The sequence below is a fragment of the Oncorhynchus nerka genome, linkage group LG9a (genome assembly GCF_034236695.1).
Source record: "Oncorhynchus nerka isolate Pitt River linkage group LG9a, Oner_Uvic_2.0, whole genome shotgun sequence".
NCBI classification, from domain to species: domain Eukaryota; kingdom Metazoa; phylum Chordata; class Actinopteri; order Salmoniformes; family Salmonidae; genus Oncorhynchus; species Oncorhynchus nerka.
The window spans coordinates 37,379,147-37,515,170 of NC_088404.1; the positions used below are offsets into that span (position 1 = coordinate 37,379,147).

Consider the following 136,024-nt stretch of genomic DNA (forward strand, 5'->3'; position numbering starts at 1 on the left):
GTATGAGTGACTGCTTGCCTTGGCTGTATAGTATGTGTTTGAACAGTTTCAGCTGTCAGACCATGAACCATGATGGAAAGAGCCCAGGAACCATTTGCACAAAGAGAATCCACAGTGGCTTAGGTCCTGGCACTACAGGGTGTTGAACCCAGGAGAGGCTGGGAGGTTGTGAGATGTCTTCTCCTAAAGAGCCTTGTGGGACAGAGCAGTCAACCGCTCCTCTTCTCTCCTTATACCTCTCTACTCAGCTGTCAGCCCTGTGTTTGCTTCCTCTGCCACCATGGGAACCAGGAAACACACAAAAACAAAAACATGGCGGCATGCACATGGCAAACCTATTGAGACTTTTACTGCCAACGTCATGGCGGAAATAGAGGAGAGAAAGGCATACCAGTATCTGGTTTTTGGTTCAACTTAGTTCAGCGGTTTGATCAAGAATACTTTATTTTGACAGTGTTGTGAAATTCAGCATTAAAATTCCATGGAAATATCTTGATACTCTTGTTGTATGACCACTCCTATTCTGTCAACTACAATATTTGAAATGTACAGTATGTGCAAGTGGCATTAATAAAGCCTCTCTGAAAAAGCCAAAACTTGACCCAGAAAATATAAAAAACGATCAGCCTATATCGAATCTCCCATTCCTCTCAAAAAATTTTGAAAAAGCTGTTGCGCTGCAACTCACTGCCTTCCTGAAGACAAACAATGTATATGAAATGCTACAGTCTGGTTTTAGACCCCATCATAGCACTGAGACTGCACTTGTGAAGGTGATAAATGACCTTTTAATGGCGTCAGACCGTGGCTCTGCATCTGTTCTCATGCTCCTAGACCTTAGTGCTGCTTTTGATACCATCGATCACCACATTCTTTTGGAGAGATTGGAATCCCAAATTGGTCTACACGGACAAGTTCTGGCATGGTTTAGATCTTATCTGTCAGAAAAATATCAGTTTGTCTCTGTGGATGGTTTGTCCTCAGACAAATCAACGGTAAATTTCAGTGTTCCTCAAGGTTCCGTTTTAGGACCACTTGTTTTCACTATGTTTTACCTCTTGGTGATGTCATTCGGAAACATAATGTTAACTTTCACTGCTATGCGGATGACACACAGCTGTACATTTCGATGAAACATGGTGAGGTCCCAAAATTGCCCTCCCTGGAAGCCTGTGTTTTAGACATAAGGAAATAGATGGCTGCAAATGTTCTACTTTTAAACTCTGACAAAACAGAGATGCTTGTTCTAGGTCCCAAGAAACAAAGAGATCTTCTGTTGAATCTGACAATTAATCTAGATGGTTGTACAGCCGTCTCAAATAAAACTGTGAAGGACCTCGGCGTTACTCTGGACCCTGATCTCTCTTTTGACGAACATATCAAGACTGTTTCAAGGGTAGATTTTTCCATCTATGTAACATTGCAAAAATCAGAAACTTTCTGTCCAAAAATTATGCAGAAAGATGATAGGTTAGACTACTGCAATGCTCTACTTTCCGGCTACCCAGATAAAGCACTAAATAAACTTCAGTTAGTGCTAAACACGGCTGCTAGAATCTTGACTAGAACCCCTAAATTTGATTATATTACTCCAGTGCTAGCCTCCCTACACTGGCTTCCTGTTAATGCAAGGGCTGATTTCAAGGTTTTACTGCCAACCGACAAAGCATTACATGGGCTTGCTCTGACCTATCTTTCCGATTTGGTCCTGCCGTACATACCTACACGTACGCTACGGTCACAAGACGCAGGCCTCCTAACTGTCACTAGAATTTCTAAGCAAACAGTTGGAGGCGGGGCTTTCTCCTATAGAGCTACATTTTTATGGAATGGTCTTCCTACCCATGTGAGAGACGCAGACTCGGTCTCAACCTTTAAGTCTTTATTGAAGACTCGTCTCTTCAGTAGGTCCTATGATTGAGTGTAGTCTGGCCCATGAGTGTGAAGGTGAACGGAAAGGCACTGGAGCAACGGACCGCCCTTGCTGTCACTGCCTGGCTGGTTCCACTCTCTCCACTGGGATTCTCTGCCTCTAACCCTACTACAGGGGCTCAGTCACTGGCTTACTGGTGCTCTTCCATGCCGTCCCTAGGAGGAGAGCGTCACTTGAGTGGGTTGAGTCACTGACGTGATCTTCCTGTCTGGGTTGGTGCCCCCCCTTGGGTTGTGCCGTGGCGCAGATCTTTGTGGACTATACTCGGCCTTGTCTCAGGATGGTAAGTTGGTGGTTGAAGATATCCCTCTAGTGGTGTGGGGGCTGTGCTTTGGCAAAGTGGGTGGGGTTATATCCTGCCTGTTTGGCCCTGTCCGGGGGTATCATCGGATGGGGCCACAGTGTCTTCTGACCCCTCCTGTCTCAGCCTCCAGTATTTATGCTGCAGAAGTTTGTGTCGGGGGGCTAGGGTCAGTCTGTTATATCTGGAGTACTTATCCTGTCTTATCCGGTGTCCTGTGTGAATTTAAGTATGCTCTCTCTCCTTCTCTCTTTCTTTCTTTCTTTCTTTCTCTCTCTCTGATGACCTGAGCCCTAGGACCATGCCTCAGGACTACCTGGCATGATGACTCCTTGCATTCCCCAGTCCACCTGGCCGTGCTGCTGCTCCAGTTTCAACTGTTCTGCCTGCGGCTATAGAACCCTGACCTGTTCACTGGACGTGCTAGCTGTCCCCGACCTGCTGTTTTCAACTCTCTAGAGACAGCAGGAGCGGTAGAGATACTCTTAATTATCGGCTATGAAAGCAAACTGACATTTACTCCTGAAGATCTGACCTGTTGCACCCTCGACAACCACTGCGATTATTATTATTTGACTCTGCTGGTCATCAATGAACATTTGAACATCTTGGCCATGTTCTGTTTTAATCTCTACCCGGCACAGCCAGAAGAGGACTAGCCACCCCTCATAGCCTGGTTCCTCTCTAGGTTTCTTGCTAGGTTTTGGCCTTTCTAGGGAGTTTTTCCTAGCCACTGTGCTTCTACACCTGCATTGCTTGCTGTTTGTGGTTTTAGGCTGGGTGTCTGTACAGAATTTTGAGATATCTGCTGATGTAAGAATGGCTTTATAAATAAATTTGATTTACAGTCATTTGCGTCTAACTTTTGCAGCATTAAGCCCGGATGGTCAATTAGGGGAATTTTATAGTACAACCTGTAATTTACAAGCTGTATTCTGTTCTGTATGGATTTTTGCCTCTGAGATATTTAACAACCAAGTGAATGCTCCATAATCCTCATCTCATCTGTCACAGGATCCCAGTATCCACCCGAAAATCTTCAGCTTGTTCTAATGCCACAGCAGTTGCCATGGAGACAGCTCTAGGAGGGAATGGGCAGTGGCATAGTATGTCGGGACTTTAGGCTTCTCTTGTGGACACTGCTTCATTGAAAGTGTTATGCATATTTCCAGAGACTTTACACTTTACTCTGTGAATGACAATCAAATAAATAATGCCAATAGATTCTAGGTGATATTACTAGATGAGAGCACTATGAATTTGAATGCCTATACAATGAGTATACAAAATATTCAGAACCCCTGATTTTTCCATGACATAGACTGACCAGGTGAATCCAGGTGAAAGCAATGATCCCCTATTGATGTCACTTGTTAAATCCACTTCAATCAGTGTAAATGAATGGGGGGCGGTAGGTTAAAGAAGGATTCTTAAGGGGGGGTGACTCAATATTAGGAAGGTGTCCTAATGTTTGGTATACTCAGTGTACATCATGAGTCATGTCAGTCAAGAATAATGATACTGTATGTGAGTAGCTCCATTGTTGTGTATGACACACCATCTCCATTGGAAATAGAAGGTAAAAGCCAGGATGTGTGAGGACAGGATAGGATTACTTGTACCCCAGGCACTGAAAGCTTTTTGTCATCTCTTTGACAAAATCTTTGTCACATCCTCTTCCAACTCACATAAAAAATGCATGTGATGGCGCATCATCAAAAGTTTGCTGAGGTTATTTTGAGGACATCTCCTCTTTACTCTGACCTTTCCATTCCTACACAGAAGTGTGAACATACTAACGCGATATACTAAGATACAGTATTCATGCATGAATAGGCTAGACCCCACATTGAATTCTCTCAGAAATATAGATTACTGACTGTTACAGTACATCTCATAGCCTCTCAATCCTGACTTTATCTATAGTTCATATTGTGCAATTGAATATGAATTATGAATGAAAATGTACCTGCCTGTGTAATGTTGATTTGATAAATAGTCTAAGGAAATGTTATGCCTCATCCTACAGGTATGGCCGTGGTTTAAGCGTGCACATAGACCACAACAACTGAAGCCATGAGCAGTGAATGCTTTTCTTGGCACTACTTTTACAGTCCCTAGGATGGTGTGTCAATAAGACACCCCTTGAGAAGCAGATTGTGTTTTGCAGATGCATTAACTTCTATCATTATGTCGTGTCTTTGGCTATGCCAGATTAAGTGATATGACATGCTATTCTATAAAATAATTTCTCCGTAATTAATATTACCTGATTGAGCTAATCATGTAAATGTAATTAACTAGAGAGTCGGGCACCACAAAATAATATTTATAGAGCTGTTATCTTCCGAATAAACCTAGTAAACACCTAGTAATATTTTACATCAATAGCAGTCAATATTAATCGCCATCTTAATTCAGTCTCATCTGAAAGTTGTAAATTCTTGGTTATCTGCACGAACCCTGGCTAACTATTTGAATCAGTAATACATAATTGGGTTTAATCATTTATTTACTAAATACTTAACTAATCACACAGAATTACAAATGCACATATTTAAATCATAACTTGATTACAAATTACGTCATAAAGGAAAACGTCCCTAGTGGGCGGAACAGATATGACAGCTTGTTACACAAAATAAAAGGGGCTGGGTTTGAGTGAAGGAGCGGGAAGACTGCGGAACAAAGGCCGAAGCTGTGCTATCGTAAATGCAGTATCTCATGCATTCTAAATTACCACCCATTTGGAAAAGGAAAATGCAATAAATATTTACTCTGAGCTGCGCTTCGGTAGGTTGGTGGTAGATGGAAGGCCGTGTTGCCCAACCGAGTCCTTTGTCCCTTGAAGAATGTCTCTGCTGGTAAATTGAATAGGATGTAGTAACGTAGTTGTGTGGTAGACGGGATACTCTGTCTGTTCCTTCCTAACCCTCGCTTGCAGCGGCTGTTACTAACTCAACGGCTAGGAGGTATCACTTCTGTAGTGAATAAGAGTTCAAAGTTCATACCATTCGCAACCAAAGCTCACGCTGATGTTGGCTTCGTTCTGTAGTTATTATCTGAACCATTCTGATATAGGACCACCGTCCTCACGTCCTCGGAACAGGAGCTTACATTGTCATCAAGGGCTTATATAGGAAGGGAGAGGAGGGCGTGTTTGAAAAGTTTTATAGCCCATGTCCCTTCACAGGGGCGGGCCACTGATTGAGCAGAGCCCTATCTTATGAAAACCCAAATCTCACATTTTAGAAGCTAAAATCACATTTCATCCCATCACAAATAATTTCATATTCAAACATTTAAATTGAACAACAATTCCATGTGAATCAGATAACTCTGATGTGTAGACGTTCCACTGTAGAGTTTATGTCATCTTATCATTGATGAGAATGTCTCAGATGACAACCGAACTGACATCATATTCATTAAGTACCACCGCATATGTTCAATTGGTCAGATTACCAGAATATAGTTCATTTCCCCCACCTTCTGATGTTCCCAGAATCTCTATGTTAACCAAGGGTTTTGCAAATGTAACATCAGTAGGGTAGAGAGAGGAAAAAGGGGGAAAGAGGTATTTATGACTGCCATAAACCTACCCCCCAGGCGTAGGCCAAAAAAAATCCCTTTCAATGTTTACACAAACTGCCATCAAAAAGACATAGCATTGGTTTTTATGATGTTAAATGTGAACTGCACTCTCCTATTCCGCATGTGTTTCTTCCGGTGCTCATTAAGAAATGCAGTGGCCATTACTGAAGCCCAAACGAGAGTTGTCTTTGGGGTGTGTTTTAATGTGGATGTTTCTTTTGTGTGTATTTGCCATTCAATCACATTAATCAAACAAGGGCAGTAGTGAGTAACTTAGTGACAGTAAGGTAACCTAAGCTAGATTTGCTATGGAGAGAAATGTTGAAATTGAGGACTTCTCCCTTCCTGGCAGACTCGCCATCTCAAGATGATCTGCTAATTCAGTCCGATGTGTAGGCTAAAGCCTGCACTGACCTTGTGTTTGGGAATGGGAAGATGGCGCTGCAGTGGATAGCTGCTGTTTGACCAATTCTGCAACAAAAAAACAACACTTTTTTTGTACATAACATTTCCGCTACAATTTCCTACTTGTATGACCAAAAACAGCTTCTGGACATCAGAAGAGTGATCACTAACCGTGATTTGGATGAAGATTTCTACTTCAATGAGTCAGCAGCTGTGGATATACTGCTCATTCCAGACCAGGCCCTAATCCACAGGACTTGAAAGAGGAAGAGACAGGGCAAGAGAGGCAAATGAGTGGGCTCCCTGATGAGACTACGTTGGCAAGTAAATAAACCGCCTCTACCTTCCGTTCTATTGGTGAATGAACAATCACTAGAGAAATCATTCGAGACTATCCTAGCAGCGGGACCCGAAGAACGGTAATATCCTATGAGTCGTGGCTGAACAAGGACATGGATAATATACATCTAACTGGTTTTCTATGCATCAAGACTGAAAGGCAGCTTCGAGTAAGGTTAAGGGGGAGGTGTGTGGGCCTGTGTTTACAACAGCTGGTGCACGATCTCTAATGTTAAGGAAGTCTCAAGGTTTTTCACACCTGAGGTAAAATGCCTCATGATTAGCTGCAGACCATACTACACTGAACAGAAATATAAACGCAACATTTCAAATATTTTGCTGAGTTACAGTTCATTTATGGCAATCAGTCAATAGAAATGAATTCATTAGGCCCTAATCTATGTATTTCAAATGACTGGGAGTACAGATATGCATCTGTTTGTCACAGATACCTTTAAAAAAGTAGGTGAGTGGATCAGAAAACCAGTCAGTATCTGCTGTGACCATCATTTTCCTCATGCAACACGACACATCTCCAGGGGTCCATGCATTATCATACTGAAACATGAGGTGATGGCGGAGGATGAATGGAACGACAATGGGCCTCAGGATCTCGTCATGGTATCTCTGTGCATTCAAATTACCATTGATAAAATGCAATTGTGTTTGTTGTCCGTAGCTTATGCCTGCCCATACCATAACCCCACCTCTACTATGGGCCACTCTGTTGGCAACGTTGATATCAGCAAGCCGCTCGCCCACACGATGCCATACACGCTGTCTGCCATCTGTGTGGTAGAGTCGAAACTGGGATTTGTCCGTGAAGAGCACACTTCTCCAGCATGCCAGGGGCCATCAAACGTGAGCATTTGCCTACTGAAGTCAGTTACAACACTGAACTGCAGTCAGGTCAAGACCCTGGTGAGGATGACGAGCATGCAGATGCTCTTCCCTGAGACGGTTTCTGACAGTTTGTGCAGAGATTCTTTGGTTGTGCAAACCCACAGTTTCATCAGCTCTCCGGGTGGCTTGTCTCAGAAAATCCCACAGGTGAAGAAGACGGGTGTGGAGGTCCTGAGCTGGTGTGGTTAGACATGGTCTGCAGCTTTGAGGCCAGTTGAAAAAAAAAGAAGAAAACTCTAGATCACCTTTATTTCAAACACAGAAACACATACAAAGCTCTCCCTCACCCTCTATTTGGCAAATCTGATCACAACTTTATCTTCCTGATTCCTGCTTACAAGCAAAAACTCAAACAGGAAGTACCAGTGACACGCTCAATATGGAAGTGGTGCGATGAAGCAGACTTTTATGCTACCACAGACTGGAATATGTTTCGGGATTCATCCGATAACATTGAAGAGTTTACGACATCAGTCACCGGCTTCCTTAATAAATGCATTGACAACAACGTCCCCACAGTGACCATACGTACATATCCCAACCAGAGGCCATGGATTACAAGCAACATCTGCCCTGAGCCAAATGCTGGAGCTGCCTCTTTCAAGGAGCGGGACACTTATACGAAATCCCGCTACGACCTCTGACAAGCCATCAAACAGTCAAAAAATCAATACAAGACTAAGATCAAATCCTACTACGTCGGCTCTGACACTCATCAGATGTGGCAGGGCTTGCAAACTATCAAGGATTACAAAGGGAAACCTAGCCACAAACTGCCCGGTGAAGTGAGCCTACCAGACGAGCTAAATACCTTCTATGCTTGCTTTGAGGCAAGCAACACTGAACCATGCATGAAGACCCCATTTGTTACTGACGGCTGTGTGATCTCATTCTCCGTAGCCGATGTGAGTAAGACCTTTAAACAGGTTAACATTCACAAGGCCGCGGGGCTAGACGAATTACCAGGAAGCATACTAAGAGCATGCGCTGACAAGCTGGCAAGTGTCTTCACTGAAATGTTCAACCTCTCCCTGACCCAGTCTGTAATACCTACATGTTTCAGGCAGACCACCATAGTCCCTGTGTCGAAGAATACCAAGTTCTCCTGTCTAAATGACTATCGCACCGTAGCACTCACATCTGTAGCCATGAAATGCTTTGAAAGGCTGGTCATGGCTCACATCAACACCATCATACCAGACACCCTGGAACCACTCAAATTCGCATACCGCTCCAACAGATCCACAGATGATGGAATTCTATTGCACTCCAAATTGACCTCTCCCACCTGGACAAGAGGAACACCTAGCTGAGAATGTTGTTCATTACCTAAAGCTCAGCGCTCAACACCATGGTGTCCTCCAAGCTCATCACTGAGATCAGGACCCTGGGACTGAACATCTCCCTCTGCAATTGGATCCTGGACTTCCTGATAGGCCGCCCCTAAGGGGAGAGTGTAAACAACAACACATTCATCACACTGACCCTCAACATATGGGCCCCTCAGGGTGCATGCTTAGTCTCCTCCTGTACTTCCTGTTCACGCACGACTGTGTGGCCGTGCACGACTCCAACACCATCCTTAAGTTTGCTGATGACACGACGGTGCTTGGTTTGATCACCAACGACGATGAGACAGTCTATAGGGAGGAGGTCAAAGGAGACAAAAAAGACAATGGAGACAAAGGATATGATCATGGACTACAGGAAATGGAGTGCTGGACACTCCCCCATTCATATCAACAGGGCTGTAGTGGAGGGAGTCGAGATCTTCAAGTTCCTCGGTGTCCACATCACTAAGTAATTATCATGGTCCACACACACCAACACAGTTGTGAAGAAGGCACGACAACACCTCTTCCCCATCAGGAGGCGGAAAAGATTTGGCATGGGCATTCAGATCCTCAAAATGTCTTGACTGGCTGCATCACCGCTTGCAATGGCAACTTCTTGACAACCTACCACAAGGTGCTACAGAGGGTAATGCCTACAGCCCAGTACATCACTGGGGCTGAGCTCTCTGACATCCAGGAACTCTATACCAGGCGGTGTCAAAGGAAAGCCCTACAAATTGTCAAAGATTACGGCTACCGAAGTTATAGACTGTTCTGTCTGCTACCGCATAACAAGCAGTACCGATGCAGCAAGTCTGGAACCAACAGGGCCCTGAACAGCTTCTACTGTTTATTATCTATCCTGTTGTCTAGCCACCTTTATGGTTACCTATATGTACATATCTTCTTCAATTACCTCGTAAAACCTGCACATCGACTCAGTACTCGTTACTCATTGTGTATTTATTCCTTGTGTTACTATTTTTCTTTTATTTCTCTTTTATCTCTCCGCATTTTTGGTTAAGTAAGCATTTCACTGTTAGTCAACACCTGTTGTTTACAATGCATGTGACAAATGCAATTTAATTCAATTTGCTTAGCCAACCTGACAGCAGCTAGCTAGCATTTCTTGGGGTTGGCTACAGCTGGCTAGCCTATCTATCTAGCTGATATTTCTCTGTCAAATCGCAGTTATGCCAAGATAACAAGAAGTACCCGTGTCTGTTTCATGAAACACTTGTTTTACAACACCTTGCTATGAAAGTAGCTTGCAATTTAACGTTTTATCACATCACGTAAAGACATGTTACCGTGGAAATGATAACAACAACTGCGCGTTGAATGCCTGGTCTTCAGTCAGCTCAGCTGTCAACACAATATTATAAGTATAACTGGCTAGTTTTGTCTCATCTCCTCTCTCCTTGTCTGCTGTTAGATCTTACCCGGCTGAACTAATATCCCTGCAGGTTTAGGCTACATGTGGACATTGCACAAACATGGCCAGCTGTAGAGTAGATCAACAGTGTGCTTTATATTACACTTGTCTTTCATATTTTGTTATCATTCACAGCCGAGACAGATACTGTACCTATCTGCATTTTGTATGATGGTACATGTTAGTCTTCATCCCTTCGTATGGTGTCCCATATAAGACAGTGACATGTTTGAAGAATACACATTTCAAGAATACACAGCCACCATTCAATTCAATAATAACAAAAACAATGAAAGTAATAGATGTGTCTTGTATCATTTTAATGCCGGGCGCCAGGTCTCACCCAGTTATGACATCCGTATCAACCTGTCTTTTAGTCAGAGGGCTCCATGACAAACCATCTCTTCTGTTCCCCATCTATAGAAAAACAAGGTAGAGTTGATACACACAACACTGATACATTATCAATGGTTGTTAGGTGAATTCCAGGACAGACAAGTGATAGTATTTTTTACCTATGACCAGATCAAATGTGACCAACCTGAAGTGGGACTGATGCCTGGCTATGTATTGCCTCAGCCTTCTGGTAGGGGTGTTCCCACGACACTGTTGAACAACAAATCCACTAGGTTTTCTAAGTAGCCTGGGAATATAATAAAATATAATTGTGAGAAAACAGCAAGAAATATAACTTTTTTCTAGATTGGAAGTAATTGTACTAATAGAGTGACTGTGTAGGTACAGAATATATTCAGGCCAGTGATGCTGATGGCATTACTATGCAACCAGATGTGTAACATTATGTTTCTGAATGCTTGCTGACACATATTTGTAGCATGTAAGTTAAATAGACTGGTACTCAGGCTAGAAAAGTAACGGCCTGCATTTGTTTTTGCCCTATAAAATACACAATAGACTTTTATAAGAACAGTCATGTTGTTTTAACAGTAGTAGCAGACAAAACCTGTGAATGATAGCTAGCTAGTTCTAACCTTGCCCTTGATCATGACTCTCAGTTCCAATACAGCAGAGGCAGAATGCCCCCAGGGACTGCGATATCGAGAGCAAATGCTAACCCAAACAACATGAATGTTTTTATAAAAGTAGCTAGCTACCTAACTTGCAAATCTGGATAATGTTATCAATATCTTTGTCTGAGTTTAAATGAATTGGCTAGCCAGCTAACGTTAGCTGGTAAGGATCTTCTTAGCTAGCCAGTTTCAAGTTGAAACATTATTCTTTAGCAAGCTGGCTAATGTTACATCCTATCAAACATTATTGTCAGTTGCAACGCTAGCTATGCAAATCTTCCTCTCTATGATATTAGATATATCATGTTACACATTAGGGAGAGGCTTTGTATTTAGCTGGGAGGGGTGCATCACTTGAGTGGGTTGAGTCACTGACGTGATCTTCCTGTTGGCGCCCCCCCTTGGGTTGTGCTGTGGCGGAGATCTTTGTGGGCTATACTCGGCCTTGTCTCAGGATGGTAAGTTGGTGGTTGAAGATATCCCTCTAGTGGTGTGGGGGCTGTGCTTTGGCAAAGTGGGTGGGGTTATATCCTGCCTGTTTGGCCCTGTCCGGGGGTATCATCGGATGGGGCCACAGTGTCTTCTGACCCCTCCTGTCTCAGCCTCCAGTATTTATGCTGCAGAAGTTTGTGTCGGGGGGCTAGGGTCAGTCTGTTATATCTGGAGTACTTCTCCTGTCTTATCCGGTGTCCTGTGTGAATTTAAGTATGCTCTCTCTCCTTCTCTCTTTCTTTCTTTCTCTCTCTCTGATGACCTGAGCCCTAGGACCATGCCTCAGGACTACCTGGCATGATGACTCCTTGCTGTCCCCAGTCCACCTAGCCATGCTGCTGCTCCAGTTTCAACTGCGGCTATGGAACCCTGACCTGTTCACCGGACGTGCTACCTGTCCCAGACCTGCTGTTTTCAACTCTCTAGAGAAAGCAGGAGCGGTGGAGATACTCTTAATGATCGGCTATGAAAAGTCAACTGACATTTACTCCTGAGGTGCTGACTTGTTGCACCCTTGACAACTATTGTGATTATTATTAATTGACCATGCTGGTCATTTATGAACATTTGAACATCTTGGCCATGTTCTGTTATAATCTCCACCCGGCACGGCCAGAAGAGGACTGGTCACCCCTCATAGCCTGGTTGCTCTCTAGGTTTCTTCCTAGGTTTTGGTCATTCTAGGGAGTTTTTCCTAGCCACGTGCTTCTACAACTGCATTACTTGCTGTTTGGGGTTTTAGGCTGGGTTTCTGTACAGCACTTTGAGATATCAGCTGATGTAAGAAGGGCTATATAAATACATTTGATTTGATTTATCACAGTATCATAGCTAGCTAACTACTCACCACACACCAGTCACCGCCATCATGTCATACGTTTGTTTTATGTAATCCATTCCTTGCCATCTTGTGCAATATTGTTGAATGCATAAAAAATGTGCAACTTTATGGAAGCCCATTTTCACTTAATATATGTAGCCTTAGAAATAAGGTTCATGAAATCAATAACTTGCTAAAATCAGATAACATTCACACAAGAATTTTGCGACACCCGCAATAACATCTGCTAAATATGTGTGTGACCAATAAAATTTGATTTGATATATCATCCATTTCTGAGATTCACTTAGATAATTCATTTGATGATACAGCAGTAGCAATACAAGGATATAACATCTATAGAAGAGATAGGAATGCTTATGGGGGAGGTGTTGCTATATTTTTTCAGAGCCATATCCCTGTAATGCTTAGAGAAGATCTCATGTCAAGTGCTGTGGTTCCAGGTTCACCTGCCTCATCTAAAGTCTATTATTTTGGGGTGTTGCTATAGGCCACCAAGTGCTAGCAGTATCTAAATAATGTGTGTGAAAAACTTGACAGTGTTTGTGATGTAAACAGACATGTGTACTTTCTTGGAGACCACATTTTTATTAATACTGTAGACATTTTTCGAAAGTGTAACGCCTGTTGGTGGAAGAAGGTGAGGACCAAGGTGCAGTGTGGTACGTGTTCATCCTTTTTTATTTGAACACTGAATAACAAAACAACAATGAGAATAAACCAAACCGAAACAGTTCTGTCTGGTGCAGACACAAAAACAGAAAGCTACCCACAAAAAAAACCTACCAAAGTATGGTTCTCAATCAGAGACAACGATAGACAGCTGTCTCTGATTGAGAACCGCACCCTGCCAAACAACAAAGAAAAAAACATAGAAAATGAACATAGAATGCCCACCCTAGTCACACCCTGGCCTAACCAAAATAGAGAATAAAAGCCTCTCTATGGCCAGGGCGTGACAGTACTTCTTTACGGCGGCGACTCTGGTGCGGGACGTGGACCCCGCTCCACCTTAGGCTTCCGACCCCGGACTGGGGACCCTCGCAGCGGGCCCCGGACAGGCGGGAGACTCTGGCAGCTCCGGACAGGTGGGAGACTCTGGCAGCTCCGGACAGGAGGGAGACTCTGGCAGCTCCGGGCAGGAGGGAGACTCTGGCAGCTCCGGACAGGAGGGAGACTCTGGCAGCTCCGGACAGGAGGAAGACTCTGGCAGCTCCGGGCAGGAGGGAGACTCTGGCAGCTCCGGACAGGAGGGAGACTGGCAGCTCCGGACAGGAGGAAGACTCTGGCAGCTCCGGGCAGGAGAGAGACTCTGGCAGCTCCGGACAGGAGGGAGACTCTGGCAGCTCCGGACAGGAGGGAGACTCTGGCAGCTCCGGACAGGAGGGAGACTCTGGCAGCTCCGGACAGGAGGGAGACTCTGGCAGCTCCGGACAGAAGGGAGACTCTGGCAGCTCAGGACAGGTGGCAGGCACAGGACTCACCAGGCTGGGGAGACACACAGGAGACCTGGATCTGGGAGCAGGCACAGGACTCACCAGGCTGGGGAGACATCCATGAGGCCTCTTCCTTGGCCGAGGCACCGGATAAACTGGGCCATGGAGGCGCACTGGCAGTCTCAAGTGCGAAGCTGGCCCCACCCGTTCTGGCTGGATGCCAGCTTCCAACGGCAAATGCGGGACACTGGCACCGAGCACACCGGCCTATGAATGCTCGGCCGAGACACAGTGCGCATCACCCCATAGCACGGGGCCTGACCAATCCCATGCTCGCCGCACTTCTTCCAATTATTGATAAACATGCACCTGTTAATAAACTGACTGTTAGAACGGTTAATACTCATCGAATTGATGAGGAATTTAAAAACTGTATGGTTGAAAGAGATGGGGTAGTGTCTAATAAGTCTGGCTGCACATCTGACTGGCTGACTTACTGCAAATTAAGAAAGTATGTGACGAAATCAACAATTATATATGTATTATGAAGCCAATATTAATGAAATAAAGAATGATGGGGGGAAAACTTGAGTATATTAAAGTAAAATTCATTTTCAGGGCTCTCTCCCTATTCAATTTCCAACTGAAATACAGAGCCCATGGGACACAATTTCGACACACCCATAGCCATAACAAATGAGCAGTGATGTCATTCACATAATAATTGTTTTTATTATTGATAATGCTGCCACACAACTCTGCACAAGTTTATAACAACTGTGTTTAAGAATTTTGGTTCTGTTAAAACAGAGGGAGACGTACAACTAGATGAGTTCCTAGCTACACAAGCTAAACCTTAGATACAGCTTCATTCACTCAGCCAAACTCATCTTGACCTTCCAGGACACAACACACCCGTTTTCCACTGCCAAGGAAGCTCAAGACTTCTTCGAGAAGAACATCAAATCCAACACACAAGGGGACAAGCAAACACTTGAAACCCCATGACTGGCTCATTATTCAGGTATACTATCCATGCACAATCATGCAGCCTAGCCAATGGCTTTAATGCTGCACCCAGCATAAGACAATGACGAGGATACCCCTCATCTGTGGGTACAAGGAACAAGGAAAGGGAAGGAGGAAGGATTTATAGACAGGGACATCTGGATGGGGAGCGGGTAGGTTTCCCAGTGGGTTCTGCTTTTTATTTGACATCTACAGGCTTATCAACACTAGATAACAATTACATTTTAGAAAAGCAATGGCAACACTAGCTATTCTCTCAGGGAATTTGAAAGGCCTTAATATCCATATGCCCGAGATGGCATAGCAGTTCAGACGTCTTTTGTCCTCGTCTTGTCGTGTCGTGTATATATATATATTTACAACTTTTTTTCACATACATTTTATTTTTATTTTCCATCAACTCATCTTCAATACACTCTCCTGCAACCTGCCTCACCAATTGATATGTATAAATACGTATTATTTACCTCAAATCTGCAATCAAATCTGCAATCCTCCAAGAAGCTAGCCAGAAGCTAGCCAGAAACTCCAAGAAGCTAGCCAGAAGCTAGCCAGGAGCTAGCCAGAAGCTAATCAGAAGCTAGTTAGCTTCTTTACTGGCAACTCGTTCGTATTCAGCTAACCACGGTTTGTGGTCATCAGCTATCCTTTAACTCGAAAATCTATCGCCAGTTTTGTACGGGAACGCAGCGATTTTTTCTCCATGCTCGGAACGGAACATACCGGACCGATTTTTCTCTCCACGACATCCGATCCTCGCTTGCTAAGTCAAACGACACCGCTGGTTCTGCTCACACTGCCCTACCCTGTGCTCTGACCTCTTTCTCCCCTCTCTCCAGATGACATCTCGCGTCTTGTGACGGCCGGCCGCCCAACAACCTGCCCGCTTGACCCTATCCCCTCCTCTCTTCTCCAGACCATCTCCGGTGACCTTCTCCTTACCTCACCTCGCTCATTTGTCAACTCATCCCTGACCGCTGGCTACGTCCCTCCCGTCTTCAAGAGAGCGAGAGTTGCACCCCTTCTGAAAAACCTACACTCGATCCCTCCGATGTCAACAACTACAGACCAGTATCCCTTCTTTCTTTTCTCTCCAAAACTCTTGAACGTGCCGTCCTTGGCCAGCTCTCCCGCTATCTCTCTCAGAATGACCTTCTTGATCCAAATCAGTCAGGTTTCAAGACTAGTCATTCAACTGAGACTGCTCTTCTCTGTATCACGGAGGCGCTCCCGCACTGCTAAAGCTAACTCTCTCTCCTCTGCTCTCATCCTTCTAGACCTATCGGCTGCCTTCGATACTGTGAACCATCAGATCCTCCTCTCCACCCTCTCCGAGTTGGGCATCTCCGGCGCGGCCCACGCTTGATTGCGTCCTACCTGACAGGTCGCTCCTACCAGGTGGCGTGGCGAGAATCCGTCTCCTCACCACGTGCTCTCACCACTGGTGTCCCCCAGGGCTCTCTGTTCTAGGCCCTCTCCTATTCTCGCTATACACCAAGTCACTTGGCTCTGTCATAACCTCACATGGTCTCTCCTATCATTGCTATGCAGACGACACACAATTAATCTTCTCCTTTCCCCCTTCTGACGACCAGGTGGCGAATCGCATCTCTGCATGTCTGGCAGACATATCAGTGTGGATGACGGATCATCACCTCAAGCTGAACCTCGGCAAGACGGAGCTGCTCTTCCTCCCGGGAAGGACTGCCCGTTCCATGATCTCGCCATCACGGTTGACAACTCCATTGTGTCCTCGTCCCAGAGCGCTAAGAACCTTGGCGTGATCCTGGACAACACCCTGTCGTTCTCAAATAACATCAAGGCGGTGGCCCGTTCCTGTAGGTTCATGCTCTACAACATCCGCAGAGTACGACCCTGCCTCACACAGGAAGCGGCGCAGGTCCTAATCCAGGCACTTGTCATCTCCCGTCTGGATTACTGCAACTCGCTGTTGGCTGGGCTCTCCCTGCCTGTGCCATTAAACCCCTACAACTCATCCAGAACGCCGCAGCCCGTCTGGTGTTCAACCTTCCCAAGTTCTCTCACGTCACCCCGCTCCTCCGCTCTCTCCACTGGCTTCCAGTTGAAGCTTGCATCCGCTACAAGACCATGGTGCTTGCCTACGGAGCTGTGAGGGGAACGGCACCTCAGTACCTCCAGGCTCTGATCAGGCCCTACACCCAAACAAGGGCACTGCGTTCATCCACCTCTGGCCTGCTCGCCTCCCTACCACTGAGGAAGTACAGTTCCCGCTCAGCCCAGTCAAAACTGTTCGCTGCTCTGGCCCCCCAATGGTGGAACAAACTCCCTCACGACGCCAGGACAGCGGAGTCAATCACCACCTTCCGGAGACACCTGAAACCCCACCTCTTTAAGGAATACCTAGGATAGGATAAAGTAATCCTTCTCACCCCCTTAAAAGACCTAGATGCACTATTGTAAAGTGGCTGTTCCACTGGATGTCATAAGGTGAAAGCACCAATTTGTAAGTCGCTCTGGATAAGAGCGTCTGCTAAATGACTTAAATGTAAAATGTAAATGTTTATTGGCTTATTTCACTGTAGAGCCTCTAGTCCTGCTCACTATACCTTATCCAACTTATTAGTTCCACCACCCACACATGCAATGACATCTCCTGGTTTCAATGATGTTTCTAGAGACAATATCTCTCTCTTCATCACTCAATACCTAGGTTTACCTCCACTGTATTCACATCCTACCATACCTTTGTCTGTACATTATACCTTGATGCTATTTTATCGCCCCCAGAAACCTCCTTTTACTCTCTGTTCCAGACGTTCTAGACGACCAATTCTTATTGCTTTTAGCCGTACCCTTATACTTCTCCTCCTATGTTCCTCTGGCGATGTAGAGGTGAATCCAGGCCCTGCAGTGCCTAGCTCCACTCCTATTCCCCAGGCGCTCTCTTTTGATGACTTCTGTAACCGTAATAGCCTTGGTTTCATGCATGTTAACATTAGAAGCCTCCTCCCTAAGTTTGTTCTTTTCACTGCTTTAGCACACTCTGCCAACCCGGATGTTCTAGCTGTGTCTGAATCCTGGCTTAGGAAGACAACCAAAAATTCAGAAATTTTAATTCCAAACTACAACATTTTCAGACAAGATAGAACTGCCAAAGGGGGCGGTGTTGCAATCTACTGCAAAGATAGCCTGCAGAGTTCTGTCCTACTATCCAGGTCTGTACCCAAACAATTTGAACTTCTACTTTTAAAAATCCACCTCTCTAAAAACAAGTCTCTCACCGTTGCCGCCTGCTATAGACCACCCTCTGCCCCCAGCTGTGCTCTGGACACCATATGTGAACTGATTGCCCCCATCTATCTTCAGAGCTCGTGCTGCTAGGCGACCTAAACTGGAACATGCTTAACACCCCAGCCATCCTACAATCTAAACTTGATGCCCCTCAATCTCACACAAATTATCAATGAACCTACCAGGTACCCCCCAAAGCCTTAAACACGGGCACCCTCATAGATATCATCCTAACCAACTTCCCCTCTAAATACACCTCTGCTGTCTTCAACCAAGATCTCAGCGATCACTGCCTCATTGCCTGCATCCGTAATGGGTCAGCGGTCAAACGACCTCCACTCATCACTGTAAAACGCTCCCTGAAACACTTCAGCGAGCAGGCCTTTCTAATCGACCTGGCCGGGGTGTCCTGGAAGGATATTGATCTCATCCCGTCAGTAGAGGATGCCTGGATATTTTTAAAAATGCCTTCCTAACAATCTTAAATAAACATGCCCCATTCAAGAAAATTAGAACCAGGAACAGATATAGCCCTTGGTTCTCCCCAGACCTGACTGCCCTTAACCAACACAAAAACATCCTATGGCGTTCTGCATTAGCATCGAACAGCCCCGTGATATGCAGCTGTTCAGGGAAGCTAGAAACCGTTATACACAGGCAGTTAGAAAAGCCAAGGCTAGCTTTTTCAAGCAGAAATTTGCTTCCTGCAACACTAACTCTAAAAAGTTCTGGGACACTGTAAATTCCATGGAGAATAAGAACACCTCCTCCCAGCTGCCCACTGCACTGAAGATAGGAAACACTGTCACCACTGATAAATCCACCATAATTGAGAATTTCAATAAGCATTTTTCTACGGCTGGCCATGCTTTCCACCTGGCAACTCCTACCCCGGTCAACAGCACTGCACCCCCAACAGCAACTCGCCCAAGCCTTCCCCATTTCTCCTTCTCCCAAATCCATTCAGCTGAAGTTCTGAAAGAGCTGAAAAATCTGGACCCCTACAAATCAGCCGGGCTAGACAATCTGGACCCTTTCTTTCTAAAATTATCTGCCGAAATTGTTGCCACCCCTATTACTAGCCTGTTCAACCTCTCTTTCGTGTCATCTGAGATTCCCAAAGATTGAAAGCAGCTGCTGTCATCCCCTCTTCAAAGGGGGGACACTCTTGACCCAAACTGCTACAGACCTATATCTATCCTACCATGCCTTTCTAAGGTCTTCGAAAGCCAAGTCAACAAACAGATTACCGACCATTTCGAATCTCACCATACCTTCTCTGCTATGCAATCTGGTTTCAGAGCTGGTCATGGGTGCACCTCAGCCACGCTCAAGGTCCTAAACGATATCTTAACCGCCATCGATAAGAAACATTACTGTGCAGCCGTATTCATTGATCTGGCCAAGGCTTTCGACTCTGTCAACCACCACATCCTCATCGGCAGACTCGACAGCCTTGGTTTCTCAAATGATTGCCTCGCCTGGTTCACCAACTACTTCTCTGATAGAGTTCAGTGTGTCAAATTGGAGGGTCTGCTGTCCGGACCTCTGGCAGTCTCTATGGGGGTGCCACAGGGTTCAATTCTTGGACCGACTCTCTTCTCTGTATACATCAATGAGGTCGCTCTTGCTGCTGGTGAGTCTCTGATCCACCTCTACGCAGACGACACCATTCTGTATACTTCCGGCCCTTCTTTGGACACTGTGTTAACAACCCTCCAGGCAAGCTTCAATGCCATACAACTCTCCTTCCGTGGCCTCCAATTGCTCTTAAATACAAGTAAAACTAAATGCATGCTCTTCAACCGATCGCTACCTGCACCTACCCGCCTGTCCAACATCACTACTCTGGACGGCTCTGACTTAGAATACGTGGACAACTACAAATACTTAGGTGTCTGGTTAGACTGTAAACTCTCCTTCCAGACCCATATCAAACATCTCCAATCCAAAGTTAAATCTAGAATTGGCTTCCTATTTCGCAACAAAGCATCCTTCACTCATGCTGCCAAACATACCCTTGTAAAATTGACCATCCTACCAATCCTCGACTTTGGCGATGTCATTTACAAAATAGCCTCCAATACCCTACTCAACAAATTGGATGCAGTCTATCACAGTGCTATCCGTTTTGTCACCAAAGCCCCATATACTACCCACCATTGCGACCTGTACGCTCTCGTTGGCTGGCCCTCGCTTCATACTCGTCGCCAAACCCACTGGCTCCATGTCATCTACAAGACCCTGCTAGGTAAAGTCCCCCTTATCTCAGCTCGCTGGTCACCATAGCATCTCCCACCTGTAGCACACGCTCCAGCAGGTATATCTCTCTAGTCACCCCCAAAACCAATTCTTTCTTTGGCCGCCTCTCCTTCCAGTTCTCTGCTGCCAATGACTGGAACGAACTACAAAAATCTCTTAAATTGGAAACACTTATCTCCCTCACTAGCTTTAAGCACCAACTGTCAGAGCATCTTACAGATTACTGCACCTGTACATAGCCCACCTATAATTTAGCCCAAACAACTACCTATTTCCCAACTGTATTTAATTTATTTATTTATTTTGCTCCTTTGCACCCCATTATTTTTATTTCTACTTTGCACATTCTTCCATTGCAATACTACCATTCCAGTGTTTTACTTGCTATATTGTATTTACTTTGCCACCATGGCCTTTTTTGCCTTTACCTCCCTTCTCACCTAATTTGCTCACATTGTATATAGACTTGTTTTTTTTTTTGTGTGTTTTTTTTACTGTATTATTGACTGTATGTTTGTTTTACTCCATGTGTAACTCTGTGTCGTTGTATGTGTCGAACTGCTTTGCTTTATCTTGGCCAGGTCGCAATTGTAAATGAGAACTTGTTCTCAACTTGCTTACCTGGTTAAATAAAGGTGAAATAAAAAAATAAAATAAAAAATAAAAAAAATCCCTATCAAGCGTTCCAGCTGTCTTGATATTGTAGCAAGAAACCATGTTGATATAGCAATGCTCCAGGAAACACACCTGCTCCAAAAGGACAATTTGTACAAACTGGCTGCTTTTTCATCAGCCCCAAACAAACTAAAGTGGTAATCATAATGATACATAAGAAACTCAAAATCACCATCCTTGGTAAAGGGGAAGAACAAGAAGGTAGAATCACTTTCCTTAAATGTATCCATATTGGAAAGAAAATGTCCTTTGTTAATGTGTATGCTCCAAATTCATATGATCTTGGGTTTTTTGATTCTCTGAACAGCATATTGTTAGAAAGAACTGAATTTCAACTGGTTATTAGGACAGACATGAATGCCATTCTGGACATGCGCAACAAATCTAATAAGACCAACTACAATCCACAGGCAACCAAGATTCTCCAACATACAGTATACTGTATATCTGATTACAACCTCATTGATAGCAAAACATTTGAAGAGAACACTTTCTATTCAAACAGGCACAAAACATTCTCATACTATTATCTACTGCTCTATTTTCTTTAATCAAGAAATAGAAATTTGAAATATGAGCCTATCTGATTATTATACTTATTACTGCCAGATACAAATGCCAGAATCTCCTAAAAGAGCTACATGATGGCAGTTTAATATTTCCTTACTACAAAATCCTACTTACTGTGAACATTTTGAAACTGAATTTAATTAATTTATAATGATTAACAAGAATTCAGTAGATGATCGTCAGATCTTATGGGATAAATCACAATTAAAGAAGGTATCAGAAGTAGAAAAGTTGTTAACGATGTTAAAGCATTCTCAACAAACACTTTTTTCAGACTAGGTAGTGAATACTCTTGAAAGTCCAGACAGAACATAATCTATTGATAACACAAGGAGCAGAATTTTCCATCCATCGATGTAACGGTTCTCTTGTGGTGAAGGAGAGTCGGACCAAAATGCAGCGTGTAGATTACAATCCATGTTTATTCAACAAACGTAACACAAATCTATATTAAACACTACAAAACAATAAACGTAACGAAAACCGAAACTGCCTAATACTGGTGCACATACGCACAGAACAAGGACATCAAGACACTAAGGACAATCACCCACAAAACCCAACACAAAACAGGCTACCTAAATATGGTTCCCAATCAGAGACAATGACTAACACCTGCCTCTGATTGAGAACCATATCAGGCCAAACATAGAAATAGACTAACCAGACACACAACATAGAATGCCCACCCAGCTCACGTCCTGACCAACACTAAAACAAGGAAAACACATACGAACGATGGTCAGACCGTGACAATCGAGTTAGACTCAGCCATTAATTCCATTGTAATTTAGCAAGTCGTCTGTCTACTGGCTAACAAGCTTCGCAGTTATGATCAGTTATTGCAACATCTGAATCTGAATTAGGTGAGTTACTATCAGAACCTAAATTAATCAACCAAAGATTATCCTGTTTATATAAAGAACTGTACACCACTGATTGTAAATCCACACTAAGCCAGATCGAGTCATTTTTAAACTATATAACAAGTCCTCTTCTCTCAACTGAGGAAGCTGGCTTGCTGGTGATCCCATCTCACCTCCCCTATTTTTATTTTCTATGTGGCCCCTGGCCCAGGCAATTTGACAATTGAAAGAAATTACACCAATATCTCTCAATTCTACGGATCACGTCATATCATTCATTATATGTAGATTATATCTTACTTTATCTAGACAATGTATCTCAATCCCTCCCAAAAGCTTTGAAGATCATAGACAAATTCAGCTCCATCAAGTTATAAAATAAATCTAACCAAACCTGTCCTACTGCCTCTCAAGACCCCAATAGAGGACTCCATCTCTACTTATGGAATCCCAATCCTTTCCCATTTGAAATATCTGGGAATAGATATATTTACTTCCTTAGATAAAACCAGGAAGTTTTATCGAGATTATAATCAATCAACAGGATTCTAAAATCAATTCAATCTGACCTCAGTAGATGGACTAATATCCCAGTACCTTTAACCTCTAAGTTGACCCTCTACTTTTTCGAACATTCTGTTAAAAATCGCGCAACATTTCAGCGCCCTGCTACTCATGCCAGGAATATAGTATATGCATATGATTAGTATAGAAAACACTCAGACGTTTATAAAACTGGTTAATCATGGCTGTGACTATAACAGAACGTGCGTTTCATCGAAAAGTGCAGGAAAATCTGATCACTGAAAATGGAAAAATATATCCATGCGCCACTTCAACCCATTGATAAAGGTGAACCACATTAAATGGGGCCCAGGTTGCAATACCTACAGCTTCCACATGATGTCAACAGTCTTGTCATTTGCCTAGGATTTGTTTCTTGGTCAAACGGACGCAAGGCAGCGCCTTTCTTCCGGTCTCTGACCGGATATTTTGGTTGAGATTTACCCGGACATTATTTCCAGACGTACAGCTATAGAATATACATCGCCTCGTGATCAATTTGATCGCTTATTAACGTTTACTAATACCTAAAGTTGCATTACAAAAGTATTTCGAAGTGTTTTGTGAAAGTTTATCGTTGACTTTTTTAATTTTAAAAAATGACGTTACGTTATAAAACGCTATTTTTTTCCTTGATCACACAGTCTTCATAGATCGATATCTAGGCTATATATGGACCGATTTAATCGAACAAAAGACCCAATAGTGATGTTTATGGGACATCTAGGAGTGCCAACAAAGAAGATGGTCAAAGGTAATGAATGTTTTATATTTTATTTGTGCGTTTTGTGTAGCGCCGACCATGCTAAATATTTTGTTTACGTCCCCTGCGGGTCTTTTGGGGTGTTACATGCTATCAGATAATAGCTTCTCATGCTTTCGCCGAAAAGCATTTTAAAAATCTGACTTGTTGCCTGGATTCACAACGAGTGTAGCTTTAATTCAGTACCCTGCATGTGTATTTTAATGAACGTTTGAGTTTTAACGGGTACTATTAGCATTTATATTATATTATATTATACTAATATATTCCACAACTTAATTTCTGTTGTTCAATGCTTCGGTTGTCTCCCCCTTCTGGCTATTGGGATAAAGTCCATAGTGCGTTTTCTAAATGGATATGGAAATGTAATCGTGCCCGTATAAAATAAACAAACTTGCAAATCGGGAAAGATGTAGGACTATCCGTTCCAAATGTTTAATTGTATTTCCAGGCACTAGTATTTCGTCCCACCCTGAATTGGTTTTGACATGATTCTTCCACCCCCTTAATGAGTATAGAGAGAAATGTGGTATCTCCTATTGCCCTGGAAGAGTTGGTCTTCACTGATACGTAAACTACACTTTCGTCCTATTATTGCTCACATAATTTTTATTTTGTGCAAAATTGAAAAACAATGTAACAGGGAATCAGAATGGCACGCCCGTACTCCAATATTTCCCAATAACACCTTGCGATCTGGAGGGCAGCTTTTTGCATCTCCCAATGGTCCAAATTTGGAATCGATACCCATTCCAAGATTTCAAAGACATACACTTTACCAGGCAAATCAGTTTCTCTATATTTACAACTTAGGTCAGCTATTGCTGACTACAAACAATCTATAACTGGGCTAATAACTCACTAATAAGCAAAGGATATTTATTTTAAAAGTGCACAAGTGGCTACATGCAGCTCTCACTTTGATCTCAAAAGAAGTTAATCTACTCACGACCGCTCATCCTGTAAACCAGTGGTTCCCAAACTTTTTATAGTCCCGTACCCCTTCAAACATTCAACCTCCAGCTGCGTACCCCCTCTAGCACCAGGGTCAGCGTACTCTCAAATGTTGTTTTTGTCATCATTATAAGCCTGCCACACACACAATATACGATACATTTATTAAACATAAGAATGAGTGTGAGTTTTTGTCACAACCAGGCTCATGGGAAGTGACAAAGAGCTCTTATAGGACCAGGGCACAAATAATAATATAATAGTAATCAATCATTTTCCTCTTTATTTAGCCATCTTACATATAAAACCTTATTTGTTCATCAAAAATTGTAAATACCTCACCAAAGGGTAATGAGAAGGGTATGCTTGAAAGGCTGCACATAACTCTGCAATGTTGGGTTGTATTGGAGAGCGTCTCAGTCTTAAATCATTTTACACACACAGTCTGTGCCTGTATTTAGTTTTTCATGCTAGTGAGGGCCGAGAAACCACTCTCACATAGGCACGTGGTTGCATAGGCATCAGTGTCTTTTTATTTTATTTTTATTTTTATTTTTTTTGCATTTTCCAATAAAGAACATTCAAAACAAAAGTGAAAAGATATTAGACAACGATAGGACAAAGTGACAGTAACAGACGGACGTAACAAAAATAAATTATAATTATAGTTATATAAACAAACATACAATAATATATATATTTTTTAAACGAGACATTGGGTCACCTGCCGTAGGCTACATATTATACATTACGTGTGAAACTATGTGAGGATTATATATAGATTAAATCAATGAGATGTGGGGGGAGATTATCCATATAGTCAATAAAAGGTTGCCAAATTCTGTAAAATGTCTTTAACTTATTCCTCAAGCAGTAAGTGATTTTCTCCAAAGGGATACAACTATTAACTTCCGAAAGCCACGTTGCAACTGGCAGGGAGGAATCCAATTTCCATTTCAAGGCAATACATTTCTTGGCAATCGCTAGCAATATTTCTGTTAGCTTTATAGTATGGCTTTGCCTAAGATTGGTGTTAGTAAAGTTACCCAGTAGACAGAAGGCATCAGTGTCTTAACAGCGCGATTTGCCAAGGCAAGAAACTCTGAGCACAGCCATATCCAGAAATCTGGCAGTGGCTTGTGATTAAATTCAATTTTCACAGAACCGCTTGTTGCAATTTCGATGAGGCTCTCTTGTTCAGATTTTTGTATTTTTTAATTCAGATATCGGTAAGTGGACTGGACGCAGGGCATGAAAGGGATAACAAATCCAGTTGTTTGTGTCGTCCGTTTCAGGAAAGTACCTGCGTAATTGCGCACCCAGCTCACTCAGGTGCTTCGGTATATAACATTTGACATTGTCCGTAAGCTTGACTTCATTTGCGCACAAAAAAATGTACAATGATGGAAAGACCTGTGTGTTGTCCTTGTTAATGCAGACAGAAAAGAGCTCCAACTTCTTAATCATAACCTCAATTTTGTCCCGCACATTGAATATAGTTGTGGAGAGTCCCTGTAAATCCTAAATTCAGATCATTCAGGTGAGAAAAAACATCACCCAGATAGGCCAGTCGTGTGAGAAACTCATCATCATGCAAGCGGTCAGACAAGTGAAAATTAGGGTCAGTAAAGGAAACTTTGAGCTCGTCTCTCAATTTAAAAAAATGTGTCAATACTTTGCCCCTTGATAACCAGCGCACTTCTGTATGTTGCAAAATCGTTACATGGTTGTTGCCCATATCATTGCATAATGCAGAAAATACACGAGAGTTCAGTGGCCTTGCTTTAACAAAGTTAACCATTTTCACTGTAATGTCCAAAACGTCTTTCAAGCTGTCAGGCATTCCCTTGGCAGCAAGAGCCTCTTGGTGGATGCTGCAGTGTCCCCAAGTGACGTCGGGAGCAACTGCTTGCACTCACGTTACCACTTCACTATGTCTCCCTGTCATGGCTTTTGCGCCATCAGTACAGATACCAACACATCTTGACCACCAAAGTCCATTTGATGTCACAAAATTGTCCAGTACTTTAAAAATATCCTCTCATGTTGTCCTGGTTTCCAGTGGCTTGCAGAAGAGGATGTCTTCCTTAATTGACCCCCCATAAACGTAACAGACATATACCAGGAGCTGAGCCAGGCCCACCACGTCTGGTGACTCATCCAGCTATATCGCATATAATTCACTGGCTTGTATGTGAAGCAGTAATTGTTGCAAAACATCTCCTGCCATGTCACAGATGCATCATGAAACAGTGTTGTTTGATGAAGGCATTGTTTGTATAGTTTTTTTGTCCTTTTCCCCCAGCATTGTCCCAGCCATATCCGCGCAACAGGAAGAATGAAGTCCTCTACAATAGTATGGGGCTTGCCTGTCAAATCAAATCAAATTTATTTATATAGCCCTTCTTACATCAGCTGACATATCAAAGTGCTGTACAGAAACCCAGCATAAAACCCCAAACAGCAAGCAATGCGGGGGTAGAAGCACGTGGCTAGGAAAAACTCCCTAGAAAGGCCAAAACCTAGGAAGAAACATAGCGAGGAACCAGGCTATGAGTGGTGGCCAGTCCTCTTCTGGCTGTGCCGGGTGGAGATTATAACAGAACATGGCCAAGATGTTCAAATCAGCTGAGCTAGACAATCTGGACCCTCTCTTTCTAAAATGATCCTTCTCCATTGTTGCAACCCCAATTACCAGTCTGTTCAACTTCTCTTTCATTTCGTCTGAGATCCATGAAGATTGGAAAGCTGCCGTGGTATTCCCCCTTTCAAAGGCGATGACACTCTTGACCCAAACTTTTACAGACCTATATCCATCCTGCCATGACTTTCTAAAGTCTCTGAAAGCCAAGTTAATAAACAGATCACTGACCATTTAGAATCCCACCATACCTTCTCCGCTGTGCATTCCGGTTTCCGAGCTGGTCACGGGTGCACCTCAGCCACGCTCAAGGTACTAAACGATATCATAACCGCCATCGATAAAAGACAGTACTGTGCAGCCGTCTCATTCGATCTGGCCAAGGATTTTGACTCTGTCAATCAATGTATTCTTATTGGCATACTCAATAGCCTTGGTTTCTCAAATGACTGCCTCGCCTGGTTCACCAACTACTTCGCAGATATATTTCAGTGTGCCAAATCGGAGGGCCTGTTGTCCAGGTCTCTGGCAGTCTCTATGGGGGTACCACAGGGTTCAATACTCGGGCCAACTCTTTTCTCTGTATATATCAAAGATGTCTCTTTTGCTGTGGGTGATTCCCTGATCTACCTCTACGCAGACGACACCATTCTGTATACATCTGGCCCTTCTTTGGACACTGTGTTAACTAACCTCCAAACGAGTTTCAATACCATACAACACTCCGTGGCCTCCAACTGCTCTTAAACGCTAGCAAAACCAAATGCATGCTCCTCAACCGTCCGCTGCCCGCACCCGCCCGCCCAACTAGCATCACTACTCTGGACGGTTCTGACCTAGAATACGTGGACAACTACAAATACCTAGGTGTCTGTCTAGACTATAAACGTTCCTTCCTGACTCATATCAAACATCTCCAATCCAAAATCAAATCTAGAATCAGCTTCCCTATTTCACAACAAAGACTCTTTCACTGAAGCCACCAAACTTACCCTAGTAAAACGGACTATCCTAGCGATCCTCGACTTCGGCGATGTCATCGACAAAATAGCTTCCGATACTCTACTCAGCAAATTGGATGCAGTCTATCACAGTGCAATCCCTTTTGTCACCAAAGCGCCTTATACCACCCACCACTGCGACCTGTATGCTCTAGTCGGCTGGCCCTCGCTACATATATATATAGACCCACTGGCTCCAGGTCATCTACAAGTCTATGCTAGGTAAAACTCTGCCTTATCTCAGCTCACTGGTCACGATAACAACACCCACCTGTAGCACGCGCTCCAGCAGGTATATCTCACTGGTCATCCCCAAAGCCAACACCTCCTTTGGCCGCCTTTCCTTCCAGTTCTCTGCTGCCAGTGACTGGAACGAATTGCAAAAATCGCTGAAGCTGGAGACTTACATTTCCCTCAGTAACTTTAACTTCTTTGGGATAGGGGGCTGCATTTTCACTTTTGGATGAATAGCGTGCCCAGAGTTAACTACCTCCTACTCAGTCTCAGATGCTACTATACTGCATATTATTATTAGTATTGGATAGACAACACTCTGACGTTTCTAAAACTGTTCGAATGATGTCTGTGAGTATAACAGAACTCATATGGCAGGCAAAAACCTGAGAAAAAATTCAAACAGGAAGTGAAAATTCTGAAATGTGTAGTTTTTGAACTCAGCCCCTATCGAATAGTGGGATATTTTGACATAAATGATGGACATTATCGAACAAAACAAACATTTATTGTGGAACTGTGATTCCTGGGAGTGCATTCTGATGATCAAAGGTAAGTCAATATTTATAATGCTATTTTTGACTAATGTTGACTGCGCAACATGGCGGATATACAGTATATATATTTTTTTTATGTGAACATTACATTTTTAATTTTATATTTTTACTTGGGTACCCCAACGGCATTGTGCGTACTACTCTGATGCGTTTTGCCTACAACAAAATATCTTGCAGAGATAGAAACTCTTGCAGAGTTTCGCATACTAAGTCTTGCACACTGTAGTTCATTTTGTTTTATTGAAAGTGGCAAATATTCATTTGATTCAATCCCAATTGCCACAGTAAAGGGAAACATTGATAGTGTTAATTAACAGGGGAAACTCTAGAAAGTTGAGTGACGTTCAGTCTCATGTTTCTCTCTTTGGGCTGACACTGTATTTCGGGGCTGCTGCATTTGCAGTTGAGAGGGAACATTGGTTGGTGGTACAGTGACCAAAACATGTAGGAAATCACTGCTGAACACCATAACCTCATTTGAATTAATGGACACCCAACAGAATGTGATCTTCCGGAGTGCAGGCAATTATTAATCGCTGGCAGAAACAAATTACTTTTATCTATCTACCTCAGTGATGTTGTTAATCATGCAGTAAAAGAGTGCAGGGAAGGAGGACTTCCATGTGTTTTAAATTACAGCATTGGTCTGGGTGTCTGAAAATAACATTTGCTTCAACATATTGCTGAACGAACTGTACACAGAAAAAAATGTATACTGTTTCAAAATAATAACAAGCATCTTTCTACTTCACATCGCTCCTGTTGAAGGCCCTGCTTTTCAGGATGTGACTTTTAGGATGTTAAGACAACTATCTCTTACAATGTGTGTATAAAATGTTTGTTATGCACAATGTGCAGGTTTCATAACACATTTGGATGTTTATTATTATTTTTTTAAATTCACCTTTATTTAACCAGGTAGGCCAGTTGAGACCAAGTTCTCATTTACAACTGCAACCTGGCTGCAATGCTACAAAGCAAAGCAGTGTGACAAAAACAACAACACAGAGCTACACATAAACAAACGGACAGTCAATAACACAATAGAAACATCTATGTACAGTATGTGCAAATATAGAAGAGTAATAAAGGCAATAAATAGGCCATGGAGGTGAAATAATTCAAATGTAGCATTAACACTGGAGTGATAGATTTGCAGATGATGATGTGCAAGTAGAGATACTAGGGTGAAAAAGAGCAAGAGGATAAGTAACAATATGGGAATGAGGTAGTTGGGAGTGCTATTTACAGATTGGCTGTGTACAGGTACAGTGATCTGTAAGCTGCTCTGACAGCTGATGCTTAAAGTTAGTAAGGGAGATATAAGACTCCAGCTTCAGTGATTTTTGCAATTCGTTCCAGTCATTGGCAGCAGAGAACTGGAAGGAAAGGCGGCAAAAGGAAGTGTTGGCTTTGGGGGTGACCAGTGAAATATACCTGCTGGAGCGCGTGCTACGGGTGGGTGTTGCTATGATGACCAGTGAGCTGAGATAAGGTGGGGCTTTACCTAGCATAGACTTATAGATGACCTGGAGCCTGTGTGTTTGGCGACAAATATGTAGCGAGGACCAACCAACGAGAGCATACAGGTCGCAGTGGTGGGTATTACAGGGGGCATTGGTGACAAAACGGATGGCACTGTGATAGAATACATCCAGTTTGCTGAGAAGGGTTGGAGGCTATTTTGTAAATGACATCGCCGAAGTCAAGGATCGGTATGATAGTCAGTTTTACAAGGGTATGTTTGGCAGCATGAGTGAAGGAGGCTTTGTTTTGTGAAATAGAAAGCCGATTCTAGATTTAATTTTGGATTGGAGATACAGTCAAACCAGACACCTACCATCCAGAGTAATGATGCTAGTCGGGCGGCAGGGTGCGGGCAGCAATCGGTTGAAGAGCATGCACTTAGTTTTACTTGCATTTAAAAGCAGTTGGAGGCCTCAGAAAGAGTGTTGTATGACATTGAAGCTCGTTTGGAGGTTTGTTAGCATAGTGTCCAAAGAAGGGCCAGATGTATACAGAATGGTGTAGTCGGTGTAGAGGTGGATCAGAGAATCACCAGCAGTAAGAGCGACATCATTGAGATATACAGAGAAAATAGTCGGCCCGAGAATTGAACCCTGTGGCACCACCCATAGAGACTGCCAGAGGTCCGGACAACAGGCCCTCCAATTTAACACACTGAACTCTATCACAGTGAACCAGGCAAGGCAGTCATTTGAGAAGTCAAGGCTATTGAGTCTGCCTAAAATAATGTGGTGATTGACAGAGTCGAAGCCTTGGGTAGGGGTAGCCAGGTGGAAAGCATGGCCAGCCATAGAAAAAATGTTTTGAAAATGCTTTGAAAAAATAATCGATTATTGGAGATTTATCGGTGGTGACAATGTTTCCTATCCTCAGTGCAGTGGGCAGCTGGGAGGCTCTTATTCTCCACGAACTTTACAGTGTCCCAAAACTTTTGGGAATTTGTGCTACAGGATGCAAATTTCTGTTTGAATAAGCTAGCTTTAGCTTTCCTAACTGACTGAGTATATTGGTTCCTGACTTTCCTGAAAAGTTGCATACCGCGGGGCTATTCGATGCTAACGCAGAACGCCACAGGATGTTTTTGTGTTGGTCAAGGGCAGTCAAGTCTGGGGTGAACCAAGGGCTATATCTGTTCTTAGTTCTAATTTTTTTGAATGGGCATGCTTATTTAAGATGGTTAGGAAAGCACTTATAAAGCGCAACCAGGCATCCTCTACTGACGGGATGAGGTCAATAGGATACCCGGGATACCCGGGCCAGGTCGATTAGAAAGGCCTGCTCACTGAAGTGTTTTAGGGAGCGTTTGACAGTGATGAGGGGTGGTTGTTTGACCGTGGACCCATTACGCACGCAGGCAATGATTGCTGAGATCCTGGTTGAAGACAGCAGAGGTGTATTTAGAGGGCAAGTTGATCAGGATGATATCTAAGAGGGTGCCCATGGTTACAGATTTAGGGTTGTACCTGGTAGGTTCATTGATCATTTGTGTGAGATTGAGGGCATCTAGCTTAGATTGTAGGATGGTGTCAAGCATATCCCAGTTTAGGTCAGCTAACAATACGAACTCTGAAGATAGATGGGGGACAATCAATTCACATATGGTGTCCAGGGCACAGCTGGGGGCTGAAGGGGGTCTATAACAAGCGGCAACGGTGAGAGACTTGTCTCTGGAAAGGTGGATTTTTAAAAGTAGAAGCTCTATTTCTTGGGGCACAAACCTGGTTAGTATGACAGAACTCTGCAGGCTATCTCTGCAGTAGATTGCAACTCTGCCCCATTTGGCAGTTCTATCTTGTCGGAAAATGTTATAGTTTGGGATGGAAATTTCAGGATTTCTGGTGGCCTTCCTAAGCCAGGATTCAGACACGGCTAGGACATCCGGTTTGGCGGAGTGTGCTAAAGCAGTGAATACAACAAACTTAGGGAGGAGGCTTCTAATGTTATCCTGTCTAGCTGCTCAGATAGCTTATGTTTAACATGCATGAAACCAAGGCTTTTACGGTTACAGAAGTCAACAAATGAGAGTGCCTGGAGAATGGGATTGGAGCTAGGGGCTGCAGGGTCTGGGTTAACCTCTACATCACAAGAGGAACCTAGTAGGAGTAGGATAAGAGTATGGCCAAAGCCTATAAGAACTGGTTGTCTAGCGCATTCAGAACAGAGAGTAAATGGAGCAGATTTCTGAACGCAAAATAATATATTCCAGGCATAATGTACAGACAAGGGTATGGTAGGATGTGAATACAGTGGAGGTAAACCTAGGCATTGAGTGATGATGAGAGAGGTTTTGTCTCTAGAGGCACCATTTTTAAACCAAGTGAGGTCATCACATGTGTGGGGGATGGAACAAAAAGGCTAGCTAAGGCTTATTGAGCAGGGCTGGATGCTCTACAGTAAAATAAGCCAATAATCACTAACCAAAACAGCAATAGACAAGGCATATTGATGCTAGGGAGAGGCATGTGTAGTGAGTAGCTAGGTGAGCTGGAGACAATTCAGACATCTAGTGGGCCGGGGCTAGCAGGCCAGCAGATGGGCCTTTGGGGGACGTCGCAATGGAAGAGCCTGTTGAAAACTCCTCAGGCGGTTACGTCGGCAGACCAGCCGTGATGGATCGGTGGGGCTCCGTGTAGGCAGTGAAAGGGTCCAGCCAATTGGCAAAATAGGTATTGTCGCCCAAGAATTGGCTGATGGTTCTCTTGCTTTAGGACAGAGACGTTAGCCAGGAGTAGCCACTTGGATAGCAGCTAGCTAGCTGTGACGATCCAGTGTAAAGGTTCAGAGCTTGCGGTAAGAATCCGGAGATGTGGTAGAGAAAAAGCAGTCCGATATGCTCTGGGTTGATATCGCGTTGTGCAGACTGGCAGGAATTGACCAGGCTGAGGCTGGCTGATGTCCAAGTTAACAGTTAACCGCTAGCAGTGGCTAACTGACTACTAGCTAGTAGCTAGTTAGCTGGATAGCTGCTGATGGGGGTTCCGGTTCTAAAGTGTAAAATATAGCAGATCCGTACCACATTGGGTGAGGCGGGTTGCAGGAGAGTATGTTCAGTCCATAGATGGAAATTGAGATCAAAAAAAATATTTAAAAAATATACAAAATATGTACGAAGAAAAATATATATACATGGGACGGGACAAACAGATGAGACAAGACAAACAAATCTATGTAATGTGTTATAGACAAGATGTAGTGTGTTACAGACAAGTATTTATATCGCCTTAACATACACTAGGTTTATAGAACCACCAACAGTGATCTAGTATGTATTCTTCCTTTGAAGACTATTACCTGTCTTTCTCCATGTGAAATATGAGTTTTATGGCTCCCTGGTTGACAAAGAGATGTCCACTGCTTGGGGGCTTGGGTATAACACATAATAACAGTGTGAAAAGGTAGAAGTTAGGAGTTGCTGGAGTGTCAGATAAACCTGGTCTTTTTTACCCATAAAAAGCCAGCAGTTACGCCATGTATTGTTGGGAATCAAATTAAATTCAATTAAATGTTATTTGTCACATGCGCTGAATACAACCTTACCGTGAAATGCATACTTACAAGCCATTAAAACCAACAATGCAGTTCAAGAAATAGAGTTAATAAAATATTTACTAAATAAAATCAAGTAAAAAAATGTAATCAATCAAAAAGGTACACAATACATTTACATAACAATAACGACGCAATATACAGTGGGTACCGGTACAGAGTCAATGTGCGAGGGTACAGGTTAGTCAAGGTAATTTGTAAAGTGACTACGCATAGATAATAAACAGCGAGTAGAAGCAGTTAAAAAACAAAGTATGGGTGGCCATTTAAATAGTACGGGTGGCCATTTGATTAGTTTAGTAATTCAGCAGTCTTATGGCTTGAGGGTAGAAGCTGTTAAGGAGCCTTTTGGTCCGAGATTTGCTTTTCAAATAGTCTTGAAGGAGTGCTGAGCACTTGTTGGCTGCTTTTCCTTCACTCTGCGGTCCAACTCATCCCAAACCATCTCAATTGGGTTGAGGCTGGGTGATTGTGGAGGAAAGGTTATCTGATGCAGCACTCTATCACTCACCTTGGTCAAATAGCCCTTACACTGCCTGGAGGTGTGTTTTAGGTCATTAGCTTGTTGAAAAATAAATGATAGTCCCATTAAGAGCAAACCAGATGGGAAGGCATATCGCTGCAGAATGCTGTGGTAGCCATGCTGGTTAAATGTGCCTTGAATTCTAAATAAATGAGCGACAGTGTTACCAGCAAAGCAACCCCACACCTCCTCCTCCATGCTTTACGGTGGGAACCACACATGCGGAGCTCCTCCGTTCACCTACTCTGCGTCTCACAAAGACATGGTGTTTGGAGCAAAAAATCTCAAATTTGGACTCATCAGAGCAAAGGACAGATTTCCACCAGAGAGAGGGAGAGGGAGAGAGGGAGAGAGAGAGAGAGAGAGAGAGAGAGAGAGAGAGAGAGTGTGTAAAAATATGTCATTCTACCCCTGAACAAGACAGTTAAACCACTGTTCCTATGCTGTCATTATAAATAAGAATGTGTACTTTACTGACTTGCCTAGTTAAATTAAAAACATACAGTGTGTCACAAATCCCACTTCCTGAGTCTGTGTTTGCCTGTGTTTCTGTCCTGGAGTGTGTTTCCGGTGTCCTGGAACGCACCCTGTCTGGTTGCCGGGCGAATTAGCTTGTTGGGAGATCGATGTTCACCCGCACCTGTATCCCATCAGTAATCTGCACACCTGTCCTGATCATCACCTCTCCCCTTCAAAAGCTCTGACCTGACATCCATTCCCTGCCGGATCGTTAGCCATGAACAGTATGTTGTGCCAGAGTATCAGCCTCAAGTTGGATAGAATTTGTTTTGTTGTTTTTTACGTATTGCTTGCCTTAAACTTACCTCCGTTTGTTCTGTCTTCAGTTACTCACCCGGATCATTTACCCCATTCCCGCCTGGTCGTCGGAGGATTCCGCTACCCCATTGGATCCACCTATTTACTCCCATCAACTCACCACCGCTGCCCGCCACGCCACCTGGATATATCTACCCATTCACATTCACTTGTAAATAAATACTCACCTTCTTCCTATTCTCCTTGTCCTGGTCTGCTTCTGGGTTTGATTTTGAAAGAACGTGACACAGTGCCTTGCGAAAGTATTCGGCCCCCTTGAACTTTGCGACCTTTTGCCACATTTCAGGCTTCAAACATAAAGATATAAAACTGTATTTTTTTGTGAAGAATCAACAACAAGTGGGACACAATCATGAAGTGGAACGACATTTATTGGATATTTCAAACTTTTTTAACAAATCAAAAACTGAAAAACTGGGCGTGCAAAATTATTCAGCCCCTTTACTTTCAGTGCAGCAAACTCTCTCCAGAAGTTCAGTGATGATCTCTGAATAATCCAATGTTGACCTAAATGACTAATGATGATAAATACAATCCACCTGTGTGTAATCAAGTCTCCGTATAAATGCACCTGCACTGTGATAGTCTCAGAGGTCCGTTAAAAGCGCAGAGAGCATCATGAAGAACAAGGAACACACCAGGCAGGTCCGAGATACTGTTGTGAAGAAGTTTAAAGCCGGATTTGGATAAAAAAAGATTTCCCAAGCTTTAAACATCCCAAGGAGCACTGTGCAAGCGATAATATTGAAATGGAAGGAGTATCAGACCACTGCAAATCTACCAAGACCTGGCCGTCCCTCTAAACTTTCAGCTCATACAAGGAGAAGACTGATCAGAGATGCAGCCAAGAGGTCCATGATCACTCTGGATGAACTGCAGAGATCTACAGCTGAGGTGGGAGACTCTGTCCATAGGACAACAATCAGTCGTATATTGCACAAATCTGGCCTTTATGGAAGAGTGGCAAGAAGAAAGCCATTTCTTAAAGATATCCATAAAAAGTGTTGTTTAAAGTTTGCCACAAGCCACCTGGGAGACACACCAAACATGTGGAAGAAGGCGCTCTGGTCAGATGAAACCAAAATTGAACTTTTTGGCAACAATGCAAAACGTTATGTTTGGCGTAAAAGCAACACAGCTCATCACCCTGAACACACCATTCCCACTGTCAAACATGGTGGAGGCAGCATCATGGTTTGGGCCTGCTTTTCTTCAGCAGAGACAGGGAAAATGGTTAAAATTGATGGGAAGATGGATGGAGCTAAATACAGGACCATTCTGGCAGAAAACCTGATGGAGTCTGCAAAAGACCTGAGACTGGGACGGAGATTTGTCTTCCAACAAGACAATGATCCAAAACATAAAGCAAAATCTACAATGGAATGGTTCAAAAATAAACATATCCAGGTGTTAGAATGGCCAAGTCAAAGTCCAGACCTGAATCCAATCGAGAATCTGTGGAAAGAACTGAAAACTGCTGTTCACAAATGCTCTCCATCCAACCTCACTGAGCTCGAGCTGTTTTGCAAGGAGGAATGGGAAAAAAGTTCAGTCTCTCGATGTGCAAAACTGATAAGAGACATACCCCAAGCGACTTACAGCTGTAATCGCAGCAAAAGGTGGCGCTACAAAGTATTAACTTAAGGGGGCTGAATAATTTTGCACGCCCAATTTTTCAGTTTTTGATTTGTTAAAAAAGTTTGAAATATCCAATAAATGTCGTTCCACTTCATGATTGTGTCCCACTTGTTGTTGATTCTTCACAAAAAAATACAGTTTTATATCTTTATGTTTGAAGCCTGAAATGTGGCAAAAGGTCGCAAAGTTCAAGGGGGCCGAATACTTTCGCAAGGCTCTGTATATACATAACCTATTTTTTAAATATTTTGGCTTCTGTACTTGAACTAAATCTACATCATTACAACACTGCATAAAGACATAATATGACATTTGAAATTTCTTTTTTCTTTTGGAACTTTTGTGAGTGTGATTGTTACTGTTAATTTTTTATTGCTTATTTCACTTTTGGTTATTATCTATTTAACTTGCTTTGGCAATGTAAACATGTGCCTCCCATACCAATAAAGCCCCTTAAAGTGAAATTGAGAGAGAGAGAGAGAGTAAGAGAGAGAGAGAGAGTCTGTAAGTAAATCTGAGCCACTCCATTTAGTATGATATTGTAATGACCTGACTAGATCATAAATGAACAATTGTCCAGACAGAGGCTTGAGTTTGCGAATTGACGGTTTATTAAACCAACTTTACACAGGCTACTGTTTGGGCCGTAGCACACGCCAAATAGATGACAGATAACCCACAAGCCAATCGTGACCTTCTCTTGTGAAGCCCAGACGTAAGAGAGAGAGAACAAAGGCTGAACCTGGTCTTAACTTCCAATGCTCCACCCCCCTGCCCAACCCCCCTCCACGCCACTCCGCCAACCACCAGGATGCCCGGCATCAGAACATTCCAGGCATTCCCGTGATTGGCAGATAGCAGGTTGATTGACATGTCGGACCCCGCGAACACCGGGTACTGGTCAGTACAACACAACCACCTCCTAGCCTAGCACATAACACACAGCTGTCTGTGCGGGTCGCTACACAGCCCCCCCACCACAAAGTCCCTCGTCCCCGAGGGAACAAACAAAGTCTCTGAAGCGACCCGGAGGTCTCCTTTGCCTGCGTGGCCGTGATGGTCGCAGAGTGCCCCTCTGGGAACCAGGGGATGAAGGCAGGGATATGGGGGACAAGGAAGCGGGAACGGGTAATACAGTCCGTGGCTCTGAGGAACCACGCGGTGACACAGGGGGGGAGACAGGGGGAGTGGGCTGTCTGGAGCCTTGTCTGCCGCACCTGAGGGTGGGTGCCTGGAGAATGTCATTGCCAGAGAGGGGAATTGTGGGGGTTCCTGGGGTTTGGGGAGAAGAGGCCCCTCTGTATGGGGCTAACCTGTCCCGGTGCAGTGCCACCTTTCTCCCCCTGGGAGGAAGCTGCACCCGGTACACAACCTCCCCTACCCTCTCCAGGACACTGCAGGGTCCCACCCAGTGACTGTCCAACTTGGGGCATCTGCCTTTTTTTCCTTAGGGGCTGTAGACCCAGACCAGCTCCCCCAGCCACAAAGTGCCTTCCCGGGTGTGCACGTCATAGTTCCTTTTCTGCCTCACACCTGCATTCACCAGCTGCTCTCTGGCGAAGGTGTGGGCTGTCTCCAGGCGGTCCTGGAGTCTCCGGGCATACTCCGGCCCCGGAGGAACATGAGGGCTATCCAGGGGCCGACCAAACGCCATCTCCGCAGGGGTGCGAATCTCTCTCCCCAGCATGAGGAGGGCAGGCGTGCAGGAGGTGGAGTCTTGGACAGCGGAGCGGCATGCCATGAGGACCATAGGCAGGTGCTTGTCCCAGTCACGCTGGTGTTTGGAAGAGACGATGGCCAGCTGCTGTCCAAGCGTTTTGTTGAAGCGCTCCACAAGGCCATCACTTTGAGGATGGAGAGGAGTAGTGCGGGTCTTGTGCATACCCAGCCTCTCACACATGGTGGCGAACACACGGGACTCAAAGTTTCTGCCTTGGTCGCTGTGGATGGACTCTGCAGCTCCAAACCTGCTGAACATCCCCGCTGTCAGGGCGTCGACGATGGTCTCTGCCTCCTGGTCAGGCAGAGCATAGGCCTCGGGCCATTTTGTGAAATAGTCCATGGCCGTGAGCACCCAGCGGTTTCCACTGTCTGTGGTGGGGAACGGCCCGACTACATCCACTCCCACCCTCTCCATGGGAGCCCCCACTGGGAACTGTTGGAGCTGAGCATGAGAGCGGCCTGGGGGCCCTTTCTCGCTGTGCAGTTGTCACAGCGGCGACAAAAGTCCTCCACATCCCTCTTGTGCTGCCCCCAGTAGAAGCCCTGACGGAGACGGCGCAGTGTTTTTGTGACCCCAAAGTGTCCAGTCCCCACCCCCCATGAGTACTCTGGAGCACAGCCTCCCGCAATGCTTTTGGGACCACCACCTGCCACCTCTCCTCTCCCGTAGCTGACTCCTTCCATGCCCGCTGTAGCACGCCATCAGCCAGCCGCAGTCTCTCAAACTTCGACCACAACCCTTTGGTCGCGAGTGAGAGCGCTGTCACCTCTTCCCATGGTGGCATCACCTGCGCCTCTACCCACTGTAGCACTGGCTGTAGGTCTGTGTCCCGTCCCTGCTGCTGCCGCCATTCAGCCACGTCGACAGTCTGCAGCTCACAGCAGACAGGCCCGCTCGCCCGACACACTGTGGCACAGACACCCTCCTCTGCCCGCAGCTCTCTCCCGTCCCTCTCTCCGTTCACAGTGGCGGCAGCCGTCTGCAGTACAGGGCCGACGGGACATGGCGTCGGCGTTGGAGTGGCGTGCCCCTGCCCTGTGCACCACCGTGAAGTCATACGGCTGAAGCTCCTCCAACCAGCGTGCCACCTGCCCCTCTGGCTCTCTGAAAGACATGAGCCACTGGAGAGCAGAGTGGTCAGTCCTTACAGTAAAGGGCAGACCACCCAGGTAGTACTTGAAGTGTTTGACGGAAGCCACAACAGCCAAGAGCTCCCGCCGGGTGACACAGTAGCGGCGCTCATGTTTGTCAAATGTTTTGCTGAAGTACGCCACCACTCTCTCCCCTCTGGCCCCACCTGGGCCAGCACCCCACCCATGCCCACATTGCTCGCGTCTGTGTCCAGGATAAAGGGCAAGGTGAGGTCAGGGGGCGAGCACGGGGCCTCGATCAGTGCACGTTTGAGGGTGTTGAACGCCTCCTCACACTCCACTGTCCAAGTGAAAGCCTTGTCCTTCGGCAGCAGGCGGTTCAGTGGAGCAGCAACGCTTGAGAAGCCCCGTACAAACCTCCTGTAGTACGAGGCCAGGCCCAGGAAGCTCTTCAGCTGGCGCTGGTCGGTGGGGGTGGGCCAGTCTCTGACAGCCCCTACCTTGTCCTCCATGGTGCTGATCCCCTCCTTCCCCACTCGGTGGCCCAAGAAGGACACCTCTCTCCTCATGAAGTGGCACTTCTCGGGGTGGAGCTTCAGACCTGCGGCAGCCACCCTCTCCAGCACACGCCGTAGCGCCCCCAGGGCTGACTGGAAGGAGCTGCCATGGGCCAGGATGTCATCGAGGTATACCAGACACTGCTGTCGGGGGATGCCATCCAGCACCCTGTCCATCAAACGCTCAAAAGTAGCTGGAGCGTTGCACAGGCCAAAGCACAGGACCTTGAACTGCCAGTGTCCTCTGTTAGTGGAGAACGCAGTTTTGGCTCTGGCCTCTGGGGAGAGGGGCACCTGCCAGTAGCCACTGCGGAGGTCTAGTGAGGAGAACCAGGAGGACCCCTAACCAGGTCCAGCGACTCATCGATACGTGGTATGGGGTATGAGTCCTTCCTGGTTACCTCATTCAGCCGCCTGTAGTCCGCACAGAACCTCAGCTTGCCCCCCTTCTTCGGAACCATGACGACTGGCGCCGCCCAGGGGCTGTCTGAGGGCTCAATGAAGTCTGCCCGCTGCATCTCCAACACAGCCTTGTCTGCCGCCTCCTGGCGTGCCAGCGGGATACGGCGGGGACGCATCTTGATGGGTCGAGCATCACCTGTGTCGATCTCATGCTGCACCAGATGAGTCTGACCCACCTCTTCCTCACTCAACGCAAAGCTGTCTCTGAATTCAAACAGCAACTGCCACAACCGTTCCTGCTGCTCGGGGTCAAGACCAACACAGTTCCTCCCCATATCTCCCTCACTGCAGACAGTGTCCTCTCCTCTCCCATCTGGGGTAGCTGGGCTGGGGGTGCGGCCCGGGCTCACACAGGGCTGTGTCATGGAGGTAGCTGGGGGAATGTAACACACCGCCGTAGGTGACAGGGGGACTGGGGAAAAGTCACACACAGCTGTGGGGGGGGGCGCAGCCATGAGTCTCTGCTGCTTTAACTGTTGGAGTAAAGGGTTTGTTGGGTTGAGTGAATGTGACATTAGGGGGGGCCATGGTGACTTCCGTCCCTCCCTGGAAGCTCAGTGTGCCCCTATTTAGGTCTAACTGGCAGCCTGTGCTCCTAAGAAAGTCCAACCCCAGGATACAAGGGTCCTGCACAGCTGCCACCCACACAGGATGACCCACAGTCCTGCCCCCTACTGTCAGAGTCATTATTCCCTTCCCTTTCATGGGTGCCAGCTCACCTGTGACTGTGCGGAGCTGCACAGTTGTAGGCTCACACTGAGTCCAACCTGGCACAATATCTGGCCTCACCAGGGTTACTGTGGACCCAGTGTCCACCAGGGCGGAGCAGGGCACCCCCTCCACAGTGACAGGGACATGACAAAAGTCCCCAACACAGGTCCGGCCCACCACAACAACAGGCTCCATCCGCTTGCCCTCGTCTGCTTCTGGGGGAAGTGGAGCCTTGCTTCCCCGTCTGTGCCGGTGGGCTCCTCCTGAAGATGATGGTGGTTGGGATAGAAAGCCAGGGGTCCGCACTACCCGGTCTATGCGGACCCCGAGCCGTTTCCCTGAGCTCTGGGGGACATGGGGCAATCTCGGCGCAGATGGCCTGGCTGGCCACAACCCCAGCAGACCCTGGGACCAGGGCTTGTGTTTCGTGCCGCCTGTAGCGACACAGCCCGAATGAGTTTTGTCATTTCGGCCACCCAAGCAGGCTTTTCCGGCTCCGGGCTGCTCTGCCCCCCAGCTCGCACAGAGGGTGTGTCTCCCTGCACCCCCACCAAAGCCCCAGCTGAAGCCCCAGCCCACACCAGCTCCTCTCCAAAGCCATCTCCAAGGCTGTCTGCAATGACTCAGGATGAGCCAGCTGGGTCTGTATGCGCAGCTCCGTAGGGGAGAGCGCCTGTATGAACTGGTCCCGTGCTAGCTCGCTCTGCACGGAGGGGGCATGTGAGCATATGCCCGCCGAGAGAGGCTCTCAATGTCATTAGCTAGCACCCGTAGAGGCTCTCCAGGCTGCCTGCGTCTATTACTCAGTTCGGAGCGCAGTAGCCCGGGCTGTACACACTGTCCATAGCGCCTCCTCAGTGCTCCCACTAAAGCACCATAATCATGCCTGTCCTCGGGGCTAATCAATATCAAACAGGCCAGAGCTTCATCCGTGAGGCATAAAGCCAACTGCAGTGCCCTTTCTTCATCCGACCACCCCCTAAAATGAGCTAACAGTTCAAACTGAGCATGAAAAGCTTCCCAATCCGCCTTACCGGAATACTTCGGGGTCTTAACAGATACGGACGCAGCCGGGAACTGGGCGCCGCCATGTTTGTTTACATCCTGAGCCCCAGATTCCTCGTCACGCCGCGTCGACGTCGCCACTTTGGTCCGCCCACCAGAATCCGCGCGAAATACAGTCGACGAAGCACTCATGCCCGCTTCATCCGCCATCGCTTTAACGTCCTCCCTCAAGCGGCCTCTGCGCTCCGACGCCCTGGCGATCTCCTCAGACAGAACCCCAGAAGTCCATTCACACGCACCTCCTTGGCCATAATCGTCCCCTACCTCCACCTTCACTTTCGGATTCCCTCTAAGCATTTTCAATCCCCGTTCTCACCTACGGTAGCTAGCCACATAAGTCAGCTAGCTAGCTGGCTAACTTGTATCAACGTTTTTACTTCTGACACCAATGTAATGACCTGACTTGATCATAAATGAACAATTGTCCAGACAGAGGCTTGAGTTTGCGAATTGACGGTTTATTAAACCAACTTTACACAGGCTACTGTTTGGGCCGTAGCACACGCCAAATAGATGACAGATAACCCACAAGCCAATCGTGACCTTCTCTTGTGAAGCCCAGACGTAAGAGAGAGAGAACAAAGGCTGAACCTGGTCTTAACTTCCAATGCTCCACCCCCCTGCCCAACCCCCCTCCACGCCACTCCGCCAACCACCAGGATGCCCGGCATCAGAACATTCCAGGCATTCCCGTGATTGGCAGATAGCAGGTTGATTGACATGTCGGACCCCGCGAACACCGGGTACTAGTCAGTACAACACAACCACCTCCTAGCCTAGCACATAACACACAGCTGTCTGTGCGGGTCGCTACAATATGTTATGTTTGGTATGGTTAGATAAGGCAGGTGGTTACTTAAGGCTAAATGAAAAGAGGGTGGTTGGGCGGGTGTGTAGGCATATAATGCAAACGTCTAACAACCCAAAGGCTGTGAGTTTGAATCTCATCAAGGACTTTTCAACAACGTACTACTTTTTAGCTACTTTGCAACTACTTAGCATGTTAGCTAACCCGTTGCCTTACCCTAACTACCCTTTAAGCTAACACTTCCCTTAGCCCTAACCTTAACCCTGTAACCTAACTCCTAAATGTAACCCTAGATAATGTTAGCGATCTAGCTAACGTTAGCCATTTAGCTTGAATTCGTAATATATTGTAATGACCTGACTAGATCATAAATGAACAATTGTCCAGACAGAGGCCTGAGCTTGCGAATTGACGGTTTATTGAACCAACTTTACACAGGCTACTGTTTGGGCCGTAGCACACGCCAAATAGATAACCCACAATCCAACCGTGACCTTCTCTTGTGAAGCCCAGATGTAAGAGAGAGAGAACAAAGGCTGAACCTGGTCTTAACTTCCAATGCCCAACCCCCCCTCCACGCCACTCCGCCAACCACCAGGATGCCCGGCATCAGAACATTCCAGGCATTCCCGTGATTGGCAGATAGCAGGTTGATTGACATGTCGGACCCCGCGAACACCGGGTACTGGTCAGTACAACACAACCACCTCCTAGCCTAGCACATAACACACAGCTGTCTGTGCGGGTCGCTACACAGCCCCCCCACCACAAAGTCCCTCGTCCCCGAGGAACAAACAAAGTCTCTGAAGCGACCCGGAGGTCTCCTTTGCCTGCGTGGCCGTGATGGTCGCAGAGTGCCCCTCTGGGAACCCGGGGATGAAGGCAGGGATATGGGGACAAGGAAGCGGGAACGGGTAATACAGTCCGTGGTTCTGGGGAACCACGCGGTGACACAGGGGGAGACAGGGGAGTGGGCTGTCTGGAGCCTTGTCTGTGGCACCTGAGGGTGGGTGCCTGGAGAATGTCATTGCCAGAGAGGGGAATTGTGGGGGTTCCTGGGGTTTGGGGAGAAGAGGCCCCTCTGTATGGGGCTAACCTGTCCCGGTGCAGTGCCACCTTTCTCCCCCTGGGAGGAAGCTGCACCGGTACACAACCTCCCCTACCCTCTCCAGGACACTGCAGGGTCCCACCCAGTGACTGTCCAACTTGGGGCATCTGCCTTTTTCCTTAGGGGCTGTAGACCCAGACCAGCTCCCCAGCCACAAAGTGCCTTCCCGGGTGTGCACGTCATAGTTCCTTTTCTGCCTCACACCTGCATTCACCAGCTGCTCTCTGGCGAAGGTGTGGGCTGTCTCCAGGCGGTCCTGGAGTCTCCGGGCATACTCCGGCCCCGGAGGAACATGAGGGCTATCCAGGGGCCGACCAACGCCATCTCCGCAGGGGTGCGGATCTCTCTCCCCAGCATGAGGAGGGCAGGCGTGCAGGAGGTGGAGTCTTGGACAGCGGAGCGGCATGCCATGAGGACCATAGGCAGGTGCTTGTCCCAGTCACGCTGGTGTTTGGAAGAGACGATGGCCAGCTGCTGTCCAAGCGTTTTGTTGAAGCGCTCCACAAGGCCATCACTTTGAGGATGGAGAGGAGTATGCGGGTCTTGTGCATACCCAGCCTCTCACACATGGTGGCGAACACACGGGACTCAAAGTTTCTGCCTTGGTCGCTGTGGATGGACTCTGCAGCTCCAAACCTGCTGAACATCCCCGCTGTCAGGGCGCCGACGATGGTCTCTGCCTCCTGGTCAGGCAGAGCATAGGCCTCGGGCCATTTTGTGAAATAGTCCATGGCCGTGAGCACCCAGCGGTTTCCACTGTCTGTGGTGGGGAACGGCCCAACTACATCCACTCCCACCCTCTCCATGGGAGCCCCCACTGGGAACTGTTGGAGCTGAGCATGAGAGCGGCCTGGGGGCCCTTTCTCGCTGTGCAGTTGTCACAGCGGCGACAAAAGTCCTCCACATCCCTCTTGTGCTGCCCCCAGTAGAAGCCCTGACGGAGACGGCGCAGTGTTTTTGTGACCCCAAAGTGTCCAGTCCCCACCCCCCATGAGTACTCTGGAGCACAGCCTCCCGCAATGCTTTTGGGACCACCACCTGCCACCTCTCCTCTCCCGTAGCTGACTCCTTCCATGCCCGCTGTAGCACGCCATCAGCCAGCCGCAGTCTCTCAAACTTCGACCACAACCCTTTGGTCGCGAGTGAGAGCGCTGTCACCTCTTCCCATGGTGGCCTCACCTGCGCCTCTACCCACTGTAGCACTGGCTGTAGGTCTGTGTCCCGTCCCTGCTGCTGCCGCCATTCAGCCACGTCGACAGTCTGCAGCTCACAGCAGACAGGCCCGCTCGCCCGACACACTGTGGCACAGACACCCTCCTCTGCCCGCAGCTCTCTCTCCCGTCCCTCTCTCCGTTCACAGTGGCGGCAGCCGTCTGCAGTGCAGGGCCGACGGGACATGGCGTCGGCGTTGGAGTGGCGTGCCCCTGCCCTGTGCACCACCGTGAAGTCATACGGCTGAAGCTCCTCCAACCAGCGTGCCACCTGCCCCTCTGGCTCTCTGAAAGACATGAGCCACTGGAGAGCAGAGTGGTCAGTCCTTACAGTAAAGGGCAGACCACCCAGGTAGTACTTGAAGTGTTTGACGGAAGCCACAACAGCCAAGAGCTCCCGCCGGGTGACACAGTAGCGGCGCTCATGTTTGTCAAATGTTTTGCTGAAGTACGCCACCACTCTCTCCCCTCTGGCCCCACCTGGGCCAGCACCCCACCCATGCCCACATTGCTCGCGTCTGTGTCCAGGATAAAGGGCAAGGTGAGGTCAGGGGGCGAGCACGGGGCCTCGATCAGTGCACGTTTGAGGGTGTTGAACGCCTCCTCACACTCCACTGTCCAAGTGAAAGCCTTGTCCTTCGGCAGCAGGCGGTTCAGTGGAGCAGCAACGCTTGAGAAGCCCCGTACAAACCTCCTGTAGTACGAGGCCAGGCCCAGGAAGCTCTTCAGCTGACGCTGGTCGGTGGGGGTGGGCCAGTCTCTGACAGCCCCTACCTTGTCCTCCATGGTGCTGATCCCCTCCTTCCCCACTCGGTGGCCCAAGAAGGACACCTCTCTCCTCATGAAGTGGCACTTCTCGGGGTGGAGCTTCAGACCTGCGGCAGCCACCCTCTCCAGCACACGCCGTAGCGCCCCCAGGGCTGACTGGAAGGAGCTGCCATGGGCCAGGATGTCATCGAGGTATACCAGACACTGCTGTCGGGGGATGCCATCCAGCACCCTGTCCATCAAACGCTCAAAAGTAGCTGGAGCGTTGCACAGGCCAAAGCACAGGACCTTGAACTGCCAGTGTCCTCTGTTAGTGGAGAACGCAGTTTTGGCTCTGGCCTCTGGGGAGAGGGGCACCTGCCAGTAGCCACTGCGGAGGTCTAGTGAGGAGAACCAGGAGGACCCCTAACCAGGTCCAGCGACTCATCGATACGTGGTATGGGGTATGAGTCCTTCCTGGTTACCTCATTCAGCCGCCTGTAGTCCGCACAGAACCTCAGCTTGCCCCCCTTCTTCGGAACCATGACGACTGGCGCCGCCCAGGGGCTGTCTGAGGGCTCAATGAAGTCTGCCCGCTGCATCTCCAACACAGCCTTGTCTGCCGCCTCCTGGCGTGCCAGTGGGATACGGCGGGGACGCATCTTGATGGGTCGAGCATCACCTGTGTCGATCTCATGCTGCACCAGAAGAGTCTGACCCACCTCTTCCTCACTCAACGCAAAGCTGTCTCTGAATTCAAACAGCAACTGCCACAACCGTTCCTGCTGCTCAGGGTCAAGACCAACACAGTTCCTCCCCCATATCTCCCTCACTGCAGACAGTGTCCTCTCCTCTCCCATCTGGGGTAGCTGGGCTGGGGGTGCGGCCCGGGCTCACAGAGGGCTGTGTCATGGAGGTAGCTGGGGGAATGTAACACACCGCCGTAGGTGACAGGGGGACTGGGGAAAAGTCACACACAGCTGTGGGGGAGGGGCGCAGCCATGAGTCTCTGCTGCTTTAACTGTTGGAGTAAAGGGTTTGTTGGGTTGAGTGAATGTGACATTAGGGGGCCATGGTGACTTCCGTCCCTCCCTGGAAGCTCAGTGTGCCCCTATTTAGGTCTAACTGGCAGCCTGTGCTCCTAAGAAAGTCCAACCCCAGGATACAAGGGTCCTGCACAGCCGCCACCCACACAGGATGACGCACAGTCCTGCCCCTACTGTCAGAGTCATTATTCCCTTCCCTTTCATGGGTGCCAGCTCACCTGTGACTGTGCGGAGCTGCACAGTTGTAGGCTCACACTGAGTCCAACCTGGCACAATATCTGGCCTCACCAGGGTTACTGTGGACCCAGTGTCCACCAGGGCGGAGCAGGGCACCCCCTCCACAGTGACAGGGACATGACAAAAGTCCCCAACACAGGTCCGGCCCACCACAACAACAGGCTCCTCCGCTTGCCCTCGTCTGCTTCTGGGGAAGTGGAGCCTTGCTTCCCGTCTGTGCCGGTGGGCTCCTCCTGAAGATGATGGTGGTTGGGATAGAAAGCCAGGGGTCCGCACTACCCGGTCTATGCGGACCCCGAGCCGTTTCCCTGAGCTCTGGGGGACATGGGGCAATCTCGGCGCAGATGGCCTGGCTGGCCACAACCCCAGCAGACCCTGGGACCAGGGCTTGTGTTTCGTGCCGCCTGTAGCGACACAGCCCGAATGAGTTCTGTCATTTCGGCCACCCAAGCAGGCTTTTCCGGCCCGGGCTGCTCTGCCCCCAGCTCGCACAGAGGGTGTGTCTCCCTGCACCCCCACCAAAGCCCCAGCTGAAGCCCCAGCCCACACCAGCTCCCTCTCCAAAGCCATCTCCAAGGCTGTCTGCAATGACTCAGGATGAGCCAGCTGGGTCTGTATGCGCAGCTCCGTAGGGGAGAGCGCCTGTATGAACTGGTCCCGTGCTAGCTCGCTCTGCACGGAGGGGGCATGTGAGCATATGCCCGCCGAGAGAGGCTCTCAATGTCATTAGCTAGCACCCGTAGAGGCTCTCCAGGCTGCCTGCGTCTATTCCTCAGTTCGGAGCGCAGTAGCCCGGGCTGTACACACTGTCCATAGCGCCTCCTCAGTGCTCCCACTAGAGCACCATAATCATGCCTGTCCTCGGGGCTAATCAATATCAAACAGGACAGAGCTTCATCCGTGAGGCATAAAGCCAACTGCAGTGCCCTTTCTTCATCCGACCACCCCTAAAATGAGCTAACAGTTCAAACTGAGCATGAAAAGCTTCCCAATCCGCCTTACCGGAATACTTCGGGGTCTTAACAGATACGGACGCAGCCGGGAACTGGGCGCCGCCATGTTTGTTTACATCCTGAGCCCCAGATTCCTCGTCACGCCGCGTCGACGTCGCCACTTTCGGTCCGCCCACCAGAATCCGCGCGAAATACACTCGACGAAGCACTCATGCCCGCTTCAGCCACCATCACTCTAACGTCCTCCCTCAAGCGGCCTCTGCGCTCCGACGCCCTGGCGATCTCCTCAGACAGAACCCCCGACGTCCATTCACACGCACCTCCTTGGCCATAATCGTCCCCTACCTCCACCTTCACTTTCGGATTCCCTCGAAGCATTTTCAATCCCCGTTCTCACCTACGGTAGCTAGCCACATAAGTCAGCTAGCTAGCTGGCTAACTTGTATCAACGTTTTTACTTCTGACACCAATGTAATGACCTGACTAGATCATAAATGAACAATTGTCCAGACAGAGGCCTGAGCTTGCGAATTGACGGTTTATTGAACCAACTTTACACAGGCTACTGTTTGGGCCGTAGCACACGCCAAATAGATAACCCACAATCCAACCGTGACCTTCTCTTGTGAAGCCCAGATGTAAGAGAGAGAGAACAAAGGCTGAACCTGGTCTTAACTTCCAATGCCCAACCCCCCCTCCACGCCACTCCGCCAACCACCAGGATGCCCGGCATCAGAACATTCCAGGCATTCCCGTGATTGGCAGATAGCAGGTTGATTGACATGTCGGACCCCGCGAACACCGGGTACTGGTCAGTACAACACAACCACCTCCTAGCCTAGCACATAACACACAGCTGTCTGTGCGGGTCGCTACAATATCATACGTTTTTCAATTCGTAACATAACTTAATACGAATTGTCGTAACATATCATAAAAATGGGTGATGGACATCCACAAATTAATACATACCATACGACACGTAACATAGAATACTAAACAAAGTATCTCGGATTTACATACGGAATAATACTAAATGCTCTGAGACCATGTTTGCAACCCAGAATTTGGTGCATGCTACACAGTGCCACTGTAGGGCTGTCAGTGGTTGGATGAGGCGCAGAGTCGGAACATAGGCTACACAAGTTGTGGTGGAGGGAGTGAGTGCATGCTTAAATACAGTATAACAGGCTACATGACCAAAGGCCATGCCAAGTAAAGGTGGAGCAGCGACTGCGTGGCAAGATTCTTATCGATTGTTTTTAGAATCTACGCATTGTTATGCTTAACATTCGGGAACGAACGTCAAGATTCTGAAAAAATGCTATTTGAGAGAAAACCTGGCGTTTCTCATTCTCGTGTGCATATGAGAAAATCGTCGTGGAGTTCATGTGTCTTATTCGACGAAGTGGCAATGTTTAGAGCTTGCGGAGGGGCAGCCCTTTGGAGTCTGGCATTATATTTACTGTAATAGTTAGTCAGATGTAAAGCATAGGTTGAACGAGAAAATAGACAAGAGACCGTGCGTCAGACACGTGCTGAATGTAGCCTACACAGGGGCCGGTTACCCTCTGGATTTATTTTCTCGCTGTAATACAAAGTAGCAGCTCCAAAGGATGCAGGTGAAAAAACAGAGGGGCTCGGACAGGAGCACTGGAGAGGGTACCCGTAAAAAGTCATCATGCTTCTCAAACATCAAGATATTTTTGATATCGGAATGTGCCCTGATGTTGGCACAGGGCACTGTTGGAGCCTACCTGGTGAGTGAAACAGTTTAAGCGGTGTCATTACGTCTGTGATGTCTCTCGTGAGAACATCTGTCCAGACTCAGGTTTCATATGAATTCTAATAATTTGGGCCATTTTATCTTAGCTATAACTCCGCGCCAGTACAGAGCATGTAAGCAAAGTAGGCTATCTGTCATGAAACGGGCAACAGCTATGACATAATGAGATACATTTTACCCGGTTTAAAGCAGGCTTGACATACACCGGTGTTTTAAATACGCAGTAGCCAGTGCCCATGCCAGGCTAGCCAACATGTGGACTCAATATTCAATTCGAAACAAATTTTCGTCTGGTTGAGGAGTTTAACCTTGTCCATATGTCCACAGCTAACATAGCCTATTTTCCCTCTGTCAAAACAAACCTGTTAATGATGGGTTGTTCTCCTAATGCCGCACCTAAATAATCCAAGTACCCAAAATAACACTGATTCCGTAGAGTACAACCATTTACAGGTGATTTGTTAGTTTATGCGGCAAATGGGCCATATAGCTGTAATATACATGTAATATGCTGCAATAACACAATCTATTGGTGTGGCTGGATAAGTGAAATTATAGGCCCCTACCTGTATTATCAGAGTGCCCGGCTTGAAAGCAATGCTATCTTGTTTAAGAAGAGCAGACAAGCCTATTCAACTCTTTTATCTCAAGTTCACACCTGATGCTTCTGATATGCTATAGGCCTACTCTTTTGAACCGTTTAAATCGTTTTAGTCCTAATAGGTCCTCCTTACAGAAATATTTTCTATGCTCCCTTCTCAAATTCAGTTGATGTTTTGGTGATGTTTATAGTAGGGCATTTTAAGTCACAAAGTGGTATGGTGGGCTAGTGCCACTTCCCAGGGAAATCAAAGATGTAAACTGAAATGCTTTGACCTTATTTGGAGTGGAACGTGTTATCTATTCTGTGCCACTGAACCAAAAGCCTCCTCCTGACCATGGGAACAGTGTAGCCTATGTGGATGAGGCATGTTGGTATCCAGTCAGAATTTCCCCTGTAAGGAGTGGACTTGGATTGTTGAGTCAAATGTACAATTAACAAGAATTCACCACTTCCTGCCTTTGATATGAAGTTTAATGACCCCAAATTATTGAGAGGAATGTTTTCCAAAGTACTTGGTACTTCGTTTTTTCAATCTATTTTATTCTATTTTTATAACATGTTGTTATAACATGGTTTAAAAAAAATCTATTTAGATGGACTAACTTTCTAACACTACTTGCTTGTGAACCAAGTAACATTATCATCAAATTGGGCCTACAACCAGTAGTCTCCAACCTTTTCTCTCTGACTTGGATGGAACATTGCACACATTTTTCTGTGATGTGTCTCTCTGCTATGTACAGACTCGCCGGTCACAGTGGAAGGAATGAGTCTATCAGGATTCCTCTGTGTGATAATTGGTCTAGTTATGTCTCATTGAATTGAATGTAGTTGAAACGGGAAGATGTCTCATCTGCAGCAATGGCTGCAGGGGACTCTGATGGCTTTTATACATAGGCACTTATAGCTTAGCTTAGCTAGAATGTTTACACCTACAGTATTAACTACCATTTAAAGCCCTGTCTCACTTTGACTAGGTAAATATTTTCAACTACACTTTCCAGGAGGTTATTCTAAAGAAGGTTAAACCACATTTAACTAATACGGGTACACTTTATACTGGTGAGTAAAGATGAGCAAATTATGGATCTGAGAGGGAAGCGCATTAACAGGCCTTCAGCCATGCTCTATCGCTGTCAGCACAGGTAGTCTCTTTCACATGGCACATGCTCTATTTGCATGGGCTGGAAACCAGGCACCAGCTACAGGGACAAGCTGATGACAATGTCATGACTTTATTTGAGGTCCTCCTGTGTCAGAGCTATTGTTGTATACATGATAGGGTGAAGCAACTTAAAGTGTGTGCTGGTAGCCAGGGAGCCAGCCTGGAAGTCATGGGTCATGGCCTATACTCTTGCTCTACATTAGCAGCTTACAATTGACTTTTCCCAGGCAACATAGTCTCTGGGTAAACAGTCAGTGCACATACCTGCATAGACAATCACTCTCAACACTATGGGGTTGTGGTTGACTCTCAGCTTCCCTAGTTTCATTTTGAGAATGATCTGGAAATGGTGTGTAAACCTACCTTACGTTTTTAGTTCTCGAGAAATTCAAAAGAACTCTGTGGTTTCAGCCCACGTTGAATGTTGTGGTGATGACTGACAGTGGTGAATTTGTTTGCTGTTACGTGCTCCATCTACGCATTGCAAAACAGGCTGAACTGTCTATGTACTTTATCATTTCTCCTGCATATATTTGATTTTCAAACCCAACATTAGTAGTTGATTATATTAATTCTACACTAAGTTTGAGACTTTAATGCATTCAGGTTAAGCTATAGTTAAAGTTTGGTGTTACTACCTCGCCCTCTCCAATCTTGCAACTTGCCAAAACCTAATATTTTGGAATTAGACAGGGTTCTGTAAAGGCTTCTGGCAGACACTGAATTGCCCTTTTGAAAGGGCGTCTAGACAGCATAGGAACCTGAGACGCACTTCAACAGTTTTAGTTAGCAAAGGGCTGTAGTTATGTCATAAACTGTGCTTACACAAGCCTCATCCGCTTGTTAAAAAAGGGTGTGGGGCTTGGATCCTCTCATTCTGGACAGGTGAGGTAATGTTGAGGCTAAATGGTCACATTGTCCATGAAAACACAGCCAGACAAGTTTGCATTGTAACCATGCTGCAATAAATACAACAAACCTTCCTGACTAACTGTTTACTTTTGAGTTCAAGATTCCAGGTGTATCTTAACTAGATTTCTGTAGCTAGAGTGAGTTACTCATCTGTCTGCAATGTATACAACCTTTTTAGATAACATAGAACTAACTATAAATATTTTTTTTCAATTATTGAGTCTAGAAATGCAGTATATTTTAGTAAAATGCTTTGATGGCAGAGTGCATATACAACACATGGAATTTGGGGGACGGGTGCTCTTCTAAACTCACTGCTGTCAGGCCCACTAGTGCCCGAGTCTAGTCTGGGCAAGAGATGACATGATATGGTCTGCTTGGCCTGGCTGCCATTCCTCTGCTGTGGTGTGGTGGTGAAGTGGAGGTTCGGGAGTCTGTGCTGGTGTCTGCTGATAGGCCTTGTACATAGGATGACTGACATCACTACATTGATTTATAACACTTAAAAAATATATATATATTTATTTAACTAGGCGAGTCAGTTAAGAACAAATTCATATTTACAATGACGGCTTACCCCGGCCAAACCCTAACTTGGACGATGCTGGGCCAATTGTGCACCACCCAATGGGACTCCCAATTACAGCCAGTTGTGATACAGCCTGGTATTGAACTAGGGTCTGTAGTGACGCCTCTAGCGCTAAGATGCAGAGCCTTAGACTGCTGCACCACTCAGAAGCCCAACCTGTGGTCGTGTTCAAATTTAATCAAAGTGTAGGTAGTTGAATTAGTATAGTTATTTCTCAGTCACACCTGCCATTTAAAGTAATCACTTTGTAAAGTCACAGAGAAGACCATTTTTCCTACTGGCAATGGCATCCTTCTCTAAGTTAGCTGTTATTTTCCTGTCCCCACGGCTCCTAAGAGGAGCTTAATTTAGCATTTTAGCCTGTTGGACATCACTGTGGGAATGGAAGAGGACCATGCCCTTTCAAGGACATTTTGGGAAACATCCGAAAATAGTTTGATAATCGTTGTGAAAATATGACAGGTGGGCTATGGCTCAGCAGTTGGTTCCCAGACATTGCAAACCCACATAATTTTTTATGAACTCTCTAGACAATACTCACCAATTTAATTTGATGCATCTGAGGATCCACTCCTTTGAGAAGGGGCAGCCTATTGTACTTCCTGCAGAGCAAAGCCCCATTTCCACTAGCATTTGGAATTAGGGCTGGCTCAAATAGAATTCTCAAATTAGAGCCCATTCAGGGGAAACTGGGACCATCGCAGACCATTTTCACAACTAATGCCAGCTCGATTAGATTTCAGGTTGGTGACACCGTTACTATGAAACCACCAGCTGATCACAGCTGGATGCTGACACCACCTTTAGCTAGCTCGTCTGGGCTTGTTGCTGTTACCTAGCACATGGACAAGCAGTACTGAGTCATACATGGCACAAATTACCACCATAGTTGGCTCCTTCATTCATTTTTGTACTGCACAATAAACTTTTATGAGAACAGTCAGCCCTCGAATGCTAGTTACCTAACGTTAGCTAGCAAATCAGAGTTGAAAAAGCTAGCTAGCTAGCTAACATTAGCTAGTAGGAATTTTAACTGGCCAGGTCGTGAAAGCTAGCTAGCTAGCTACATCATATCAAATCTGTCATCTGGTTTGCTTGGTTAGCTAGCTAGCTAAAGCCCAAGGCCATAGCAAGCTAAACATTTTTGCTAACTACATGGCTCTGAGTCTGGCTGGCAGTGGCAGGAGTATGGGGTAATGTTAGTTACAGCATCGTGAGGGTGAATAAAAATGATTCAACATCTGCACAGTCACGGCTACATAGCAACATGACAACATTTTTAATTTCTGGAGGTAGTGGAAACCCAATTTGAGATTGCCCACAAAGGCCAGCCCAACCCAGGTTGACTTCAAATGGCCAATGGAAACGGGGCTTTTGGGTAATTTTCCAAATTCTTTATGGTAGAGCGTTTGTGTGTATCCCATGCATTTCTGCTTCAGTCTGGCCTTGGTGTTCCTTTGCATCATTGTAGCCTGTATAGTGTTGATAAAAAGGTGTGGGTGGTTGGTCTTATGTTCTTTAAGAATCTTTCTTCCCTATTAGTTGTGGGTGTTCCGTATCACCATCTAGGAGGCAACCGGTGTACCAAAAACAGAAGACTGGCCAGATTTACCAAGGTCATTGCTATCAAACTATATATAGTCCTCCTGAGCCTCTGTGAAGTTGGTCTTTAACATTCAAGATGTATTCATCATGGAAATCAGTGTCTTACAAAAACTTGCCTTCATAGCAGTTACAAATGGGGTTTGGTAAGTCTGTGATGGGATACATATCACATGAAAAAAATGTAAATTAAATGGAGATCAATTTAATCATTATACGTAGTTAGGATCCTATCTGATGAACTGAAATGCATTCCATGATATCTGACTTCCATGTATTCTACCAACAATGGCAGAGGGGAGGCAAAATCCCCTGCTGCCCCAACTTCCATCCAGAGACAGTGTTATGCTCTTATCTTTTACTTGCGTTAAATGCTGCACCATTAACTCAGAGAGAGAGAGAGGGAGAGAGAGAGAGCGTTTGGGGAGGATGCACTTTCCATAAAGCCATGCGAGTAAGTGATGCAGTGCCCAGCTAATCAAAAACAGGGCTCCATCTTGGCAGAGAGAGGATTTTACTCAGAGCACAATGAGAAACATCTGAAAGAGGTCTCAATGTGAGTCAGTATATCCAAAGGAAAGGGATTATTTCAAAGGGCACAACCTCAATAACATGGTATTTTCATAGCCATGTCATATTTCTCTAAACCCTCTTGCATGCAACTTAATTCACAATTCCACCATGCAAACAATATCACATTTCTTCTCATTTGCATGTACAGGTACCTGAAGTTTGGGAACCCCTTGGCATGTTAATCCTTATAATTCCAATATCTAGAGTTTTATGTGATTATTTTGTATTTCATTTGGGAAAATCACATCTTTCATAGATGTTTACTATAGAAACATGTCATTTGTCTTATACAGTGGGGCAAAAAAAGTATTTAGTCAGCCACCAATTGTGCAAGTTCTCCCACTTAAAAAGGTGAGAGAGGCCTGTAATTTTCATCATAGGTACACTTCAACTATGACAGACAAAATTAGAGAGAAAAAAATCCAGAAAATCACATTGTAGCATTTTTTTATGAATTTATTTGCAAATTATGGTGGAAAATAAGTATTTGGTCACCTACAAACAAGCAAGATTTCTGGCTCTCACAGACCTGTAACTTCATCTTTAAGAGGCTCCTCTGTCCTCCACTCTTTACCTGTATTAATGGCACCTGTTTGAACTTGTTATCAGTATAAAATATACCTGTCCACAACCTCAAACAGTCACACTCCAAACTCCACTATGGCCAAGACCAAAGAGCTGTCAAAGGACACCAGAAACAAAATTGGAGACCTGCACCAGGCTGGGAAGACTGAATCTTCAATAGGTAAGCAGCTTGGTTTGAAGAAATCAACTGTGGGAGCATTTATTAGGAAATGGAAAACATACAAGACCACTGATAATCTCCCTCGATCTGGGGCTCCACGCAAGATCTCACCCCATGGGGTCAAAATGATCACAAGAACGGTGAGCAAAAATCCCAAAACCACACGGGGGGACCTAGTGAATGACCTGCAGAGAGCTGGGACCAAAGTAACAAAGCCTACCATCAGTAACACACTACGCCGCCAGGGACTCAAATCCTGCAGTGCCAGACGTGTCCCCCTGCTTAAGCCAGTACATGTCCAGGCCCGTCGGAAGTTTGTTAGAGAGCATTTGGATGATCCAGAAGAAGATTGGGAGAATGTCATATGGTCAGATGAAACCAAAATATAACTTTTTGGTAAAAACTCAACTTGTCGTGTTTGGAGGACAAAGAATGCTGAGTTGCATCCAAAGAACAACATACCTACTGTGAAGCATGGTGGTGGAAACATCATGCTTTGGGGCTGTTTTTCTGCAAAGGGACCAGGACGACTGATCCGTGTAAAGGAAAGAATGAATGGGGCCATGTATCGTGAGATTTTGAGTGAAAACCTCCTTCCATCAGCAAGGGCATTGAAGATGAAACGTGGCTGGGTCTTTCAGCATGACAATGATCCCAAACACACCGCCCGGGCAACGAAGGAGTGGCTTCGTAAGAAGCCTAGCCAGTCTCAGATCTCAACCCCATAGAAAATCTTTGGAGGGAGCTGAAAGTCCGTGTCTCCCAGCAACAGCCCCAAAACATCACTACTCTAGAGGTGCTCTGCGGCCAAAATACCAGCAACAGTGTGTGAAAACCTTGTGAAGACTTACAGAAAACGTTTGACCTCTGTCATTGCCAACAAAGGGTATATAACAAAGTATTGAGATAAACTTTTGTTATTGACCAAATACTTATTTTCCACCATTGCAAATAAATTCATTAAAAATCATACAATGTGATTTTCTGGATTTTTTTTCTAATTTTGTCTGTCATAGTTGAAGTGTACCTATGATGAAAATTACAGGCCTCTCTCATCTTTTTAAGTGGGAGAACTTGCACAATTGGTGGCTGACTAAATACTTTTTTGCCCCACTGTATATAGTTGTTTGTTCTGTAATAACCAAAATGATATGTCACTTAAATAACCTTAATTTTCGGACAAATCATTTTTTCTCAATGTTTAGGCCTACAGTCTTGGTTACTTGGTTTTCAATGGTAATTGTAAAATACTGCACCCATCTGAGATGTGATTCAGTATACCAAAGGCCATTCATTGAACTGCATCAAATGTTGCAAGTGATTCTTGTGGTAAAACAATAACCATGATCCATGCCGTATTTATTTAATTGCTATTTGTAAGCTAGGTGTTTTCCCCCATTTTCCTCTCAATTACATACTTCTCAGCTAGTGAGAAAACAATTAGGCTTTAAGCCTGGTAATATTTTAGCATCGTAATGATGATACCCTGTCATTTACGAAGTTAATCAGTTATGGGAAGTTAGTTATGATTGCCGTTTATGAGCAACATATTTCCTCTGCTGTTGCTTTCTCAGGTGAGTGTCCTGACCACCCTGGAGCGACGATTCAACCTCCAAAGTGCCGATGTGGGTGTGATCGCCAGCAGCTTTGAGATTGGCAATCTAGCTCTTATCCTATTCGTCAGCTACTTCGGGGCCAAAGCAAACCGGCCAAGGTTGATTGGCTGTGGGGGTATCGTCATGGCGCTAGGAGCTCTTCTGTCAGCACTGCCAGAGTTTCTAACCAAACAATACGAGCACAAGCCAGGGCAGACATGGAGGACTGAGGTGGGCAGGAATGGGTGTGCCAACAGTACCAGGAATGGTGGGCAATATATAGAGGAGTTGTGTTCCAACAAGGCAAACACCAACATGATGTACCTGCTGCTGATTGGGGCCCAGATGCTGCTGGGGATTGGAGCCACCCCAGTTCAGCCCCTGGGTGTGTCCTACATAGATGACCATGTGAAGAGGAAAGACTCCTCTCTGTATATAGGTAAGTTAGTTAGATGCATTAATACACTATGGGAATACGTTGCTACACTACAGGATATGTTAATACACTATAAACCAGATTTACTACACACTGAGACCACTTCACACATGTCATTTTAATGAGGAAATAAAACAGAAAAGGTGGACCATTGAGATTTAATAAAGGTCCAGGAGGGAAGAATCTCATTGTATCATTGTGAGCCTCCATTTCTATTTAACTTTACAGTTTAACCTTACAGTTAAATATAAATGGAGGATCACAATGACACAATGAGATCTTTGTCAAGGTGACAGAGACATCTTTGAGGGATAATTGGACATTTCACTGCAATATATTATATTTTTTTCTGTATTTGAGTGTGCTCCTCTGTAGCTCAGCTGGTACAGCATGGCTCTTGCAACGCCAGGATAGTGTGTTTGATTCCATAACTGTAAGTTTCTTTGGATAGAAGTGTCTGCTAAATGCCATATAGCTATTTTATATTAAAATAATATTTAAGAGAAGGAGATTGTTATCACACTAGCATTTCACAATCTATTTGTTCCAGTGCCAATGGGTTCATAAGACTACCCAAATTGTCCCATCTGTATGGTGGGAGGACAAACAGTGGTTGTGTTTGTCTTCTCATCACTGCCGGAAGGTGCAGTGTGTACACAGCCCTGCCTTTGAGTCAATACAGCATGAATGTATTCTCTGTGTTGTCTTTCTTTTGTCCCCAAGCACAATCTGGCCCATGTGACTGCCAGGTGAGCAGATCTGTGAGGGGTTTATTATCTCCATTACATTTGTGCTGGAGTCACAGTCAAGTGCAGATGCCTGGGATGAAACAGAGGCATAAAAGTACAAAATGTCTCCACTCAGCTGGCTTGCGCTCTCACACAGGTATTTGACCAACTGCTGACTTAGCGTTTCAAGGTTTAACAGTGTATTCAAAGCACTTTCTGAGCTAACCTTAAATAGCAGATGATTGTTTGCGAATGTACCCTGAGGATACTGTCTCTTTGCAGTGCCTTACTGCATCTTTGAATGTATTTCACTGATGTTTGGTAAGATATACTGTGGTCAGTCATCCCAACAAACTTCTCAAAATGAAGGGTTGTGTGGCTCTGACGTATTTGCTCTGCTGATTGTAAAGGCCATTGTATTGACAACACCCTAATGTTGTTCTGCCTTGCACATTGAGCATTCAGTATATGTGTGTCATGAGCCCCCCTTGTATAACCACAATTAAATCAAATCAATATTGTATTTGTCATATGCGTCGGATACAACAGGTGTAGAATTTACTGTGAAATGCTTACTTACGAGCCCTAAAAAATAAAATAAAAAAATACAACAAAAAAGGAAATAGTAACACAATAAAAAAAACAATAATGAGGCTATATACAAGGTGTACCGGTACCGAGTCAATGTGAAGGGGTATGAGGTAGTTGAGGTAATTGAGGTATTATGTACATGTAGGTAGGGGTAAAAGTGACTTGGCAATCAGGATAGATAATAAACAGAGTAGCAGCAGCGTTTAAAAGTGTGTCTATCTGTGAGTGTGTGTGTATGGCGTCAATATGCATGTGTGTGTGTGTGTGTGTGTGTGTGTTGGAGTGTCAGTGTAGTATGTGTGAGTGTGTGTGTGGGTAGAGTCAGTGCAAGAATGTCAGTGCAAAAAAAAGGGGGTTAACTGTTTATCAGTCTTATGGCTTGGAGGTAGAAGCTGTTCAGAAGCCTTTTAGTCCCAGACTTTAAGCTCCGGTACCGCTTGCCGTGCGATAGCAGAGAAAACAGTCTATGACTTGGGTGGCTGGAGTCTTTGACAATCTGTAGGGCCTTCTTCTGACACCGCCTGGTATAGTGGTCCTGGATGGCAGGAAACTTTGCTCCAGTGATGTACTGGGACGTGCACACTACCCGCTGTAGAGTCTTATGGTCAGATGCCGAGTAGTTGCCATACCAAGTGGTGATGCAGCAGGTCAAAATGCTCTTGATAGTGCAGCTGTAGAACTTTTTGAGGATCTTTTTTTTTTACCTTTATTTTACTAGGCAAGTCAGTTTAAGAACAAATTATTATTTTCAATGACGGTCTAGGAACAGTGGGTTAACTGCCTGTTCAGGGGTAGAACGACAGATTTGTACCTTGCCAGCTCGGGGATTCGAACTTGCAACCTTTCGGTTACTAGTCCAACGCTCTAACCACTAGGCTACCCTGAGGACCCATGTAAAATCTTTACAAGTTGGAAGAGGCGTTGTCGTGTGCTTGTCATGACTGTGTCGCTGTGTTTACACGCCCTAACTTTGTTAAATATTTATTCTGATTGACTGAAGGGCGTACACAGGGCATGTTACATGACATCACAGCCTTTAGGCTAGATGCTGGCTGCTGGTTAAAATCTGCTGCCAGAGGAAGACCACCTGTAGAGATAATTCACAGTCATCTCACAAGTCGAGATGAAGCAAAAATCATGTCTATGATTGCAACTCGCTTTAAAGACCTAGAGTTGTCAAGGTTACAAAGAGATATCGTTGAGGGATAATTGGACATTTCCGTGCAACATGTGCTCTTTCTTCTTTATTTTTTGCTGATGAGAGAGAGAACATTGTTATATTGGTAGATAAAGCCACAAATCCAGATTAAAGCAGCCAGGTTTCCTAGTTTGATAAAGGCTGGCCTTAACGTAGTGTCCATGGATGCACATTAGCCTTCGATGGGATAGAGGAGACGTGGCTTGATGAATCAGCTGCTACATGCATGGCCCTGTTTGATATCTAAGCAGCACCACATAATGTGAGAATGGCTGATTGGGAGACAAGGTCCTTCCTGATATATTTACAACATTAGTAATATGGAAGACATTTGTTAGTGTAACACTGATGTGTCGGTCAAACTCAAACCAAAGGCCTTCAGTGTCTTGTATGGTCTCAGGCCAACAGCATATACAGTTGAAGTCGGAAGTTTACATACACCTTGAGATGTTGCTTCACTATATCCACATAATTTTCCTTCTCATGATGCAATCTATTTTGTGAAGTGCACCAGTCCTGCCTGCATCAAAGCACCCCCACATGATGCTGCCACCCCTGTGCTTCACGGTTGGGATGGTGTTCTTTTCTCCAAAAAGTACAATCTTTGTGCCCATGTGCAGTTGCAAACCGTAGTTTGGCTTTTTTTATGGCTGTTTTGGAGCAGTGGCTTCTTCCTTGCTGAGTGGCCTTTCAGGTTATGTCGATATAGGACTCGTTTTACTGTGGATATAGATACTTTTGTACCTGTTTCCTTCACCATCTTCACAAGGTCCTTTGATGTTGTTCTGGGATTGATTTGCACTACAGTACATTCATCTCTAGGAGACAGAACGCGTCTCCTTCCTGAGCTGTATGACGGTTGTGTTGTCCCATGGTGTTTATTCTTGTGTACTATTATTTGTACAGATGAACATGGTACCTTTAGGCGTTTGGAAATAGCTCCCAAGGATGAACCAGACTTTTTAATTAGGTTTAAAATTATTTTTCTGAGGTCTTGGCTGATTTCTTTAGATTTTCCCATGATGTCAAGCAAAGAGGCACTGAGTTTGAAGGTATGCCTTGAAATACATCCACAGGTACACCTCCAATTGACTCAAATGATGTCAATTAGCCTATTAGAAGCTTCTAAAGCCATAATTTTCTGGAATTGTCCAAGCTGTTTAAATGCACAGTCAACTTAGTGTATGTAAACTTCTGACCCACTGGAATTGTGATACAGTGAATTATAAGTGAAATAATCTGTCTGTAAACAATTGTTGGAAAAATTACTTGTGTCATGCACAAAGTAGATGTCCTAACCTACTTGCCAAAACTATAGTTTATTAACAAGAAATTTGTGGAGTGGTTTAAAAACTAGTTTTAATGACTCCAACCTAAGTGTATGTAAACTTCAGACTTCAATTGTACCTCCCCAACTTTCATTCTTAGTCCTAGTTATTTTTCACAATGTGCTCTGCTTTGTTTAGAAGTGACAGAAGCAAACAAGCACAGAACAGCTTTGACGTAAGACACAACTGCAGTGCCTTGTTAGCACTGTACAGTAGGAAGTGGACTGATTAAAGTTTGGCAGGCATAGAGGGAGATTTGGTGCGGTTCTCCTCATAAGCTGCAAGGAGAGTTGGAGGAAAACAAGCGGTGAGCATCAGAGAACAATGTGGCATTGAGTTGGGAGCATGTGCTCAGCTGATCGTCCTAATCCCCATTCTGCTGGCATGTCATGTGCTGGTAACAGCATGAATGGAGGAGATTGTCTGAATCTCTGTAAGATTGATTTGCTGTAGTACCCCCATGAAAAATCGGAATATTTATGTATTTTTGAGAGAAACATCTTTTTCCACAAAAGAAGTGCACTGAGCCTTTACTATTCCTGTATTAGCGGCCTGATATAGCTGTCTGTACCGCGGGCATATATAGCCCTCCCCAAAAAAACAATTTGCTTCACCCCTCCAACATCCTCCCGTGGCTATGAATGTATTGTATGATTATTCATGAAACATAATATGCAGGGGGTGTACACATTGTGACAGTAATCAGATAAAGTTGTACTTAAGTTGTGTTTTGCAATATTTTTCCTCTGCAAAATATTTTTTCTAACACTTTTGCAAGACAGTCCTGATTCAGCATGACAGTATTGACTTCCACTGCCTGGTAATAAACAGTCTCAAAAAGCTGAAATAGATGCTTCTATATTTTCACATACAGAAATATATTATTTTTGATCAATGCAGGCCAAACACAACCATAGATACATTACTAAAGAAAAATCACCCCAACATACTGTACTTGACATGCCTGGGGAGGTTGAATATGTTGTTTTATATGAGCTTAATACTTCCCAAAGGCCCATGATATGAAGGTTAGTAGCTGGTGTTATGGTAGCCTAATTGATTCTGTATGTTTAATGACTAAAACAGACACTGTCAGCATAGTGATTACCCTTTAGCTTCCTAGTCTGCCGTCAATCTGTCCCTTACAGAGAAATCACATGATTTCACATTACATTTCACATGAAATCAGTACAAAAGTGTTTTGGGAACACTTCATGTGGTTTTTCCGTATTTATTTTTTTAACCTTTATTTAACTAGGCAAGTCAGTTAAGAACAAATTCTTATTTTCAATGACAGCCTAGGAACAGTGGGTTAACTGCCTGTTCAGGGGCAGAACGACAGATTTGTACCTTGTCAGCTCAGGGGTTTGAACTTCCAACACTTCTGGTTACTAGTCCAACACTCTAACCACTATGCTACCCTGCCACCCCACTATGCTACCCTGCCGTAAGGGGTCTGTCTGTTTTTCGTCTGCCCGGCCTGAATAATTCCACTACATGCTCGCTATGGGAGATTTGACTCTTTGTATTTCACTACTATGCATTACTGCTGTAAGGATAACCTGAAATAACAGCCTCACATACTGTCCATAAAATGGATGGACCAGTGCGGTGCATTTAAAAGGCATAAGCAGTTGACAGAGGAGGAAGAAGTGGTAGTTGGCCTATAGGCAGTCAGAGAGCAATGAGTGACAATGGGACTCCTGCCGAAATAGAGAGCAGAACTACAGTATACAATATGATCCTTGTGATGGGTGATGAAGACGTATGGGCTATTTGAACACTGCTTGTGAAATGTATCTCTGTGTTCTCACTCTGACACAACCAGGTTCATACTGTACATCAATGTGTCAGGAGGCATGAATATTCATCTGCAGCTCATTGTATAATGCAGTGAGACCCAGGGTGTGAGGTGAGACTTTGGTGATTAGACTAATATAATACTACTATCACACCGTTGGTAGAAGTCTCTGCTCAGATTTATGTTCTACTGTGATATGTTCATTTCTAAATGACCATCATCACAAGCTTTTGTTGTTGAAGATGATGGCAGATGCCACCTATAGCCTCATGCATAGCATATTATTTTAATTAGCCAGTGGTATAAACTGTTCAGGTAATGGCAGTATGACATCAGTGGAAGACCTGTGAAAATGTGAGAGTGGGCTGTGGAGAAGAGAGGAGCAGAGAGAGCAGTGGTCTGTAGGAGTGAAGCCATAATTACAGAGTGAGGCAGGAATGCCAACCAGCTAGCCCTGAGGTGCGTCTGAGCAGCCCGACTGCACATGCATACCACATGTGAAAAACAGCTCCTACTGACTCGGAGACAGGGCTGGCCTGGGCAGAAGGACTGGGGCTGTCTCTCTCTGCCAGGCAGGACTTATAGTACTAATCGGCAGATAAAACGGATTGAAACGATGTTGGCATTTTTTTTTTATAGCAGCACTTACAGAGTGTTTCTCAAACTGCCTGACTTTTCAGGAGAAGTAGGCCTGCTTTAAGGTTAGAGTCTGACCACTGCTGATCCAGTTGGTTTTACTTTCAGTTTTGGGATCTGTCACTGTTGAACTTGTGGATCCAATCATGTTGAGCGCTGAACATTGTACTATTTTCCTCAAATGCAATACTACGGGTTGAAAGGATTAGTCTAGGTAGGGGTGAAATTGCTTCCATCACGACTTGATGTTAAAAGTGGTGCTGCGGATAAACACTGTGTTTTACGAGATTATCTTGTTTTCCATGTCTAGACGTAGGCACTCAATTGGGCCGAAGGGAGCAAATATGATTAGAGTTAGTCAACACGATCTCCCTCCATTCCCACTGCTCTTTCACCATATAGTTTTAATTATTGCTCTTCCCACAGGGTCTGAGGTTGCAAAACCATACAGCACATACATATACAGTTGTTCAGCAATAATGCTCCCTCCAAACACCATTAGGCCTTAACACTACCCATCCAACTCTCACTGCTTTTAAGGCTTTTTCAAGCCTGGGTAGTCTCCTGTAACATGAGAGGACCTATCTGCAGACTGAAATGATCACATTTGTTTATTCAGTGTCAATGTATTAAGTGGTTATGATCGGCTCAATTATTGATGTGCTTTTTGCCACCAGTGTAAAATGCTGTATTTCTAGGATCTGGGGTCTGTAACAGATCATTGTTTGATGATTGGAAAATTGTTAGTACTGCTCTGCATCAGCTAATTTAATGTCATATTAACTTCACAGGTTTCAGAAATGTTTTCCTAGATGTGGGGAGAGGCCGTAATAGAATGATCAGGCCTAGATCTTTTCTATTTTAAATTAGTGCTTCCTGCATTGTCATTGATAAAGATAGGAAGAGTGAAAAAAGATTTGAACAGAAGCGTCTATCAGAGATGTGGCCTTTTGAAATGCAATTCCATTTATCAGCACTCTGGTTTTAAACTTTGAGGCTTCATGTACCGACGGCAAAAGTCTGAGGTCCCAGCAGAGCGGAGCAGGAGAAGGGAAGAATGCTCTGTATGTTCCAGCGTATAAAGTACTCCAGTTTCTCCCTGGCCAACACAAAGCTGTGCAGGCACAGGTTGCGTGCGCGCACACACACACACACAAGCGCACACACACACACACACACACACACACACACACACCCTGGGATCTGTCATAAAGTCAATCCAAACTATATATGACAGACTAGCTACTGAGGGGGAACACACAAAGGTCCTTCTTTTTTTATTATGGCCAGAGACAAGACAAGTGCCCACTCCTTTGAAAAGGCACAATATGCGATTCTTACCTGAACAGTTTTGCAGCCTAAAGCAATTTGCCTGTGCTTACTGGCAGACACTCCTACAGTAGCCCCTTACATTACAGTTTCTTAAACTAAAACTCAAGACCTTTACTTCAAAAAGTCCTGTGATAAGTCACTTCAAGACATGCCCAAAGAGAAAAAAGAACATGCTTACATACTGTATGATGATCATTATGAAGACAAGAGAGGTTTTTGTTTTATTTAACATGCACAATATATCGGTGAACATATCGGATTCGGCCGATATTAGCTAAAAATGCCAACATTTTTATCAACCCAATGTCTAGTTTAACGCCGATGTGAAAAAACGATGTCAAAGCTGATGTGCATACCTATATAACGTAGGTACATGACGTAATGACGCTACGTAACATTTGGTGCTACACCTGCAACACAGCATTCCTAACCTAGCCCACAATGTCTGCTGTGTGGATCGAACATTCAAGCCGAGCAGTCATTTGAAAGAGTACATTTCAGCGAGACAACTCAAAGACGAAATCCATTAACACCAAGATAATGGAATTCATTGCCCTTGACAATCAACCGTTCTCTGTCGTCGGTAATGTTGGCTTTCGCGACTGGTCGAGCACCGGTACACACTAACGTTACCAAGCGCGCTATTGTTCCCTACCGGAGTTCCTTAGTAATAGCGTCACTGCTATTAGCTTCACAACATACTATGGAATGCCATTTTGATATTTGCGTGTCAAAAAAGATACGTCAAATAACACTATTTGACGCATTAAATAAGCTTTTAATTTGACACGTCAAATAACACTTTTCTATTATAGAATGTTGTGAGATCTGAATTTGTACGTGCAAACCAACCGCCACCACTACTATCAGTAGCAGTGTCAAAGCTGCACAAAAAAGTCTGCAAACAAGCAAACACTGGCCACGAAGATGTGTTTACAATACCGCATTGGTAATAAAGCATTATTTGTTCAACTGCAAATTCTGGGGTAGCTAGCTAGATTTAGCTTGGTACCTAGCTAGCACCAATACAACCAGCCTGAAAACAATGACCAGTAGAAACTGCAGTCATTTTCACTATTCTTAGCAATGATTTAGGAGTCATTGTGAGTAAGTATTAGCTAGGTAGCCAGTTGTTGTTCGCCTATTGAAATTAAACTTCAGTTTATGAAAATAAATAGCTAGCCAGCTAACCCTGTTGCCCAAAGCTAACGTTATAAGCAGCCAGCTAGCTTCATCTGGCTAGTGTGGCTCGACTTGAGCGGGTTATGTGTTGTGAAGCTAGCCACAATAAGGATTAGAGACAATAGTGGAATTTGCCTTCAAAATAAAAGTACCTATTTGAAAGTGATGCAGAAGATTACAATTGGTGGAATCATGCCGTATTTAGACTAGATGATGTTAAACAAGGTTGGAATGTGAAGCAATGAAATGAGGTATTAGTCTACACGGTGACACCCACAGAACACAACTGTGAAGAGTTTACGCAAATATTAGCACTGTAGCTCTTATCGCGTGACTGTGTGAAATCACCTCCCCAGTCAGCCTATTGTGTGTATTGACATTCATATCGCATTGTACAGTTTTACCTAAGGATTGGGGATCAATGAAATGGGGTAACAGTTTACTCAATACCCAATATATTTTTTCCCAGCGTCCTCCTCAGAGTTATCAGACTCTAAAACATCCGCACTGTATTGTTTTTCCTCTGGAATAGTGTTCAATAAACATAGGTTGAAAATAAATGTGGCTCAATTCACAGTTGTTTCAGAGTCCCGCAATAAGAGCTACGATGCTAATGTTCTCTGTGTAGACTGATACCCCATGTCATTGAGCCACAATCTATAGGTAAGGCTGTACAGTGAAATAAGTATGCCCCCAATTCTTCTGTAAAGTATAATACATCCAGTGTGATTTCAACAGATTTTTGTCAAATTAACAAATGATTGTCTTTTGTTGATTTTATATATCATTCCAAACTCGTTTAGCATGATCTATTAAAATATGTCATAATTATACTATTTGTATGCATTTACAACACTGTCAATGACAATCTTTTATTTTGAAGGCTAACCGCAAAGTCCACTATTGTTGATAATCCTTATTGTGGCTAGCGTCAAATAGATGGGTCCAACCACCATAAATGTTTTTATTTAATTTTACATTTGTTCAACTAGGCAAGTCAGTTAAGAACAAATTCTTATTTTCAATGATGGCCTAGGAACAGTGGGTTAACAGATTTTTACCTTGCCAGCTTGGGGATTTGATCTTGCAACCTTTCGGTTAGAAGTCCACAACTCTAACCACTATGCTACCTGCCACCCAATTAATCAAATAAGAACTGACGTATAAATTAGGGTTATTTAAGCTGATGACACCTAGCTATATAGTCAGCTAGATACGTAACTATAGCTACTAAAATGTTATGTCGTTTTGCTGTTTTTTGGGAAGAACATTGTTTGCATCCATGAGCTAACTAGCTTTTTTTATGACCAGCACTGTAGGTGCGCGAGACAATTTGACCAGCATCATAGCATATGTATCGATGAATCGTTGTGACATATGAAATACAAGTGATAGTGTAATCAATGTGTAATAAATACGTACAGAATTAATGAACGCGTTACATTATTATGTGACGTGCAATCATATTCAGGTCCTGATTGGTCAACAAGTTTATTTGACACGTCAAAAGTGTTATTTGACGTGTATCTTTTTTAACATGCCAAGACCCAAACGGTGTTCTATAAAAATCCTGGTTGAGGATGAAACGACTGAACAAATGAACAATGAAACAGCACGGCGGCCTACCCCAGCCAAACCTGGACAACACTGGGCCAATTGTGCACAGCCCTATGGGACTCCCAATCACAGCCTGATGTGATACAGCCTGAATTCGAACCAGGGACTGTAGTGACACCTCTTGCACTGAGATGCAGTGCCTTAGACCGCTGCGTCCATGTGTGTGTGTTAACAATTTAACTGTACTAGAATGCTTAAAAGGCCGCTAAAATTGTAAATATCGGTTATCGTATCGGGGTGTTTTGGCAAGGAATATATCGGATATCGGTATCGGACAAAAATGTAATATCGGTGCATCACTACTTTCTTATGAAGTCACTTCACAAGTCACTTCACAAGATAATTTCACTTTTATATAGTAATTTATCTATATAGTATAGTACCGTATTTACAATATCAACATCAACCACATTTTACCATACATCAACCTACATTAGCCCTGTTTTATTATTATTTTTATTTCACCTTTATTTAACCAGGTAGGTCAGTTGAGAACAAGTTCTCATTTACAACTGCGACCTGGCCAAGATAAAGCAAAGCAGTACGACAAAAACAACATGTAGTTACACATGGGATAAACAAATGTACAGTCAGTAACACAATAGAAAAATCTGTATACAGTGTGTGCAAATGAAGTAAGGAGGTAAGGCAATAAATAGGCAAATAGTGGCAAAGTAATTAAAATTTAGATCGGTAGAATAAACAGTTTTTCGAGGGTATGTTTGGCAGCATGAGTGAAGGAGGCTTTGTTTTGCGAAATAGGAAGCCGATTCTAGTTTTAACTTTGGATTAGAGCTGCTTAACCTCTTGCTCCTACCTGACACGCAGGCGTCCCATCTAGACATCTGCAAATGCGCTACGCTAAATGCTAATAGCACTCGTTAAAACTCAAACGTTCAATAAAATACACATGCAGGGTATTGAATTAAAGCTACACTCGTTGTGAATCCAGGCAACAAGTCAGATTTTTAAAATGCTTTTCGGCGAAAGCATGAGAAGCTATTATCTGATAGCATGTAACACCCCAAAAGACCCGCAGGGGACGTAAAACAAAATAATTAGCATAGTCGGCGCTACACATAACGCACAAATAATAATAATAAAATATAAAACATTCATTACCTTTGACCATCTTCTTTGTTGGCACTCCTAGATGTCCCATAAACATCACTTGGGTCTTTTTTTTTTTCGATTAAATCGGTCCATATATAGCCTAGATATCGATCTATGAATACTGTGTGATCAACGAAAAAAATAGCGTTTTAGAACGTAACGTCATTTTTTAAAATTAAAAAAGTCGACGATAAACTTTCACAAAACACTTCGAAATACTTTTGTAATGCAACTTTAGGTATTAGTAAACGTTAATAAGCGATCAAATTGATCACGAGGCGATGTATATTTTATAGCTGTAAGTCTGGAAATAATGTCCGGGTAAATCTCAACCAAAATATCCGGTCGGAGACCTGAAGAAATGGGCTGTCTCTTCTTCGTTTGACCAAGAAACAAAGCCTAGTCAAATGACAAGACTGTTGACATCGTGTGGAAGCTGTAGGTATTGCAACCTCGGCCCCATTTAATGTAGTTCGCCTTTATCAATCGGTTGAAGTGGCGCATGGATATATTTTTCCATTTTCAGTGATCAGATTTTCCTGCACTTTTCGATGAAACGCACGTTCTGTTATAGTCACAGCCGTGATTTAACCAGTTTTATAAACGTCTGAGTGTTTTCTATCCACACATACTAATCATATGCATATACTATATTCCTGGCATGAGTAGCAGGGTGCTGAAATGTTGCGCGATTTTTAACGCGCGAATGTTCGAAAAAGTAGAGGGTCGACTTAAGAGGTCAATGTGAGTCTGGAAGGAGAGTTTACAGTCTAGCCAGACACCTAGGTATTTATAGTTGTCCACATATTCTAAGTCAGAACCATCCAGAATAGTAATGCGGGTGGGTGCGGGCAGCGATCGGTTGAAGAGCATGCATTTCGTTTTACTAGCATTTAAGAGCAGTTGGAGGCCACGGAAAGAGTGTTGTATGGTGTTGAAGCTCGTTTGGAGGTTTGTTAACAAAGTGTCCAAAGAAGGGCAAGATGTGTACAGGTATACAGGATGGTGTCGTCTGAGTAGAGGTGGATCAAAGAATCACCCGCAGCAAGAGCGACATCATTGATATTTACAGAGAAAAGATATATATATCCTGTCCAGACAACAGGCCCTCCGATTTGACACACTGAACTCTATCTTTAAAGTAGTTAGTGAACCCGGCGAGGCAGTCATTAGAGAAACCAAGGCTGTTGAGTCTGCCAATAAGAATACGGAGATTGACAGAGTCGAAAGCCAGGTCGATGAAGACGGCTGCACAGTACTGTCTTTTATCGATGGCGGTTATGATATCGTTTAGGACCTTGAGCATGTCTGAGGTGCACCCGTGACCAGCTCGGAAACTTGATTGCATAGCGGAGAAGGTACGGTGGGATTCGAAATGGTCGGTGATCTGTTTGTTCACTTGGCTTTCGAAGACTTTAGAAAGGCAGGGCAGGATGGACACTTCAGCTTTGGTTCTGCAAGGAGTCTTCTGTAGTTGTTGCAGTGACATATATCCTTCGAGAGACCTGTCAACATTCTGCAAAAACGTTCTGACTCCAAACAGTGGCTTCAGCAAGGTGTGTTTATAAGCTACTTAAACTCAGCACTGTAATGTCATCTTGAAGGATTAGATTCTAAATGGGTTTTTCCATCTCTGTGATAAACTCCAAGCTGAGTGTGCCCTAGCAACACCATAAACAACATGGATTCATTAAGGCAGCAGAGAAGTTCTCTTCATCATTGTGTTGTGTGGACCTGCCCCTCCACTTGCCTGACAGCAGGCCTGGTATCACTTGCTTGGCAGCGTAACTCCCTGGATGCTTCAGAGGCACCGCTATAGTAGCTATACACCATTTGTTAGAGTACAGTGGCCTTACTGAGCCGTGTTAATTGGATCTAACTGCTCAACTACAAGCTAGCATGTCTGGATAGTGCAGTGAAATACAGCTACATATGCATTGGAAAATCTAATCATGGAAAGAAATCACATAATGTGTTTAATGCAATTAGATGCGGGAGACCTTGTACCCAAAAGAGCATGCAGTCTGGTAAATGGCAACCTGTACCACACTGATTGATAAGTGATAGCCATTATTAAGAGTCGTAATAAAATTATAGTGGGCGGATAACTCCATTATAATCTCCTGTTGTTATTTAAACTTAATGATAGCATTTATCAATGCTGTCTGCTGATGTAGCAAAACAAATGCCATGCAGTGCTAGTGAGTCATCTCCTGTACTCTATATCAGTGAAGCAGGAACAGGCTAATGTAGTTTGTAGCAACTTCCATTTGGGCATTCCTCATGTTATCCTTCAGTTGTCCAACACTATGGTTATACCAGCCAGTCATTACTGCTGTCCATGGCACAACTCTGTTGTTATGTGTCTGGTTTGGCTGCTCTTAGTTAAATATCATATGGTGTCACTAAATTCCTTTGTGTGCTGTTTGAGCATGTTGACCCCGATATGACACCACATTGTGTGAAGGCTATACTTTCTGAGTGGCCATGAATAAATGACAAATGAGGGTATAAACTTGTCACCCAAACAGTGATGTCTCAGTGCTCTGTGGAAACTTTAGCTAAAGGTGAGGGATAAGAGCTATATGGTTTCTTTATTCAAGTATTTTACAATATCTTTATTGATGCCAATATAATACAGCACCTTTATCACCAATGTTTGTGGCGATGTATCTAAAAGCTGATCATGTCCTTTATCAGTCCTGAGAATTATGCTCTAAAGAGTTGTCTATGTGCCAGATACTGTCATCTCCCTCGTAGTTCTTGCTAATGCTCCTATCATTTGCGTTGGAGTCTAGTCAACCAGGAAGTGTTACAGTTAACTGACTAGAGAATGTTGCTGCACTGGTGTTAACAGGGTCTCTGCAGCCATGAGCACTGACCCATGTGTGTGCTTTGGCAGGGTAGTTTCATCAGAGCAGAGGGCAGAGCTGGACCAGACATGCTGCAGTCCATGTGCCTTGGTTTAGCTCTGTTTTGGAGAGTGTGGACCTCTAAGAATGTTGAGCACATTACCCAGCCTAGAAGCTTCAGTGTGGCTCATGGGCGCTAGGCTAGCCAGATGAGCATTGTGAATCTGCTCCTTCCAGCTGGGCTCACCAGAGAGGGAAGTGAAGGTTGAGTTTGGAAGCCTCAAAATATGTCAGACCTCTGGATGAAGTGGATCAGTGTTGGATAACAGACGTGGCCCAGAGCCCCAGGGGGAGGCCTTAACATGGTAACACCAGAGCAGTGTGCTGCCTGCCGCCCGTGGCCTGCCTCTCAACATATCACTCACCGTACAGTACAGCCCGCCATCTGCAGCACCGGAGAGTAGGGCCAGTGGCCTGGTCCACTGCCCACCCAGAGACACTGCCCCTCCCAAATTACCCCACCCCTCCGGCCCGGCCGGCACCTCCTGTACCAATCTGAACCCTGCTACTGTATAGCCTGGGCTATCTGTTTGTCTGAATGCTTAGGGAAGGTAGAGTGGATGTGTGTTGGACTAGGCAGAGGGTGGTCATGATAACCTTCTCATCTCCCTCTCTATCTCCAATCACTGTGGCCTCAGTACACCCGTCATCGTGCGACCTTCTCAAGGCAATTTGGGTCAGACCTTGTCGACGCTGATTAAAAAGGGGATTTTTTTTCCGGTCAGGGGAGGGGAGGGACAAGGGAATAAGAGGGGGCGGAGGCAGATCATAAACACAACAACATCAGCAAGCCATTGCCACAGAAATGCCTGTTTGTCTAGCTGGTTTTGACTATTAGATTGAGATGCTCAGCCTTTCCCCTGACACGGCCGTCAGGTCTGGCCCTATGCCTGCTGGGAAGGAGGCAGCTGTCAGAAGGCTCAGGCTGATCTGAGAGGCGAGCCTCCAGTGACAACACAGTGACATAGAGAAGTGTTCACAAATAAAGGCCCAGGAACAGGCCCTTCCTCTTTAGAAGAACGCAAGATCCACACTATTTCTGGATGCACCATAGCTGTTCATTTTCTGAGGTTAGGTTGACCTTGTGCTTAGTGCTCAAAATGTGCAGATTCACTCTCCTCTCCTGGCATTAGCACAAATCCCCAGCATCACTGATTGAGTGGTCTATAAGTAGTGGCTCTGAGGGCTCCTAGGATTACCCAGTAGCATGTTCAGCACTTTATCCCTGTATCAATGCTGACGTGGAGCGCAGGATAACATTGCCTAATTAAATGGACTTGGATCAATAGCGTAAGAAGTGATTATTACAAACAATCAGATGTAGATTGAATCAACCTTTATTAAATAGCCAGGGTCAGGAGGTCCCTCTCGCTGGCATCCTGTATTCTCTAGGTTTTCAATGAGTTCACAGGAGTTTACTATTTGTGTTTCTCAATATGCAGACTACTGTGCTCTGAGCACGCAAATTGAAGCACGCAATGGTCGGTGTATGAGTCCAAATCACAGAATACGAAACGGAGCACGAAGGGCACTTCTCGGGTGAATACACCGTTTGTACATATTTTGAAACATGGATCGATGCAAGCTTTAACAATACATTCTCAGGATTGTTGACATGATATGACGCAACAACAAAATGTATTGAAAACATTCACGTCTCATATGTTGTCAATATTTTATCTTGAAACGTTAATAAATACTCCCTGTGTTAACTTTGGCATGTTTTCCTACCTAAAATATCCACTGTTACTGTGATCGCAGGCTAACTGACAAAGAATTGGTTGCTAGCTATCTACCCACAAATAATTTTTAGCTAACGTTGGCCATCTACCTTTCATAACAACATTCTTATAGGTATTTTGTTACATTTAAAACTAGCTGGCTAGCTAGTTGATAATTAGGAAGTTACAAGCTTATGTTTGCATTATGTACATTGACCAAAAATATAAATTCAACATGCAACAATTTAAAAGATTTTACTGAGTCACAGTTCATATAAGGAAATCAGTCAATTGAAATGAATTAATTTGGCCCTATTCTATGGATTTCACATGACTGAGAATACAGATATGCATCTCATCTCTTGGTCACAGACACCTTAAAAAAAGTAGGTGAATGGATCACAATATCAGCTGCTCCTGCTGACTCCATGTTCTGGTGCGGGCTTCTGTCACAGATTCCTAGGAGTGGTGAGTCAGGCGCAGAGAGCAATACTTCCAATTTAATGCGTTTATTGAGCTTGGTCTAGCCAACAATCAGCCAATGACCATAAATCAAGTATGTCTCCAAAACCCATGAAAAGAACATACAACAAAATACGCAGGCGAAAAGCAACTTCACCACAGACAGTAAGGATAAGCCCGCACAAAAGCAGGCGGGCACTAGAAGTTTAAATAGACTATTGACGAACCAAAATAAGCAACAGGTGAAAACAATCAAGACAAAACCAAAGGAAAAGAAAAAAGGATCGGTGGCAGCTAGTAGACCGGTGATGACGACCGCTGAGCGTCGTCTGCACAGGGAGAGGAGCCACCTTCGGTGGAAGTCGTGACAGTATCTGGTGTGACCACCATTTGTCTCATGCGCGACACATGAATGCGACACATCTTCTAAGCATAAAGTTGATCAGGCTGTTGATTGCGACCTGTGGAATGTTGTCCCACTCCTGTTGAATGGCTGTGTGAAGTTGCTGGATATTGTCAGTAACTGGAAAACGCTGTCGTACATGTCGATCCAGGGCATCCCAAAATCCACAATGGGTGACATGTCTGGTGAGTATGCAGGCCATGGAAGAACTGAGGCATTTTCAGCTTCCAGGAATTGTCTACAGATCCTTGCGACATGGGGCCGTGCATTATCATGCTAAAACATGAGGTGATGGCGGACTCAGGATCTCATCACGGTATCTCTGTGCATTCAAATTGCCATCGATAAAATGCAATTGTGTTCATTGTCTGTAGCTTATTCCTTACCATACCATAACTCACCGCCACCATGGGCCACTCTGTTCACAACATTGACATCAGCAAACCGCTCGCCCACATGACGCCATACACGCTCTGTCATCAGCCCGGTGCAGTTGAAACCGGGATTAATCTGTGAAGAGCACACTTCCCCAGCATGCCGGTGGCCATCGAACGTGAGCATTTGCCCACTGAAGCCGCTTACGACGCTAAACTGTAGTCTGGTCAAGACCCTGGTGAGGACGACGAGCACGCAGATGAGCTTCCCTGAGACTATTTCTGACAGTTTGTGCAAAAATTCTTTGGGTGTGCAAACCCACAGTTTCATCAGCTGTCTGGGTGGCTGGTCGCAGATGATCCCGCAAGTAAACAATCTGGTACTGGAGGTCCTGGGTGGCATGGTTACACGTGGTCGGTCTGCAGTTCTGACGTCAGTTGGATGTACTGCCAAATTATCTAAAATGATGTTGGAGGTGGCTTATGGTAGAGAAATGAACATGCAATTTTCTGGAAACAACTCTATTGGACATTCCTGCAGTCATCATGCCACATGCACGCTCCCTCAAAACTTGAGACATCTGTGGCATTGTGTTGTGTGTACATTTTAGAGTGGCCTTTTATTGTACCCAGCACAAGGTGCATCTGTGTAATGATGATGCTGTTTTTATCAGCTTCTTGATATACCACACCTGCCAGGTGAAATGCTCACTAACAGGGATGTAAACTAATTTGTGCAAAACATTTCAGAGTAATATGCTTTTTGTGCATATGGAACATTTCTGGGATCTTTTATTTCAGCTCATGAAACATGGAACCAACATTTTACATGTTGCGTTTATTTCTTTGTTCGGTGTAGTTATCTTGTTTCGTCTGTATTGGTCAGAGGTAATGTAGTAGCACAAGGGCGCAGTGCTTCTCAAATGTACATTTTTATGCATTCTCCATACTCGTCCTCACAAGAACATACTCAAGAGAATGTCCTCGGGGAACGAACTTGGAGCATGAGAGTGTGGAGCACGATTGTTAGCATATTGAGAAACACACTATGTTTAATCACTATGTCTCTAAGAAAAAAGATTACCTGATACAAAACCTGATGAGCTGTAGGTCTTTCTATTTTTCATTCAATAACACCTCATGGTAAAATATTCTGGCCTTGCCTCACCACATTACGATATCACTTCCATATTTCACTTCCAAATCAAATCCTCTCCACATTATAGATCACTGCCAACCTTTCCCTCTCCATTGAACAAGCTTCACATTTGGCAAACCAAATCAATTTACCCACTTCCTCAGGATTCAGAACAATTAAGACTTATTTGTGGCAGATATGCTTTTGTCCAATTAGCTTCATTATATTTCCCTTGTTGAGGAATGAGGAGCCTTGCTGTTGGCGTCTCTAGCCTGGTAATTGGGCAAAGCCACCTGCTGACGGAGCTGTTACCAGCTACAGGCAGTCGCTGATCCCTTTACCCTGCTCTGGCTCCACCTCTCCTTCTATGGGGCAGCTGGGGGAACTCCATTAGAAGAGGTCAGGGAGCTGCACCTTGTACCTTGTCTTAGCCTCCCATAGATCCCTGATTTTTGTTCTGTCTGCCTCCACCCTGCCACCACCCATAAGCACAATGGGCACTGTGTGTGTCACCCTCAGCCCTCAGGAATACATCTAAGGCAGCATTACAAACTGATCATACAAACTGCAACAAGGCCCAACACAGTAGGGAGGAGTATTTTCCCGAAAATCTACCAGGTTTCAATACCGGGAATAATTCCTATTTATCCCGAGAGTCCTGAGAAATACCGCAAAAATCTAATTTTAAGCATTTAAAACCAATATATGGTCACTATGCCAGGGTTTTCCTGAAATAAGATTGTCGCTGCGCCACATTGCCGGCTTGGCTGCGTCGCTGTGTAAAGATTTCACAAGAGGTGAAACTAATATTTAGTAATGATAGAGTAACTCTGATCGCCAATGACATTGTTGTGAATTGCTAAACAGGCCGTTCATAAATCCTCCAATCCTCTATTTGTAATTATTGGCGGAGAGTCATGTCATGTTTTTCGATATACTGTAGGCCTACCGTAGGCAACATGTGTCTCACTAGTGTTGAGTAATGTGCTGTTAAAAGTGTTATCAGTCTAATTTTTTAAAGAGCATATTGAAGTTAGAAGCTGTAACGTCCGTCGTTAAATGAAGACCAAGGTGCAGTGTGGTAGGCGTACATTTTCTTTATTAAAATGCTCCACCAAAAAAAACAATAAACATCTCAACGAACGAAAAGCTTAGGAGTGCAACCCATGCAACAAACAAAGACAAGATCCCACAACAGAAGGTGGGAAAAAGGGCTGCCTAAGTATGATCCCCAATCAGAGGCAACGATAGACAGCTGCCTCTGATTGGGAACCATACTCGGCCAACAAAGAAATATCAACATAGATTTCCCACCCTAGTTTCACCCTGACCTACCAAATAGAGAATTTAAAGGATCTCTAAGGTCAGGGTGTGACAGAAGCAATAGTATTTGAAGCAAAAGCCTACAGCTATTTTAACACCATTTAGCACTGGGGACTGGTCTTGATAAATCAAAGCGATGTTTATTTTCACTTAATCTCAGTTTGGGTATTGGTTACACTAGAATTAGAAAATTAGGGTGCGGAAATGTTATGCTCTTAGTGTAACCTTTATTTAACTTGGCTAGTCAGTTAAGAACTTTTTTTTTACAAGGACAGCCTCCTCCTTCTTCCCCAGTCTCCCGTGTGCCCTACCCACATGACATGGGGATTCTTTAGATAAATAGCCCAGTACTGTACTTCCGACCATAATGTTGTACAGCGCCATATTTTCCATTCCGTTCTAATGGAAACCCAAAGGGTTTTTATTTTTTCTTGGAATAGAAACACCATAATATTAAACAAATGAATTAAGCAAGTACCAGTCAAAAGTTTGGACACGTCTATTCATTCCAGGGTTTTTCTTTATTTTTACTATATTCTACATTGTAGAATAATAGTGAAGACATCACAACTATGAAATAACACATTTGGATTCCGTTAAGAACCAATTCTTATTTACAAGGACTTCCTACTCCTTCCTCCATGTCGGGGAATTGAACCCTGGTATCCCGTGTGCCTGCATTCTCTAGTACAGTCATTATTGAAGGCTATCAAATGCTTCTTAAAGATGCCCACTGGTGGTCAAACTAGCACTAACTGGCATTAATGGTACCAGTGGTTCATACTTAAATAATGTGTCATAGAATTCTGCGGCAACATGCAAGCTGCGCCGCAGTACGCTGCAACTTCTAAAGGAGGAACCACTGTAGATAACCTCAAACAAGTGACAGAATATCTCCTGTTTGGCAAAATCGAGTTTATGATAATACAGATAGCAGATCAGCTCATGATAAAGAGAGGAAATAGATGAAATATCAAGGTATCGTAACGGGGACCAACTCTGTTGAAAAAATATACAGTGGAGAGAGCAAGTAAAACAAACAAGCTCAAGCCAGCACATGTCCAGGCCCGTCAGAAGTTTGCCAATGACCATCTGGATGATCCAGAGGAGGAATGGGAGAAGGTCATGTGGTCTGATGAGACAAAAATAGAGCTTTTTGGTCTAAACTCCACTCGCCGTGTTTGGAGGAAGAAGTAGGATGAGTACAACCCCAAGAACACCATCTCAACCGTGAAGCATGGAGGTGGAAACATCATTCTCTGGGGATGCTTTTCTGCAAAGGGGACAAGACGACTGCACCGTATTGAGGGAAGGATGGATGGGGCCATGTATCGCGAGATCTTGGCCAACAACCTCCTTCCCTCAGTAAGAGCATTGAAGATGGGTCGTGGCTGGGTTTTCCAGCATGACAATGACCCAAAACACACAGCCAGGGCAACTAAGGAGTGGCTCTGTAAGAAGCATCTCAAGGCCCTGGAGTGGCCTAGCCAGTCTCCAGACCTGAACCCAATAGAACATCTTTGGAGGGAGCTGAAAGTCCGTATTGCCCAGTGACAGCCCTGAAACCTGAAGGATCTGGAGAAGGTCTGTATGGAGGAGTGGGCCAAAATCCCTGCTACAGTATGTGCAAACCTGGTCAAGAACTACAGGAAACGTATGATCTCTGTAATTGCAAACAAAGGTTTCTGTACCAAATATTAAGTTCTGCTTTTCTGATGTATCAAATACTTATGTCATGCAATAAATATGCAAATGAATTACTTAAAAATCATACAATGTGATTTTCTGGATTTTTGTTTTAGATTCCGTCTCTCACAGTTGGAGTGTAGCTATGATAAAAATGACAGACCTCTACATGCTTTGTAAGTAGGAAAACCTGCAAAATTGGCAGTGTATCAAATACTTGTTCTCCCCACTGTATATCTAATCTCATACCATTTGTTGATCACACATTCTCTACCGCAGCAGTACGATACAGTGCAGAAAAGCAGGGGAAATGTTATAGTGCTATTTTGACATGCATAGGCGAGATGTGCTTTGATAATGCAGTTTATGGATTACAGAATAAAGTTAGGAGTTTTCATGCGATTTTGGGTTTCAGTGGGATTGAGATGATAGTATTTGGTATTTTGGTATTTTATTAGGATCCCCATTAGCTGTTGCAATAGCAGCAGCTACTCTTCCTGTGGTCCACACAAAACATGAAACATAATACAGTATGACATAATACAGAACATCAATAGACAAGAAGAGCTCAAAGACAGAACTACATACAATAGCCTAGGCTTTATACACAGCTATATAAGGCTACTACATGAGTCAGTAGATACATAATGCACTTGATTTAGGCTACATTATTGCATGCTAAATGTTTCTGATCAGGGATAGCTGAGTAAACAAATACATTGGCCACTTCCACTTGTCCAGCCAGAGATCAACTAACCAAATATAGAGACAGAAATTCAGTGAAACTAAATCACATTGATTGATTATCGGACAAGTTACTGTCTTTTGGTCTGGAGTAGGACAGGTTACTACACGAGTGAAGAGCAAGCAGACTTGTAAAACATGCTAGGAAAATGTTCTGATCAGCTAATATATGAGCAAACTAGAATAAAGATTATCGTTAGCACTCACCCCAACTTAGCTAACATTTCCCCAGCCTAATTGTTACCAAATATCGAAACGGAGATTCAGTGAAAACAAAAATTGACATTGATTGATTTATCTAGACGAGTTCCCCAAACCTGTCTCAAAGCAGCACGATGGCACTGTCCCAATCAAAACGGTGCTGAAATGATAATCTAGGTGACCACACACGACTATTGCTTTAAATTAGGATAACGGTTGGATATGATTTTGGGAGTTTCAGTTCAAGCTTGATACATGCCTTCAATTGCATTAGCCTACTTTATTCCAATATTTTCATAATTCAGTTGATAATGACTAAGGTCTTTTTCTCTCTCTGCGCTTTTTCTAGGCCCAATGACTGCTTCCTCATCTCCTCACTCCGGTGCCGCCCGCCTCCTCCGTGTTGTTCTCAACACCCGTATAAATCAATATAGCCTGCTGTTTTCTAGAAATCTGGCATTTTTTCGGGTTCGAGCTCATTTAATTTCTGTGACGTTGGACCAGGGCTCGGGCTTGGGTTCTGATGAGAACTCTATAAACTGCATTCGAGTCTCGTGTGCATTCCGGCAGTGTCAATCAAGAGAGACTCTCGGACTGAAACATTCACACCTCCATTTAATTTACGAAAACATAATACATTTGTGCCACAGTTTAAACTACCGATAGATTAGCATTCTAACTCCCCCTTGTGATAGTGTGGTGCAATGACAGAATGACACAATTTACCACAATCTGCCACCATCTACCACAAACGATCGCAGCATAAGCTCAAAATTTTAAAAGGAAGAACCTTTGAATATATGGTGACTTTGTGTGAAGTAAATATGCTAGGCTAAAGGTTTCCATGCGACAGCCTGTTTGGATAATGTGCCATAAAAATTATGCCAATCTGCTGCTGCTCATGTTGTGTATTTTGTGGAATTGCGTTAGTGCTACATTGGGAGAATATGTAGTAATTTTCCAGATCTTGTCATAATTTATTTTGAGAAATGTGAAAAGTGGTCCCGGGACAGTCCATGGATACTGGTTACCGGTGTTAAACCCTACAATACAGGGTTGCTATGGCTGTTAGACTGTGCCCTTTCCTCTCTCTCATTCTCGCTCTCTTTCTTGCTCTGTTTCTTCTGCTCGCACTCCCTCCCTGACCTGGCTATCATTACCATTATGAAAGGGCTGTAACGTAGCATTATTGAAATAATTGCAAATCACAGACTGTAGACATATCTCTCTTAATTTTTCAACAGGGACCTTCCCTGGCCATGTTGGCTCTCAAGCACAATGACGACTAATGAACAAATATGACAAGCTGAATGCAGTCCACTGCTTCACCCACTCTCGGATTTAAAGGGATGAATGCCAATCAGGTCAAATTCACATTGAGGAATCCATCATTAAGGTTACTTAATATCAGGTTTTAAAGAAAATGTACTCCAGTTCCTTGTGATCAAGAATAGTGTGTGGCAGTAAGTGGATATGTAGCCTATAATGAAGAGGCTGTCCCATAGCACTGAGTACTGCACTAGTGTCAGTTCCATCAAACACTCACAGATTCCTAATTTATCTCCCTAATGTAGGTATTCAGGCTAATGAGGACTCTCTCTCTTACCTGGAATGGTGTGTGGTGACACAAGGTTAAGACCCACAGATTATCCGACAACATGTCAGGATCAGGTAGACTAATGCTGTTGACTTACGGCATTTAGCAGTGGAAAAAGATAGACCTCTTCACACGTACGTACGCAGACGAACAAAACAAAAACACACGCACACATACAGTATGCAGGCACACATAGACAAACACATATTTCATTAACACTAAAAACATGAACGATGACATGAATGTATGACTCATTTTCTAAATACCATGTTAGGAACTACAGTATGTGGTTTAGTATACATGTATACTCTCCCAGATGACGACATTACAAAGATGCGCTTAACTCCAATCGATAAGATAATCTGTGTTGTTTGAAATAACTCCTCTAAAGTGCAGGCAGTAGACTAGATAAACACAAGACAAGACAGCGCTCTGCTGTTATGCACCTGACATTTAGTGAGCTGTCATACAGGTCAGTGTTTAGGGATTAACACACAGGATGACACTTCAGTGACTCATTTTTATCTCCACAGCCAGTGTGACTGGAGCATCCCTCCCGTTCCTCAGCCAGGTGTATGGATGATAAGACAGCGTCTCACAGAAGGTTATCTCTAACCAAACAGAAACATTTTGGGTACCAATTTCTTAGCTGGGTTTCATCAGTGAAGTGGGAGGGGAGGGTTAGGACTGCAAGCTATTGTCCTTAAATGGCCTCTGGTTATACAGGGCCGTGTTGCTGGTGTCAAGCTCTGCCTTCTCCCAAACTGGAACAAAGATCCCTGTAGTTAAGATTGTTAAATGTTAATGACAGTCATCGTTTAGAATGTTAACCCTAAGGTGAATTCTAATCATAGCAAAGACTTGATATAGACAATAGGTGCCTGCTACTCACTGTGCAACGGAATTCAGCTGTAAATTCAAATTGACAGTGTTTACCTTTGCTTACATTCTCTTACCCTGTTTTCCGTCTTCCGTTTCTAAGAAGTGCTACATAATCCTTCTGGCCTGTATACTTATTATTCTCCTTTAAAGGGAGCCTCACACAAAGTACATTAATATCATAGATCTTAATGTAATGGACTCATATTGTGAATGAATTCAGGAGACAGGGTAATTTTATCGACCCAAAGAGTATTTATTGTCATGATAACATCCCAGAGTTCCAACAGATGTATGTGTCCCATTTGATAAACTGCTGTTTTCATCCTACTGCAGCTTGGAGTGATTTTACTCTAAATGTGGTATTTCAGTTTTGTAATTTTTTAAAATTAGTGTCACGAGTGAGCGCAGATGCATCCTGTTTCCATTGATCATCCTTGGGAGGCTTCTACAACTTGATTGGAGTCCACCTTTGGTACATTCAATTGGTAGGACATGATTTGGAAAGGCACACAAATGACTATATAAGGTTCCACAGTGGACAGTTCAGAGGCCTCCATCATTCTAAAATGGAAGAAGTTTGGAACCACCAAGACTCTTCCTAGAGCTGGCCGTCTGGCCAAACTTAGCAATCAGGGGAAAAGGGCCTTGGTCAGGGAGGTGAACAAGAACCTGATGGTCACTCTGACAGAGCTCCAGAGTTCCTCTGTGGAGATGGGAGTACCTTTCAGAAAGACAACCATCTCTGCAGCACTCCACCAATCAGGCCTTTATGGAGAGTTGACGGAAGCCAATCTTCAGTAAAAGGCATATGACAGCCCACTTGGAGTTTGCCAAAAGGCACCTAAAGGACTCTCAGACCATGAGAAACAAGATTATCTTGTCTGATGAAACCAAGATTGAACTCTTTGGCCTGAATGCCTAGCGTCACGTTTTGAGGAAACCTGGCTCCATCCCTACGGTGAAGCATGGTGATAGCAGCATCATGCTGTGGGGATGTTTTTCACTGGCAGGGACTGTTAGACTATTCAGGATCGAGGGAAAGATGTACGGAGCAAAGTACAGAGAGATCCTTGAAGAAAACCTGCTCCAGAGTGCTCAGAACCTCAGACTGGGGCGAAGGTTCACCTTCCAACAGGACAACGACCCTAAGCACACAGCCAACAAGGACCCCTGAATACCATACCAATCACACATAACAAAATACTGCCCTGGATCCTAATAGAGAACCCAGACTGCATTGTTCCATCCATGCCTTTTAAATACATGAGGGTTACGGGTTCACACTTCCACTTGCCCCAGCCAACCTCGTCCTCCCCAGACCTCAGCAACTTTTGCGCACAGGAAGCAACCTTTAAGAGGAAAGAAGAAAACGAGACCAGAAGGGAACCGACTGGAGCGATAGAACAGGACAATACCAAATACAACAATAAACAGTGGTCAGTCACGTGGACATTCAGGAACAGGGCGCACGAGAGAGTGCGTCAGAAATGACGTTATCAGTCCCCCTGACACAACGCAGCAGTGGTTTTGGGACTAGTCTCTGAATGTCCTTGAATGGCCCAGCCAGAGCCCAGACTTGAACCAGATCTAATGTCTCTGGAGACACCTAAAAATAGCTGTTCAGCGACACGCCCCATCCAACCTGACAGAGCTTGAAAGAATGGGAGAAACTCCCTAAATACAGCTGTGCCAAGCTTGTAGCGTCATACCCAAGAAGTCTCAAGGCTGTAATTTCTGCCAAAGGTGCTTCAACAAAGCACTGAGTAAAATATCTGAATACTTCTGTAAATGGTATATTTCATTTTTTTTTCACATTTGCAAAAAGTCTTTGTTTATATGGGGTATTGTGTGTAGATTGATGAGGGGGGAAAACAATTTAATCAATTTTGGAATAAGGCTGTAATGTAAGAAGAATTGAGAAAAAGTCAATACTTTCCGAATGCACTGTATGTGTCTGGAGGCATATCCGGACACATCAGTAAGATGTACAGTTATATACCTGTGTTTGTCTCTGTTGGAAGCGAATATGCCTGCAGAAGAACATGTTGACATTGTGATACACCATGCTCTGAAGGCTTTATAGTCCAGGCAGGATAATGCTGGTAGTTGTGGCTGGTGGGCAGGATGCAGATCCCCTAATCCTCTCTTACACGGTGTACTCGATGAAAATAGACCTCACCTAAGTTTACTCTGAGTTTGTCCGTTATTTGTCTTGTTTGCTTGGTCTGTGCTGTCTCTGTTTACATAATACAGCTAAATTCACTGTTTTGCTTTTGTCCAAACTACTCAATGACTCTTTCTCAGTCTGTTCTTGGACAGGTTGGTTGTTTGTGTACAATTGTCAAGTAGGTTACAGAAAGGCAGAAAAGCCATTTAAGTTACTGTGCGAGATAGCGTGGCTACTCTTAAGTGCCATGTCCTTGAGCAGGGCATGAGATGAGGATCTCTGTTCCTGTTATAATTAGAAGAACTAACCTTTGGGTGGACCTTGCATAGCTAATGAGTAACAGGGAATCTCACAATATATCCATGAGACTTCCCAAAACTGTAGCAAACAGAGAGAGAGAGAGAGCCCAATCAGAAATCATTGTCTATCAAACAATGTTGCTGCTGAATTCCCTCAGTAGGGGCAGCACAGTCTCATGGTGAATCCCAAACTAGCCCCCCCCCTTCCAACTTGTATGGATGGCCCTCTATTGTCACGTGTTGCTGACGACTTTCATAGAGTAGCGAGGGGATAAAAAAAAAACATCAACTTCTGGACACACTCGTGACTTCAATAATGCAATTCATGTTAAACATTCAAATAATACATTCAAATCAACAAGATATAAACCTCAATTACAGTTGAACATTTAATTTGGGAGGAATTTCATTTGTTTTATGTGTCAAGCCTCGAAATCGGACACAAGCAAATACAATTAGGCACACCTCTCCATTCTATGTATGAAATTGCTCAAACTCCAAACATATTGTGGTGCATGTTCAGATAGCACTTCACTCTGGAGCCTGTAGCCTTGCTGGCTTGGTCGAAGTGGCTATGCATATGGGGGAGGTGCACGTGAATGTGTGTAGATTATTTAGAATTGACACTGACTGAGGATGACAGAATTTAGTGCAGTGGTCTAAGGCACTGCATTGCAGTGTTGCAGCGTCACTACAGCCTGGGGTCTGACCATGAGTCCCATGGAGTGGTGCACAATTGGCCCAGCATCGTCCGGGTTAGGGGAGGGTTTGTCCAGGGGGGCTTTACTTGGCTCATCGCGCTCTAGCGACTCCTTGTGGCAGTTGTCAGTTGAATGGTGTTTCCTCTGACACATTAGTGCAGCTGGTTTCCGGGTTAAGCGAGCGGGTGTTAAGAAGCGCGGCTTTGCTGGTCATGGTGTCGGAGGATGCATGACTCAACCTTCGCCTCTCCTGAGCCCGTTGGGGAGTTGCAGCGATGAGACAAGATCGTAATCCCGAAATTGGGGAGAAAAAAGGGGGGGCACACTAGATTGTTTTACAATGACTGCCTGAATGAAACAACTCAACACTTTTTATCCTAACTACGGCGGAACTCGATCTCAATAACTCCCATCTTTTAATTACCATCACTTTGCTTGGCCCAAAACAATAAAACAAACATCACACGCATTTTCGAATTGAATCATCACAACTTAATCTAAATGATAGGAGCGCACCTCTGTGTCAGAAATCCATAACACATACAGTACAATACAACATATCAAAATGTTCAGCTTTTGAAACAATCCAAACATGTCAGTTTTATTGACACAGTAACATTATTTACGTTGATTCAAGTTTTCATCTGTCTTCATACCTCTGACGGTGTCCGTGCTCCCAATGTTCCATGGGAGCGTCCCGCCACGGAGAAAGCCACGGATAAGGTGTGTTTGACTCCTGTGATAGCAAACATATGGCCAGCCATCCGGACAATGTCATAAATTGGGATTGAATCATCACAATAGGCCCTGGCGCCGGCAAGTCTCAGACACATTTTCGTCAATGGCCTTCATCATAGTTCACATTCTTATTTTTCCACTGCACGCACAAATAGAGTTGATTGAGCTTGAACCTCGTATCAGACTCAGTAAAAGGTTTAAATCAGACTCAGTAAAAGGTTCAAATAGGATCAGATTTTTCCCCATGTGAGCCTGCTCCCTCAGTGTGTAGACTAGTGTAGTTCAGGTTAACATACATTATGTTTCCTTTCAAAATGTTACATTAGAGCTTGACTTAAGTGCACAAATGTAGTCATCTTTTTTACTTTTTGAAGTCTTAACCAATATGGATATTATCACATTATTCTAGGGGTTACCATTTGACACCAGAGGTTAAGGCATCACGCCGCCTTCCTCCTTCTTATTAATGATTAACTAACTCAGAAAGGATTGAATGTGGAGCTGCTAAGACCATTTAAGATAGAAACCCTTCTTCTAATAAAACCAGGGTGTGAGCAACAGCTTGTAAATGATGAAATGTGAAGCTGATGCAGAGATGTTTGGACTTTTTGATGCCTTATGTGTACAAGGTCAAGGAAGTCAACTCAGAGAGGAAGTGTGGAGGAAATGCCCAAATGGTATTAATGCAGGGTCAGAAGTGAAAGTTGCTCTCTAAGGAATTCTGGATTAGGGTTAAAGGGTTTCTGGGTGAATTGTTATAAACTCTAAGATGTATTTTCCTCTGATATTTTTCACATATTTCTACTATTCCCTTTTAACCTATTTCTAATATTCTAATATATGGGAATCTTACGTAGAAAATTAGACTCAACGTTTGCTTTGATACAGCCTGATACTGTAATTACTGAGTGTTTATCATAATCATTTTGTTTAACTTGATATAAAAAAGAGACACGCCAGTAATAATAACAACGCAAGCTTATTGAAACACTTTGCTATACTCATTCATTGCAGCAGCAGTGCTGGTTGTAGTGCATTTTATGGCTTATAAAAGTGTTGAACAATGTGTTAATAGTGCTGAATAGCAACTTAAACATGAACTTACTCATAAAAACAGCAGAGCTTTGCTGTTTTCAGTCATGATTTTAAATGTTTTTAAATCTCACAGTATCAACTTTGTTGTGCGCTCAAGGCTTCTTGTTATGGTCTATGGCTCGAGGAACTGTGCAGACTCTGTGATCTGAGCTGTCTGATTGGCCAAGGGTAGGCCTGGAGGTGCACTTGATTTGCTCTCTGGGCCTGCCGGGTAGGCGGAGGTCTATCCTCAGACACATGAAAAGGTTCAAAATGGGAACACTGCATTCCCGGCGCTAGGGCTGCTGAATCAAAGGCACCTACTGCCAACAGCACAAAACAAATAAATAAATAAGGACACAAGGCTGTTTCATTGGGTTTTTTACAGAAATGTTTGGTATTCGACCAGGAATGCCTTGAAGATCGACCAGTCGATTGGGAGTTGGTGACCACTGTTATATGCACTCCTTCTGACAATAAATCGAAGTCAGTGTGATTTGCATCTCCTAGTATAGTGGTGTGCTCTGAAAACAGACCCATGTTTCAGTTGGCCAGATGCTTACCTAATCCCCAGTGAATGGAACAGACTCAAGCAACTGTAAAAACACCCCTTCTCTTTAATGGTCCAAGTTCGAAGGAAGTCAAGTTTACCAAAACATTTAGGTTACTAGCTTTATCGTTCTTGGCAATAGACTATACATAAGATGTTGCAAAGTTATTGCACTGCAGTGTTGCTCTGTATTTTTGCAGCAGGACATAGCAAATGCCAGGTAGAAATGGAGAGTTTGAGGACAATTATCCAATAACAATGGGGAAAGGGACAGGCTGTGCAGTTTACTGGAGGCAGGAAGGGTATTTTGGTCTACTTTACTTAACACACATGGCTTTATTTGAAGGTCAATAGAAAGTGATTTTACTGGTGCAAACTATGGTTGGGCGGTATCCAGATTTTATGTCATCATACCTTCCTTCTATCATCCCGGAATGCTAACAGAATTAGCACAATTAATAGTGAATTTTCATGGGGGCTGTTTTCTAAATGCTAACAAGCTCAAACGAAAATAAACTTAATGCAAACACAGGCAATCCAGCTCTTAAAGAAATTCATATAGAGGTAGGAGCTACCAAATGTCATTTTTGGTGAGTTTGGACATTTACAATGTGAATGACAGACATTGTGCAAATGAACAAAGTTTTGACCCATGCTTGTCTAAAGGAAAACAGTACTCACTCTGGAGCAGGATGTGTACACACGCTGTGTCTGTGTGGAGTCTGAAGTTGCTAGGGCAACGGCCTGCCTGCTCGGAGATAAGGGGGGAATAACGCAACCCATAACTTTAACTTGCTAGTTAAAGTTATTCGGTGTTATTGCACACAGGAAAAAATATATAAAACGCATAAAAAATATCTTGCAGCATTTTGTAAACACAGATGTAAAATGCTTCTTATTGTAATTTCTGCTCAGCATCAGGCTAATTTTGTGCTTCAGTTCACTTCACTCAGATGACAATTCACGGAAGGGCATTCTATCACTAGACAGCGTTCTGACTCAAGGTAGGAGTCATAGTTAGCTTTTTAGGTACTATAATTCAATATCTCTTTCCCCTTGTTAGAATGTGAATAACCTTGGTGGAGATGTTTTGCTTGACAACAGATGACTTCATAGGTAAGGCATTGTTGGAGAGATACTGTAACTTTAGCAGTAGTTGAATAGAGAAGTTTGGCTGACTGCCCATTTCCCCATTGCTTCGCCTTCCAGGTCAGAAAAGTTAACACTCGTAATGTATTCAGTTACATTTCCCCCCATCCTAAACTACCCTTCAAAAGTTGCCTTGACAGAACAATAAGGTGCTATTTCAGAGCACATTGAGCTCAGTGGAGAGAGAGGGAAGAGGAAACTTGTTGGGCGAGACCAGGGATCACATTGTGTAGACTATATGTGACATGTCTCGAAGATATTGCGCTTTGTCGCCTCACGTTGCTCAGCGTTAATAAGTTGCTGACCCTTCCGTAGGGGCATCACAGAACTGTCCAACATTCAGTGTGAATGTTATTCCCTTTCAGTTTGTTCTGCTGGGCACACAGAGAACGGCCCGTGCTGAGTCTGACGACCCAACGCCTTCTTTCCATGTAGGGCTTCTCCCTAGAAGAAAGACTCGTCAAAGCCTTTTTACGGGCAGACCCTATCGTCTGTGTAGTTTACTGGAAGGAAGGAGGAAGGAAGGAGGGAGGGTATTTTGGCCAGGGTTGATATAGTGTAAAGACAGGATATTGTTTGAACATTTTCTAGATTTATAGTCCAACTCCTCCACGTCGTCTCGTTTATTTCACTGTTCTGTATATACAGTTGAAGTCGGAAGTTTACATACACTTAGGTTGGAGTCATTAAAACTAGTTTTTAAACCACTCCACAAATTTCTTGTTAACAAACTATAGTTTTGGCAAGTTGGTTAGGACATCTATTTTGTGCATGACACAAGTAATTTTTCCAACAATTGTTTACAGACAGATTATTTCACTTATAATTCACTGTATCACAATTCCATTGGGTCAGACGTTTACATACACTAAGTTGACTGTGCCTTAAACAGCTTGGAACATTCCAGAAAATTATGTCATGGCTTTAGAAGCTTCTGATAGGCTAATTGACATCATTTGAGCCAATTGGAGGTGTACCTGTGGATGTATTTCAAGGCCTACCTTCAAACTCAGTGCCTCATTGCTTGACATCATTGGTAAATCCAAAGAAATCAGCCAAGACCTCAGAAAATATTTGTAGACCTCCACAAGTCTGGTTCATCCTTGGGAGCAATTTGCAAATGCCTGAAGTTACCATGTTCATCTGTACAAACAATACTACGCCATAACAACACAAGAAAATCCATTAGGCGTCTATTACCAGAATGCTAACAAAGTTTGCACAGGTAATAGCGAATATCTATTTGAGGCTGTTAGCTAAATGCTAACAAGTGCAAAATAAAATAAACAAATTACAAAGACAGGCAATCCAGCTCATAAAATAATACATATATGGGTGGGAGCTACCAAATGTCATTTTTGGTGAATTTGGACATTTACAAGCGAATGTGAACGAGAGATATTGTGAATTTAAACAAAGTTTTGATGCGTGCTTGTCTGAAGGAAGAACTGTACTGGCTCTGGAGCAGCATGTGTACATGGTGTTTGAATGGAGTCCGGAGACACTAGGGCAATGGGCCTTCATGCTCTGATCGGAGAAGAGGGGCGAGGAGAAGACCAGCTGAGAACGGAGAGGAGAAAAAACTAAAGGAAATCAAGATATTGACAGCTGTACAAATAACTTATCCAAATGGCATTGACTTCTCAAACACGGCAGAAAGCTAACACAATATGATGCCCCGTCACCTTATTAATTCAGCCACTTATATAACTAGCACGTTAAACTTCAGGGTCGCGATAACACAGAATTCTGCATTTTATTTTACACCGGACAAAATTATAAAATGCATAAGAAATATCTTGCTGCGTTTTGTAAAAAAGCTTCTTATTGTAATTTCTGCTCGGCATCAGACAAATGTTGTGCTTCAGTTGCAATTCCCTTCTCAGATGAGAATTCACAAACGGGCATTCTATCACAAGACAGCGCTCTGACTGATGTGTAGCTAATTTTCTCTGGTACTTTTCTAGTTGTAGCCAGATTACTTTTCTCCAGTAAAATGCAAGATTAACTTTAAGCAAAACATCAGGAAATGTAGCTGGCTACATCCTTTCTATGATACACATTAGATATATGATGGCCACGCATCGTTTTTGCAAAAAATACCTTGCTTTTTCATTGTAAGCTGTTTCTTGTTTGGCTACCAGCCAAATAGCGTCACTTCTGTTGTCATCTGATGAAAATTAAGCTATTTTCTGCCGATTGTGTTCCACTAATGTTTATTCTGTGAAACCCTGAAGACTCTATTGAGTGAAGAAAACAGAGTTGACTTTTAATATAAAAACCCTGCAATGCACAGCTGGATTCACCTGCTCCTGCTTTCTCTCATTGTGCTATTTACAAACAAACATGTGACTGGCTCAACTGTTCTGGGGAACTATGGTAAGCTTCATAGTGTAACATAATTTGACAGGTGAAATGAAGAATGTGATCTGCTTTATCTCTTAACGTATTGCACAAATTGACTGCAGGTATTTACTTAAAAAATACCTACAAATATTAAAATGTTTTGAAAAACTTCAAAGAAATATGTTTTATGGTTTTAACAGTATTGAAAAAACATCTTGTGGTTATTTCCATATACTGCGTATATGGTATATACTGTATACTGCCAAACAATGTTACAGTAAACTAACATTTGTTTTGCGTCCAGACCTGCAGTTGTATGAATGTCCTCCTACCCTTCCTGTCCTGTACTTTGTGTTGTTGTTTTTTGTGACACCCAGTCAGTGTGTAGCGTAACCCAAAAAGGTCTGAGACTCTGAAACCCTGGCAGTTGTCACTAGTTTAAGGATGATCTCTGTCTCTGCCTCTCAATCTGGCCCTCTATGAAAGTGGCCTGGGGTGGGCAGGCAGTTGTTTGGCCTCCCACGTTGCACTGTGTCCTTATACTCTCACTGGGCTCTGGAGGATTACTCTCCTAGATGCTTAGTAAACTTGAGCAGGATTAATGGAGGGGAACAAAGAATCACTCTGCACAGAGAGAAAAGCAAGAAAATGAACTGAAAATGACCCACTTTCGATTGTTTGAAAAGGAAATAATCTCCCAAATATCTTTATTTTTTAAACAAGCCGTAGAAAGTTGGTTGCAATTTCAGTTTAATCCACCTGAAAAGACAGAACAAATAATACAACAAATATTGTGGTTAAATTCAAATATACTAATTTATAAACTGAATTTTTCGAAGAAATTAAATTTTAAAAAAGGTATCATTTTTGTGAATGATATCATGGTGGAGTTATGTCACACATGCAGCTAACACAGACATGTGGAAATGTCTGCTCTACACAAAATTACAACCAATTAATTGCAGCATTACCACAAAAATGGAAGAGGCAAGTAGAAGGGGGGAAAAGTAAGGAACTTGTTTGTCAGTCCTGTATTAAAGAACATAAATGGTTAAAGAAAAGTGTGATAAATAAAAACATATACCAATTTCATTTAAGGACCAAAAAACTGACAGCTGTGCCATATAAATTGCAAAATAGTTGGGAAGAGATTTTCGATGTACCCATTCCATGGCACATGGTTTATGAATTGATACGCAAAACAACGCCGGATGCAAAACTTCGAAATCTTCAATTTAAATTACTATACAAAATTCTTGCAACCAATAGAATGTTATATATATGGGGGATACAATCTTCCCAGCTCTGCAGATTCTGCTGTCAGGAGGCAGATCATTAGATAATTTATTTTGGTATTGTCCATATATAGCTCGTTTTGGTCACAGGTCCAGGAATGGCTGAAGAATTGCAACATTTGCCTAGAACTAACGCTGCAGATACAGTGGGGCAAAAAAGTATTTAGTCAGCCACCAATTGTGCATGTTCTCCCACTTAAAAAGATGAGAGAGGCCTGTAATTGTCATCATAGGTACACTTCAACTATGACAGACAAAATGAGAAGAAAAAATCCAGAAAATCACATTGTAGGATTTTTAATGAATTTATTTGCAAATTATGGTGGAAAATAAGTAATAATTGCTCCCACAGTTGATTTCTTCAAACCAAGCTGCTTACCTATTGCAGATTCAGTCTTCCCAGCCTGGTGCAGGTCTACAATTTTGTTTCTGGTGTCCTTTGACAGCTCTTTGGTCTTGGCCATAGTGGAGTTTGTAGTATGACTGTTTGAGGTTGTGGACAGGTGTCTTTTATACTGATAACATGTGCCATTAATACAGGTAACGAGTGGAGGACAGAGGAGCCTCTTAAAGAAGAAGTTACAGGTCTGTGAGAGCCAGAAATCTTGCTTGTTTGTAGGTGACCAAATACTTATTTTCCACCATAATTTGCAAATAAATTCATTACAAATCCTACAATGTGATTTTCTGGATTTCTTTTCTCATTTTGTCCGTCATTACATTTACATTTAAGTCATTTAGCAGACGCTCTTATCCAGAGCGACTTACAAATTGGTGCATTCACCTTATGACATCCAGTGGAGCAGCCACTTTACAATAGTGCATCTAAATCTTTTAAGGGGGGTGAGAAGGATTACTTTATCCTATCCTAGGTATTCCTTAAAGAGGTGTGGTTTCAGGTGTCTCCGGAAGGTGGTGATTGACTCCGCTGTCCTGGCGTCGTGAGGGAGTTTGTTCCACCATTGGGGGGCCAGAGCAGCGAACAGTTTTGACTGGGCTGAGCGGGAACTGTACTTCCTCAGTGGTAGGGAGGCGAGCAGGCCAGAGGTGGATGAACGCAGTGCCCTTGTTTGGGTGTAGGGCCTGATCAGAGCCTGGAGGTACTGGGGTGCCGTTCCCCTCACAGCTCCGTAGGCAAGCACCATGGTCTTGTAGCGGATGCGAGCTTCAACTGGAAGCCAGTGGAGAGAGCGGAGGAGCGGGGTGACGTGAGAGAACTTGGGAAGGTTGAACACCAGACGGGCTGCGGCGTTCTGGATGAGTTGTAGGGGTTTAATGGCACAGGCAGGGAGCCCAGCCAACAGCGAGTTGCAGTAATCCAGACGGGAGATGACAAGTGCCTGGATTAGGACCTGCGCCGCTTCCTGTGTGAGGCAGGGTCGTACTCTGCGGATGTTGTAGAGCATGAACCTACAGGAACGGGCCACCGCCTTGATGTTAGTTGAGAACGACAGGGTGTTGTCCAGGATCACGCCAAGGTTCTTAGCGCTCTGGGAGGAGGACACAGTGGAGTTGTCAACCGTGATGGCGAGATCATGGAACGGGCAGTCCTTCCCCGGGAGGAAGAGCAGCTCCGTCTTGCCGAGGTTCAGCTTGAGGTGGTGATCCGTCATCCACACTGATATGTCTGCCAGACATGCAGAGATGCGATTCGCCACCTGGTCATCAGAAGGGGGAAAGGATAAGATTAATTGTGTGTCGTCTGCATAGCAATGATAGGAGAGACCATGTGAGGTTATGACAGGTTATGACAGAGCCAAGTGACTTGTAATGATGAACATTACAGGCCTCTCTCATCTTTTTAAGTGGGATAACTTGCACAATTGGTGGCTGACTAAATACTTTTTTTGCCCCACTGTACATGGTTAGTATATTTTGGATGGTTACATAACTCTGTGTCACTTTGTGTTTCATTGCATATGCCACTAGCATAGTGTGCATACTGTCCCGTGCACAGAACATGCTATTGGGTACATACATGTACAGTGCAGCATTACACCTGTGATATGAAGTGCTTGTATGTTGGCTTATGTTTTGAGTTGAATAGCTTTGAAAGCATTTTCTTAAGAGGTTTCATTAGGCTCTGGAGTGATGGTGCCAGGAACAGTGCAAGGCTGGTCACTGTCTTTTATGGCCTGCATTCTGGTTTAATGTCTGTATTGTGTTAGGAAGGTCCATTAGAGGGAGCTGTATAAACTGGAGGTGCCTGTAAAATACAACTTTGCTTGACTCAATACACACATTAGTGGAGGAAAAGGCCCCTCCTGCCTTTAGATCAGGGTTAAAATGTTAGACATGACATTGCCACTTCTATTGCATCTCTATTAAACCTACGTCTCTGGAAGAAAAGCCCTCCTCCGCAGATATCCAGAACTTCTGAATCTGTGTTTGTTGGAAGTACCCAGTACTACGTATTATCTTAGGATATGCAAACCTTCCCCTGTTTTATGTTCATAGATGCAGCATTTATTACAACATAGAGCATAGAGACTAACATTTTCATTTTCCCCAAAAAGTCTGTGCTGTCGGTTAGTGGTATGGACCACTGGGTTAATTAATATCACTAAAGGATGTGATTTATAGACAGCAGGAAATGCAGCCTGGTTCTGTTGCTCTCTAAGCAAATTAGTGGAAGACAGAAAGACTAGAGCCCAGCGGTTTTATTGAATTACGTCTGACATGCTCTACAGAGAGTATAATTCACGGGATACTTAAATGCTCAAGCAAAGTACAACAGGAACAAATTAGTTTGTTTTGTACTTGTTCTATAACAGGACTGTTGGAAGAAAATGGGATTTCAGAGGCAATTAAGGGAAATATTTTGGACGATTACCAACAAGACCATTTGACTCAGGTTATGGCCTTAATTAAAATGAAGATTTATTTAATTAAATGAAAATGTCCATTATTTCTCTTGAATAGTATAATATAGCAGTTTTGTCTTAACTTTTTTCATAGAACATGAAATGAATGAGTCATTTTTTGTTTAAGGTGTGTCTTATTTTCATTCTCATTTGCTTGTACTGTAACCTCCCCATGCAGAGTAAAATGCTTCCTATCACTGTCATCTAACAATGCTCAGACTTGAGACTTGAGGTTAAAGACTTGAGGTTTAAAAACATTTGAACTGGTTCACCCATAAGATGGTTGGGAAATAACCAGAGGCCATGCAACATGCAACCAAGCCTGTCAGTGGTGGCCTAGAGGGAAATCTCATAAATGAACCATGCAAAATCACCTCTCACATACGGCCCCACCACATTCATTATCCCAGAGTTGAACCTGAGCTCCTCAGAAAAGTGTGAGAGGAAGAGAGGGAGGGAGAGAGAGCGAAAAGGAAAAGGTGAAAGGAGGCCTATCCGCTTGATGTCAGGAACTGGGGAGATGATCGCTTGCTTTTGTACCTACTGTCCTGAGATGAGGATGAGAGAGAGAGAGGGAAGTAGGTGGGGGCTGCCTGTTTGTCCTCAGTAGGGGAGGGGTAGGCTCATGTGGTGCACCTGCCTGCCTGGAGAGAGAAACACTGGGTGTTCTTGCTTGTCCTTAGAGTGAGCTTTTCTTTTGACAGCTCTAAAAAATAAAACATCTCTTAGACCGTTTTGCTGGCCATTTCATGTCTTCTAGATAAGACAAAAGGAGGGGGGAATGGCTAGAAGCACTGTAGAAGTCCTGCAGCTCTGTGTTTGTTGTGACTCAGGCAGGGCTGGGTAGCTTCTGTCCCAGGTTCATATCACTAAGAATGTCTTGCGTTCACTGCTATGGAATGTTAAGTCTCAGCATCATTTTCCTCATCTGAAACACTTAAACCTGCAGGATGACAGCAAAATCATATGCCCTCCAGGCCTCCTGAGTGGCACAGTGGTCTAAGGCACTAGCTGTGCCACTAGAGATTCTGGGTTCAAGTCCCGGCTCTGTCGCAGCTGGCCGTGACCGGGAGGCCCATGGGGCGGCACACAATTGGCCCAGCGTCATCTGCGTTAGGGAGGGTTTGGCCAGCAGGGATATCCTTGTCTCATCGCTCACTAGCGACTCCTGTGGCGGGCCAGGCACAGGGCATGCTGACACAGTCGCCAGGTGTACGGTGTTTCCTCCGACACATTGGTGCGGCTGGCTTCTGGGTTGGATGGGCATTGTGTCAAGAAGCAGTGCAGCTTTGTTGGGTTGTGTTTCGGACGACGCATGGCTCTCGACCTTCGCCTCTCCCGAGCCAGTACGGGAGTTGCAGCAATGAGACAAGACTGTACTACCAATTGGGGAGAAAAAAGTGGTGAAAAATAAAATATAATTTTTAAAAATCATATGCCTCTCATTTTCTCACTATCAGATGCACAGAAGGCATGGTCCTTGAAAAAGGTTGAATGTTGAAATATATTAGGTTTATGATGTCTTGTGCAACAGATGTAGGATAGTTGAGTGTGATTACCAAGGAGATAGTGTTTCTGAAAACAGTGAGTTTGGTTTAAACTTTGAGCCTGTAAGTGAGTGATTATGGACTTACTTTAAAGGCGTCAGCATGCTTCCCAGCCAAAACAGTTTGATAGAGTTTGTGCATATATTATGATGTCATTCTGTAACGTTTTTGTTTGTTTTGGACTTTGGTGATGTTTTTTTTCTGAAGGCAATCTGAGGTTCGTAGTCGAAGTCTATGCCCCTTTGTTGGTCATTGGTCAACTGTAGCGATTCTTCAATAAATTCTTTGTTGTCATTCAAGGAGAGATGACTCGTTTTCATTGAAAAATACTGCATATCTTAGATGTAAAATTGCACGACTAAGATCTATTCGGCAAAAACGTCAAAATGAACGACAGATTTCTGGCGTTATCTTAAATTAATTCTGACTATTTTGAGGAAGCATATACTGGCTACGGTGTCTAAAAATGGACATACAGTACTATTGCTGCTTTTAAGGGAGTATGCGAGCACACTCGTTCAGCACTGAAACATGCTGACGCCTTAAACGGCAAGCCTCTGAAAGGTGATATCACTAACTGAGTTTTTCTTCTTTGATGTTTCCTGTGGTGAGAACAATGGTGGCGTTGTTGCTATTTGGAAACAACACTCTGTTTCTAAGGAAAAGCTTGAAACAGTGACTGCACAGCACTAATTTAATGCACAACAGGCCATTTAGTGTATACACAAGATGGAAACTGTGCTGGAGTTTCTCCTGAAAACGCTGTCAGCATGCATGACAACTTTATTGGCATAATCTGCTCTTTTTGCTTTCACTCTCCTGCTTTTATTACATTTTTACAACTCTATGTACTATTTTGGGAATAGTTTTGTTCCATGTAGTATTTTATTTGTCTGTCAGGAATGACTTACTGTAGGACACCATGGTGAAGCTAAGAGTGATCATTCAGTGCATAAGTTATTGTTTCACTGGAATTGACTTGTTGGCTATTCAATCACAGTCAGAGATCAACAATTGTTGTTACAGCTGGTTGGAGAAATAGATGACAGACTACTGGAGTCTGGTTCAAGACTACAGACAAAGTGATTGATCCTAGAGCAGTGTTGGGGAACGGTACTTTTAAAAGTAACTTGTTGCGTTACAATGTTACTTACTATGGAAAGTAACTAGTTACATTACTTTTGCGTTACCAAAAACAGAAAACCCTCTGAAGAGGCCTTGCACGTGTTGGTCATTCATTCTTATGCCCACTTGACTATCTTTGAATGGCTTGCATATCCTACCGTCAACAGCCTAATCTATAACTCTGGGCTATACCAGCTCAAGTAATAAAGACAGACGCCATATCTCCTTTACAATAATTCAAATCAATCAAATAAAACCATCTTGGCAGTAAAGGGAGAGCTCAAATACAAGGACAAGAGGCTACTGTTTTACACACATACGAACTGACCAGAGAGATTCTATGTAAAACTATATGATCACATTGTGTAATTGTAGTGCCCTTTCCTTTTATTGTGAGACAGACCTGGAGACATGTAATTTCTTATCAACTGAGCCTAATTTGATCACCTAGCTACGCTGTTTGCTTTATTACCAGACAATAAATGGGTCAATCGCCTGAACCCGAATGCAGATGCAGGAAGAACGCGAACCATGGCGAATGTAGGATAGGGGGAGTGATTTTAATTTGTGCCAACAAAGAAAAAGGGAAATAATATTGCAAAAGTAACTCGTTATTATTTAAAGGGATAGTTCACCCAAATTACAAAATGCCATATTGGTTTCCTTACCCTGTAAGCAGTCTATGGACTATTACGGCAATCCATGCTTTGGTTTAGTTTCCCTGGCACTGTTTCCACATGCTAACATTTTGTGGCACAAATCCTATTCAAGTCATGGGACCGATATTATCATTTTTCGGGCACGTTGAAATCATCTATACGTGCTGTAATTTCTAAACCGTTTACCCGATATAGATATAAATACCCTCAAATTAAAGCTGACAGTCTCCACTTTAACCCCAAATTCATTATATAATTCCTAATTCAAAGTGCTGGAGTACAGAGCCAAAACAACAAAAAATCTGTCAGTCCCAATACTTTTGGAGCTCACTGTAGCTGTGTCTCTATTTGCCTTCAACCAACAGGCAATGTTGGCCTTACTGCCAACCTCCCAGACAACCAGGGTTTTTCCTAGGTCTCAGGAAGAAGCAATATGTTTTGTTCCCAGCTTGACAACCCTAAAGCAAACACTCCAGACTTCCCTCTCTTTATCCAGACAAAGTGACCTGATTTGTACTGTGTTATGACAGGAACAATGTGCAGTACTTTATTGCTGTGCCTTGCCTAGGAGAAACATAGTCATTTACTGAGAGAAAAACCTTACAAGCCAGTAATGTGAAACATATAGCCTATGGAATACAAAAAACACTAAAACGGATGTGTTTGAATGTGCATTTTAATTCCTACTTAGGTTTGAGTGGTATGGTGGTATGTTCAGGAAGCAGGGTCTCATTGTCAGTATTCACAGTGATGTACATGTATATACTAGGGATGCACGATATATCGGTAAGCATATTGGAATCGGCCGATATTAGCTAAAAATTTCAACATTGTCATTGGCCCGATGTCTAGTTTAATGCTGATGTGCAAAACCGATGTCAAATCAGACGTGCATACCTATATAACGTAGATAGATGACTTAAGGATGAAAAATATAGAGCTACACATGCAACACATTCCTAACCTAGCTCACAATGTCTGCTGTGTGGATTGAGCAGTCAACAAGTAGAGCAGTCATTTGAAAGAGTAAGAACATTTCAGCGAGACAACTCAAAGATGAATGCCAAAACAATGGGATTCATTGCCCTTGACAATCAACCGTTCTCTGTCGTGGATGATGTTGGCTTTTGCCGACTGGTCGAGCACTGGTAAACACTTCCGCTATTTTTCATGCTGCACTACCGGAGTTACACAGCATCCATGAACTACTTGATATGGCCGTCACTGCTATTAGCTTCACGACTGATATTTGGACCAGCGATGTCAGCCCCATGAGCATTATGATTCTGACAGCACAGTGGGTCCACGAGGATTTCCTACTGAGGAAAGCCGTATTGCTCAAGAATGTGCTGGTTCTCATACCGCTGCTGCCATTTCAACGGCATTTGAGAACATGTTTGAAACTTGGGAAACATGAACACTCCTGGCTCCATTCGAACAATTGACTCGAGAAATAAGCTCAACTGTGTCTGCAGCAGACGTGATACCCTGTCATGGCATTGAAACACCTGCTCAACAAAAATGCCAACACAGACCATCGGGTTAACGTGGAAAACTCTACTAGAGGCTGTGAACAAGGGATTTGATGGTGTTCTCTCTGAACCTCTACTGTGTCGACACCATGCTCAATGCTAGGTACAAGGACCGCTACTTTAATGCAGACAAGAAACAGGGTTTATGTGAAATGTTACAGACATGGCTGGACAAGATGGAAACGGACACAGAGACAGTGCACACTGAGGAAGAGAGGCCACAGACAGACAGAGCTGAAACTTCACTGCTTGACATGTACGATGAAATCCTGGTGAGACTGAATAAATGAACAACGAAACAGCACGGCAAGTAAGTGAAAGAAATATGTGTGTTTCAACTATTTAACTGTACTCGAATGCTTAAAACGCCGCTAAAATGTTAAATATCGCTTATCGGTGTCGTTTTCTTTTTGGCAAGGAAAATATCGGATATCAGTATCGGCCAAAATGACATGTCGGTACATCCCTAGTATATACAGCTTTGATCTAAGCCAGTGTAATTTAGTGAACGGTGAAACTGACTCATTTTTTCCATACATCCTCATTAATTGGCTGCTCGAGATGTATGCATAACATCTGTCATGCTGACTGGAGCTGGGTTCCCATCGGTGCCAGGGCTGACCCGGAGCCAGCGCGGCAAATGTCAGGCGGGTGCTCCACTCAGTCGTGCTCCTGCTCCCTTCCCTTCCTCTCTCCGCCCCTCGCTTTAATGGAGCACAACTGCAAAGGGAGCTGGGATAGCAAGGAATGCTACTGCTTTTGTGTATCTCTAAATCATCACAATTAATCAACCAGCTAGGGCGTAAAATCACACCTCTGCTTAAGTGTTCTCTGCACTTTCTAGAAAGGGAAGTGGGATACCTAAGTCAGTTGCACAACTGAATAGATTCAACCGAAATAGCACTGTTTCGTAATCATTTTGTTTGTCCTTTGTTCGCACATTTTAAAGTAAAGTGAAATTCCAGTAAACTCATTGCTGGATTAAAACATGACTATTTTAGGGTTTAAACCCATAATGCACCCATAATGCATAATCTGACTACCATGCACTAGTGGGAAAAGGGAAACACTCGGCAAACATACTTTATCTTGTGCAGGCCTGATGAAAAAGAGAGACACACTTCTATCTTCTGACATTTACAGTATCTGTGTTTTTTTGGCTGTGAATGGACTTGGGTGAAGTCCATTGGGTGTTGGGTGAAGTGCTGCCTGTCGAACCCCCTCCCAATGTCTGTCTGCCCATCAGGCGTTTCAAACAGCACCTGCCAAAGCTCAGTGTTACGCTAAGTGTCATTTTATTTCAGTAATAACATGGCCATGGGCTCTGAGCCTCCACAGCACAAGACCTGACTGGCCTGAGCTTCAGCTAGAGGCTCTGGGGAGTGTCAGTTGGTCCAGGAGCTGCTTACTGCTTTAACCCACGTTATCCATAATATCCAATGCCTGTCTCACTAACACATTCAAATGTGATGTTTTGTTTCCACTTTCAATCAATCAGTTTACATTAAATGAGACAATGTGTCGAAAGATAAAAGGAGATTAGGTCACCAAAAAAAGCCTCCCAGGTCTTTATAAGCGCTGGCTCTTTGTCCACCTCTGTCTGTCTGACTCCGTGTGCCAGGCTCTCATCCACCCTCTGACAGATAACACTTTAATGAGGATGTGTGGTCCCACAGTCCTGCTTCAGCTGGTCACACTATTAGAACTGGGAAGTTTGTAGATTTTGACTGTTTTATAGTAGGTCTCTTTTATATTATTTTTTTTCTTTTCTTTTCGATATGCACAGTATGTAGAGCAAGTATAATTTCTCTCATTATTGTATGGCATCAGTGGGTTGATGATTGTCCAAATCTGTCTGGTTGGGATCAGAGGTGATACACATGTTTAAGTGCAGTTCAATACAGTTTCCTTGACTCTGGCTAATTTTTTTTTTGGTGTAATTATTTACATAGCATGCTTAAATACAACATTTGTCCTTACAATGAAATAGTCCCTTGATTACAGCCCTCTGCATTATAAAGCTTGCCCCATACTGCCCTCTGGAAAAAGCCATGGATTAGTGAACATGGTTCACCACCTTGTGGTTGAGTTTAGAATTGTTACATTTCATCCATGAGATAGATAACATGTTGTCTACTGTACTACTATAAAGCCTTATCTCTCTATTTGTCTCCATGTCATTCCAGGGATCGTCTTCTCTACTTTGGTGTTTGGGCCTGCCTGTGGTTTCCTCCTGGGGTCCCTCTGCACCAAGTTCTATGTGGACTTCCTCTTCATCGACACCAGTGAGTTACTGGGAAATACAACCTCACATCACTCCCAACACTGTTCTATGGAAAAGCAATTAAGAAGTCCATTAACCTAGCAACACATAATTAGAGCTAAGTACTTTGTTATTCAAGGTAAGCCAAAATAATGTTAATTTGGTTTATTAACATTATATAATTATGAATGAATTATGAGCCTATAATCTAATTGTTAAATTAACACTCTCCCTCTAGAATCTAACATTGGAATTCCTCAGTAGTTGAATATAAGTCAAGAGGCAAATGTTTTCCTCTCAATATTTAGTCTGATAAGTGTTCTGTCTGCACAGGTAAACTGGACATCACTTCTGATGACCCTCGGTGGATCGGAGCCTGGTGGGGAGGCTTCCTCCTGTGTGGTGCCTTGCTCTTTTTCTCATCCCTCTTCATGTTTGGCTTCCCCCAAACCCTGTCAGACCGAGAGAAGGACAGGGACGGTGGAGGCGAGAGTGAACAGGCCATGCTCCCCTCTACCTCTCTGCCCCTGGACTATAATGAGATGCCCAAGTCAAGCAACGGGGTCGTACACAATAACCATGAGCCTGTCAACAGCCCCACCTGCTTTCAGCAGCTCAGAGGTGAGGGGGGATTTTTTTTTCTGTCCATTTATATTGCATTTAGTATTTGTTCAGTTAAATTAACACTTGTTATGTATTGTATATAGTGTAGCACAGCACTTGTTCTCCATCTGTATCCCACCATTTACATTTACATTTAAGTCATTTAGCAGACGCTCTTATCCAGAGCGACTTACAAATTGGTGCATTCACCTTATGACATCCAGTGGAACAGTAGTGCATCTAAATCTTTTAAGGGGGGTGAGAGGGATTACTTTATCCTATCCTAGGTATTCCTTAAAGAGGTGGGGTTTCAGGTGTCTCCGGAAGGTGGTGATTGACTCCGCTGTCCTGGCGTCGTGAGGAGTTTGTTCCACCATTGGGGGCCAGAGCAGCGAACAGTTTTGACTGGGCTGAGCGGGAACTGTACTTCCTCAGTGGTAGGGAGGCGAGCAGGCCAGAGGTGGATGAACGCAGTGCCCTTGTTTGGGTGTAGGGCCTGATCAGAGCCTGGAGGTACTGAGGTGCCGTTCCCCTCACAGCTCCATAGGCAAGCACCATGGTCTTGTAGCGGATGCGAGCTTCAACTGGAAGCCAGTGGAGAGAGCGGAGGAGCGGGGTGACGTGAGAGAACTTGGGAAGGTTGAACACCAGACGGGCTGCGGCGTTCTGGATGAGTTGTAGGGTTTAATGGCACAGGCAGGGAGCCCAGCCAGCAGCGAGTTGCAGTAATCCAGACGGGAGATGACAAGTGCCTGGATTAGGACCTGCGCCGCTTCCTGTGTGAGGCAGGGTCGTACTCTGCGGATGTTGTAGAGCATGAACCTACAGGAACGGGCCACCGCCTTGATGTTATTTGAGAACGACAGGGTGTTGTCCAGGATCACGCCAAGGTTCTTAGCGCTCTGGGAGGAGGACACAATGGAGTTGTCAACCGTGATGGCGAGATCATGGAACGGGCAGTCCTTCCCGGGAGGAAGAGCAGCTCCGTCTTGCCGAGGTTCAGCTTGAGGTGGTGATCCGTCATCCACACTGATATGTCTGCCAGACATGCAGAGATGCGATTCGCCACCTGGTCATCAGAAGGGGGAAAGGAGAAGATTAATTGTGTGTCGTCTGCATAGCAATGATAGGAGAGACCATGTGAGGTTATGACAGAGCCAAGTGACTTGGTGTATAGCGAGAATAGGAGAGGGCCTAGAACAGAGCCCTGGGGACACCGGTGGTGAGAGCACGTGGTGTGGAGACGGATTCTCGCCACGCCACCTGGTAGGAGCGACCTGTCAGGTAGGACGCAATCCAAGCGTGGGCGCGCCGGAGATGCCCAACTCGGAGAGGGTGGAGAGGAGGATCTGATGGTTCACAGTATCGAAGGCAGCCGATAGGTCTAGAAGGATGAGAGCAGAGGGAGAGAGTTAGCTTTAGCAGTGCGGAGCGCCTCCGTGATACAGAGAAGAGCAGTCTCAGTTGAATGACTAGTCTTGAAACCTGACTGATATGGATCAAGAAGGTCATTCTGAGAGAGATAGCGGGAGAGCTGGCCAAGGATGGCACGTTCAATAGTTTTGGAGAGAAAAGAAAGAAGGGATACTGGTCTGTAGTTGTTGACATCGGAGGGATCGAGTGTAGGTTTTTCAGAAGGGGTGCAACTCTCGCTCTCTTGAAAACGGAAGGGACGTAGCCAGCGGTCAGGGATGAGTTGATGAGCGAGGTGAGGTAAGGGAGAAGGTCTCCGGAAATGGTCTGGAGAAGAGAGGAGGGGATAGGGTCAAGCGGGCAGGTTGTTGGGCGGCCGGCCGTCACAAGACGCGAGATTTCATCTGGAGAGAGAGGGGAGAAAGAGGTCAGAGCACAGGGTAGGGCAGTGTGAGCAGAACCAGCGGTGTCGTTTGACTTAGCAAACGAGGATCGGATGTCGTCGACCTTCTTTTCAAAATGGTTGACGAAGTCATCTGCAGAGAGGAGGGGGGGGGATTAAGGAGGGAGGAGAAGGTGGCAAAGAGCTTCCTAGGGTTAGAGGCAGATGCTTGGAATTTAGAGTGGTAGAAAGTGGCTTTAGCAGCAGAGAGAAGAGGAAAATGTAGAGAGGAGGAGTGAAAGGATGCCAGGTCCGCAGGGAGGCGAGTTTTCCTCCATTTCCGCTCGGCTGCCCGGAGCCCTGTTCTGTGAGCTCGCAATGAGTCGTCGAGCCACGGAGCGGGAGGGAGGACCGAGCCGGCCTGGAGGATAGGGGACATAGAGAGTCAAAGGATGCAGAAAGGGAGGAGAGGAGGGTTGAGGAGGCAGAATCAGGAGATAGGTTGGAGAAGGTTTGAGCAGAGGGAAGAGATGATAGGATGGAAGAGGAGAGAGTAGCGGGGGAGAGAGAGCGAAGGTTGGGACGGCGCGATACCATCCGAGTAGGGGCAGTGTGGGAAGTGTTTGATGAGAGCGAGAGGGAAAAGGATACAAGGTAGTGGTCGGAGACTTGGAGGGAGTTGCAATGAGGTTAGTGGAAGAACAGCATCTAGTAAAGATGAGGTCGAGCGTATTTCCTGCCTTGTGAGTAGGGGGGGAAGGTGAGAGGGTGAGGTCAAAAGAGGAGAGGAGTGGAAAGAAGGAGGCAGAGAGGAATGAGTCAAAGGTAGACGTGGGGAGGTTAAAGTCGCCCAGAACTGTGAGAGGTGAGCCGTCCTCAGGAAAGGAGCTTATCAAGGCATCAAGCTCATTGATGAACTCTCCGAGGGAACCTGGAGGGCGATAAATGATAAGGATGTTAAGCTTGAAAGGGCTGGTAACTGTGACAGCATGGAATTCAAAGGAGGCGATAGACAGATGGGTAAGGGGAGAAAGAGAGAATGACCACTTGGGAGAGATGAGGATCCCGGTGCCACCACCCCGCTGACCAGAAGCTCTCGGGGTGTGCGAGAACACGTGGGCAGACGAAGAGAGAGCAGTAGGAGTAGCAGTGTTGTCTGTGGTGATCCATGTTTCCGTCAGTGCCAAGAAGTCGAGGGACTGGAGGGAGGCATATGCTGAGATGAACTCTGCCTTGTTGGCCGCAGATCGGCAGTTCCAGAGGCTACCGGAGACCTGGAACTCCACGTGGGTCGTGCGCGCTGGGACCACCAGATTAGGGTGGCGCGGCCACGCGGTGTGGAGCGTTTGTATGGTCTGTGCAGAGAGGAGAGAACAGGGATAGACAGACACATAGTTGACAGGCTACACAAGAGGCTACGCTAATGCAAAGGAGATTGGAATGACAAGTGGACTACACGTCTCGAGTGTTCAGAAAGTTAAGCTTACGTAGCAAGAATCTTATTGACTAAAATGATTAAATGATACAGTACTGCTGAAGTAGGCTAGCTGGCAGAGGCTGCGTTGTTGACTATGTAGGCTAGCTGGCAGTGGCTGCGTTGTTGACACTACACTAATCAAGTCGTTCCGTTGAGTGTAATAGTTTCTACTGTGCTGCTATTCGGGGCTAGCTGGCTAGCTAGCAGTGTTGATTACGTTACGTTGCGTTAAAGAACGACAATAGCTGGCTAGCTAACCTAGGAAATCGCTCTAGACTACACAATTATCTTTGATACAAAGACGGCTATGTAGGCTATGTAGCTAGCTACGATCAAACAAATCAAGCCGTTGTACTGTAATGAAATGAAATGAAAAATGTGATACTACCTGTGGAGCGAAGCGAAATGCGACCGGGTTGTTGAGTGCGGAAGTTCTGTTCAGTAGACGTTGGCTAGCTGTTGGCTAGCTAGCAGTGTCTCCTACGTTAAGGACGACAAATAGCTGGCTAGCTAACCTCGGTAAATTAAGATAATCACTCTAAAACTATACACTCTAAACTACACAATTATATTGGATATGAAGACAGCAAAGACAACTATGTAGCTAGCTAACACTACACTAATCAAGTCGTTCAGTTGAGTGTAATAGTTGTGCTGCTAATCGGTAGACGGTGGACGTTAGCTAGCTGGCTAGCTGCAGGGCAGATAGCAGTGTAGACTGCGTTAGGACGACGAAATACGATAATTACGCAATTATCTATGATACAAAGACGGCTATGTAGCTAGCTAAGAAGAAATTGCTAAGATTAGACAAATCAAACCGTTGTACTATAATGAAATGTAATGAAATGTAATACTACCTGCGGACCGAGTGCGGATGCGACCGCTCGCTCCAACCGGAAGTTACTACAGTTTACCTCACAGGTAGTACCTCACAATCAAATGCTGACCGTATTACCTCCCAAGAGTATATTCCCCCTCAAGCCGATACCATGACGATCCTCAAGGAACTACACTGAACTTTGTGCAAACTGGAAACAACATATCCTGAGGCCGCATTTATTGTTGCTGAGGATTTTAACAAAGCAAATTTGAGGAAAATGTTACTGAAGTTCTATCAACACATTGTCTGAAGTACTCGCGCATCAAAAACTCGACCATTGTGACTCCCCCTTCCAGGATGGCTACAAGGCCCGCCCCCACCCTCCCTTCGGCAAATCAGATCACGACTCCATCCTGCTTGTCCCTTCCTATAGGCAGAAACTCAAACAGGAAGTACCCATGCTAAGGTCTATTCAACGTTGGTCTGACCAATCGGAATCCATTCTTCAAGATTGTTTTGATCATGCGGACTGGGATATGTTCCGGGTATCCTCTGAGAATAACACTGACGTATACACGGACACGGTGACTGAGTTCATCAGGAAGTGTATAGGGGACGTTGTTCCCACTGTGACTATTAAAAACCTACCCAAACCAGAAACAGTGGATAGATGGCAGCATTCAAGGACTGTGGGCTCTAGCTCTCTGTGGCCGACGTGAGTTAGACATTTAAGCATGTTAACCCTCGCAAGTCTGCGGCCCCGACATCATCCCTAAGCTCCTCCTCAGAGCTTCCGCAGACCAGCTGGCTGGAGTGTTTACGTACATATTCAATCTCTCTTATTCCAGTCTGCTCTCCCCACTTGCTTCAAGACGTCAAACATTGTTTCTGTACCAAAGAAAGCAAAGGTGACTAAACTAAATGACTATTGCCCCGTAGCACTAACTTCTGTCATCATGAAATGCTTTAAGAGGCTAGTTAAGGATCATATCACCTCCACCTGGAGGTGAGGGCCCTAGCGGAGTGGTGCAAGGAAAATAACCTCTCCCTCAACGTCAGCAAAATGAAGGAGCTGATCGTGGACTTCAGGAAACAGCAGAGGGAGCACGCCTCTATCCACATCGACGGGACCGCAGTGGAGAAGGTGAAAAGCTTCAAGTTCCTTGGAGTAAACATCACTGACAATTTGAAATGGTCCACCCACACAGACAGTGTGGTGAAGAAGGCACAACAGTGCCTCTTCAACCTCAGGAGGCTGAAGAAATTTGGCTTGGCCCCTAAGACCCTCACAAACTTTTACAGATGCACAATTGAAAGCATCCTGTCGGGCTGTATCACCACCTGATATGGCAAACTGCACTGCCCGCAACCGCAGGGCTCTCCAGAGGGTGGTGCGGTTTGCCCAACGCATCACCGGGAGCATTCTGCCTGCGTTCCAGGACACTTACAGCACCCAATGTCACAGGAAGGCCAAAAAGATCATCAAAGACATCAACCACCCGAGCCACGGCCTGTTCACCCCGCTATCATCCAGAAGGTGAGGTCAGTGCAGGTGCACCAAAGCTGGGACTGAGAGACTGAAAAACAGCTTCTATCTCAAGGCTGTCAGACTGTTAAATAGCCATCACTAGCCAGCTACCACCCGGTTACTCAACACTGCACCTTAGAGGCTGCTGCCCTATGTACATAGAAATGGAATCACTGGTCACTTTAATAATGTTTACATACTGCTTTACTAATTTCATATGTATATGCTGTATTTTACTGTATTTTAGTCAACACCATTCCGACATTGCTCATCCTAATATATATATATTATTTTGTTAATTCCATTCTAACAGTGACATGCTTACTTACGGACCCTTCCCAACAATGCAGAGAGAAAAAAAAATGAAAAAATACACAATAAGTAAGGACAACTTGTCCATATACACTGGTTACCAGTACCGAGTTGATTTGTAGGGCTATGAGGTAATTGAGGTAGGTACAGTTGACGTCGGAAGTTTACATACACTTTGGTTGGAGTCATTAAAGCTCATTTTTTAGGCCTCCCGGGTGGCGCAGTGGTTAAGGGTGCTGTACTGCAGCGCCAGCTGTGCCATCAGAGTCCCTGGGTTCGCGCCCAGGCTCTGTCGTAACCGGCCAGCGACCGGGAGGTCCCTGGGGCGACGCAAGGTTGCAGTGCGTGCTAACCAAGGTTGCCAGGTGCACCGACAGTGCGTGCTAACCAAGGTTGCCAGGTGCACCGACACATTGGTGCGGCTGGCTTCCGGGTTGGATGCGCGCTGTGTTAAGAAGCAGTACGGCTGGTTGGGTTGTGTATCGGAGGACGCATGACTTTCAACCTTTGTCTCTCCAGAGCCCGTATAGGAGATGTAGCGATGAGACAAGATAGTAGCTACTACAAGAATTGGATACCATGAAAAAGGGGTAAAAAAATAATATATATATATATAATTAAAAAGCTCATTTTTCAACCACTCCACAAATTTCTTGTTAACAAACTATAGTTTTGGCAAGTCGGTTAGGACATCTACTTCGTGCATGACACAAGTCATTTTTCCAACAATTGTTTACAGACAGATTATTTCACTTATAATTCACTGTATCACAATTCCAGTGGGTCAGAAGTTTACATACACTAAGTTGAGAAACTGCGTTGAATTGTATTTCATTTCACCTCAGGAGTAAATGTCAGTTGGCTTTTCATACCCGATCATTCAGAGTATCTCTACCACTCCTGCTGTCTCTAGAGAGTTGAAAACAGCAGGTCTGGGACAAGCTAGCACGTCCGGTGAACAGGTCAGGGTTCCATAGCCACAGGCAGAACAGTTGAAACTGGAGCAGCAGCACGGCCAGGTGGACTGGGGACAGCAAGGAGTCATCAGGTCAGGTAGTCCTGAGGCATGGTCCTCCGAAAGAGAGAATTAGAGAAAGCATACTTAAATTTGCACAGGACACCAGATAAGACAGGATAAATACTCCAGATATAACAGACTGACCCTAGCCCCCCGACACATAAACTACTGCAGCATAAATACTGGAGGCTGAGACAGGAGGGGTCGGGAGACACTGTGGCCCCGTCCGACGATACCTCCGGACAGGGCCAAACAGGCAGGACATAACCCCACCCACTTTGCCAAAGCACAGCCCCCACACCACTAGAGGGATATCTTCAACCACCAACTTACCATCCTGAGACAAGGCCGAGTATGGCCCACAAAGATCTCCGCCACGGAGATTGTGCCGTATTTGTCTAAGGTGTATGTAAACTTCCGACTTCAACTGTAGGTGCAAATGTAGAATCTTAATTTGATCACTTTTTTGCTGCGAATTTTCCTGCTCAGCAGGAAATGCAAACTTGTAGTATATTCAAGATTTTTAAAGGCTTCTAAGGTTAGTAATTTCCACTTAAAAATGTCAGACTTGATTTGCCCTAATGAAAAATGTATCTACTTTTTTAAATACATTATTAACCACGTAATAATTCACATTTCCCATTGCTGTAGGATTATTTTATTTCATGAAAATGTTCTTTCTCAAAACTGCGATTTGAAAAACACAGTTCCAGATTCTGTTTTGTAAAGTCTGGACTGTTGAGTCTGATAAGTCATCTGGGGTAGTGTACTATATATGTTGTCTGTTATGAGAAAAGAAAGCAAGGTACTTAAATCCTCTGCTTCTACTGAAATGATGTAGCTTTTTACTAGTTATGAGGAAAGAATAAAATAAATTCCACATACAAATTTTTATATGAACCTTTCACCAGTTTAGTGTAACTGGCAGATGTTTTATTTATAGCAAGAGAGAGATGTCTGTGTCCATGTGACGCTCTGATATTAAGGATCTTCTCTTTTCAGTGATCCCTAAAGTGACCAAGCACCTCCTGTCCAACCCAGTGTATACCTGCATCACGCTGGCTGCCTGTATGGAGATTGGTGTAGTGGCTGGCTTCGCTGCCTTCCTGGGGAAGTACCTGGAGCAGCAGTTTAACCTCACAACCTCTTCAGCCAATCAACTACTAGGTGAGTGGCATGCACATGCACAACACACACACATTCTCTCTCACATACACACACATACATACAGCCCCAGACCCCCTGGTGCCACACAGTAGACAGAGAGCAGTACAATAAGAAGCATCAGTGCAGTATATGAGAAGGAGATTAGCTTAACCTGGTGGTATTAACTCTCCAGGTATGACGGCCATCCCCTGTGCTTGTCTGGGGATATTCCTGGGGGGGCTTCTGGTCAAGAAGCTGAACCTCTCAGCCCTGGGGGCCATTCGCATGGCCATGCTGGTCAACCTGATCTCCACCGCCTGCTACGTCTCCTTCCTCTTCCTTGGCTGTGACACAGGACCTGTCGCTGGGGTGACCGTCCCCTATGGCAACGAGTAAGAACAGCCTGTACATACACTGGTTTAGCATATGTAATAGCAGTGCTCCTGTTGGGGGCAGGATGGTTGATGAAAGTGGGAACAAAGCCACACTCTGACTACGGAAACATTTGTCAGAATATATGTTTTACTAAATCTGTTTCCACCCTTTTTTAATTTTTAATTTTTTAAATAACAATTATAGGATAATAGCTTGTAGGGGAATGTGGGCTAAGTTGAACTATTCAGCATCATTCTGTCAAGGAAAATATAGTATTCTTTCTAACAAAGATATCTACATACACTACCGTTCAAAAGTTTGTGGTCAATTAGAAATGTCCTTGTTTTTGAAAGATAAGCAATTGTTTTGTCCATTTTAAAATAACATCAAATTGATCATAAATACAGTGTAGACATTGTTAATGTTGTAAATGACTACTGAAACGACAGATTTTTAAAAATGGAATATCTACATAGGTGTACAGAGGCCCATTATCAGCAACCCTCGCCCCCTCATCTGACCATAATTCCATCCTCCTGATTCCTGCTTACAGGCAAAAACTAAAGCAGGAAGCACCAGTGACTCAGTCAATAAAGAAGTGGTCAGATGACGCAGATGCTAAACAACAGGACTGTTTTGCTTGCACAGACTGGAATATGTTCCGGGATTCCTCCGATGGCATTGAGGAGTACACCACATCAGTCATTGGCTTCATCAATAAGTGCATCGATAACGTTGTCCCCACAGTGACTGTACGTACATACCCCAACCAGAAACCATGGATTACAGGCAACATCCACACTGAGCTAAAGGCTAGAGCTGCCACTTTCAAGGAGCGGGACTCTAACCCAGACGCTTATAAGAAATCCAGCTATGACCTCAGACGAACCATCAAACAGGCAAAGTGCCAATACAGGACTAAGATTGAATCGTACTACACCGGCTCCGACGCTCGTCGGATGTAGCAGGGCCTGCAAACAATTACTGACTACAAAGGGAAGCACAGCCGAGAGCTGCCCAGAGACATGAGCCTACCAGACGAGCTAAACTACGTCTATACTCGCTTCGAGGCAAGCAACACTGAAACATGCATGAGAGCATCAGCTGTTCCAGACGACTGTGTGATCACTCTCTCCGCAGCCGTTGTGAGTAAGACCTTTAACCAGGCCAACATTCACAAGGCCACAGGGCCAGACATATTACCAGGACGTGTGCTCCGGGCATGTGCTGACCAACTGGCAGGTGTCTTCACTGACATTTTCAACATGTCCCTGATTGAGTCTGTAATGCCAACATGTTTCAAGCAGACCACCATAGTCCCTGTGTCCAAGAACACTAAGGCAACCTGCCTAAATGACTACAGACCGGTAGCACTCACATTGGTAACCATAAAGTGCTTTGAAAGGCTGGTCATGGCTCACTTTAACACCATTATCCCAGAAACCCTAGACCCACTCCAATTTGTATTCCCGCTCAAACAGATCAACAGATGATGCAATCTCTATTGCACTCCACACTGCCCTTTCCCACCTGGACAAAAGGAACACCTACGTGAGAATGCTGTTCATTGACTACAGCTCAGCGTTCAACACCATAGTGCTCACAAAGCTCATCACTAAGCCAAGGACCCTGGTACTAAACACCTCCCTCTGCAACTGGATCCTGGATTTCCTGACGGAGGTAGGAAACAACACATCTGCCACGCTGATCCTCAACACTGGAGCCCCTCAGGGGTGCATGCTCAGTCCCCTTCTGTACTCCCTATTCACCCACGTCTGCATGGCCAGACACGACTCCAACAGCATCATTAAGTTTGCAGATGACACAACAGTGGTAGGCCTGATCACTGACAACGATGAGACAGCCTATAGAGAGGAAGTCAGAAACCTGGCCGGGTGGTGCCAGAATAGCAACCTATCCCTCAACGTAATCAAGAAAAAGGAGATGATTGTTGACTACAGGAAAAGGAGGACAGAAAAATTGTCAAAGACTCCAGCCACCCCAGTCATAGACTGTTCTCTCTGCTACCGCATGGCAAGCGGGTCCGGAGCGCCACGTCTAGGCGCTATGTGATGGTCTGGGGGTGCTTTGGTGGTGGTAAAGTGGAAGATTTGTACAGGGTAAAAGGGGACTTGAAGAAGGAAGGCTATCACTCCATTTTGCAACGCCATGCCATACACTGTGGATGGTGCTTAATTGGAGCCAATTTCCTCTTACAACAGGACAATGACCCAAAGCACAGCTCCAAACTATGCAAGAACTATTTAGGGATGAAGCAGTCAGCTGGTATTCTGTCTATAATGGAGTGGCCAGCACAGTCACCGGATCTCAACCCTATTGAGATGCTGTGGGAGCAGCTAGACCGTATGGTACGTAAGAAGTGCCCATCAAGCCAATCCAACTTGTGGGAGGTGCTTCAGGAAGCATGGGGTGAAATCTCTTCAGATTACCTCAACAAATTGACAACTAGAATGCCAAAGGTCTGCAAGGCTGTAATTGCTGCAAAAGGAGGATTATTTGATGAAAGCAAAGTTTGAAGGACACAATTATTACTTCAATTAAAAATCATTATTTATAACCTTGTCAACGTCTTGACTATATTTCCTATTCATTTTGCAACTCATTTCATAATGCCTTGCATTACGCCTGGGAAGAAAACACTTCAATTTACTCAACTTGCCATCTGCTCAACCATTGGCTCAACTTAGCTCATGGCCTTTGGTTCAATTTACCCAAAGGCAAACATTTTGACTATATTAGACAACACAGCTACAAGGATGCCCTTTCATGCTAGGTTTAGGACCTCATATTGAAGCGTATAGAGACCCCAACTGATTTATAGAACAATCTAACACAAAAAAATAATTTGACTTTGTGAAAATCTGTTTTCTGGACTTAACTTGCTTACCAATTTTTCCTTGTAGTTTCTTCCTTCACAAACTCCATGAAATTATGACCCCTTTCTAAATATTTGGTCAAATGATTCATTTGTCTATGATTTCCTAGAAACAGGGATGGCTCAACTTCCCATTTGGCTCAACTTACCATACACTCACCAACTGGAAATGTGCTTTGCACTGTTTAAATTGTTTATTTAGGGACATAGTAGCATTCCTATATGTACACAGTATATTCTGAACAGCTGTTTGTATCTCTCTCGCTTCCTCTCTCTTTCTTTCTCTCTCTCTCTCTCCAGGACACTGCGGGTGGGCGAGAAACCAGAGGTCCCCTGCATGAGTAACTGTAACTGCTACACCTCCTCAGTCAGCCCAGTGTGCGGCTCCAACGGAGTCACCTACCTGTCCTCCTGCTTTGCAGGCTGCACTACAACAGTGAGCACAGGCATCTACCCCCCTCTGGCTCAGGTCATTACCCTGGAAGCCTTCCACCCTCACCTCTCTGCATCCCATTATGTCCTGTGATAGATAGAGGCATTCACCACAGCCCAAATGCTAGATCATTAAAGAACAGAGCAGCCATCCTAGAAATAGAATCCCTGGAATGGACACAATGTTCTGTCTTATGAGCAACTGTGGACCAGTAGAGTATGTTGTCTCCAATGCTCCCATGTACCATACAGATGCCCTGATGTTATGTTACCCTTAATTAAACCAAAGTGACTTCCATCATGGCCTTCATGCACATCAAACTGTGACAAATCCTTAGCTTTTCAATGGCAATGTTGCATCTAGAGATCCTACAACTAGACGGTCTTCATCGTTACAACTTACTCTGTATTTAGATGCTTCGCCCCATGCTGTGAACCGAAGCAGGCTGTGGATGAATGTTCTTTATCACACTCCTCTCACTTTTATGAATCATAGGTATTTTCTCTGTGTTACTGTGTGTAGTCAGAGCAGTGACCTTTCTACATATGAAATCTCTGGATTGTTATTATCACTGCACAAACAGAGTCACCACCATTCGTCATTTTACATTTCCCCAACAACCTACATATAGAGAGATGGAAGAGATGTGAGAATGCCGTGTTGTATCTGTGTTCATCTGGCTTGTTGTCACATAAAGTAATACTAATGCAGATATACCTATTCTCTTGTCTTCAGAATTTGACAGGGTGTACATGTATATCCAGTGACAGTGAAAAGGCCACAGCTGTCCCAGGGAAGTGTCCCAGTCCAGGCTGCCAGGAGGCCTTCCTCACCTTCCTCTGTGTCATCTGTGCCTGCTGTATGATCGGCTCCATGGCTCAGACACCCTCCGTCATCATCCTCATCAGGTAACACCACTGGAATTCACCTTAACACCATGCCATAACATGGCCAGTAGAACCCAGTCAAAATGTAGAGAGGGTGTACTTTACTCAGACATCTTTCTCTTTCCTGTGTGTAACAAATACTGTTTCTCCTTCTCTTCCTAGAACTGTGAGCCCTGAGCTGAAATCATATGCTCTTGGAGTTTTGTTTCTCTTGCTGCGACTACTTGGTAAGTTAAAGTACTGTTACACTTACATCTGAACTAGTCAGGTTGCACTGTTACATTACTTTGTTTATAAATCAAACATACTGGGGTTTCAGATGCTACAGTTTGTTGACCAGTACTGGTATAATGTTACGGCTAAAGTATTGATTTCTTCACTTGTAGAGATGAAAAGCTTGTGCTGCTGATGTAACCCTCTCCTCACCTGTTTTGTAGGATTCATCCCCCCTCCTCTGATCTTTGGTGCTGGGATTGACTCAACTTGCCTTTTCTGGAGTACAGAGTGTGGGGATAAGGGAGCCTGCCTGCTGTACGACAATATCGCCTACAGACATCTGTACGTGAGCCTGGCCATCGGTCTTAAGGTCACCGCCTTCATTCTGTACACCACCACCTGGTACTGTTTACGCAAGAACTATAAGAAATACATCAAAAATCATGAGGGCTATACGACGCCAACCGAACTGTTCCCCTCCAGTCTCACAATGGACAACATGAAGGATGGGAGTCAGAACCCAAACAAGACAACGTTTATATACAACCTAGAGGACCATGAGTTGTGCGAAAACATGGAGTCGGTTTTATAGGTTCTGAACCATCCAAAGGACTATCTGCTACATTCATTATTAAATAAGTTCATAAATGACGATCATCCTCCTTTGTATTTTTTTTTATTCAACATTAGAATGTTTTCTATCTGAAGTCCTATACGGGCCCTGGAAGACTGTTGCTGCTCTCTTCTCCTTGGTAACCTTTGATAGAGGCCATTTTGTTTGTAGAGGTGTTATCAGCAAGGGTATAGTCCAGTACCAGTGAACTCTGTTGTGATTGTTAGTAGAAGACAACTACTGTCTGGCTCTGTCCTGCTCCTAGGTGATTAGATGGTCAATATTATGCTACTGTTATAGGCGCCATACTTCTACTCGCTCGAGTATAACATGGATCCAGTCACTGAAAATGACGGGACCTGTTTGGTCAGTTTCACTATGGGTTACATTTCGTTCCCTTCCACCATGGAACCAAGACATAAGTATAAATGATAGGACGTTTCTCCATGTCGCCAAGAATATATAAATAAAGAGATGTTGTGTCATTATGTGTTGCATAATATATGTTATATTTTGATGAAACAAACAGAGAGCTTTCTCATGTACTATATAGTGGAGAAAGTAGAGCGCTTATATAGGACAATGTTCTAACGTTACTGTATGCATTCAGTGTCAGAATGAAGTTCAGTGGTAGTAGCTGAAATGGTGTTAATGTCAGCATACACTGTACAAAAACAGTACTCTTACTGGAACACAGACACTGTTTCTGACTATAAACATAGAATTGAGTTTATCTTTCCATGGGTTCAAATGTTATATTATTCATATACATTTCTATCATTGTGAAAGAGATAAATCTGTCTTTTTGCACAGTCCTTTCTGAATGTTGTAAAAGTTTCTTTGCCTTTCTATTTACATGTTTTATTTGCTTAGTTTATTTAACCCTAATATGTCTTAATATGAGGGATTATCCAGATAAGAAGCATTATTTATGTTTTGAGGGGGGCTTTTGCACCATAGTAGAAAAGCAAAGAATGGAAAATCAACAAGTCTTTCTGTGTGTGTTATAATGACATCTCTTCAAGCTAAACAATGAAGATTCAAGTTTATATATTTGTACTGTATATGTGATGTTCAGAATGTTGTATTAGAATTAACTAAACTGAGATGATAATATAGGAATTTGACATTTAATTATAAAAAAAATGTTTAGTTGTGATATGCATCACACAAAATGGGAGCCAATGTCATAACAAGAGAGGAATAAGAAACAAAGTTCAAAGCCAACTACACCAGTGCTTTGCTTAGGGCAGAGCAGAACTGCTTGTTACTTCAGAGCATGCAGAATCTGCATGTGAATTCACACAAAAGGTACTGGGAGTCATTTATATGCAATGGCTGATAATCCTACAACAAGGTAATAGGCATTCTTATTTTGTTATCCCTTGACCACATTTTTTGAAGACCCTCAAGGCCTGATGGCACACCTAACTTCTTTTACAGTTTCTCTACAGCAAAACTTTTAGCATTGTCCCTTTTCTTACACTTTTTTGTATGGCAGGATATAATTTATTTTACTCTGGAAATAAAATTATTTTTCAGATAATAATCCAGACATGGTGTCATTTTCACTTTATTTCTTTACAGGGAAAATATCAAATCAAATGTTAATAGTCACATGCGCCGACTACAACAGTGAAACAACAGTGAGCCCCTAACCGACAATGCAGTTTAAAAAAATATGGATAAGATTAAGAAATAAAAGTAACAAGTAATTAAGAGTAGCAGTAAAATAACAATAGCGAGACTATATACATGGGGGTACGGGAACAGAGTTCATGTGTGGGGGCACCGGTTAGTTGAGGTAATATGTACATGTAGGTAGAGTTATTAAAGTGACTGTGCATAGATGATAACAACAGAGAGTAGCAGTGGTATAAAAGAGGGGGGAGGGGGGCAATGCAAATAGTCTGGGTAGCCATTTGATTAGGTGTTCAGGAGTCTTATGGCTTGGAGGTAGAAGCTGTTTAGAAGCCTCTTGGACCTAGACTTGGTGCTCCAGTACCGCTTGCCGTGCGGTAGTAGAGAGAACAGTCTATAACTAAGGTGGCTGGAGTCCTTGACAATTTTTAGGGCCTTCCTCTTACACTGCCTGGTATAGAGATCCTAGGTGGCAGGAAGCTTGGCCCCAGTGATGTACTGACATAAGAAATGTACGTGTAGGCAGGTAAATACGTTACCTGTATTTGATGTGTCTAAAGCACTCAATCATTCCTCTATACGTGTACTGATGTCCAGGTCCTAAAATTATTGAGCAATATTTGATATCGGTTTAGGTCAGAATTTGATATCACTATTAGCTACCTGTGCTGATTTATCCAGATGCTGTGAAAGAGCTCATCGTATAGACACACTGATTCATAATGCTCAACAGCACCATTATTACCCTAAATGTTTTAGTGTTTAAAATAGCTTTCCCAGGGCATATGTTGGTGCTTTGTAGTTGCTGAGTGTCTTTTGAAAATGTGAATGGACAACCGTGCAGTGCATTTATCTGGTCTGCTTGGTAGAGGCAGTCCAATTCAGATGTTTTTCCCAATAATTGGTCTTTTGACCAATCACATCAGATATGTTCACATCAGATCTCTTTCAGAGCTGGTTTGATTGGTCAAAAGACCAATTAGTGAGAAAAAAAATCTGAATTGGGCTGCCTGTCTTAAAAACACAGCCATATTGATATGGATTAAATGTATTTTAAGCCATACCAGATAAATTTAGTTAACACTGGTGGAGGGGAAAAGAGTGCAAGGCATGGGTTTTAAGAGGAGGCCTAGAGCTAATCATCACTACTCCAGCCTTCAGAGTGTTTGGCAATACAGTAGCACAGACACAGACATGAACAATCAGTCCACTCACCTCTCCTCTCCACCACTGGCTAGAGGAAGCAAGAGAATCAGTCTTTACATCCCTCTAAGGCTTTCCATCCTTGCTGTGTGTGCAGTGTTCTACCTCTATCTCTTAATTCAAGTTTAAAAAAACATTGTGCTACAAAATGGGCTCACAATTTCACTGTGTGCATGTTGATAGTTCTGCTTTTATAGCCCTTGATCATAAAAAGAACAACCATGGAAGTCATAGAACATTTTAAAGATGCAACATTACGGGATGTGTTTGATGTTACTTTCTGTTTTATAGTCAATTTCTCAGAGACCATATTATTCCAGAGTGTTGGATGTTCACAGCGTTGGATGTCCATTGTAATTCTTGATTACATCCTTGATTGCATGCAGTTGTTTACTGTGGTACAAAGCCAATGGTTTACATCCGAGGGAAAAAGCAAGATATCTGTCAGCAGGACAAAAGACCCATTCCCTGCTGTCGATTCTTACAAGGCGACGCGCTATCTTATCCCAAAGCACATTTGCATGTGTTTAAAACCAATGACAAATGTCTGAAACCAATGCTGGCACAGATTTAGCGGTAACAGTGTTGTGTTCAATACTTATCTGTGTATTGCAGTCTGACCGCAACCCTATTTGTTTCTGGGTCTGGTCTTGTTTGTCGTTGATAGGGATGACAGGAATTTATGAGAGTGACAGTTTGTGCAACAGAGAGTTGCAATATAAAGATACATATAAAAATGCATACATAGTTGACAGCACTAGCACTGCAATAAACATTTTATTCTAAGGAGAGAAAGAAAGGAAACAGTGAGGGAAAGCATAAGAAATATGTGATAAATCACCAACCACTTGAGTACGTAATAATTGAATGCCAGTCTCAAGATGTTGCAAAATCAAACAAGGCAAATAATTGTGCTTTGTTTATCTGCACAGTGTGTGTGTGTGTGTGTGTGTGTGTGTGTGTGTGTGTGTGTGTGTGTGTGTGTGTGTGTGTGTGTGTGTGTGTGTGTGTGTGTGTGTGTGTGTGTGTGTGTGTGTGTGTGTGTGTGTGTGTGTGTTTACACTGCATCTGTTAAGCTTTGTTTCATGTGGTGATCCATCAGCCGGCTGGCTATTGTATCACACTGCACATAATTCATTTGGGGATTCGTCGCACAAACTGATTTCTCCAGAGACCTGCACCTTTAGTTTGTTAAAGTACATAGCTTTTATTTTATAAATCAAACTAACAACTTCGTAATGTAGCAGAAGTCTATCCCTCAGGTGTAGCCTATTAAAGCAGTGCCAGGTCTGTATGATTGCAAACCACCAAAATAACCCACATTTAAAAAAAAAATAGAAATAAATACCTATATTCCATGTCATCTTTAGGATATTCTTCAAATACTAACATTTACTACAATATTACAAAGTGTTGATTTCCAGTATTTTCTACACATAAATTCATCTTAAAACATCTGTTTTGATCTTATAATGACAATAGTTAATGATGTTGTTAACTATGACAAGTGTTCTTGTAATCAAATATCACTCTGTAATTACCATTTGTAAGAGCTTCAAAATATGTGTGAACATACAGGACAAATGTCAAGAGCTACAGTATGGAAGTGCACTCACAGTGCATTACCTTGTAGAACAATATCATCATATCCTCAACTTGGAGTTCACTGCTAAAAGCAACTGATTGCAGCTCTAAAAACTATAGAATTTTGGCTAATTCCAACTCATTGTTGATGTAAAATGTTTCCTGGGAGCCCTTGTGCCATTTCTCCCAGCATTGTCTTCCATTGTGGGTTTTAGCCATCTTCATGTCAGACAGCACAGTGAGACGCTTCAACAAAGGAGAGATGCTCATGCATGCCAATGACATTGGTTCCAGCATCAGAGGCACCTCAGTTACAAACACACTCCTCGAAATGTATCACACTTAGAGTGCTAATGACACCAAAGCCCCTCAAAGGCAATTATCATTCTTAAAAATATATATATTTTGCAAGTAACATTCATGCATGACAAGCCTCCTGTCTCAAGGCTTGTTCATCCCATCCGGTGCTGTCAAACTAATGAATGCTTCACCTTGTGAATCAAACACAGCATCACAAAACATGACAGTTTGAAACTGTAAGTAAGATGGAACTACCATTTTTAGCAACACACTTAAATCCATACATACATATTCAAAGGAATATTAATATTCTAGCCCAATGGTGCTTGACTGGGTGACATTTAGAGGAGAACGAGAGGTTGATGTTCATTGTCTTACTGTAGAGGTCACAGATTGATTCAGAGAGGTTTGCATAGATATGAGATATGGCCCAGAAAATATACTATGAACCAGTATCGGTGCGTGAGTAAATTCACTGGGAAGCCCCATAAAGAAAAGCCATATTACAACCTGTGTGTTGCTGTAATTGCATTGTTTGCTCTATAACCTGTTAGTTCATATCCCTTGTGACTGTGAAATATAGGCCTAGAGGCCGAGACAATAAGAAGACACAGTGGCAGAATAAACCTTTGTTTTGACACAACACCAGATAGCAACCTCTGTCCAGTGAAGTCCACAAAGCATATTGCATGTACAGTAACAGACAGTTACAGTTGAAGTTGGAAGTTTACATACACTTAGGTTGGAGTATTTAAAACTTGTTTTTAAACCACTTCACAAAATTCTTGGAAACAAACTATAGATTTGGCAAGTCGGTTAGGACATCTACTTTGTGCATGATACAAGTAATTTTTCCAACAATTGTTTACAGACAGATTATTTCACTTATAATTCCCTGTATCACAATTCCAGTGGGTCAGAGGTTTGCATACACTAAGTTGACAGTGCATTTAAACAGCTTGGACAATTCCAGAAAATTATGTGATGGCTTTAGAAGCTTCTGATAGACTAATTGACATCATTTGCATCAATTGGAGGTGTAACTATGGATGTATTTCAAGGCCTACCTTCAAACTCATTGCCTCATTGCCTGACATCATGGGAAAATCAAAAGAAATCAGCCAAGACCTCAGAAAAAAATTGTAGACCACAAGTCTGGTTCATCCTTGGGAGCATTTTCCAAACACCTAAAGGTACCACGTTCATCTGTACAAACAATAGTACGCAAGTAGAAACACCATGGGACCACTCAGCCATCATACTGCTCGGGAAGGAGACGCGTTCTGTCTCCTAGAGATGAAAGTACTTTTGGTGCGAAAAGTGCAAATCAATCGCAGAACTACAGCAAAGAACCTTGTGAAGATGCTGGAGGAAACAGGTACAAAATCATTTATATCCACAGTAAAACAAGTCCTATATCGACATAACCTGAAAGGCCGCTCAGCAAGGAAGAAGTCACTGCTCCAAAACTGCCATAAAAAAGCCAGACTACGGTTTGCAGCTACACATGGGGACAAAGATCGTACTTTTTGGAGAAATTTCTTCTGGTCTGATGAAACAAAAATAGAACTGTTTGGCCATAATGGAGGATAAACGGGGAGGCTTGTAAGTCGAAGAACACCATCCCAACCGTGAAGCACGGGGGTGGCAGCATCATGTTGAGGGGGTGCTTTGCTGCAGGAGGGACTGGTGCACTTCACAAAATGGATTGCATCATGGGGATGGAAAATGATATGAATATATTGAAGCAACATCTCAAGACATCAGTCAGGAAGTTAAAGCTTGGTCTCAAATGGGTCTTCCAAATGGACAATAACCCCAAGCATACTTCCAAAGTTGTGGCAAAATGGCTTAAGGACAACAAAGTCAAGGTATTGAAGTGGCCATCACAAAGCCCTGACCTCAATCCTATGGAAAATTTGTGGGCAGAACTGAAAAAGCGTGTACGAACAAGGAGGCTTACAAACCTGACTCAGTTACACCAGCTCTGTCAGGAGGAATGGGCCACAATTCCTCCAACTTATTGTGAGGAGCTTGTGGAGGGCTACCTGAAACGTTTGACCCAAATGAAACAATTTAAAGGCAATGCTACCAAATACTATCAAATCAAATCAAATGTATTTATATAGCCCTTCGTACATCAGCTGATATCTCACAGTGCTGTACAGAAACCCAGCCTAAAACCCCAAACAGCAAGCAATGCAGGTGTACTAATTAAGTGTATGTAAACTTCTGACCCACTGGGAATGTGATGAAAGAAATAAAAGCTTAAATAAATCATTCTCTCTACTATTATTCTGACATTCATTGTTGCCCGAGATGGCATAGCAGTTCAGACGTCTTTTGTCCTCGTCTTGTCGTGTCGTGTATATATATATATTTACAACTTTTTTCACATACATTTTATTTTTATTTTCCATCAACTCATCTTCAATACACTCTCCTGCAACGTGCCTCACCAATTGATATGTATAAATACGTATTATTTACCTCAAATCTGCAATCCTCCAAGAAGCTAGCCAGAAGCTAGCCAGAAACTCCAAGAAGCTAGCCAGAAGCTAGCCAGGAGCTAGCCAGAAGTTAATCAGAAGCTAGTTAGCTTCTTTACTGGCAACTCGTTAGTATTCAGCTAACCACGGTTTGTGGTCATCAGCTATCCTTTAACTCGAAAATCTATCGCCAGTTTTGTACGGCGCAGCGCGGCTCGGAACGGAACATACCGGACCGATTTTTCTCTCCATGTCCCTGGATTTCAACTGCTCTCTGGACATTCACTCCCGGATCTCACAGCTAGCTGGCTGCTATCCGTGTGTCTATCTGCTTTCGTCGATTCCGGAGCAAACATCAATTACTCCGGAGCTAGCCAGCTCCGTCAATCACTCCTGAGCTACGTCAATCACTCCTGGGCTGCAGTCACCTATCCGGACCCGTTTTACTGCCTACGCGGAGCCCCACCAGGCCTTCACAACTGGACTGCTGACGTTATCTACCCGAAGGAGATCCGGCTGGCTCCTCCGTCGCGACGTTACCTGAACGCCCATCTGCGGCCTGCTAACCGTTAGCTGTCTTACCGGCTGCTCTCAGAATAGACAATCGGACAATTTATTTATTTTTATTATTATTATGTTTCTTCTTGGGCCTCTATAACTATATCTATTGGTTTTTTTTTTTGTTGTTGTTGTGTGATTTGGACTAATCCACTCTACAACACGGAACTCCACTAATCTACTGACGGAACGCAAGAGGTGGCTAACAACAGACCTCCATCCTATGCTAGCTTGCTACCGATGTCCTGGCTAGCTGTCTAAATCGCCGTGACCCCCAAACCAACCTCTCCACTCCCTGGACCCTTTTGATCACTCGACTAAGGATGCCTCTCCTTAATGTCAATATGTCTTGTCCATTGCTGTTCTGGTTAGTGTTTATTGGCTTATTTCACTGTAGAGCCTCTAGTCCTGCTCACTATACCTTATCCAACTTATTAGTTCCACCACCCACACATGCAATGACATCTCCTGGTTTCAATGATGTTTCTAGAGACAATATCTCTCTCTTCATCACTCAATACCTAGGTTTACCTCCACTGTATTCACATCCTACCATACCTTTGTCTGTACATTATACCTTGATGCTATTTTATCGCCCCCAGAAACCTCCTTTTACTCTCTGTTCCAGACGTTCTAGACGACCAATTCTTATTGCTTTTAGCCGTACCCTTATTCTTCTCCTCCTATGTTCCTCTGGCGATGTAGAGGTGAATCCAGGCCCTGCAGTGCCTAGCTCCACTCCTATTCCCCAGGCGCTCTCTTTTGATGACTTCTGTAACCGTAATAGCCTTGGTTTCATGCATGTTAACATTAGAAGCCTCCTCCCTAAGTTTGTTCTTTTCACTGCTTTAGCACACTCTGCCAACCCGGATGTTCTAGCTGTGTCTGAATCCTGGCTTAGGAAGACCACCAAAAATTCAGAAATTTTAATTCCAAACTACAACATTTTCAGACAAGATAGAACTGCCAAAGGGGGCGGTGTTGCAATCTACTGCAAAGATAGCCTGCAGAGTTCTGTCCTACTATCCAGGTCTGTACCCAAACAATTTGAACTTCTACTTTTAAAAATCCACCTCTCTAAAAACAAGTCTCTCACCGTTGCCGCCTGCTATAGACCACCCTCTGCCCCCAGCTGTGCTCTGGACACCATATGTGAACTGATTGCCCCCATCTATCTTCAGAGCTCGTGCTGCTAGGCGACCTAAACTGGAACATGCTTAACACCCCAGCCATCCTACAATCTAAACTTGATGCCCTCAATCTCACACAAATTATCAATGAACCTACCAGGTACCCCCCCAAAGCCTTAAACACGGGCACCCTCATAGATATCATCCTAACCAACTTCCCCTCTAAATACACCTCTGCTGTCTTCAACCAAGATCTCAGCGATCACTGCCTCATTGCCTGCATCCGTAATGGGTCAGCGGTCAAACGACCTCCACTCATCACTGTAAAACGCTCCCTGAAACACTTCAGCGAGCAGGCCTTTCTAATCGACCTGGCCGGGGTGTCCTGGAAGGATATTGATCTCATCCCATCAGTAGAGGATGCCTGGATATTTTTTTTAAATGCCTTCCTAACAATCTTAAATAAGCATGCCCCATTCAATAAATTTAGAACCAGGAACAGATATAGCCCTTGGTTCTCTCCAGACCTGACTGCCCTTAACCAACACAAAAACATCCTATGGCGTTCTGCATTAGCATCGAACAGCCCCCGTGATATGCAGCTGTTCAGGGAAGCTAGAAACCGTTATACACAGGCAGTTAGAAAAGCCAAGGCTAGCTTTTTCAAGCAGAAATTTGCTTGCTGCAACACTAACTCTAAAAAGTTCTGGGACACTGTAAAGTCCATGGAGAATAAGAACACCTCCTCTCAGCTGCCCACTGCACTGAAGATAGGAAACACTGTCGCCACTGATAAATCCACCATAATTGAGAATTTCAATAAGCATTTTTCTACGGCTGGCCATGCTTTCCACCTGGCAACTCCTACCCCGGTCAACAGCACTGCACCCCCAACAGCAACTCGCCCAAGCCTTCCCCATTTCTCCTTCTCCCGAATCCATTCAGCTGAAGTTCTGAAAGAGCTGAAAAATCTGGACCCCTACAAATCAGCCGGGCTAGACAATCTGGACCCTTTCTTTCTAAAATTATCTGCCGAAATTGTTGCCACCCCTATTACTAGCCTGTTCAACCTCTCTTTCGTGTCATCTGAGATTCCCAAAGATTGGAAAGCAGCTGCGGTCATCCCCCTCTTCAAAGGGGGACACTCTTGACCCAAACTGCTACAGACCTATATCTATCCTACCATGCCTTTCTAAGGTCTTGAAAGCCAAGTCAACAAACAGATTACCGACCATTTCGAATCTCACCATACCTTCTCTGCTATGCAATCTGGTTTCAGAGCTGGTCATGGGTGCACCTCAGCCACGCTCAAGGTCCTAAACGATATCTTAACCGCCATCGATAAGAAACATTACTGTGCAGCCGTATTCATTGATCTGGCCAAGGCTTTCGACTCTGTCAACCACCGCATCCTCATCGGCAGACTCGACAGCCTTGGTTTCTCAAATGATTGCCTCGCCTGGTTCACCAACTACTTCTCTGATAGAGTTCAGTGTGTCAAATCGGAGGGTCTGCTGTCCGGACCTCTGGCAGTCTCTATGGGGGTGCCACAGGGTTCAATTCTTGGACCGACTCTCTTCTCTGTATACATCAATGAGGTCGCTCTTGCTGCTGGTGAGTCTCTGATCCACCTCTACGCAGACGACACCATTCTGTATACTTCCGGCCCTTCTTTGGACACTGTGTTAACAACCCTCCAGGCAAGCTTCAATGCCATACAACTCTCCTTCCGTGGCCTCCAATTGCTCTTAAATACAAGTAAAACTAAATGCATGCTCTTCAACCGATCGCTACCTGCACCTACCCGCCTGTCCAACATCACTACTCTGGACGGCTCTGACTTAGAATACGTGGACAACTACAAATACTTAGGTGTCTGGTTAGACTGTAAACTCTCCTTCCAGACCCATATCAAACATCTCCAATCCAAAGTTAAATCTAGAATTGGCTTCCTATTTCGCAACAAAGCATCCTTCACTCATGCTGCCAAACATACCCTTGTAAAATTGACCATCCTACCAATCCTCGACTTTGGCGATGTCATTTACAAAATAGCCTCCAATACCCTACTCAACAAATTGGATGCAGTCTATCACAGTGCAATCCGTTTTGTCACCAAAGCCCCATATACTACCCACCATTGCGACCTGTACGCTCTCGTTGGCTGGCCCTCGCTTCACACTCGTCGCCAAACCCACTGGCTCCATGTCATCTACAAGACCCTGCTAGGTAAAGTCCCCCTTATCTCAGCTCGCTGGTCACCATAGCATCTCCCACCTGTAGCACACGCTCCAGCAGGTATATCTCTAGTCACCCCCAAAACCAATTCTTTCTTTGGCCGCCTCTCCTTCCAGTTCTCTGCTGCCAATGACTGGAACGAACTACAAAAATCTCTTAAATTGGAAACACTTATCTCCCTCACTAGCTTTAAGCACCAACTGTCAGAGCATCTTACAGATTACTGCACCTGTACATAGCCCACCTATAATTTAGCCCAAACAACTACCTCTTTCCCAACTGTATTTAATTTATTTATTTATTTTGCTCCTTTGCACCCCATTATTTTTATTTCTACTTTGCACATTCTTCCATTGCAAAACTACCATTCCAGTGTTTTACTTGCTATATTGTATTTACTTTGCCACCATGGCCTTTTTTGCCTTTACCTCCCTTCTCACCTAATTTGCTCACATTGTATATAGACTTGTTTTTTTTACTGTATTATTGACTGTATGTTTGTTTTACTCCATGTGTAACTCTGTGTCGTTGTATGTGTCGAACTGCTTTGCTTTATCTTGGCCAGGTCGCAATTGTAAATGAGAACTTGTTCTCAACTTGCTTACCTGCTTAAATAAAGGTGAAATAAAAAATAAATAAATAAACATTTCACATTCTTAAAATAAAGTGGTGATCCTAACTGACCTAAAATAGTGATTTTTTACTGGGATTAAATGTCAGGAATTGTGAAAAACTGAGTTGAAATGTATTTGGCTAAGGTGTATGTAAACTTCCGACTTCAACTGTACATGACCTACAGCATGATCAACCATGTTTCCGACATATTCGGACCACTTAAAAGTTCTTAGGGCTGCAATCCCGTTAACGGGATCGATATGACAACAGCCAGTGAAAGTGCAGGGCGCCAATTTCAAAACATCAGAAATCTCATAATTAAAATTCCTCAAACATACATGTATCCTATACCGTTTTAAAGGTAATCTTGTAGTTAATCCCACCACAGTGTCCGATTTCAAAAAGGCTTTACAGCGAAAGCACCACAAACTCACAGAAAAACAGACATTTTTCCAGCCAAAGAGAGGAGTCACAAAAAGCACAAATAGAGATCAAATGTATCACTAACCTTTGATGATCTTCGTCAGATGACACTCGTAGGACTTCATGTTACATAATACATGCATGTTTTGTTTGATAAAGTTCATATTTATATAAATAAAATCTCAGTATACATTGGCGCATTACGTTCACTAGAAACATCCGGTGATATTGCAGAGAGCCAAATCATTTTACAGAAACACTCATTATAAATGTCGATGAAAATACAATTGTTAGACATGTAAATATAGATATACCTCTCCTTAATGCAACCGCTGTATCAGATTTTTTTTACACTTTACGGAAAAAGCAAACCATGCAATAATCTGAGAAAGGCGCTCAGACGAAAAATAAAATTATCCGCCATGTTGGAGTCAACAGATATCAGAAATAACATTATAAATATTCCCTTACCTTTGATGATCTTCATCAGAATGCACTCCCAGGAATCCTAGTTCCACAATAAATGTTTGATTTGTTCGATAATGTCAATTTTTTATGTCCAAGAATCTACTTTTGTTAGGGTGTTTAGTACACAAATCCAAACGCTCGTGCAGGTCAAGCCGAACGTCAGACGAAAACTTCAAAAAAGTTATATTACAGGTCGTAGAAACATTTCAAACTAAGTATAGAATCAGTCTTTAGGATTTTTTATCATAAATCTTCAATAACGTTCCAACCGGAGAATTCCATTGTCTGTAGAAAAGCCATGGAACGCAGGTCACTATCATGTGAAATGCACATGACCAGGACCAGGCTGTCTGCCAGACCACTGACTCAAAGAGCTCTCATCCGGCCCCACATCATAGTAGAAGCCTCATTCAAGTTTCTAAAGATGGTTGACATCTAGTGGAAGCCTTAGGAAGAGCAAAATAACCAATATCCCACTGTGTATTCAATAGGGGCTGGGTTGAAAATCGACCAACCTCAGATTTCCCACTTCCTGTTTGGATTTCTTCTCAGGTTTTTGCCTGCCATATGAGTTCTGTTATACTCACAGGCATCATTCAAACAGTTTTAGAAACTTCAGAGTGTTTTCTATCCAATACTTATAATGATATGCATATATTAGCAACTGGGACTGAGGAGCAGGCCATTTACTCTGGGCACCTCTGGGCACCATTCATCCAAGCTACTCAATACTGCCCCTGCAGCCATAAGAAGTTTGAACAACTATTGATTTAGAACCACAGAGAGTTACCACAAGTCGTGAAGAAAACAGGAGCTGCCTCCACTATTCCAACACCATTTCATCATCATCAACTAAAAGATACTAAAAACAACTTAGTCCAGTCAACGTAAGCTAAATATGATGTAGCTGTCCATAGTTCTGATGTGTGTGTGTGTGTGTGTGTGTGTGTGTGTGTGTGTGTGTGTGTGTGTGTGTGTGTGTGTGTGTGTGTGTGTGTGTGTGTGTGTGCACGCGCGTGTTCGTGCAAGTGCAAAAACATGTTGACTCACCCTACTTATAAAGAAATGCCAATGACATCCTCTTCTCTTTCATGTTGACAAAACATGTCAAACAGTACACGCTTTTAGTTTTTGTTGTACTATGCTACTTGGCTAAAATGCTTGCTCGCTAGCCTAACTTCCATTCATGTGCGACGTTAGCTAGTTAACATTAGCCTTCTACATCGAGCTACATATTGAACTTCCATCCTCTCAGGCCACATGTTTCCATGTTATTTTGCCATTAATACGTGTCACATATCAGTTTGCAAACAATGTCAAAATAAATATATAATTGAGTTAATAATAATGCTGCATACAAACATGGTCTCTTTTTTGGTTTCTTGAGTAAGGCAGCTCCAAAATGCAGGTGTTTCAGCCGAGCTCAGTGCTTTCTGTGGTGGTGGAGCAAGCCAGCAGAAAATACGAAGCGTTGCGCCGTGATTGGCTCAGTGTTCTGTCGCTCATGGGGACATTACATCAACGCCAAGTCTAAGGGTAGAGCTAGAAAATTATTTTCTCTTGGGTGCTGCCATAGAGTTACATTAGAAGTGCCCATCTCAAATCAAATCAAATCAAAATTAAATGTATTTGTCACATACACATGGTTAGCAGATGTTAATGCGAGTGTAGCGAAATGCTTGTGCTTCTTTTTTTATTTTATTTTTTATTTCACCTTTATTTAACCAGGTAGGCTAGTTGAGAACAAGTTCTCATTTGCAACTGCGACCTGGCCAAGATAAAGCATAGCAGTGTGAACAGACAACACAGAGTTACACATGGAGTAAACAATTAACAAGTCAATAACACAGTAGGAAAAAAAAAAGGGGGGGGAGTCTATATACAATGTGTGCAAAAGGCATGAGGTAGGCGAATAATTACAATTTTGCAGATTAACACTGGAGTGATAAATGATCAGATGGTCATGTACAGGTAGAGATATTGGTGTGCAAAAGAGCAGAAAAGTAAATAAATAAAAACAGTATGGGGATGAGGTAGGTGAAAATGGGTGGGCTATTTACCAATAGACTATGTACAGCTGCAGCGATCGGTTAGCTGCTCAGATAGCTGATGTTTGAAGTTGGTGAGGGAGATAAAAGTCTCCAACTTCAGCGATTTTTGCAATTCGTTCCAGTCACAGGCAGCAGAGTACTGGAACGAAAGGCGGCCGAATGAGGTGTTGGCTTCTAGTTCCGACAATGCAGTAATAACCAACGAGTAATCTAGCTAACAATTCCAAAACTACTACCTTATACACACAAGTGTAGAGGGATAAAGAATATGTACATAAAGATATATGAATGAGTGATGGTACAGAGCGGCATAGGCAAGATGCAGTAGATGGTATCGAGTACAGTATATTCATATGAGATGAGTATGTAAACAAAGTGGCATAGTTTAAAGTGGCTAGTGATACATGTATTACATAAAGATGCAGTAGATGATATAGAGTACAGTATATACGTATACATATAAGATTAATAATGTAGGGTATGTAAACATTATATTAAGTAGCATTGTTTAAAATGGCTAGTGATATATTTTACATCAATTCCCATCAATTCCCATTATTAAAGTGGCTGGAGTTGAGTCAGTGTGTTGGCAGCAGCCACTCAATGTTAGTGGTGGCTGTTTAACAGTCTGATGGCCTTGAGATAGAAGCTGTTTTTCAGTCTCTCGGTCCCAGCTTTGATGCACCTGTACTGACCTCGCCTTCTGGATGATAGCGGGGTGAACAGGCAGTGGCTCTGCAAAATCTGACTTTAGTGAGTTCAAGACAACTGTCTTGTATGCTGGAAAAAATATGCCAGGGATATATGTATACTGTAGCTAAGAAAGTAATACTAAGTGTGTGTTGTGTAGTAAGCTGTTAGTAGCCCATGTGCCTCACCCTAATAATTGTGTCAATTTTTCACCTCTTAATTTCGCCTACTGTTCTGACTTGGTGTTGTACATGTAGCATATAACCTGTTTTTGAGAAGTGTAATCATTGGATATTGTAAGAACTTTTATTGTCTGCTTATATGCCCCCTTAATTTATTCCACGGTTCTTACTTGGTATACAAATATAATACTGTAAGAACAGCCCATGTCCTGAATTCTGTTGCTGTACATTTCAAAAGTGCTGCTGAACAAATATTTATATTGACGACGTCCGTCCTAGCTCGCTCATTGATGGCTTAATCGAAATTTTGGATTGCCTTTTTTCTACTTGTCATCCCCTTGTGCCATAATTTGTACATCTCAACTGTCAGTAGAAACCACATTTTTTTAAGCAAGTCAGCCATATCAGCTATTTTTTAAAATGGTAGTAAATGAGGCTGAATGAAACGTTTCGCTGCCAGACAAGGCTCCGCTGACTGATTGCCAGGTGTAGCAGTGTTGGGACTGCTGTTGGGACTTTGCTTTAGGGACAGCTTTATGTAGGCCCTAAAAGTTTGTGGGCACCGTTTGTCACCCTTACAGTGCAATTAATGCATTGTTTAGTGTTGTGTTGTAGCTTTGATGGAATGCAACCCACTTTTTTGGGGGCCCCACCAAGATCTACATGCTAAAATTGCCACTGGTTATAATAATTGGCCAGTACAGAAAATTAAGTAAAACCTCATATCTAAATCCCTATTTCCATCCAGTGGTCATTTAGGAAAGGGGCAATTTTAGCTAGCTGGCTAGCTATCCACCGGAGGACAACAATACAACGAGATGCAACAATTCAGGTTTATCTGTCAATGACATATGCTCTCGATGGGATTTGATAAGGAGTGACGACAAATTCAAGCTGGCTTCCCTTGACACTTGTTGCGTGGGCCAGGACCATTCACAGTTGAGCTTTCTCAGTTTAGCTCAACGCTGATTGGCTAATCTTTTATACTTTTTTTGTCAAAGGAGGACAAATGCTCCCTTGACAAAAACGTTCGGCAACAATGTCAATCTCATTTGGACCAGATAGCATCAGATAGATGGCCTACACGTAGTGAAACAGAGGGGCGCTGTTTCACTCGCTCAGATGCTTTCTCCTGTGAGATACGTTCAACCTCTTGTGAATTGAAGAACAATTATAAAACACAGAGAGAAAGATCAATTATTTTATGTTTTGAGAAAAAAAAAAGTTGATTTTTGGGGGAAGCCAGGCTTCCCTTGGCATCCATGAATACACTCCACTGCTGTGTTGAGATGCAGCGAAGATTTCCTCATTCTGTTTTTTGGCTACAGTATGTGGTTAAGGCAATGTCTTGCATTTATTATTAGTGGTTCTTGAATCCAAGTCTGCTTTACAGCCATGGGACTGAGTACCTCATGAAATCAGATGTGCTCTGAAGGCAACAGAAATGAATGTCTATTGTTCCCCGGAGTACAATTTGATGGACATGCGTGAAATACAATGGAGGCAAAGAAATGAACTGTCCTTAGCTACAATGCCTTAAGTTATCTATTTGGCTAGCTCACGTTACCACAATATGCATACAGAATGAGAAGAATAAGAAGAATGCCTGCAATATTTTGTCACCAAGCAAAAACACACATAAAATGTATCTAATCTGGACAGCCTTTTTTGCTATGTTTTAAATCCCGAACCATGTGATTCCAATGATCTTTTCATATTTACACACATTAAAAGAGACAGCAAGTCTAATAATAAAGACATAATTTAATGGTAAAAGTGAATTACTTTTTAATGTGGCATGAACACAACCACTCATGATGCT

General features: G+C 44.0%; 1 protein-coding gene across 2 annotated transcripts; it reads left to right on the forward strand.

The window, feature by feature from the left end:
• The first annotated feature begins 50,268 nt into the window (after positions 1-50,268).
• On the forward strand, positions 50,269-120,183 carry LOC115134250 (solute carrier organic anion transporter family member 3A1-like). Of its 2 annotated transcripts, none has more exons than XM_029668032.2 (10): positions 50,269-50,983; positions 58,774-59,233; positions 104,432-104,530; positions 104,842-105,129; positions 113,067-113,231; positions 113,404-113,602; positions 116,782-116,950; positions 117,650-117,822; positions 117,964-118,028; positions 118,239-120,183. In XM_029668032.2, the coding sequence occupies exons 1-10, from the start codon at positions 50,840-50,842 to the stop codon at positions 118,607-118,609; spliced, it is 2,133 nt and encodes a 710-aa protein (XP_029523892.1). In that variant the 5' UTR covers positions 50,269-50,839; the 3' UTR covers positions 118,610-120,183. The 2 variants fall into 2 exon arrangements, with proteins under 2 accessions (XP_029523892.1, XP_029523893.1); XM_029668033.2 differs by having other exon boundaries at positions 50,272-50,983; positions 116,782-116,917.
• Positions 120,184-136,024: the final 15,841 nt, after the last annotated feature.

Excerpts from the sequence above, each read along its gene's own strand:
- LOC115134250 (XM_029668032.2), top strand. The coding sequence starts at position 50,840 with ATGCAGGTGAAAAAACAGAGGGGCTCGGACAGGAGCACTGGAGAGGGT. Across the intron at positions 113,232-113,403 it reads TTCAGCCAATCAACTACTAG|GTATGACGGCCATCCCCTGT; the intron begins GTGAGTGGCATG and ends TTAACTCTCCAG. Across the intron at positions 113,603-116,781 it reads ACCGTCCCCTATGGCAACGA|GACACTGCGGGTGGGCGAGA; the intron begins GTAAGAACAGCC and ends CTCTCTCTCCAG.